The sequence below is a fragment of the Selaginella moellendorffii genome, unplaced genomic scaffold, assembly GCF_000143415.4.
Source record: "Selaginella moellendorffii unplaced genomic scaffold, v1.0 SELMOscaffold_32, whole genome shotgun sequence".
NCBI classification, from domain to species: Eukaryota; Viridiplantae; Streptophyta; class Lycopodiopsida; order Selaginellales; family Selaginellaceae; genus Selaginella; species Selaginella moellendorffii.
In genome coordinates, this window is record NW_003314293.1 from 1,434,818 (window position 1) to 1,565,465 (window position 130,648).

General features: G+C 45.9%; 22 protein-coding genes, 1 long non-coding RNA gene and 3 other non-coding genes across 30 annotated transcripts; 13 read left to right on the plus strand and 13 right to left on the minus strand.

Moving 5' to 3' along the window:
- Positions 1-6,104: 6,104 nt before the first annotated feature.
- LOC9638521 (chaperone protein dnaJ 13) lies at positions 6,105-7,532 on the minus strand. Its single transcript, XM_024681768.1, has 9 exons — positions 7,366-7,532; positions 7,201-7,315; positions 6,963-7,147; positions 6,831-6,915; positions 6,717-6,770; positions 6,578-6,658; positions 6,444-6,521; positions 6,172-6,396; positions 6,105-6,116 (listed from the first exon to the last, which is right to left on the minus strand). The coding sequence occupies exons 1-7, from the start codon at positions 7,530-7,532 to the stop codon at positions 6,495-6,497; spliced, it is 714 nt and encodes a 237-aa protein (XP_024537536.1). The 3' UTR covers positions 6,105-6,116; positions 6,172-6,396; positions 6,444-6,494.
- A 3,181-nt stretch (positions 7,533-10,713) lies between these two features.
- LOC9638522 (GDSL esterase/lipase At4g10955) lies at positions 10,714-13,283 on the plus strand. Its single transcript, XM_024681769.1, has 6 exons — positions 10,714-10,799; positions 10,934-11,069; positions 11,242-11,469; positions 11,561-11,637; positions 12,269-12,656; positions 12,717-13,283. Exons 1-6 carry the CDS (start codon positions 10,714-10,716, stop codon positions 13,281-13,283), a joined length of 1,482 nt encoding a protein of 493 aa, XP_024537537.1.
- A 6,500-nt stretch (positions 13,284-19,783) lies between these two features.
- On the minus strand, positions 19,784-20,371 carry LOC9638523 (GDSL esterase/lipase At4g10955). The gene is made up of 2 exons (XM_024681770.1): positions 20,292-20,371; positions 19,784-20,141 (listed from the first exon to the last, which is right to left on the minus strand). The coding sequence occupies exons 1-2, from the start codon at positions 20,369-20,371 to the stop codon at positions 19,784-19,786; spliced, it is 438 nt and encodes a 145-aa protein (XP_024537538.1).
- A 5,901-nt stretch (positions 20,372-26,272) lies between these two features.
- On the minus strand, positions 26,273-26,392 carry LOC112348780. Its single transcript, XR_002993176.1, has one exon. It is a non-coding gene; the product is annotated as a small nucleolar RNA SNORD14 (small nucleolar RNA).
- A 187-nt stretch (positions 26,393-26,579) lies between these two features.
- Positions 26,580-29,007, plus strand: LOC9638524 (chaperone protein dnaJ 13). The gene is made up of 12 exons (XM_024681927.1): positions 26,580-26,739; positions 26,793-27,091; positions 27,172-27,369; positions 27,420-27,534; positions 27,588-27,772; positions 27,820-27,904; positions 27,965-28,018; positions 28,077-28,157; positions 28,214-28,291; positions 28,339-28,563; positions 28,619-28,726; positions 28,782-29,007. The coding sequence occupies exons 1-12, from the start codon at positions 26,605-26,607 to the stop codon at positions 28,845-28,847; spliced, it is 1,629 nt and encodes a 542-aa protein (XP_024537695.1). The 5' UTR covers positions 26,580-26,604; the 3' UTR covers positions 28,848-29,007.
- On the minus strand, positions 28,834-30,222 carry LOC112348760. Its single transcript, XM_024681928.1, has 2 exons — positions 29,984-30,222; positions 28,834-29,905 (listed from the first exon to the last, which is right to left on the minus strand). The coding sequence occupies exons 1-2, from the start codon at positions 30,033-30,035 to the stop codon at positions 28,983-28,985; spliced, it is 975 nt and encodes a 324-aa protein (XP_024537696.1). The 5' UTR covers positions 30,036-30,222; the 3' UTR covers positions 28,834-28,982.
- A 6,238-nt stretch (positions 30,223-36,460) lies between these two features.
- LOC9650001 (probable serine protease EDA2) lies at positions 36,461-41,430 on the plus strand. Its single transcript, XM_024681771.1, has 15 exons — positions 36,461-36,503; positions 36,720-36,783; positions 37,008-37,059; positions 37,305-37,433; positions 37,488-37,643; positions 37,698-37,877; positions 38,106-38,156; positions 38,361-38,547; positions 38,771-38,845; positions 39,033-39,096; positions 39,285-39,446; positions 39,800-39,852; positions 40,678-40,787; positions 41,093-41,143; positions 41,320-41,430. Exons 1-15 carry the CDS (start codon positions 36,461-36,463, stop codon positions 41,428-41,430), a joined length of 1,488 nt encoding a protein of 495 aa, XP_024537539.1.
- A 1,997-nt stretch (positions 41,431-43,427) lies between these two features.
- On the plus strand, positions 43,428-46,282 carry LOC112348740 (ABC transporter E family member 2-like). The gene is made up of 11 exons (XM_024681831.1): positions 43,428-43,533; positions 43,589-43,829; positions 43,877-43,994; positions 44,047-44,136; positions 44,192-44,496; positions 44,572-44,767; positions 44,822-45,007; positions 45,062-45,331; positions 45,391-45,636; positions 45,709-45,852; positions 45,916-46,282. Exons 1-10 carry the CDS (start codon positions 43,446-43,448, stop codon positions 45,826-45,828), a joined length of 1,860 nt encoding a protein of 619 aa, XP_024537599.1. The 5' UTR covers positions 43,428-43,445; the 3' UTR covers positions 45,829-45,852; positions 45,916-46,282.
- Positions 46,283-47,596: 1,314 nt separating this feature from the next.
- TRNAI-AAU lies at positions 47,597-47,670 on the plus strand. Its single transcript has one exon. It is a non-coding gene; the product is annotated as a tRNA-Ile (tRNA).
- A 31-nt stretch (positions 47,671-47,701) lies between these two features.
- On the plus strand, positions 47,702-48,973 carry LOC112348741. 2 transcript variants are annotated; one of them, XM_024681834.1, is made up of 9 exons: positions 47,703-47,874; positions 47,931-47,987; positions 48,043-48,069; positions 48,126-48,155; positions 48,211-48,237; positions 48,303-48,533; positions 48,586-48,645; positions 48,697-48,764; positions 48,825-48,973. In XM_024681834.1, coding segments are annotated over exons 1-9 (633 nt in total). In that variant the 5' UTR covers positions 47,703-47,742; the 3' UTR covers positions 48,826-48,973. The 2 variants fall into 2 exon arrangements, with proteins under 2 accessions (XP_024537601.1, XP_024537602.1); XM_024681833.1 differs by having other exon boundaries at positions 47,702-47,874; positions 48,697-48,973.
- A 4,748-nt stretch (positions 48,974-53,721) lies between these two features.
- TRNAI-AAU lies at positions 53,722-53,795 on the plus strand. The gene has a single exon. It is a non-coding gene; the product is annotated as a tRNA-Ile (tRNA).
- Positions 53,796-53,959: 164 nt separating this feature from the next.
- LOC112348742 lies at positions 53,960-55,039 on the minus strand. The gene is made up of 2 exons (XR_002993156.1): positions 54,361-55,039; positions 53,960-54,301 (listed from the first exon to the last, which is right to left on the minus strand). It is a non-coding gene; the product is annotated as an uncharacterized LOC112348742 (long non-coding RNA).
- Positions 54,426-56,947, plus strand: LOC9650002 (laccase-13). The gene is made up of 6 exons (XM_002976838.2): positions 54,426-54,658; positions 54,766-54,917; positions 54,986-55,230; positions 55,292-55,420; positions 55,552-56,487; positions 56,538-56,947. The coding sequence occupies exons 1-6, from the start codon at positions 54,548-54,550 to the stop codon at positions 56,663-56,665; spliced, it is 1,701 nt and encodes a 566-aa protein (XP_002976884.1). The 5' UTR covers positions 54,426-54,547; the 3' UTR covers positions 56,666-56,947.
- Positions 56,948-57,049: 102 nt separating this feature from the next.
- On the minus strand, positions 57,050-58,715 carry LOC9650003 (ubiquinol oxidase 2, mitochondrial). The gene is made up of 6 exons (XM_024681832.1): positions 58,682-58,715; positions 58,179-58,625; positions 57,984-58,118; positions 57,365-57,853; positions 57,236-57,305; positions 57,050-57,187 (listed from the first exon to the last, which is right to left on the minus strand). The coding sequence occupies exons 2-6, from the start codon at positions 58,623-58,625 to the stop codon at positions 57,162-57,164; spliced, it is 1,167 nt and encodes a 388-aa protein (XP_024537600.1). The 5' UTR covers positions 58,682-58,715; the 3' UTR covers positions 57,050-57,161.
- A 1,214-nt stretch (positions 58,716-59,929) lies between these two features.
- Positions 59,930-60,981, minus strand: LOC112348721 (pentatricopeptide repeat-containing protein At2g35030, mitochondrial-like). Its single transcript, XM_024681772.1, has 2 exons — positions 60,817-60,981; positions 59,930-60,625 (listed from the first exon to the last, which is right to left on the minus strand). Exons 1-2 carry the CDS (start codon positions 60,979-60,981, stop codon positions 59,930-59,932), a joined length of 861 nt encoding a protein of 286 aa, XP_024537540.1.
- Positions 60,982-65,382: 4,401 nt separating this feature from the next.
- Positions 65,383-66,270, minus strand: LOC9638526 (tyrosyl-DNA phosphodiesterase 1). The gene is made up of 4 exons (XM_024681773.1): positions 65,979-66,270; positions 65,860-65,930; positions 65,567-65,806; positions 65,383-65,497 (listed from the first exon to the last, which is right to left on the minus strand). Exons 1-4 carry the CDS (start codon positions 66,268-66,270, stop codon positions 65,474-65,476), a joined length of 627 nt encoding a protein of 208 aa, XP_024537541.1. The 3' UTR covers positions 65,383-65,473.
- Positions 66,271-68,065: 1,795 nt separating this feature from the next.
- Positions 68,066-71,147, minus strand: LOC9650005. 2 transcript variants are annotated; one of them, XM_024681952.1, is made up of 8 exons: positions 71,032-71,147; positions 70,097-70,718; positions 69,740-70,026; positions 69,161-69,679; positions 68,984-69,103; positions 68,725-68,925; positions 68,465-68,659; positions 68,066-68,408 (listed from the first exon to the last, which is right to left on the minus strand). In XM_024681952.1, the coding sequence occupies exons 2-8, from the start codon at positions 70,359-70,361 to the stop codon at positions 68,292-68,294; spliced, it is 1,704 nt and encodes a 567-aa protein (XP_024537720.1). In that variant the 5' UTR covers positions 70,362-70,718; positions 71,032-71,147; the 3' UTR covers positions 68,066-68,291. The 2 variants fall into 2 exon arrangements, with proteins under 2 accessions (XP_024537720.1, XP_024537721.1); XM_024681953.1 differs by lacking the exon at positions 71,032-71,147 and having other exon boundaries at positions 70,097-71,013.
- Positions 71,148-71,302: 155 nt separating this feature from the next.
- LOC9638528 (uncharacterized zinc finger CCHC domain-containing protein At4g19190) lies at positions 71,303-73,712 on the minus strand. Its single transcript, XM_024681788.1, has 8 exons — positions 73,513-73,712; positions 73,399-73,461; positions 73,179-73,318; positions 73,026-73,121; positions 72,778-72,973; positions 72,604-72,721; positions 71,763-72,551; positions 71,303-71,642 (listed from the first exon to the last, which is right to left on the minus strand). Exons 1-7 carry the CDS (start codon positions 73,690-73,692, stop codon positions 72,016-72,018), a joined length of 1,329 nt encoding a protein of 442 aa, XP_024537556.1. The 5' UTR covers positions 73,693-73,712; the 3' UTR covers positions 71,303-71,642; positions 71,763-72,015.
- Positions 73,713-73,745: 33 nt separating this feature from the next.
- On the plus strand, positions 73,746-74,635 carry LOC9638529 (ylmG homolog protein 2, chloroplastic). The gene is made up of 3 exons (XM_002976841.2): positions 73,746-73,982; positions 74,072-74,277; positions 74,343-74,635. The coding sequence occupies exons 1-3, from the start codon at positions 73,770-73,772 to the stop codon at positions 74,569-74,571; spliced, it is 648 nt and encodes a 215-aa protein (XP_002976887.2). The 5' UTR covers positions 73,746-73,769; the 3' UTR covers positions 74,572-74,635.
- LOC112348728 (5'-adenylylsulfate reductase-like 3) lies at positions 73,976-75,927 on the minus strand. The gene is made up of 4 exons (XM_024681789.1): positions 75,595-75,927; positions 75,371-75,543; positions 75,156-75,280; positions 73,976-75,102 (listed from the first exon to the last, which is right to left on the minus strand). Exons 1-4 carry the CDS (start codon positions 75,796-75,798, stop codon positions 74,717-74,719), a joined length of 888 nt encoding a protein of 295 aa, XP_024537557.1. The 5' UTR covers positions 75,799-75,927; the 3' UTR covers positions 73,976-74,716.
- Positions 75,928-76,037: 110 nt separating this feature from the next.
- On the plus strand, positions 76,038-77,693 carry LOC112348722 (pentatricopeptide repeat-containing protein At4g02750-like). Its single transcript, XM_024681774.1, has one exon. The coding sequence runs from the start codon at positions 76,038-76,040 to the stop codon at positions 77,691-77,693; it is 1,656 nt and encodes a 551-aa protein (XP_024537542.1).
- Positions 77,694-77,842: 149 nt separating this feature from the next.
- LOC112348727 lies at positions 77,843-80,212 on the plus strand. Of its 2 annotated transcripts, XM_024681786.1 has the most exons (8): positions 77,843-78,035; positions 78,230-78,341; positions 78,435-78,487; positions 78,551-78,652; positions 78,710-78,828; positions 78,888-79,605; positions 79,690-79,895; positions 79,986-80,212. In XM_024681786.1, exons 2-8 carry the CDS (start codon positions 78,233-78,235, stop codon positions 80,008-80,010), a joined length of 1,332 nt encoding a protein of 443 aa, XP_024537554.1. In that variant the 5' UTR covers positions 77,843-78,035; positions 78,230-78,232; the 3' UTR covers positions 80,011-80,212. The 2 variants fall into 2 exon arrangements, with proteins under 2 accessions (XP_024537554.1, XP_024537555.1); XM_024681787.1 differs by lacking the exon at positions 77,843-78,035 and having other exon boundaries at positions 78,065-78,341.
- A 278-nt stretch (positions 80,213-80,490) lies between these two features.
- LOC9650007 (serine/threonine-protein phosphatase BSL3) lies at positions 80,491-85,535 on the plus strand. Of its 2 annotated transcripts, none has more exons than XM_024681868.1 (21): positions 80,491-81,491; positions 81,554-81,614; positions 81,687-81,765; positions 81,835-81,914; positions 81,973-82,067; positions 82,128-82,227; positions 82,283-82,352; positions 82,404-82,505; positions 82,556-82,637; positions 82,692-82,871; positions 82,927-83,185; positions 83,241-83,481; positions 83,535-83,705; positions 83,764-84,002; positions 84,065-84,149; positions 84,207-84,305; positions 84,362-84,561; positions 84,613-84,688; positions 84,749-84,884; positions 84,947-85,086; positions 85,149-85,535. In XM_024681868.1, the coding sequence occupies exons 1-21, from the start codon at positions 81,056-81,058 to the stop codon at positions 85,233-85,235; spliced, it is 3,018 nt and encodes a 1,005-aa protein (XP_024537636.1). In that variant the 5' UTR covers positions 80,491-81,055; the 3' UTR covers positions 85,236-85,535. The 2 variants fall into 2 exon arrangements, with proteins under 2 accessions (XP_024537636.1, XP_002976889.2); XM_002976843.2 differs by having other exon boundaries at positions 80,491-81,488.
- A 588-nt stretch (positions 85,536-86,123) lies between these two features.
- Positions 86,124-87,137, plus strand: LOC9638348. Its single transcript, XM_024681775.1, has 4 exons — positions 86,124-86,534; positions 86,594-86,753; positions 86,823-86,995; positions 87,045-87,137. Exons 1-4 carry the CDS (start codon positions 86,124-86,126, stop codon positions 87,135-87,137), a joined length of 837 nt encoding a protein of 278 aa, XP_024537543.1.
- Positions 87,138-108,879: 21,742 nt separating this feature from the next.
- On the minus strand, positions 108,880-110,647 carry LOC9638349. The gene is made up of 3 exons (XM_024681919.1): positions 110,406-110,647; positions 110,132-110,155; positions 108,880-109,724 (listed from the first exon to the last, which is right to left on the minus strand). Exons 1-3 carry the CDS (start codon positions 110,623-110,625, stop codon positions 108,970-108,972), a joined length of 999 nt encoding a protein of 332 aa, XP_024537687.1. The 5' UTR covers positions 110,626-110,647; the 3' UTR covers positions 108,880-108,969.
- Positions 110,648-111,849: 1,202 nt separating this feature from the next.
- Positions 111,850-114,270, minus strand: LOC9638530. The gene is made up of 3 exons (XM_024681917.1): positions 114,033-114,270; positions 113,769-113,792; positions 111,850-113,353 (listed from the first exon to the last, which is right to left on the minus strand). The coding sequence occupies exons 1-3, from the start codon at positions 114,250-114,252 to the stop codon at positions 111,939-111,941; spliced, it is 1,659 nt and encodes a 552-aa protein (XP_024537685.1). The 5' UTR covers positions 114,253-114,270; the 3' UTR covers positions 111,850-111,938.
- Between the last annotated feature and the right edge of the window lie 16,378 nt (positions 114,271-130,648).

Below are 130,648 nucleotides of genomic sequence, written 5' to 3' on the forward strand. Positions count from 1 at the left end.
TAAGATTCTCATAAGTGAAGTTTTGAAGGGGGAACCGTCTCCGTAATACTGACGCTCGACAGTCACGATTGCCCCTTCCAATGATTTCACAAGAGTTTTCTAATCAAACACTGATGACAAGAAAGATTGGGCCTTGCCGAGGCTGAAAGTAGGAGCTCATAGTATTTCTGAGAAAATACTCTCGAATCCTGGATACATCAAGTGTATTACGACAAAAAAATCGGGTTGTATAAATAAGCCCACCTCTTGGAACTTTTTGATGCAGGAAGAATGAAATCGTCTCGTTCGTGTTAGTAGATCACCGGAGGAGAACTGGTGTTCGTGAAGTGAATTTCTACATGTGTAAAAGGTTATTATTAGTAAAATATCTCCAGCCCGAGTCGCTGCAGCAGCCAAGAAAAAGAAGAAACATGCCAAAACTGGAAAACTCGCCATGATCTCACGTCAAAGAATCTACTGATATTTGAAGCAAGCTTGCCGGAAGGACTGCTTTGGAGAAGTTTCCAGTCAATGCCGGAAACATAAGAGACAACCATTGTTAAGACGAACGGCTGTCTCATATGGTTCATACCGAATCTTTTTCTAGAAGTTGCAATAAACCTTTCGTTGTATACTATGTTTAGGATCTCATCCGCGAGTTACAAGAAAGAAAGAGCTGACTTACCATTTATGATACATCACACCATAAGTAATCTACAAAATAATAAAGGTCGAGCTCGAACATTACAAGCATACCTGGTAGCTTCTCTTCCGTGAGTAGATCCAAAATCAAGCCAAAGTAACAGCACAGAGAGCAAAGCGTAAGCAGCGAACTAGTATTACTTCGAGCTCCGATCACAGTTAATTGAACCAAGAGTACGAGATAGAGCAAGTACTAACTCGAGATCAACTTCTCCGTGAAACCGAGTAATCCATGAGCATAGACTCATGCCTGCCGCCGGAGACACGACGAAGTCTGCCTCGCACTGAAACGGCAGCATTTGCTTGATCCACTCCGCTTCCCGCACCTTTAAGGGGATCCGGCCTGGTTACGAGTATGTTCTTGAGCAGGCCCCTCACCTCCCTTGACAGGTAACCGAAGTTGCCATCAAGGCCATAGCATGTCAGCTGGAGATCACTCTTATCCTCCTCCTGATCCCACAAAAGCCAAGACTTTGTGTCCGCAACTGCTTGCTCCTTGCATTGACATACACGGTAACCACAGGAAGACTTTCCACTTGGTGAGCTCGGATGAGACACCGCCCCTCGTCTTCAGGGACACAACGCAGCAAGTCATCCCCTCAGGAAGAATGAGATCGGCACCACGCATATCGTTTTCCGCTTGATGCCCGATAGCAAGGCCTCCTGCAAAGTATCTCGCTGCAGTATCCGGGACTTCCCGCACGGCAAAAGAATTGCAGAACAGGGGACCACCACTTTGATCGGATGAAGGTACCAGCTAAGCATACCGCTTCACTTCTTGAACTTGAGCAGGCTAGCAGCTGGGCGTCGCTGGAAGAGCGACAAACAACCTGTTTTTCATAGTAATACGACGTTCATATGTGACGCTACCATCGGGCAGCGAGGACACACCTGCAGGCCTGTTGCAGCAGCAAACAATACCATCCCTGGCTCTCTGTCACCTTGCCTTCAATGGCGAACTCATTACTGATTCCCATTTCACCCTATCCTATTCTGGCGGCCCGCACAGGCCTTCCATACTTCATCCAGGTTGACGAAGAACTATACTCCGCAACGCTCAGGCCCGGCTTGAGCATGTCTAGTTGCAAAGTTAGCAAGAAGTAGATCGGAGGCAATAAGCATCTCCCGGTCTTCAAGGCCCTGCTGCTGTTGTCCTCGTCACTCTTTCTTGGCAAAAACTTCGCGGTTGTCCAGCATGAGCACAAAGTAGGCATTCCACGGAAACAAAACTCTGAGCGCCCCGCGGAGCTGAGGTTTCGTTCAGACCCCTTGCCTCGTCAAACACGAAAACGGCTCGCCTGTCCTCGCCGCACTTTCTCGGCGAGCTGCTGTTGTCCTCGTCGCTCTTTCTCGGCAAAAGCTTCGCGGTTGAGTCCAGCGCAAAGCTGGCATTCCACGGAAACAAAACTCTGAGCGGGTTTCGTTCAAACCCCCTGCCTCGTCAAACACGAAAACGACTCGAGGATTACATCACGGAACTCTGGTCGTAAATGCGCGGCTGGTGATCACCATCCAAGAGCTGTTGCAACTGCTCCAATGTTTTTCCATGATTTCACGCTTATCCTCAATGTGAGTTCTTCCCACTTCTCGCTCACTGCTCGGGCGATGCCAGAATCGCTGCCAGGCAACTGCTTATCCTTCCACTCCACGGCCGAAGTTCCTTTCTCCAATTCATGGAGCCAGGCATTCACAAGTAGAACACCATCTCTAGCTCGGTGAAGCTTTGTGTGCCAGGAATTCAGTCTTAAGTCCTTGGCAGATGAGGAGTCCTTGCCAGGCTGCTGTACACACCTAGCCTGGACATCTCCATGACAGACCTTCGAAGCATTCAGCCATCTAAAATAGAGTTTTAGATTAATTATTTTTAATAAAGTTTTTTAAAAAGTAAATTCTTTTGATATTAATAATTTTGGATTTTTATTAACAATAAATAAGTATTTTTAATAATAAAGAATAAATAAAATTAGGAATGCTTGGTTAACATTGTAGCTTTAGGCATTTACATAATATTTTTGCTATGTTTTGTTTTTTTTGTTTGTAAAATTAATACAGATTTAAATAAAAATAAGTGTTTTAGTTTATAAATAATAAATTTAAAATTTAAATATTTATAGTTGATTATTATTTTATTAACTTGAAATCTAAATTCACATAATCTTTTAGTTTTTAGGCTTTTGAATAGGCCTAAAAGCAACATAGTTTTCTCTTTTTCAGTAGTATTTTTTAGTCTGAAAACATGTAAACATTAACAGAACATAGATTGAGATACTTTAAAATAAATTTTTATTATTGACTCACTCTTAATCACCATTAATCACCATATAGTTATATGGAAATCACCATTCTTTTATATTTGAAATTTTTATAGTTTAAAATTATAATATAGTTTACTTTATTAAATTCTTCTATTAAATTTCATAAATTAACATTACAATACCAACCACAGTTTTATTAACTTTTAATTTTCTTTTCAACCTTAAACTTTTTCTAAAATACTTAAATTAAATGTACCAATGTAATTTATAAGCATAATTTATAAACACAATTTTGTAGTTTCTCTTAGATGATTTATTTAACTAATCATACCAAAAAGAAAAGAAAATATTAAATTATTTTAACTAATATTATGTGTTATTTAAATTTTTCACAATTGTGATTGTTACATCTATTATACACTTATTTTTATTTCTTCTATTCACAAAACTAACTAATGATCTTTTTAAATGTAATGAAACTTAACTATACATACATACATATATATATATGTATATATATATATATATTCAATACATTTAAAAAGATCATTAGTTAATTTTGTAAATATCAAAGACCTTACAATTAATAGAGCAATCTAAAATTCTAACTTTTCTATAAAGCTCAGTAATATGAAGTTACACTAAGAGAAATCCTGCTGAGTATGATCCATCCAAGCTTAGGAAGCCTCGAATAAACTAGCTCCCAGTCACACTTAGAGAAATCACTTACTACATTGATCAAGGGTTTTTCTTTTTGGGCGGGCAATTTCAAAGAAAGTCCGAGCTGGTTCTTCACGACGATCTCGCAGCGAATCCAGCTGCCACGGCTGCGCCGAGCAATTCCAGGTCGATCGCGTCCAGCGCAAGGGCTTCCACCATCGCATCGGCCGCAAGATTCGGCGATGTCTTGCCAACGTCGATCCGCGGCGGCCCCAGCGCTTCCTCGGCGATCCCTGGCCACGGCGCAAGCTCTTCCTCCTCCACATCGATCCCGCGTTCTCTCGATCCAGGGCCTTCAAGCTCCGTAATATTCTTCCCACGCTCCAGGGGCGAGGATCCGAGCAGCTCCAGCGCCACAGCACCCGGCGGAGGTAATCCGAGCAGCTCCAGCGCCGTAATATCGATGCCGAGCTCTGGCGAGGCCGAATCGAGCACTCGCGGCCGTCGCGGCGAGGGTCCGAGCTCTTCCAGGGCCGAAATATCAAGCGTGGAGAATCCGAGCTCTCGCGCTCCGGAGAATCCGAGCTCTTCCGACAGTGCTGACGCGGCCCCGAACGCGAGCGATTCCGACACTGGCGACATTTCTACTGTCGAGGACGAATGGCGGCGCGCTCTCAAAGGCAAAGCCAAGGTGATCGATTCCACGCCAAGCAGCAGCAGTCTTTCCTCCGCTGGAACCCTCCTCGTCGCCATTCCCGCATTCTCTTCTCCTCCAAATCTTCCGCCAGCGCCATCACCGCCATCACCGCGACCAAGTTGCTGCCGTAAGTGGTTCTGCGGCTGCAACATCCTCTAGATTCTTTCTCCTGCTCGCAAGCCTCGATCTTTTTGCAGCTCTTTTTCCATCGATTGATCGACGAGAAGATCACTGGAAATAACCATCGCTCTTGTAAGTTTCATGGCATTTAGTGTTCTTGGTTATCGGATAACTCTTTCTATTTGCCAGGAGATCTCTTGTTGCCTACCGTACACACCTTGCCGTACTCGAGCTTGCGCGTTCGCCACGTAGTAGAGAATATCCCACGGGACAGAGTATCTAATGGAGGAAAGGAAATGGTAGCTGCGAGGGCAATGGCGGCAGGGCTCCCGGCCTGTTCTTCTTCAGGTAAGCTCTTTAGGATGTCATTCCAGCAGCTAGACCATAGACCCACTCGATCTCTCTTTTCCTTGCATGGTGGAGCAGCCTTTTCTCTTGGGACGATACTGGCACCGCAATTTCCAGTCAGCTCTTCCGCTTGACAAAGATTTCCTGCCATCGCTTCCGGTTTAGGGTTTAACCCTAAACCCTAAACCCTAAACCCTAAATCCGTCCACTCTACTCTTGGATTTCGTCTCGCAGCGCAAGGAAGAAAAGCTCGGTGGTATCTTTTGCTCGGCTACTCACGCTGGCGGCGATGATTCAAGCTCATCAAAGACTTCCAGAGCCACTCGGCCGCCGAAAGATCCACAGTCGATCCGAGAGAAAGCTCTGGCTTTCGTGGACAAGCAGGCCGGTTTCCTGTGGCTACTCGGTCCAGTGCTGGCAACCTCGGCAGTGGTCCTCCCGACGCTCTCACTCTCCCTGATCGATCTCCTCCAGGCCAACTTCTGGATCGGGCTTGGCACCGTCTTCGCCCTCGACTTGATCTACGTGCTCGCCGCCGACGCCTTCTTCGTCTTCGCGGACAAATGCGGCCACCAGCAGAGCGTCCCGGGTGAGCTCCCGCCCTGGGAGATCCTCGGCTATCCCAAAGGTCTGCCTCAAGTCTGGGACTACACCACGTACGCGGGTATTGGAGTGGGCAGCGTTTGCTCTGGTGATGTCCATCTTTTCGGGAAAGCCGGGCGTGGCTCTCGCGGTGTTTGGCCCCTACTTGGCGTTCATCCTCGTCCAGGCGGCGTACGAGCGGCTGCTTTGCAAGGAGAGGCTGCCAACTTATCCACTGGTGGCGGCGGTGTATACCATGTATCGGTTTCGGCAGCTGGGGCGGGCGATGGAGCTGCTCGGTGCGTTTGGAGCTGGGTGGGCAGCGTGAGAGTGTTGATGGCCATCTGGACCTTTTATCTCGCCACCTTTCTCTCGCAGTTGCCATGGCTGTATTGCACTTGGAACGCGAATAAAATCTCTTAGAATGTAAGAGAGCTTCTTTTTAGTGCTTTGAGAATGTGAGAATCCATACCTGGTGGTGGTGGTGGCTCCACCTTTGTTATCTGTTGCTACAGTAGAGCATTCCAAGTTGGATGGAGCTTGCTACCTTTTGCTCGCAAAATTTACTTTGAAGAAAGCTTGTGAGCTTCTTGTGGGATCATGAGTTCCTCATAGTCATCGACCAGAGCCTGGACAAAACCACAGTGACATTCTAACGAGAGCGGCTCGGAAAGCCTTACCTTGAACTGTGAGCCTTGGAGGGTGTACGAGACAACCAGCTGCTTTGGCTGGCCCGGGCATGGATCACAAAAGCCCATCAATCCGGCGTGGAGCTGCATGAAACATAGATCAAAACGACACGAGTTCCTCCATGTAGAGAAACTTTACCTTGAGCTGACCAGAGTCGTCGACAAGGAACTGCAGAGGTATGGTCACGTCAATCGTTGGAGGGGTGTCTTCTCCAGACACGTTTCCATCCCGGGCCTTGAGATCGCCGTAAATGGCTTTGGCAATGATCAAGCCTCCTGTCTCCTCCGCTTTCGCAACTTTACAATGAGCAACGTTTTTCAAAAGATCTTGAGCCTTTTCGGCGTTTGCCCGAGACTCTTGAACCTGTTAATCCTGGTCAGGGACACTGAAATTAACAGCCTTCTACAGACCTGTGTTACTGTCGACTTTCGCTGTTCCAGCTTCTTCGCTTCTGCTCTCTTTTAGAAATACGGCTTAAAGACGTACTTCTGCGAGCACGAAAGACAAACAGATTACCAGAGGTTCGAGGTCTTCATAAATGTACCTTGAGAACAACATATAGAGTCGATGGTAAGAGAAGTGCACCAAGTGCCACTACCGGATCAAAACGCGCTGCAAGTAAAAGCTGCACAGGACGAGGAACCATATAACACAAGAAAGAAAGTACTCGTGAAACTGCTAACCGGCACGACGAACTTCTGGCCACCTCGAGTGAACCTGAATTTCCAAGACACTCCCTGCAGCACAAGCGCAGATTACTAGAAGGCCTATATAACAAAAAAACAGATAACAAGTACCTGAAGGCCTATCACGCAGAACATTCCAGCCGAGCTATGGTCAGAGATACTTCTCTCACCACCAATCTCGAGCTCAACACCAGTACTGCATAGATATTCTAGTTACCAAATGACTTTCACAGATGAGCATACCTCCCAAGTCGAGCGCTAACTTTCCCCTTGGACTTGCCAGACAGTTGCCTGGTGACTTGGCCACTGATTCCTGCCGCTGCTGGACCGGCTTTGATCTCAGAGCTTATCGAGTTTTTGGTTCCTTTGTGTTGCCAGCCCAGAACTAAACCCGCTTGATTCGGATCAGGACCAAGAAAGAGCAAAAGCTGAGCATTCAAATCTCAGTATAATGAAAAACAGAAGACCACAAACTCCTTACAGTTGCGGTCGTGTTTTCAGCGATCTGCCTCGTCCATGATTCACCCAGAGTTACGTGTCCACTCCGCAGCAAGTAAGAGAGGCTAAGCGTGCCCGATGAATGAGACGATATTTGCCTGATCTTTCCAAGTTTAAACCTCAGAAAACCACAAGCAACAGAAAATACCTGGTGATCTGCCAGTTCAAAACCGACCGAAGTCCCAAAGTCGCCATGAACTCCAGAGACGTAGCCGGGCAATATTGGTGGCGAAGCACTCCAGTCATGGAGCCTCCTCCCATGTTTCTTCGAAGAAACATGTTGCCACCCGCAAGAACTGTGTCTTTCTTAGACATCTGCGCTTGAATTTGCGTGGTCATTCCCATCCTGCATAGCTGCTTCAAGTCAGAACACTCGAAAGAAAGAAGAAGAAACAAAGCTCGAAGAGAGTGAAACACCAAGCTTACGCAGTAAGCGCAGCCCCTTTGAGAAGAGACGATCGCATGGCCTTGACGAGCGAGAGATAGATGACCATCGATCTTGAGTGTAGAATGTGAGACGCGAGCTTCTGCTCCACCTTCCGTGCCTGGAGCTTCTCGTACTCGTTTCTTACCTCCTCCCTCGTCTTGAGCTTGACCAAGCTCCAGGGATGGGAGGTGGTGGTGACGCTGGGAGGGGAAGTAGAGCTTCCTGAATCTAAATAAGAAACAAATAGTAAGATATAAACAATACAATTGAGATCAATACATACCACTTCTTCAATCTTGCTCCATTCGTTAAGGGTGTGTTTGTATGTTTTAAATCTTCCTTGCCAAACTAGAGCCACGAAAAACAATTCACCTGCTCGCATTGCTAATGTTCCCACCCAATGCTCTTTAGAACGTTTAAATTTTACTACACATACTTGTGTAGTGAGAACACCAACTTAGCTAGTCACATATTCGTCATGTGGCACAACTAAACCACCTAAAAAGAAATGTATGAAAAAATCCATTCGAAAACAAGAAACCAGAAATTAACATTCTGTACACACTCTTGCATTAATTAGCTTATTTTAATGTTAATTTCTGGTGTGAACAAGTTAGCATTAAATTTAATAGTTAAATTAAAGTTTACAAATTTAATCTAATAATGTAATGGTATGAATGAATTGCTTTCTCGGGTTCCTTTTTTCGGTTTTTCTCTCATTAACGATTCTTGACAATAGCGGCCCAAGAACTCTAACGGCTTTAGTGGTGGCAGCAGCAGCGGAATTCTTAGGTGCATTCCCTTTTTTTCCTTTCCTATTAGAAACGTTGTGTTTTATTTTTCTAGATGGATCTTCTAAGTCTTAAAAGGCTTGTTAGAGATACAATCCACTACGAAATTTTCCGAAGGTGGGAATCACGGGGGTTTTGATTAAATAATTATTAATTAATTAATTAATTAATTAAATATTAAATTTAATGCTAACTTGTTCACACCAAAAATTAACATTAAAATAAGCTAATTAATGCAAGAGCGCGTACAGAATGTTAATTTCTGGTTTCTTGTTTTTGAATGGATTTTTTCATACATTTCTTTTTAGGTGGTTTAGTTGTGCCACATGACGAGTATGTGACTGGCCAAGTTAGTGTTCTCATTACACAAGTATGTGTAGTGAAATTTGAACGTTCTAGGGAGCATTGGGTGGGAACATTAGCAACTTATTTTTAATTCTTCTATTCACAAAACTAACTAATGATCTTTTTAAATGTACTGAATATACATAAATATACATACATATATATGTATGTATGTATAGCTAAGTTTTATTACATTTAAAAAGATCATTAGTTAGTTTTGTGAATAGAAGAAATAAAAATAAGTGTATAATAGATGTAACAATCACAATTGTGAAAAATTTAAATAACACATAATATTAGTTAAAATAATTTAATATTTTCTTTTCTTTTTGGTATGATTAGTTAAATAAATCATCTAAGAGAAACTACAAAATTGTGTTTATAAATTATGCTTATAAATTACATTGGTACATTTAATTTAAGTATTTTAGAAAAAGTTTAAGGTTGAAAAGAAAATTAAAAGTTAATAAAACTGTGGTTGGTATTGTAATGTTAATTTATGAAATTTAATAGAAGAATTTAATAAAGTAAACTATATTATAATTTTAAACTATAAAAATTTCAAATATAAAAGAATGGTGATTTCCATATAACTATATGGTGATTAATGGTGATTAAGAGTGAGTCAATAATAAAAATTTATTTTAAAGTATCTCAATCTATGTTCTGTTAATGTTTACATGTTTTCAGACTAAAAAATACTACTGAAAAAGAGAAAACTATGTTGCTTTTAGGCCTATTCAAAAGCCTAAAAACTAAAAGATTATGTGAATTTAGATTTCAAGTTAATAAAATAATAATCAACTATAAATATTTAAATTTTAAATTTATTATTTATAAACTAAAACACTTATTTTTATTTAAATCTGTATTAATTTTACAAACAAAAAAAACAAAACATAGCAAAAATATTATGTAAATGCCTAAAGCTACAATGTTAACCAAGCATTCCTAATTTTCTTTATTCTTTATTATTAAAAATACTTATTTATTGTTAATAAAAATCCAAAATTATTAATATCAAAAGAATTTACTTTTTAAAAAACTTTATTAAAAATAATTAATCTAAAACTCTATTTTAGATGGCTGAATGCTTCGAAGGTCTGTCATGGAGATGTCCAGGCTAGGTGTGTACAGCAGCCTGGCAAGGACTCCTCATCTGCCAAGGACTTAAGACTGAATTCCTGGCACACAAAGCTTCACCGAGCTAGAGATGGTGTTCTACTTGTGAATGCCTGGCTCCATGAATTGGAGAAAGGAACTTCGGTGGAAGGATAAGCAGTTGCCTGGCAGCGATTCTGGCATCGCCCGAGCAGTGAGCGAGAAGTGGGAAGAACTCACATTGAGGATAAGCGTGAAATCATGGAAAAACATTGGAGCAGTTGCAACAGCTCTTGGATGGTGATCACCAGCCGCGCATTTACGACCAGAGTTCCGTGATGTAATCCTCGAGTCGTTTTCGTGTTTGACGAGGCAGGGGGTTTGAACGAAACCCGCTCAGAGTTTTGTTTCCGTGGAATGCCAGCTTTGCGCTGGACTCAACCGCGAAGCTTTTGCCGAGAAAGAGCGACGAGGACAACAGCAGCTCGCCGAGAAAGTGCGGCGAGGACAGGCGAGCCGTTTTCGTGTTTGACGAGGCAAGGGGTCTGAACGAAACCTCAGCTCCGCGGGGCGCTCAGAGTTTTGTTTCCGTGGAATGCCTACTTTGTGCTCATGCTGGACAACCGCGAAGTTTTTGCCAAGAAAGAGTGACGAGGACAACAGCAGCAGGGCCTTGAAGACCGGGAGATGCTTATTGCCTCCGATCTACTTCTTGCTAACTTTGCAACTAGACATGCTCAAGCCGGGCCTGAGCGTTGCGGAGTATAGTTCTTCGTCAACCTGGATGAAGTATGGAAGGCCTGTGCGGGCCGCCAGAATAGGATAGGGTGAAATGGGAATCAGTAATGAGTTCGCCATTGAAGGCAAGGTGACAGAGAGCCAGGGATGGTATTGTTTGCTGCTGCAACAGGCCTGCAGGTGTGTCCTCGCTGCCCGATGGTAGCGTCACATATGAACGTCGTATTACTATGAAAAACAGGTTGTTTGTCGCTCTTCCAGCGACGCCCAGCTGCTAGCCTGCTCAAGTTCAAGAAGTGAAGCGGTATGCTTAGCTGGTACCTTCATCCGATCAAAGTGGTGGTCCCCTGTTCTGCAATTCTTTTGCCGTGCGGGAAGTCCCGGATACTGCAGCGAGATACTTTGCAGGAGGCCTTGCTATCGGGCATCAAGCGGAAAACGATATGCGTGGTGCCGATCTCATTCTTCCTGAGGGGATGACTTGCTGCGTTGTGTCCCTGAAGACGAGGGGCGGTGTCTCATCCGAGCTCACCAAGTGGAAAGTTCTTCCTGTGGTTACCGTGTATGTCAATGCAAGGAGCAAGCAGTTGCGGACACAAAGTCTTGGCTTTTGTGGGATCAGGAGGAGGATAAGAGTGATCTCCAGCTGACATGCTATGGCCTTGATGGCAACTTCGGTTACCTGTCAAGGGAGGTGAGGGGCCTGCTCAAGAACATACTCGTAACCAGGCCGGATCCCCTTAAAGGTGCGGGAAGCGGAGTGGATCAAGCAAATGCTGCCGTTTCAGTGCGAGGCAGACTTCGTCGTGTCTCCGGCGGCAGGCATGAGTCTATGCTCATGGATTACTCGGTTTCACGGAGAAGTTGATCTCGAGTTAGTACTTGCTCTATCTCGTACTCTTGGTTCAATTAACTGTGATCGGAGCTCGAAGTAATACTAGTTCGCTGCTTACGCTTTGCTCTCTGTGCTGTTACTTTGGCTTGATTTTGGATCTACTCACGGAAGAGAAGCTACCAGGTATGCTTGTAATGTTCGAGCTCGACCTTTATTATTTTGTAGATTACTTATGGTGTGATGTATCATAAATGGTAAGTCAGCTCTTTCTTTCTTGTAACTCGCGGATGAGATCCTAAACATAGTATACAACGAAAGGTTTATTGCAACTTCTAGAAAAAGATTCGGTATGAACCATATGAGACAGCCGTTCGTCTTAACAATGGTTGTCTCTTATGTTTCCGACATTTCCAAAGACAAGCCTAGGGTAGCTTGAAAATTTGGCTGAAGTGTGTGATTTTGGCAGTAGAATCCCGTTTCGATTGATTCCAATCGCCCCCGAGAGAATTCTCAGCTACCCTAGGCTTGTCTTTGGATCATAGCCTTTCATTTGTCCCATTTTGGTGTCTCTTTCGTTCACTTGCGTGCTAAGGGCTGATTGATAAGTAGCTAGAGTTATTTCGATGGCTAGTCTTTAGTGGATTGGTCCTCACTTCTCCATTCTTTTTTTTTTTGTTGTTTCGCAAAGCTTGCTTGGGCTTTTGTCTACTTTTTTGTTTCATTGCTGCTAAAGACTTGGTCCGGCTAGAGTTCTCGTCCTTTAAAAGCTTTTTATCTCGAGTCTTCGGGAGTTCTTACCATACATTCTTTCCAGGGATGTTCCGGACGACAAAAGAGCAATCTTGGCATGCCTTGTGTCAAGCGTGTACTCACTCCAGCACGACAGAGCGAAAAACTACACAGGAACTCCGCAAGCTCTCGCTCCTCCCTGGTGGACGTCCTTCAACTACGAGCTCCTCGACGTGATCCTCGGCAATGACAAGCTCCGGATCAACGGCGCAGTGTTCGTGTGGAACTACAAAAACCACTGGAAGCCTGCCAGAGCTCCGATGGTGGTCCTGGCGCTCAGAGGCACGGACAGCGTAACCAGCGACTACATCGTCGACTTCAAGATCGCCAACCAGGAGCTTTACAAGACAGGCAGGTTCACAGCCGCGTACAACGCTCTCCGAAACGCCGTCGCATGGCATGGCAAGGACAACGTTTGCATTACGGGGCACTCGCTCGGAGCAGCGGTGGCGCTCTCCGCCGCTCGGATGATGGCATCGCATGGCCAGTTCGTCGAGGCTCATCTCTTCAATCCGCCATTCTCGTCCTCGACCGCTCCATACAAGTCACTCTTCGGTGCTGAGACTTACAGCAATCTCCAAGAGGTTTACACCGTTGCAAAGGCCGGGCTCGTCAACTTACTGGTGGATGCCGCAAAGAGAAGGGAGTCCGAGGCAGAGTTTGCGGCACTTGGAAGCTGGTACCCGGACATGTATGTTCATCCCAGTGATCCGGTATGCTCGGGCTTTCTCGAGCACTTCAAGAACTATCAGTATATGCTACAGGGGAAGTACGCGAGATTGGCGATGCCTCACGAATCCATCCGGGGCGTGCTCTGCTCCTCCAAAGCGAAGCCGCATCACCTCATCCCCTCGGCAAGGCTTCACGTCCCAGCGGATGAAGGCAAAGCTGCGAGTGCTCGAGACGCTCATTCTCTTACACAGTGGTGGTCGGATGGAGCAGTCGTTCAGGTGCAATTTGTCAACTTGACAGGTCAAGAACACTTGGATCATCCGCTGCAAATCCCGTTTGGGGGGATAAGCTATGAACCTATGGTGTAGTCCGCGGCAATGATTTGATGGTACATATTTTCTCTGTGCTCAAAGAACCCGAGAAAAAAGATTTTTATTTTTTCCTGTGCTAGAAGAGAACGCGGCGTGTTTTCGACGTTCAATCTGACTGGAAGAACGTCACAGGTGGATGTTTACCACGTCATGACTTTACAATGAACACTTTCATTGTCTTGCTCGAGCCAAAGCCTTCAAAGTAAGTTTGCTCGCGTTTGTTTTTGTTAGATGGTTAAAGAGAGAACGAGGCCGGATAATGAGGGTTGGCGATTTCAACTAGAGAAGCACAAGCCAGTGAGAAGAAGCTGAGCTTCCCGAAAATGAGATTTTTTAATCGATGAAGCGTCACTCTGCTTCCATGCTATGAGAAGGGTTTGCTCGAGGACATGGAAGGTAATCTTGTTCCATTTGGGGCATCCCTTTTGCAGTACTATAAGGTGCTTCTCGCCACTCTTCTAGGCATTGCCCTTGTGATGAAGAAACGGAGAAAAGAAGCGCCTGTGTTGCTGCAAGACGACATTTTGGAGACGGTTCTCAGCTATGTGGACCTGGCCACACTAGCGACCTCATGCTCCGCCGTTTGCAAGTCATGGAACGCCATCATCGGCGATCCATCCTTTCGCCGCCGCTGGTGCCAAAACAGTGTTGCGGCTTATGACTAGCTCCTTCGGCTACGGCGAGCGTTGCCACGCCTGGGATCCATCACGGCCCCAACGCAGCGTGGAGTTTCCGTTGCCCCACAAAACGGAAGAATTTCCTAACGCTCAAGTGGTTGCTTCCGCGGGTGGCCTGGTATGCGTCTTCAGGACGCACAGGGGCATGGTTGATCCTGCTGATGATGTGTTTCACCTGGTGGTGGGGAATCCAGTGACCCAAGAGTGGAGCGAACTACCACCGCTCCATTGGGAGGACAGAGAAAGATGCACTTTAGCGGGAGTGATCGACTTTGCCATGTTCGTCGACAAGAATGGCTTCAAAGTCGGTCTGCACTACACCGCTGTCGACTTCTCAGGCCACTGGTGCTGCATCTACGACTCGGCAACGCGCTCCTGGTCTTCTCTCCCCAAGCTCCCGTTCTCGCCAGCCTACGTCAAAATGAAGGCGCAGCGGCTTTCAGATTACAGCGTGGACATGGCACCCCCTGCTGTATTCCCAGGCTTGGACGATTACTTCTACGATCTCACCATCCTGGGATTTTACGACTTTGGCCGCGCCAGGTGGAGCACCGGGGAACTCGTGCGCAGCCTGAGGATTACAACAGGCCTGGAAGACAAGGTTGACCCGGATGGAGAGATCCTGCGCTGCGTTTTGCCGTTCCCGGGACTGTGCACCGCGAGGCTGTGGGAGTACAATGGCCAGCGATACCTGGCAAGTGGCTGGGTGTATGCGGGAGGCTACCGCGAGTCAGGGGTGTCCGGAGTTGATGGCTATGGCGTGTGGAAGGTTGACGACAAGGGTGGCTTGGTTGCCGTCTCTGCAAAGACCCATAAATCGATCCTTCGTCAAGTGTACGCTGGGCAGCGCTCTATGGGAGCGGTTTCCCGTTGTTCTGTTCATGCAGAGGCCAATCTGGTGATCTTTTCAGAGACAGGGCTCATGTTTGTTTACGACTTGAGCACAGGGGATTGGGGCGGAGTAGGGGGGCACGTAGATGAATATTCAAAAGCAGTGATTTTTCGCCCGTCCAGAAAGGAGGATGAACGCCACACAAACAGGTAACGAGACTTCCTGGGCTGGCAGGAACACACACACCTGTTTGGAGCATTGGCGAAGTCTGTCTATTATTCAAGAATTATACACATTATGTACATATAAGATTTTGAGATTCTATGTACATAGAAGATTTTGCCTCCCAGAGGATTGCTACTCAACAGTACGGTAGACAGCAGATAAATATTCATGATGGGGATGAAAGTCTGCTTCCTTGCTTTATCGTCAAGTTCTGTGCTAAAATCACGGGAAAACACGCTCTAGATATTTATCTACTTAATAAAGAGAGCATAATCATGCTGTGTTGTGAGATACTTGAGGTTCTCGCAAGTGAAGTTTTGAAAGGGATAGCTTTCTCCACGATGCCCAAACGATTCCACTGTTTGCATAACAATCGATTAAAAAGGATGCTAAATGCTATAATGAGAGATGCGACATAAGTTTGAAAATGGCTACAGAGGGCGAGAAATATCGGGCTGAAAGTAATCCAGGAGCTCGAAGTATCTTTGAGAGAACACTCTCGAGTCCAAGATCAACTATATAACACTAGATAAGAAATGCAGGACGTACTTCTGTATCAAAATGGTTGGCTCTGGAAAAAATAACTAATATGGTTTGCGTTTGTACATGCAGCGGAAGAGAAATGTTGCCGGTGGATTGAACTTCTCCAACCCAAAGCATAGCAAGTAGCTGCTGCAGTAGCCAGGAGGAAGAACAATGTTTCATAGAGAATCTTTCACATTACTTGATGGAAGGATCTTCGTCCAAGCTATACTCCGCTAGTGACCTTACTTGAGAAATTTCGGACTCCAGCGTCGTTCTTTTGACTTTCCAGCTCGAAAGTTCACCAGAATTCACCATCGAGCTGTAAAAGAGAAAAAGAGACCAATGGAGTCTTGGCTGTTGAGAAATTTTAGTTTGTTAAGAATTAAGAACGACGACTAGAAGTTAACTTCCTTGAACTCTCCACTGAAAGTTCCGAGTCGGCGCCTCGGATGGGCGCGCTACGATCATAACACGCGAATTCCAAAGCCTAAAGTCCTTAGCATAAATTTGCTATTCCATTCATTTGATAGATCTCTACTCTATCCCTGTGGACATGACTACAAAATAGATCATGGAGCAAGGTAACTTGTAGAGTGTGGATGTTCTTTAGGATCCGAGCAGGAGGAACAGGAGGAGCTTCTCCAGCTCATGAACAAGGAGTATTTCCTCAAGAAGTTGGTCACGAACAAGCATCTGAGAACGTTCGACTCAACGAGTTTCTCAAACCGGTAAAATAACTCCTTGCGAATCATACATTTCCTCTTCTAACTTAAAACTGGACACTCGTTGGAGATCAAATACATACTTTCACCAGGACTCCATCCGGAAACTTGGGCGTCGTCAAGTTGTGTGGAGACGCCAGGGGAGCCGTCACGCTACAATGGCGTTCTTCTTGGAGATCCGAGGACAAGGACTCTGCTAGTGTATAATGTTCACTATCCAACCATATAAGCACTACGGATCTCTAAAGATATTTATAATTATATTTTCATGTAAGTGGGAATTTCTGTTAGTCCTGAATGCAGGAAAGCAGTACAGGAGATCACACAGATGGTAGAAGAAGGTAGCAACAAACTGCAAGTCTCTTACAAGAGAAAGGAAGTCAACGTCATTGAGCTGTAAAACGAGAGAACAGAAGCAATCGATACCTTTTTTGCAAGAAACAGAGATTTTACTACTATTGCACTCCTTATGTGAGAAAAGAGCTTCTAGATTGACTTAACATCTTGTCCCATATTCATTTTATTAGGTGGCATTGAGTTGCTTTGTCCAGATACAAGTCACGACTTTGTTTTTCCAGATGGCATATGCAGGCAGATCGGGAATTCCTAGTATATAAACTGAAAACAAGCTGAAGGAAACGATATTGATGTTAAAGACACTATGGGGCAGAATTGGGATACTTCCAAATGAATGCTGCACACACACACACACACATACCCCTTTCTTTTTCAGAGGCATAAGCTTTCAGGAATCGATTAAAAGTTTGGTGTAAAGTATTTAGCTCCAAGGTTGTAGACGACGAGGCTTGAAAGAAGGGGAAAACAATGCGATCGTCACGTATAAATTTCCAGTAGGTTTGCATTTCCTTTATCCTCTTATCTTGAGTATGCCTAAAAAGCATTACCAATTCTTTGAAGCATGCTGCCACGTATATTCAGATAACTATTACTCAAGATCAGTAAGGCAACATCAAGAAGAACAAACTTACCAGAAATCTCCCGTCCTCCTTAGTTCCTGTTTACAGCACTAACATCTGGAAATGTCCCGGGACCAAAAAAATTATTGATGACCAGCAACAAAAAGACACCACTCTTTTGATCCTCTTAGGAGCGCCAAAGTGTAAATAGCTAATGAAGGCCCACGGGTACGTAGATTTGTACATGAAAGAGCGGCTTTGCTCGTAGTTAATGGCGTCTTTTGGTTCTCTTTGGCAACATTCATCCCAGGGTTTCTTTCTTGTGTTTCTAATTCTTTTTTTCTTTTAGACACGAACAAAAGGATGACAGAAACGTCAAATGTGGTATGTAATGTTTTACCATGAAAGAGAAGATACAGAAAAGAGAAAAGCTTCGATTTTAGTTTAGACCACGGCCGCAGCAGCGTGAGATCTTCGGTGCAGAGGCCTCGAATCCAACCTACGAATATGACCAGCGGATCATGAGGCATTCATTGGTTTGAAGAGCAGACTTTCATCTCCATCATGAATATTTATCTGCTGTCTACCGTATTGTTGAGCAGCAATCCTCTGGGAGGCAAAATCTTCTATATACACATCCTAGCCCTATTGGTTTAGGGTTTTACAAAATCTTAGAATCTCAAAATCTTTTATGTACAAAATGTGTATAATTATTGAATAATAGACAGACTTTGCCAATGCTCCAAACAGGTGTGTGCGTTCCTGCCAGCCCAGGAAGTCTCGTTAACTTACAGACTAGCTCAGGATTAACAATACCTGTTTGTGTGGCGTTCATCCTCCTTTCTGGATCATCTAGGTGCCCTGAGGGACGGGCGAAAAATCACTGCTTGTGAATATTCATCTACGTGCCCCCCTACTCCGCCCCAATCCCCTGTGCTCAAGTCGTAAACAAACATGATCCCTATCTCTGAAAAGATCACCAGATTGGCCTCTGCATGAACAGAACAACGGAAAACCGCTCCGAAAAAGCGCTGCCCAGCGTACACTTGACGAAGGATCGATTTATGGGTCTTTGCAGAGACGGCAACCAAGCCACCCTTGTCGTCAACCTTCCACACGCCATAGCCATCAACTCCGGACTCCCCTGCCTCGCGGTAGCCTCCCGCATACACCCAGCCACTTGCCAAGTATCGCTGGCCATTGTACTCCCACAGCCTCGCGGTGCACAGTCCCGGGAGCGGCAAGACGCAGCGCAGGATCTCTCCATCCGGGTCAACCTTGTCTTCCAGGCCTGTTGTAATCCTCAGGCTGCGCACGACTTCCCCGGTGCTCCACCTGGCGCGGCCAAAGTCGTAAAATCCCAGGATGGTGAGATCGTAGAAGTAATCGTCCAAGCCTGGGAATACAGCAGGGGGTGCCACGTCCACGCTGTAATCTGAAAGCCGCTGCGCCTTCATTTTGACGTAGGCTGGCGAGAACGGGAGCTTGGGGAGAGAAGACCAGGAGCGCGTTGCCGAGTCGTAGATGCAGCACCAGTGGCCTGAGAAGTCGACAGCGGTGTAGTGCAGACCGACTTTGAAGCCATTCTTGTCGACGAACATGGCAGAGTCGATCACTCCCGCTAAAGTGCATCTTTCTCTGTCCTCCCAATGGAGCGGTGGTAGTTCGCTCCACTCTTGGGTCACTGGATTCCCCACCACCAGGTGAAACACATCATCAGCAGGATCAACCATGCCCCTGTGCGTCCTGAAGACGCATACCAGGCCACCCGCGGAAGCAACCACTTGAGCGTTAGGAAATTCTTCCGTTTTGTGGGGCAACGGAAACTCCACGCTGCGTTGGGGCCGTGATGGATCCCAGGCGTGGCAACGCTCGCCGTAGTCGAAGGAGCTAGTCATAAGCCGCAAGGATTCCTTGTGGCCACTGTTTTGGCACCAGCGGCGGCGAAAGGATGGATCGCCGATGATGGCGTTCCATGACTTGCAAACGGCGGAGCATGAGGTCGCTAGTGTGGCCAGGTCCACATAGCTGAGAACCGTCTCCAAAATGTCGTCTTGCAGCAACACAGGCGCTTCTTTGCTCCTTTTCTTCATCACAAGGGCAATGCCTAGAAGAGTGGTGAGAAGCACCTTATAGTACTGCAAAAGGGATGCAAATGGACGAGCAAACCCTTCTCGTAGCATAAAAAACCTAACTTCCGCGGAAGCAGAGTGACGCTTCATCGATTAAAAAATCTCATTTTCGGGAAGCTCAGCTTCTTCTTTCCCCATTATCTGTCCTCACTGGCTTGTGCTTCTCCAGTTGAGACCGCCAACCCTCATTATCCGGCCTCGTTCTCTCTTTGACCATCTAACAAAAACAAACGCGACCGAACTTACTTTGAAGCCTTTGGCTCGAGGAGACAATGAAAGTGTTCATTGTAAAGTCATGACGTGGTAAACATCCACCTGTGACGTTCTTCCAGTCAGATTGAACGTCGAAAACACGCCACGTTCTCTTATGGTCTAGCACAGGAAAAAATAAAAACTTTTTTCTCGGGTTCTTTGAGTACAGATGATGTCAAGTTGACAAATTGCACCTGAACGACTGCTCCATCCGATCACCACTGTGTAAGAGAATGAGCGTCTCGAGCACTCGCAGCTTTGCCTTCATCCGCTGGGACGTGAAGCCTTGCCGAGGGGATGAGGTGATGCGGCTTCGCTTTGGAGGAGCAGAGCACGCCCCGGATGGATGCGTGAGGCATCGCCAATCTCGCATACTTCCCCTGTAGCATATACTGATAGTTCTTGAAGTGCTCGAGAAAGCCCGAGCATACTGGATCACTGGGATGAACATACATGTCCGGGTACCAGCTTCCAAGTGCCGCAAACTCTGCCTCGGACTCCCTTCTCTTTGCGGCATCCACCAGTAAGTTGACGAGCCCGGCCTTTGCAACGGTGTAAACCTCTTGGAGATTGCTGTAAGTCTCAGCACCAAAGAGTGACTTGTATGGAGCGGTCGAGGACGAGAATGGAGGAAGCCAACTTGGTGCAGCTGTGGGAGAGAATACAGCAAGCTATTGCCAGCGGGGAGGAATGCCCCACAGGCAATAGGTTTCACGGCCATACTTGTGCAGCCCCATCCCAAATACCACAACCAAGTGACTCGCCCAGAAGCGCGACTTACGTGAATCATCGACCACTGCCATGGTCATGGAATCCACTACTTTGGGTGCTGTCAAGAAAAAGATCCGTGGTCCAGTTAGTCGCGGACTTGTAAGTTGAATGTGACACAGTAGAAGCGGGTAATACTTATTGAAGACTTTCTCTTGGAGGCAGCACTCTAGGATGACTGTCATGAGTTGTGTGTCCTGGTAGAAAAAGAAAAAGAAAAAAACAAAACAAAACCAAAGAACCTTTTTGCTTTCCCGTCAAGGCGAGCCTAGTTTCTGGAATTCGTCTTCGCTGCTCAAGACGATTGTCGCTCAATCCGGCAGCTCTTTAAACATCTACGACCACAAAACAAACGCTTGACCACCGTAGCAAAACATTTCACATACTTACTTTCATAAATCGTGATCACTCGAGCATATCACGACAACAAAAACTATGAAGACATCCATAAGTGAAAATCATTTCTTCAGAACATAAAAAACCAAGAACTTACATGAATAACTTTGCGCCATTGTTTCAACCGTTAAAACAATGATTGATTGATTGATGGGGAATCTTAGCTCTTCTCTTATATCCCAGCCATCAGCGGTATTCGTAAACAGCGTGGAGATGTACTCTTCGCCGCAAGCATAAATTGGATTTCTTGGCAGCCCAGCATCTTGCGTCGTAAGTAAGAATGAGATGCTTGATGCTCGATCGGCCGAGGAACCCGATTCCGAAAAGACAGTCCGTGTGTGGTTGTAAATAGCTCTTGTCACAACTTGCAGTTCCCTGCTCAGAGCTAGCACCAGTATCATTGCCGTGCGCTGTCCTCGCGAAGTCTCGGAGAGTAAACTAAAGACGCTTTACCAGTTTTGTGGGATACTTGCCACCGAAAAATTTATGGTAGTTCTCTGCAGTCGTCTCCGCTTGATGCTGCCCCTGCTTGAAAACTTGCCTGAGGCCTTTCTTATGAAAAGCCACAGATAAGAAACAAGAGACCTGCCCTTCCATGTCCGTCTCGTCACTTGGCATGGAGCCTTGAAATGCAAAGCTCAAGGTCTGGGCAAACTCACGCGTCTCTGGACGACTTCCAACTGTTGTCCTGTATTGACGCCAGTCCGGACCTAGGGGATGGAAAGATCACACACAAGTCTGGGACGTGATGAAAAGAAATCCGGACCTTTCGAGTTCTCCACTGGCTGAGGCCTTGACGCTTGCTCCAGAATAAATGCTCCATGCGGGTCCTTTTGATCAGCGCAGTATATGCATGATCGCAAGAAAAGCGCATATGGATCAGATGTCCGAGCAAACAAGAAGCGGAGCACCTCTCGATGCACCGGATCAGGTTCCTGGAAAGATGAGTTAAATGAAAGAAAAAGAGCAAAGCAAGAAAAGCGAAAGTGAACCTTACGAGCAACAAGTTGTAGAGACGAGTGAGCAAGTCAGCTCCCTTCAGGAAAGCCTTGAGTTTCTCCAGCATTTCATCGCCGGTGGTGGTAAACGCTGTTTTCTCTTCCTCGTCATGGCCACCTGTGGAACAAATCGGTGTGATAGTCCTCACGGCCGAAGCAAACGCCTGATTCAGGAGCCACGGACGAGCGCCGCCAGCCTTCCTCCTGTGAAAGCCGAGGAAGAAGTCTACAAACCGATCGAGCTGGTGCCTGTGCCATCCCCCTCGAGCAAAACACGAGTAGCTTGGCCAAAGCACTGGCGCTGGATGAGAGCCGCCAGAGAGTGAGCAGTGTTATCGACGGCAAAAGCCCTGGAAATTCCGGGAGATCCTTGACGAGCTTTGCCTCCTAAGATCACATTTTCTTCGCAAATTAACTAGATACTAAACGATTGAAGGAGCCTACACTGGAACAAGGAGACGATGGCTGCGGAGCATGTTTGATCGCTCAACGGACGCAAAACTCGCCGCGCTTCTCCCAGCAGTGTGAGATCTTCGGTGCGGAGGAAGTAAGTACATAGGAAAAGCCACAAAACAAGAGACCAACGAACCTTCTCTTCCGGAAGAATAAAGCTCCCTCCATTCGTGGGACACAACACAGTTTCTCTTTTTCGTTTTCTTCCCACTGCAAACGAAAAATAAGTAAAAAGACCAACAAAAAGCTTACTTTCTTAACAGTACCTGAGTGAGCTCCACATGGAACCAAGAGCGCCTGTGAAACTCAGCGTGGCCAATCCAGGCTGCTTCCAATGTTTTGAAGTAAGAACTACCTTTGAGGCTCTTGGTGCTGGTGAAGGCTGGTGGAGGCTGACACTGCTACTCACAAGGAACAAGGCAAAGGATTTAAGTTACCAAAAAAAATAAAAGATCCGAAATAAAAATTCTGCTTTCCTTGGTGGTGGTCTTTATGTTTTATGCTTGCCAAAGAGCAAATAAGGATAGTGCATGAGAAGAATGTATCTCAATCAATACTTTGGAAGTGGTTGCCAAAGTGATGGTGGTGAGCCGTGTGGAGGTGGCAGCGATGGTGGTGGAGATAGTGGCAGCCGAGGTGATGAGTGGTGTGGAGGTGGTAGAGAGATGGCAGCAACTTTGGCGGCAATGGTGATGACATGCATGGTGGTAGTGCCAATTTTGATGGAGGGGATGGTGGTGGAGGTGGTGGTGGAGATGATGGGAGCGGAATGTAAGCTCCTGAGTTTGGACTTCCCGGGAGGTCACCCAGCCCAGTATTATTCACACCCAAGGATGTTTAACTCTAACTATCCCAAGACCCTTAACCGATTGGAAAAGGTGGTGCACTCATGTTCATGCTCTATATTTAAACCCCATGGATCGTCTCTCGAGTTGTTCCCTTTGGTTGCTTACAATCCACCATGCTTCCCTGCAAGCAGGAGCAAACTGGACCAGCCAGATGTCAATCGGAAGCTGAGAGCCGTAGTTTTCCCGAGAGCCTCGCTCTCTTGACACCCTACCCCTTGGGTCGAGCCCAGCAGGAGCAAACTGGACCAGCTAGATGTCAATCAACATATGGTGTGATTCCCTTAGCCAACCAACAGAGTCGGACCCGAGACCCCTCTGATACCAAATGTAAGCTCCTGAGTTTGGACTTCCCGGGAGGTCACCCAGCCCAGTACTATTCACACCCAAGGACGCTTAACTCCAACTATCCCAAGACCCTTAACCGATTGGAAAAGGGGGTGCACTCTTGTTGATGGGCCCTTTCCCTTTATATTTGAACCCCATGGATCATCTCTCGAGTCGTTCCCTTTGGTTGCTTACACGGCAATGGAGAAGATATAAAAAATACAATCCAGAAAATATATTATTACTTCTTTAAATTTCTTTATTCATTGATGTTATTTTTGTATGTTTCGAATTTTTGTTGGTAAGCAAGGGCTATGAAAAACAGTTAACCTCCCTACACAACAAGAGTTTCCACCCAATGCTCTCCCACATGTCTAGATTTCACTATACATAATTATATAGTGTGAATGCTAATTTAGCCACTCCTATACTCATGATGTAACACAACTAAACCACCTAAAAAGAATTATAAAATGAAAAATCCATTCTAAAACAACCTTTTGCAAAGCAATCTCCACTTTAGCATTCAATGCAACTCCAACAACTTGCATTGAAAAAAATTCTAGACAGTTGAAGTTGTCATTGCAAAATACTTTTGGAGGAAGTCCCTTTAAATCCCATCTTAAAAAAATTTCATAAATCCCCTTTAGATCTAAAAGGACCAATTTATAATTTATGGTGGCATGTGGTGCAGTATGGTGGCATGGAAAGGGTTTAGCAAGGCATTTACCAAGATCCATGTGACTAAAGATAATAGTGCTTGTGGTAAGCAAATATATTTCTTTTCAATTAGTAATTTTCTTGTGGCTTTCTTGATTATGAGGCAAATAATGGTTTAAGGCTCAATGTATTACATTTGAGCTATACCCCTGACTGAACATTAGGAAGGAGAACAAGAAAATACGTTTTGTCTTCTCAAATGAAGCGATTATGGATAAAATGTGATCCTTGATCAAGTCAATGTACAAGCCAATGCTGTTGGGAAGTGAAGATTTCTCATCTCAATGGGACAAAATAATGAGAAAGCTGAACAATTTGAAAAAGTACATGTTTTTTTGTTGTTTTTTTTTTGTTTTTGATGTTGTTTTTTAGGCATGAATTCTTTTGTTAATTTTCAATGCTTAATTTATTGCATTGAATAGATTAAGCATTAAAATTGTAAAACTCGTGGATAAAAAGCTCAACTATCTCCCTTAATAATTGATTAATTTTCATATAATAAATCTATATTTTGTTAGTGCTCACATGTTTTTAGATTAAAAAATACCACTAAAAAATAAAAAATTATGTTAATGTAAAACCCATTCAAATGCCTAAAGAGTAACGAAAACAATCCCTCTCAAGAGATTGTGTGATACATATCTCAATTTACTAAAATTTGATATTACCGAACAAAAAAGATTGTTTTCATTGCTCTTTAAACTTTTGGATAATCTAGGATCACACAATCACTTTACTTGAAGAGGCAAAATATATTTTCTCGTTCTCTGATTATGAGGTGAGTAATGGGTTTAGGACTTGATGTATTTATTACATTTGAGCTATACCCAAACAAATATTAGAAAGGATAACAAAAAAAGCTAATATCAATTAAGACTTGGAAAATCCATCTAAAACAATAAAGCACAGCATTTCTAAGGGGAAAGGGAAGGAATCTAAAACAATAAAGCACAGCGTTTCTAAGGAAGGAAGGGAATGTACCTAAGAATTCCACTGCTACTGCCACCGTTAGAGTTGGGCTACTAAAGTTCTTGGGCCATTGTTGTCAAGAATTATTAATAAAAGAAAGAAGGAAAAAGGGGACTGCGCTTGCTAGGGCTTCTTGATCAAGCACTCATGTTGGCCAAATCACCAATGGAAACAAAGAGGAGATCTAGTGCTAGAGTGCATACCTCTTGAGGGAAGCGCTACTCCTCAAAAACCCTAGCGCCCGAAGAGGCAGTTCCCGGGTAGGGTGAGCACGTTCCCGCCCAGAACAGGCGAGCCAGGTGTTAGCCCAGCAGCGCATTCTGGAGGGAATGAACGAGGCCGTGCCCGGGAATGGCCTTAACGGGCTGTGGCGAGACCGTTAATGGACACGTGTAATAACATTATTGGAGAATGAGAGGGTTCTCCAGAACCTCGCAGCTGGCAGCTGGGTTCTGGAGAACCTGGCAGTTGTCAGCCACGTTCTCCAGAATGTGGCTGACAACAATAAAATTCTCATAAAGAACCTGACTCGATCTAACGGCTGCTCAAGTTAACAGGCGAGCCACAGCCCGTTAAGAACTTAGAAATGCCGTCCCCAGTTCGAACCCCACTGGGATTCGAATCACAGAACCCTGCATTTCCCAGGTTACAATTTGCCTTAGCTGCGCATGCCATGAATTTCGCGTTTGGGGGGATAAGCTACGAAGCTATGGTGTAGTCCGCGGCTATGGTTTTATGGTACATATTTTTACTGTGCTCGATTCGAACTGCGAGATCCGAGCTTTGCGAAGATAAGAAAAAAAATATCTACATTTCTTTTTGAGGCAGCCACCGACTGGTTTTCAAAGAGATGGTTCTTGAGGATTCAGAAAGAACGCAGCGATTTTTCCAATCATCGGTTTCAGAGAGAATTTTTGAGCTATTCCATCACCATCAAACAAGAACCACCAGTCTCTGTTATCTCTGTTGTCAGGTCATTGCAATTATATAAAATTCCATCAGAGAGATCAGAGGGAATCCGATTTTAGAGTGTCATCGCCCAACAGAGAATAAACCACACAAGCAAAAAGAAATTTTTCCTGCTCTTGGCTCATCGGCAGTTCTTGGGTTCGACGCCTAGACTCGTTCCTCACTGCAAATCTCAGTAGAGGGAGCACACATCTCATCATAGCCAAGACGAAAGGAAGAAAAACACCCAGCAAACAAAGGGAGAGGGAGAAGAAATTTTTGCTTCAGCCATCCAAGGAAGGTTGAGCCGCATCAATCCTCAAGCCCGGCAAGGCGAGAACTCTCGGGCGGCCACTGCGAATGTTTTGAGAACGGAGCCTTAGAATGATCATCACGAGCAAGACGCAAACACTAAAACCCTAGACTCATTGAAGAAACCCTAGCCCCACAGCCTGAATATATCCATCCTCTACAGCAACCACAGCCGTCCGATCAATTCCGATCTTGCGGCTGTGGCCAGGCGGCAAATTTAGGGCGGATATTTATCTTTTTTCTTAAACCCAGCGTCCACGTCAGCTACACCGATTAGGGTTCTTGGCATTTCTTCTGGAAATGGAGGGGGACCAGCCTGATCGCGAGCTCTACGCGCTCTTGCATCTCGATCCCGATGCCTCCGACGAGGACATCAAGCGCGCGTATCGGCAGTGGGCGCAGGTGTATCATCCGGACAAGCATCGTACACTCCAGGTACTACATTCTTCGTTTTCCTCCACCGATTCTCGCTGGAAATATTCTGCCAGATGCAAGACATTGCGACTCAGAACTTCCAGCGCATTCGCGAGGCGTATGAGATCCTCAGCGACGAGAAGAAGCGGCAGGTTTACGACATCTATGGCATGGAGGGGCTGAAATCCGGGCTGGAGCTTGGTCCCAAGCTCAAGACGAGGGAGGAGGTAAGAAACGAGTACGAGAAGCTCCAGGCACGGAAGGTGGAGCAGAAGCTCGCGTCTCACGTTCTACACTCGGGATCGATGGTCGTCTATCTCTCGCTCGTCGAGGCCATGCGATCGTCTCTTCTCAAAGGGGCTGCGCTTACTGCGTAAGCTTGGTGTTTCACTCTCTTCGACCTTTGTTTCTTCTTCTTTCTTTCGAGTGTTCTGACTTGAAGCAGCTACGCAGGATGGGAATGACCACGCAAATTCAAGCGCAGATCTCTAAGAAAGACACAGTTCTTGCGGGTGGCAACATGTTTCTTCGAAGAAACATGGGAGGAGGCTCCATGACTGGAGTGCTTCGCCACCAATATTGCCCGGCTACGTCTCTGGAGTTCATGGCGACTTTGGGACTTCGGTCGGTTCTGAACTGGCAGATCACCAGGTATTTTCTGTTGCTTGTGGTTTTCTGATGTTTAAACTTGGAAAGATCAGGCAAATATCGTCTCATTCATCGGGCACGCTTAGCCTCTCTTACTCGCTGCGGAGTGGACACGTAACTCTGGGTGAATCATGGACGAGGCAGATCGCTGAAAACACGACCGCAACTGTAAGGAGTTTGTGGTTTTCTGTTTTTCATTATACTGAGATTTGAATGCTCAGCTTTTGCTCTTTCTTGGTCCTGATCCGAATCAAGCGGGTTTAGTTCTGGGCTGGCAACACAAAGGAACCAAAAACTCGATAAGCTCTGAGATCAAAGCCGGTCCAGCAGCTGCAGGAATCAGTGGCCAAGTCACCAGGCAACTGTCTGGCAAGTCCAAGGGGAAAGTTAGCGCTCGACTTGGGAGGTATGCTCATCTGTGAAAGTCATTTGGTAACTAGAATATCTATGCAGTACTGGTGTTGAGCTCGAGATTGGTGGTGAGAGAAGTATCTCTGACCATAGCTCGGCTGGAATGTTCTGCGTGATAGGCCTTCAGGTACTTGTTATCTGTTTTTTTGTTATATAGGCCTTCTAATAATCTGCGCTTGTGCTGCAGGGAGTGTCTTGGAAATTCAGGTTCACTCGAGGTGGCCAGAAGTTCGTCGTGCCGGTTAGCAGTTTCACGAGTACTTTCTTTCTTGTGTTATATGGTTCCTCGTCCTGTGCAGCTTTTACTTGCAGCGCGTTTTGATCCGGTAGTGGCACTTGGTGCACTTCTCTTACCATCGACTCTATATGTTGTTCTCAAGGTACATTTATGAAGACCTCGAACCTCTGGTAATCTATTTGTCTTTCGTGCTCGCAGAAGTACCTCTTTAAGCCGTATTTCTTAAAGAGAGCAGAAGCGAAGAAGCTGGAACAGCGAAAGTCGACAGTAACACAGGTCTGTAGAAGGCTGTTAATTTCAGTGTCCCTGACCAGGATTAACAGGTTCAAGAGTCTCGGGCAAACGCCGAAAAGGCTCAAGATCTCTTGAAAAACGTTGCTCATCGTAAAGTTGCGAAAGCGGAGGAGACAGGAGGCTTGATCATTGCCAAAGCCATTTACGGCGATCTCAAGGCCCGGGATGGAAACGTGTCTGGAGAAGACACCCCTCCAACGATTGACGTGACCATACCTCTGCAGTTCCTTGTCGACGACTCTGGTCAGCTCAAGGTAAAGTTTCTCTACATGGAGGAACTTGTGTCGTTTTGATCTATGTTTCATGTAGCTCCACGCCGGCGTAAAGAAGGCCGGATTGATGGGCTTTTGTGATCCATGCCCGGGCCAGCCAAAGCAGCTGGTTGTCTCGTACACCCTCCAAGGCTCACAGTTCAAGGTAAGGTTTTCCAAGCCGCTCTCGTTAGAATGTCACTGTTTGTGGTTTTGTCCAGGCTCTGGTCGATGACTATGAGGAACTCACGATCCCACAAGAAGCTCACAAGCTTTCCTCAAAGTAAATTTTGCGAGCAAGCTCCATCCAACTTGGAATGCTGTAAAACCATGGCACTGTAGCAACGAATAACAAAGGTGGAGCCACCACCAGGTATGGATTCTCACATTCTCAAAGCACTAAAGAGAAGCTCTCTTACATTCTAAGAGATTTTATTCGCGTTCCAAGTGCAATACAGCCATGGCAACTGCGAGAGAAAGGTGGCGAGATAGAAGGTCCAGATGGCCATCAACACTCTCACGCTGCCCACCAGCACTGGCCCAGCTCCAAACGCACCAAGCAGCTCCATCGCCCGCCCCAGCTGCCGAAACCGATACATGGTATACACCGCCGCCACCAGTGGATAAGTTGGCAGCCTCTCCTTGCAAAGCAGCCGCTCGTACGCCGCCTGGACGAGGATGAGCGCCAAGTAGGGGCCAAACGCCGCGAGAGCCACGCCCGGCTTTCCCGAAAAGATGGACATCACCAGAGCAAACGCTGCCACTCCAATACCCGCGTACGTGGTGTAGTCCCAGACTTGAGGCAGGCCTTTGGGATAGCCGAGGATCTCCCAGGGGGCGATCCACGGCGGGAGCTCACCCGGGACGCTCTGCTGGTGGCCGCATTTGTCCGCGAAGACGAAGAAGGCGTCGGCGGCGAGCACGTAGATCAAGTCGAGGGCGAAGACGGCGCCAAGCCCGATCCAGAAGTTGGCCTGGAGGAGATCGACCAGGGAGAGTGAGAGCGTCGGGAGCACCACTGCCGAGGTTGCCAGCACTGGACCGAGTAGCCACAGGAAACCGGCCTGATTGTCCACGAAAGCCAGAGCTCTCTCTCGGATCGACTGTGGATCTTTCGGCGGCCGAGTGGCTCTGGTCTTTGATGAGCTTGAAGGATCGCCGCCAGCGTGCGCAGCCGAGCAAAAGATACCACCGAGCTTTTCTTCCTTGCGTTTTGGTGGCCGAGACGAAATCCAAGAGTGGAGTGGACGGATTGCCGGGAAGCGATGGCAGGAAATCTTTGTCAAGCGGAAGAGCTGACTGGAAATTGCGGTGCCAGTAGCAGCATTCGTCCCAAGAGAAAAGGCTGCTCCACCATGCAAGGAAAAGAGAGATCGAGTGGGTCTATGGTCTAGCTGCTGGAATGACATCCTAAAGAGCTTACCTGAAGAAGAACAGACCGGGAGCCCTGCCGCCATTGCCCTCGCAGCTACCATTTCCTCTCCTCCATTAGATACTCTGTCCCGAGGATATTCTCTACTACGTGGCGAACGCGCAAGCTCGAGTACGGCAAGAAGTGTACGGTAGACCACAACAGATCTCCTGGCAAATAGAAAGAGTTATCCGATAACCAAGAACACTAAATGTCATGAAACTTACAAGAGCGATGGTTATTTCCAGTGATCGTCTCGTTGATGAATCGATGGAAAAAGAGCTGCAAAAAGATCGAGGCTTGCGAGCAGGAGAAAGAATCTAGAGGATGTTGCAGCCGCAGAACCACTTACGGCAGCAACTTGGTCGCGGTGATGGCGGTGATGGCGCTGGCGGAAGATTTGGAGGAGAAGAGAATGCGGGAATGGCGACGAGGAGGGTTCCAGCGGATGAAAGACTGCTGCTGCTTGGCGTGGAATCGATCACCTTGGCTTTGCCTTTGAGAGCGCGCCGCCATTCGTCCTCGACAGTAGAAATGTCGCCAGTGTCGGAATCGCTCGCGTTCGGGGCCGCGTCAGCACTGTCGGAAGAGCTCGGATTCTCCGGAGCGCGAGAGCTCGGATTCTCCACGCTTGATATTTCGGCCCTGGAAGTGCTCGGACCCTCGCCGCGACGGCCGCGAGTGCTCGATTCGGCCTCGCCAGAGCTCGGCATCGATATTACGGCGCTGGAGCTGCTCGGATTACCTCCGCCGGGTGCTGTGGCGCTGGAGCTCGGATCCTCGCCGCTGGAGCGTGGGAAGAATATTACGGAGCTTGAAGGCCCTGGATCGAGAGAACGCGGGATCGATGTGGAGGAGGAAGAGCTTGCGCCGTGGCCAGGGATCGCCGAGGAAGCGCTGGGGCCGCCGCGGATCGACGTTGGCAAGACATCGCCGAATCTTGCGGCCGATGCGATGGTGGAAGCCCTTGCGCTGGACGCGATCGACCTGGAATTGCTCGGCGCAGCCGTGGCAGCTGGATTCGCTGCGAGATCGTCGTGAAGAACCAGCTCGGACTCTCTCGGCTTGGAAGGCTTGTTCCCCATTGAAATTGCCCGCCCAAAAAGAAAAACCCTTGATTCAAATGACTAGGGCTCTTTACGGCTATGGCGTCAATGGCGCGCGCTTCGTTGGGGAATGATATTAAGTGATTTCTCTAAGTGTGACTAAGAGCTAGCTTATTCAAGGCCCCTTACACTTGGATGGATCATACTATCCAGCGGGATTTCTCACAGTGTAACTTAGATGAAGTTTATATTACTCACCTTTATGGAAAAGTTGGAATTTCAGGTTGTTTTATTATTTGCATATATGTAAATATATAATACTCTTATATGAAATTATATATTTGTTGCCAGGTTTCAGTACATTTAAAAAGATCATTAGTTAATTTTGTGAAGAGAAGAATTAAAAATAAATGTAAAAATAGATGTAATAATCACAATGGTGAAGAATTTTAAATGACATAAAATATTTGTTAAAAACTTTTAAAATCTAATTTTATTTTTGGTATGATTGGTTAAATAAATCATGTAAAAGAAATTACAAAATTGTGCATACGTTATGTTGGTATATCTAATTTGAATGTTTTAGGAAAGTTTAAAGTTGAAAAGAAAATTAAAATTTAATAAAATTGTGATTGGTATTATAATGTCAGTTTAAAAAATTTAATAGAAGAATTTAATAAAGTATACTATGTTATAATTTTAAACTATAACAATTTCAAATATAATAGAATGGTGATTTCCATGTAACTATAATTTTTTATTTTTTGGATTAAAAGTGAGCTAAAAAAAACTTTGTTTTATTTTTTTTTTACACAATTATATGTAATAAAATCTAAACATATGGGAGAGCATTGGGTGGAAACTCTTGCTATGTAGGAAAGTCAACTATTTTTTGTAACCCTTGTTTATTAATAAAAATTCAAAACATACAAAAATTACATCAATGAATGGAAAAAATTTGAGAAAATAGTAAATTTTGGTAAGTGTTTTGCTAAACTTTTTGCACACTGCTCTTTTGCTATATTATGCACTACCCAAAATATAAAAACTATTATTTTATTTCAATTTAACTTTTAAGCCCATTTAAAAGCCTAAAGAATAATAAAAATAATCCCTTTCAGAGATTGTGTGAATTTAGATTTCAAATTAATAAAATAATAATCAGTTATAACTATTTAAATTTTAAATTTATTATTTATAAAATAAAAAGTACTTTATTTAGATCTTTATTGATTTTACAAACAAAAAAAGACAAAACATAGCAAAACAATTATGTTTATGCCTAAGGCTAAAATGTTAACCAAGCATTCCTAATTTTCTTTATTCTTTATTATTAAAAATACTTATTTATTGTTAATACCAATAAAAAATTTATTAATATAAAAAAATTACTTTATAAAAAGTTTATTAAAAATAATTAATCTAAAAATCTATTTTAGATAGATGAACAGAGGTCTGTCATGGAGATGTTCAGGCTAGATGTGTACACCAGCCTGGCAAGGACCCCTCATCTGCCAAGGACTTAAGACTGAACTCCTGGCACACAAAGCTTCACCGAGCTAGAGATGGTGTTCTACTTGTGAATGCCTGGCTCCATGAATTGGAGAAAGGAACTTCGGCTGTGGAGTGGAAGGATAAGCAGTTGCCTGGCAGCGATTCTGGCATCGCCAGAGCAGTGAGCGAGAAATGGGAAGAACTCACGTTCATCAAAGGAGGATAAGCGTGAAATCATGGAAAAACATTGGAGCAGGTGCAACAGCTCTTGGATGGTGATCACCAGCAGCGCATTCACGACCAGAGTTCCGTGCTGTAATCCTCGAGTCGTTTTCGTGTTTGACGAGGCAAGGGGTTTGAACGAAACCCGCTCGAGGTTTGTTTCCGTGGAATGCCAGCTTTGCGCTGGACTCAACCGCGAAGCTTTTGCCGAGAAAGAGCAACGAGGACAACAGCAGCTCGCCGAGAAAGTGCGGCGAGGACAGGCGAGCCGTTTTCGTGTTTGACGAGGCAAGGGGTCTGAACGAAACCTCAGCTCCGCTGGGCGCTCAGAGTTTTGTTTCCGTGGAATGCCTACTTTGTGCTCATGCTGGACACAACCGGGAAGTTTTTGCCAAGAAAGAGTGACGAGGACAACAGCAGCAGGGCCTTGAAGACCGGGAGATGCTTACTGCCTCCGATCTACTTCTTGCGAACTTTGCAACTAAACATGCTCAAGTTGAGCGTTGCGGAGTATAGTTCTTCGTCAACCTGGATGAAGTATGGAAGGCCTGTGTGGGCCGCCAGAATAGGATAGGGTGAAATGGGAATTAGTAATGAGTTCGCCAGACAGAGAACCAAGGATGGTATTGTTTGCTGCTGCAACAGGCCTGCAGGTGTGTCCTCGCTGCCCGATGGTAGCGTCACATATGAATGTTACGATGGAAAACAGGTTGTTTGTCGCTCTTCCAGCGACGCCCAGCTACTAGCCTGCTCAAGTTCAAGAAGTGAAGCGGTATGCTTAGCTGGTACCTTCATCCCATCAAAGTGGTGGTCCCCTGTTCTGCAATTCTTTTGCCGTGCGGGAAGTCCCGGAGACTGCAGCGTTAAGCAGATACTTTCCAGGAGGCCTTGCTATCGGGTATCAAGCGGAAAACGATATGCGTGGTGCCGATCTCATTCTTCCTGTCTGGACTCCCGAGGGGATGACTTGCTGCGTTGTGTCCCTGAAGACAAGGGGCGGTGTCTCATCCGAGCTCACCAAGTGGAAAGTTCTTCCTGTGGTTACCGTGTATGTCAATGCAAGGAGCAAGCAGTTGCGGACGCAAAGTCTTGGCTTCTGTGGGATCAGGAGGAGGATAAGAGTGATCTCCAGCTGACATGCTATGGCCTTGATGGCAACTTCGGTTACCTGTCGAGGGGCCTGCTCAAGAACATACTCGTAACCAGGCGGGATCCCCTTAAAGGTGCGGGAAGCCGAGTGGATCAAGCAAATGCTGACGTTTCAGTACGAGGCAGACTTCGTCGTGTCTCCGGCGGCATGAGTCTATGCTCATGGATTACTCGTCTTCACGGAGAAGTTGATCTCTTTAAGTTCGAGTTAGAACTTGCTCTATCTCGTACTCTTGGTTCAATTAACGGTGATCGGAGCTCGAAGCAATACTAGTTCGCTGCTTACGCTTTGCTCTCTCTGCTGTTACTTTGGCTTGATTTTGGATCTACTCACGAAAGAGAAGCTACCAGGTATGCTTAGTAATGTTCGAGCTCGACCTTTATTATTTTGTAGATTACTTATGGTGTCATAGCTCTTTCTTTCTTGTTCTTTTTTGTAACTCGCGGATGAGATCCTAAACATAGTATACAACGAAAGGTTTATTGCAACTTCTAGAAAAAGATTCGGTATGAACCATATGAGACAGCCGTTCATCTTCTATTCCTCAAGAATAGAACAATGGTTGTCTCTTATGTTTCCAGCATTGACTGGAAACTTCTCCAAAGCAGTCCTTCCGGTAAGTTTGCTTCAAATATCAGTAGATTCTTTGACGTGAGATCATGGCCAGTTTTCCAGTTTTGACATGTTTCTTCTTTTTCTTGGCTGCTGCAGCGATGGAGATATTTTACTAATAATAACCTTTTACACATGTAGAAATTCACTTCACGAACACCAGTTCTCCTCCGGTGATCTACTAACACGAACGAGACGATTTCATTCTTCCTGCATCAAAAAGTTCCAAGAGGTGGGCTTATTTATACAACCCGATTTTTTTGTCGTAATACACTTGATGTATCCAGGATTCGAGAGTATTTTCTCAGAAATACTATGAGCTCCTACTTTCAGCCTCGGCAAGGCCCAATCTTTCTTGTCATCTGTGTTTGATTAGAAATCTCTTGCGAAATCATTGGAAGGGGCAATCGTGACTGTCGAGCATCAGTATTACGGAGACTGTTCTCCCTTTCAAAACTTCACTTATGAGAATCTTAAGTTTCTCACGACGCAGCAAGCTTTATTCCAACTATCAGGCATTAAGTGGATGATGATCTTACCGTGTGATTTCCGTTTTCTTATACAGAACTTGATTATTCAACGATATAACAAGCAAGACAAGAATCCATGGATTGTTGTGGGAGGTGCCTTGAGTGCGTAGTACTGAAATTCCCGCACTTGGTTGCTGCAAGCTGGGAAGCTCAGCCGTGGTCCAAACAATCTTGGAATACAGTGATTATGACGAGCAAGTATGTTTACTCACGCCAAAGCTCGCTCATGTTTCTTTGTTTCTCTTGTAGATTGGAGTTTCTGCTGGTCCCGAATGCAAGAAAGAATTACAGGAGATTACAAAGCTGGCCGAAGAAGGCCTGGTAGCAAATTCAGCAGCCGTTAAATCCATGTTCTCTGCGGAAAAGGTATTGTCTTTGGAGTTCCTTCGTTTTTACTTGTGAACACTACATTTGACAGCTTAAAGGTGATGACTTCTATTGCTGATAGCAGACATTGGAGCTGGTTTTGTAAGTAAACATCGTGAGAATATTTATACAAAGGTTGACAAGCATTTTGTTTATGCTAGGTGCAATATGGTAGATTTGATAACCTTTGTGCTGCACTTCTGGAAGCTGTTCAGAACAAAACAGACCTTCTGGTAACTTTTCTTTCATAAAGGTCAAATTTTTTGCTTTTTTTTTAGAGGGCGTTTGCCAATCTTCTGAGCCTGAATCGTTCTTCCGTTGAACTTTACGATGCAAATGAGCTGAAAAGGCGAGCTGAAGCAAACGATATCGGTGCTATAAACTCTATGAGCTATGCGTACCAAGTTTGCACAGAATTGGCCGCCTTCCACGTTTCTCCGGCCAACGACGGCATTCGGCTAAACCTTAGTAAGTTTGTTCGTGTTTCACTCTTTCAAAGTATGTGCCTTAGATGTTTTTCTTACAATTAACAGGTAATTCATCGACTACTGGAATTTTTTGGCCACGAGACATTCCCAGAGTCAAAGCTTCAAACGAGAACTATGGAGGATGGGATATTGCTGGTAATTAATTCGTTCTTTCTTTTGCTGGCTTGATCCTGGTCTTTAACAAGCATGCTCTAGAATTATCTTCCTGAATGGCTCACAGGATCCACGGCGTGTCAAAACAAACTTTCTCTCCTTATGGTAACTTATTGTTTTGCTTCGAAGACTTTAAACAAAGATGAATTCACAGAGCCTTTCTTTATATTAACGTGTAAGAACTGCGCACACTGCCAAGACCTTTGGCCAGAATGTACCATAGAAACTGGTATAACTTCTGTAGTAATAATTTTTGTATACCCTGTTTTTAACATTGGATTCGATTCTCAGATCTAGGCCCACGCATTTATATCTTTGTACATGAAGGAGTGGCTTTCCTCGTAGTACAAAATGATGCTTTGGTTTCAATTAATATGATGATTAGATAAATATTCCCGCCCCCATTCAAATTGCTAGGGTTTAGGGGAATGGCGGTGCGCTTCCCTCTTTCGGCTTACATCCGGTGCATAGGTTCGTCGATTGTTTCAGATCAAACTTACCAAGCATTTGAGGCAGATTTCCGATCCAGAGGCGGCGCTTCGCACGAGCTAGTGATAAAATTATAATGCATGGATCCTATTATTTTTGGTCTTGCGCTCGCAGGAAACAAACTAAAACTTGATAAGATTTTTACTTTCTCTCAAGTAGTCACCTCTTCCAGCTTGCTCTTTTTTTTTTCTTTTACAGATCGATGGCAATTACTGGTGACTTTGGAACTTCAGGACGACACTAGACTCCGAATATTTCTCAGGTAAGGTCCCTATCATTCATCATTTTTTAACATTAGATCAACATTCTCTCACAGTGGATAGTCAATCAAAAGAAACAAGAGTGTTGCTTGGACGGAGCTCCATTCGTCAAATAATAGAAAAGATTCGCTGTAAAACATATGAGACAGCCGTTTGTGTTCTATTCCTAAAAGAAAACAACAAAATCTGTTGCCTCCTATGCTTCCATCATTGACATGAATAACAGTTTCGGAATTGTCAGCATCCCGGCAGCTTGCTTCAAATATCAGCAAATCGAGGTTCGTTTGATCATGGCATTTTTCCCAATGCTGACATGCGTGTTCTTTCTCCTGGCTACTGCAGCAACTACATGCTCTGCTTTGGGTTGAAGAACTTCAATCCACCAACAGCGTCTATTTTCTGCTGCATCTGCAAACTTAAACAACACGAGCCAGTTGTTCCAGAAGCAAAGAGTTAACCATTTTGATCCAGAAGTAGGACCTTGCATTTTTTATCTGGTGGTTATAGCGTTTGATTGATCCAGGATTCGAGAGTCTTCTCTCAAAGATACTTCGAGTTCCTGGATTACTTTCAGCCCCAACAAGGCCCAATATTTCTCGCCCTCTGTGGAGAATCCACATGCGGCGGCGGATATCAAAGAACAGCTGTAGGAGTAAGCGTCTCACATCATAACGTTTCATCCTTTTATCCAATTTGATGCAAGCAGGCTCTAGCTAAGTCACTAGGAGCGGTAGTCGTGACAATTGAGCATCGGTATTACGGACAAAGCTATCCCTTTCAAAACTTCTCTTACAAGAACCTCAAGTATCTCACAACACAGCAAGCTTTATATGATTATGCTCTCTTTATCGACTATTATGAGGTAGATAAATATCTCGAACGTGTTTTCTCGTGATCTTAACGTTCTTTGGTACAGAACTTGGTTAATCTACAATATAACAAGCAAGGCAAGAATCCATGGATTGTTGTGGGAGGTTCATACGCAGGTGCCCTGAGTGCTTGGTTTAGACTGAAATTTCCGCATTTGGTCGTTGCAAGCTGGGCAAGCTCAGGTGTGGTCGAAGCTGTGCTGGAATATAGTGCTTACGACGAACAAGTACGTAAATTTACTTTGAGATTTCCTGTATTTATCCTTCTTTGTATGTAGGTGGGAATTTCTGTTGGTCCTGAATGCAAGAAGGCATTACAGGAGATCACAAAGCTGGCTGAAGAAGGTCTAGTAACAAACGCAACAGCAGTTAAATCTGTGTTTTTTGCACAAAAGGTATTTCATCCTTTCTAAATCGTTTCTCTCAAAGGCTTAAGACTTGCGAACTTCGCACAGCTCAGAGATGATGATTTCCTGTCATTGGTAGCAGACATTGCCGCTGGTTTTGTGAGTAGAAAGCTTGAGAATAACATAGTTTTCATTTAACGAGCTTTATATTTTTTCCGTTTTATTTTTTGTTAGGTGCAATATGGTGCTATTGATATGCTCTGTCCTCCACTTTTGGAAGCCATTCAGAACAAAACCGATCTCCTGGTAATTTGCTCCTCTTTCATGAGTTCTATACAAGTCACGACTTCATTGTTTTTCCAGATGGCATATGCACGTATTGGTGGAGTAGATAGCTCCTCCAGTGACTCTTACGATGCATATGAACTGAGAAGACAAGCTGAAGCAAACGATATCAGCGCTAAAGACACTATGAGCTGGAATTACCAAATTTGCACAGAATTAGCTTACTTCCAAGTTGCCCCTACCAACGACAGCATTCGATCATCACGTATAAATCTCCAGTAAGTTTGTTTTCCCTTTTCCCTCTCAGCTTGAGTGTGACTTCATGTTGCTACGTGTTAGATATTACATCGACATTTGTGCTGTATTGTTTGGTCCCAACACATTTCCAGATGTTAGTGCCGCAAACTGGAACTATGGAGGGCGGGACATTGCTAGTAAAATATTTTCTTCTTCATGCTGCCTTGCTCTGTTCTAATCTTGAATAACAGGTTCTAGAATTATCTTTCTGAATGGCTCACAGGATCCGTGGCAGCATGCATCGAAGACGACATTTTCTCCAGGAGGTAAAACGATAGGGCAGCGCTTTTATGCTTAGGAGATTTACAATGATTTATTTTTCCCATAGAACCCTCCTTTGTATTAACTTGTGAAAGCTGTGCACACTGCGAGGACCTTTCTATGGATTGTAGTTCAGACATTGGTAATGCTTTGATACATGACCACCCTTGCGTTTAACTTTGATTTTCTCAGGATCACCCAGGTGCCAGGAGCTAATGAAGGCCCACACCTACATATCTTTGTACATGAAGGAGTGGTTTTCCTCGTAGTTAATGGCGTTCTCTTCGCGAGGGCAAACACGATTCATGGCAAACTTTCGTAATTTCTGCTTTGAGCTTTCGAAGTTCTTCTTGTGGTACGTAAGATTTTAGCATGGAAGAAAAGAGAAACAGAAAAGAAGAAGGCTTTGGTTTTAGTCGTTGTCGTCATGATGAATTTCGACAGGCAGATCCACCGGCAGCAAGACGCTCTTGCTTCGCTGCTTTGTGGAGTTCCCCTCTCTCTCGCCTTGTCCTCGGATCTCCAAGAAGAACGCCATTGTAGCGTGACGGCTCCCCTGGCGTCTCCACACACCTTGACGACGCCCAAGTTTCCGATGGAGTCCTGGTGAAAGTATGTATTTGATCTCCAACGAGTGTCCAGTTTTAAGTTAGAAGAGGAAATGTATGATTCGCAAGGAGTTATTTTACCGGTTTGAGAAACTCGTTGAGTCGAACGTTCTCAGATGCTTGTCCGTGACCAACTTCTTGAGGAAACACTCCTGGTTCATGAGCTGGAGAAGTTCCTCCTGTTCCTCCTGCTCGGATCCTAAAGAACATCCACACTCTGCAAGTTACCTTGCTCCATGATCTGTTTTGTAGTCATGTCCACAGGGATAGAGTAGAGATCTATCAAATGAATGGAATAGCAAATTTATGCTAAGGACTTTAGGCTTTGGAATTCGCGTGTTATGATCGTAGCGCGCCCATCCGAGGCGCCGACTCGGAACTTTCAGTGGAGCGTTCAAGGCTTGGTAAGCTAACTTCTAGTCGTCGTTCTTAATTTTTAACAAACTAAACCTCGTGAGGTAGCTCGGTTTCTCAACAACAGCCAAGAGAGTCACCTCTCGTTTTCTCTTTTACAGCTCGATGGTGAATTCTGGTGAACTTTCGAGCTGGGAAGTCAAAAGAACGACGCTAGAGTCCGAAATTTCCCAAGGTCGTTAGCCAATCAAAAGAAACAGGAGTATAGCTTGGACGAAGCTCCTTTCATCAAGTAATGTGAAAGATTCTCTATGAAACATTGTTCTTCCTCCTGGCTACTGCAGCAGCTACTTGCTATGCTTTGGGTTGGAGAAGTTCAATCCACCGGCAACATTTCTCTTCCGCTGCATGTACAAACGCAAACCATATTAGTTATTTTTTCCAGAGTCAACCATTATGATCCAGAAGTACGTCCTGCATTTCTTATCTAGTGTTATATAGTTGATCTAGGATCCGAGAGTGTTCTCTCAAAGATACTTCGATCTCCTGGATTACTTTCAGCCCGATATTTCTCGCCCTCTAGCCATTTTCAAGCTTATGTCGCATCTCTCATTATAGGATTTAGCATCCTTTTTAATCGATTGTTATGCAAACAGCGGCAATCGTTTGAGCATCGTGGAGAGAGCTATCCCTTTCAAAATTTCACTTGCGAGAACCTCAAGTATCTCACAACACAGCAGGCTTTGTTTGATTATGCTCTCTTTATCAAGTAGATAAATATCTAGAGCGTGCTTTCCCGTGATTTTAGCACAGAACTTGACGATAAAGCAAGCAAGGCAAGAATCCATGGATTGCTGTGGGAGCTTCATACGCAGGTGCCTTGACTGCGTGGTTTGGACTTAAATTTCCGGACTTGGTCGTTGCAAGCTGGGCAAGCTCAGGTGTCATCAAAGCTGTGCTGGAATATAGTGCTTACGATGAACAAGTATGTAAAATCACACTGAAGTTTTATCTTGTTGCCCCATAGGCACTCTGTTAGTGTATGATGTTCACCACCCAACCGTATAAGCACTAGAACCTCTCCCAAGACTTTAGATGCTGTGGATCTCTAAAGATATTTATGATTATTTTTTTAAGTAGGTGGGAATTTCTGTTGGTCCTGAATGCAAGAAAGCATTACAGGAGATCACACGGATGGCCGAAGAAGGTAGCAACAAATGTAATAACAGTTAAATCTCTGTTTCTTGAAAAAAAAAAGGTATCGATTGCTTCTGTTCTCTCGTTTTACAGCTCAATGACGTTGACTTCCTTTCTCTTGTAGCAGACGTTGCAGCTCCTTATGTGAGAAAAGAGCTTCATTCGATCCTAGATTGTACTTAACATCTTGTCCCATATTCATTTTATTAGGTGCAATATGGTGGCATTAAGTTGCTTTGTCCAGATATTCATAACAAAAGCGATCTCCTGGTAATTTTGCTCTTCTCTCATGTATACAAGTGACGACTGTATTTTTCCAGGTGGCATATGCAGGCAGATGGGGAATAGATTCCTACGATGTATATAAACTGAATAAACAGGCTGAAGTAAACGATATCGATGCTAAAGACACTATGGGCTGGTCCTATTAAACTTGCACAGAATTGGGATACTTCCAAATGAATGCTGGCACACACACGCACCCCTTTCTTTTAGAGGAACCATGGCCTCCATAAGCTTTCAGGAATCGATTAAAAATTTGGTGTAAAGTATTTAGCTCCAAGGTTGTAGGCTTGAAAGAAGGGGAAAACAATTCGATCATCACGTATAAATTTCCGGTAAGTTTGCATTTCCTTTTCCCTCATATCTTGAGTATGCCCAAGAAGCATTATGAAGGTCCTTGCAGCGTGCACAGCTTTCACAAGTTACTACAAAGAAGATTCCGTGGGAAAAAATAAAACATTGTACTGATCTCTCATTTTAGCCTGTGGAGAAAATGTCATCTTTGAAGCATGCTGCCACGGATATCATAAAGATAACGATTACTCAAGAAGAACAAACTTACCAGCAATGTCCCGTCCTCCGTAGTTCCTGTTTACAGCACTAACATCTGGAAATGTCCTGGGACCAAACAAATTATTGATGACCAGCAACAAAAAGACACCACCCTTTTGATCCTCTCAGGAGCGCCAAAGTGTAAAGAGCTAATGAAGGCCCACGCGTACATAGATTTGTACATGAAAGAGCGGCTTTCCGCGTAGTTGGTTCTCTTTGCAACATTCATCCCAGGTTTTCATTTGAGCTTTCTTGTGTTTCTAATATTTTTTTTCTTTTAGACACGAACAAAAGGATGACAGAAACGTCAAATGTGGTATGTAATGTTTTACCATGAAAGAGAAGATACAGAAAAGAGAAAAGCTTTAGTTGTCGTCGTCGTCGTCGTAGTCGTCGTCATCGTCGTCATAGTGATTTTCTACAGGCAGATCGATCTCCGCCACCGGCAGCAGGACGCTCGACTTTGTGTTTGGAATGCTGCGCTGCTTTGCGGTGTTCCACTCGGTCTCTCCATGTCCTCGGAGCTCCAGGAAGAGCGCCATTGTAGCTTGACGGGCTCTCGTCTTGCAGTACTGCAGGCTCACGTACGGATCTTTCCCGACCCAAAACTTCCTGGTGTCTCCACACAGCTTGGCATCCAATCCATTCTTCTTGATGGATTCCAAGTTCTCGGATGGAGTCCCGTGAAAGACGTACTCGAGAGACTTGAGCTCCGAAGAGTCTCCTTGCTTGACAGCGCAGAACATCTCCACTGCGACCACATGTAAGTTCTAAGTTCGAAGAATGTATGATCATTGACAACTTAACTGATGAGCTCTTTGTTGGTCTTGGCGGTTTCCTTGAGAGCTTGGACGAACTGGCGGTACATATCGGGCTTATCGGCCAGAAACGTGTTGAGTCGAACGTTTCTTATCTCTGGATGCTTTTCCGTGACCACCTTCTTGAGGAAACTCTCCTTGTTCATGAGCTGGAGAAGGTCCTCGACTGCGTGCTCGATTGCTTGGTCCTCGGGATCCTGGAGAAAAAGCAGGAAACTGGAGCTTGCGAAAGAACAAAAGAGTTCCAACTTTTACTTTTCCGATGATCTTGATCTCCCGTCGATAGCCACTCCGCAAGTTAACTTGCTCCATGCGCTCCAGATCGATCTGGTAGTCAAGTCCATTGGGATACTTCGCTGAGGTGATCCTTCCCAGAGAAACATTCGATGCTCGTCCCTTGGAGATCTATCAAACAACAAAACTGGAAACCTATTGCTAGAACGCAATGACATAGCAGACCTTGTTCTTGTGAGCGTCACGAATGGCATGCTCGGTGCTTGCGCTGTATCGTACCCAGCAATCGTCCTCCCTCCAGTAAACTCCAGCCTCAGTGGGATCGGCGCACTCCTTGGTGATACACATTCTTGGATAGAAACGATCACAAGCGCAGCCACATTATATTGCCAGAGAATGACTATAATTAATGCTACTTGTCTCCACGCTCCAGGGATTTTGGATAGATTTTACCCGCACTTTTTGAGCAAAGAGTTTAGCTAGAAAAAAGTAAAGGAGATTTCCTTTATGAGTATACAAAATAGGGTTTATTAAGTCGCCGAGAAGGCGGGAGGAGAGCGATGAGGATCGCCGTGGTCAACTCTGATCGTTGCAAGCCCAAGAAGTGCCATCAGGAATGCAAGAAGAGCTGCCCAGTGGTGAAAACAGGCAAATTTTGTTCTCATCTCTTGAAAGGTATGCGATCTGAGATTCGAATTTCCAGGGAAGCTGTGCATCGAGGTCTCTCCGGCATCCAAGATCTCGTCCATTTCGGAGGAGCTCTGCATTGGATGTGGGATTTGCGTGAAGGTCGGCCACTTCGATTCCCCCTTCCCGTCTTGTTTCGATCTGTGGTTTGTGTGGCAGAAATGTCCATTTGGAGCGATAGATATCATCAAGCTGCCTAAGGAGTTGGACAAAGAAACCACGCATCGGTATGGAGCGAACACTTTCAAGCTACACAGGTTTGCTTGGTTTTCTAGATGCGTAGTACTAGTGTTCTCGTAAACAGGCTGCCTGTTCCAAAGCCGGGCCAGGTCTTGGGTCTCGTTGGGACGAATGGAATTGGAAAGACAACCGCCTTGAAAGTTCTTCACGGGTTCCTCAAGCCCAACTTGGGGAACTTTGCGGTACTGGCTTTTGCGGTATTTGTTTTGTTCCTATGACAGTGTTACGTTGTAGGATCCACCGGACTGGCAAGAGATCTTGACATACTTCAGAGGATCGGAGCTCCAGAACTACTTCATGCGATATCTGGAAGATAATTTGAAGGTATGGGAACAGGACTTGGTTTCAAGTCATTTCTTAACGAAGCCTGTTGCCTCAGGTGGCCACGAAAACGCAGAACGTTTCCGACGTTCCGAAGGTAATTAAAGGCACCGTCGGTGAAGCTCTCTCGCGGAAGGATGAAAGAGGCGTGATGGAGGATGTCTGCCATGATCTTGATTTGATCGATGTCTTGGACCGAAATCTGGATGATTTGTCTGGTGGAGAGCTCCAACGCTTTGCTATAGCCGAGGTGGCCGTGCAAAAGGCAGACGTCTACATGTTTGATGAGCCATCCAGCTTTCTGGATGTTCGGCAGCGGCTCAAGGCTGCTCAAGTCATTCGGTCCCTTCTCACACCAAACAGGTACATGTTTTTTTCGACTCTTTTCCTTCTTGGTTTCCCTCGTTCCCCTCGACTTACTCTGAGGTTGCAATGCAGCTATGTGATTGTCGTGGAGCATGATCTGAGTGTTCTCGACTATCTATCGGACTATGTTTGCTGCCTCTATGGAAATCCCGGCGCGTATGGCGTTGTGACGCTCCCTTTCTCTGTGAGGGAAGGCATAAACATATTCCTCGCTGGATACATTCATACGGAAAACGTGCGGTTCCGTGAAGTGTCCCTCACGTTCAAGGTAAGAATTGTTTTCGCTAAGTTGCAATTAAAACGGGGATTATGTCAATGCAAGGTTGCTGAGAGCGCTCAAGAGAGCCCCGAGGAAGTCCAGGCGTACACTCGGTATAAGTATCCTGCCATGTCGAGGACTCAAGGAAGTTTCAAGCTTCAAGTCAAGGAGGGGGACTTTACAGACTCGCAGATCATTGTGATGCTCGGCGAGAATGGCACTGGAAAGACCACTTTCATAAGAATGCTGGTAAGTTTCCAGAACTATTTTCTCGTGACATGCAAAGCTTTTCTATAATCTCAGGCTGGGCTGCTAAAATCCGACGACGACTCTCGTGACTCGGAAGAAATTCCCGAGTTCAACGTCTCATACAAGCCACAACACGTCAACTCCAAGTCCCAGTCCACGGTCCGGCATTTGCTGCACACCAGGATCCGGGACTCGTGCTTTCATCCTCAATTCAACACGGACGTGATGAAGCCTCTCCAGATTGAGGCACTCATGGACCGGGAAGTTGCCAACTTATCGGGTGGAGAGCGCCAGCGCGTTGCTATTTGCCTTTGCCTTGGAAAGGTAGTAGCGCTTTTCCTTGAACTTATCCTCGTAGCATATCTAACCATTTGCCTTGGCAGCCCGCGGACATCTATCTGATCGACGAGCCCAGCGCTCACTTGGACTCCGAGCAGCGACTCGTGGCGTGCAAGGTGATCAAGCGCTTCATCCTCCACGCCAAGAAGACGGCCTTCGTGGTGGAGCACGACTTGATCATGGCAACGTACTTGGCGGACAGGGTCATCGTCTACGAAGGAAAACCGTCGGTGGAGTGCGTTGCCAACTCGCCCCAGAGTCTCCTCACGGGGATGAACCTGTTCCTCTCGGTGAGTAGCGTGTTCTCTCTCCTTCTCCAGGCGTTCATGGCTGATTTGATTCCACTTTTTCGCTTCGCGCAGCACCTGGACATCACCTTCCGGCGTGATCCCACGAACTTTAGGCCGCGGATCAACAAGCTCGACTCCACCAAAGATCGCGAGCAAAAGGCTGCCGGATCTTACTATTACTTGGACGACTGAGCAGTCCGGTTTGCTTCTGTAAAGGTTTGAAACGAAAATGTGTTTATTATATGGTTACTTACACGCCATTTGCTTTCGCTGGAACAGTACTCTCGATCTGGAGGTTCGTTTTGTGGAGCTCGAGTTGTACGCACGCTGGAACACTACTTCTCTCTCTGTTGGTTCGTTGTTTAGAGGTCCGAGTGACTGATCTCGCAAGAACAACAAAAAGAAGAAAGAAGAGCGAAAACAAAACTGTAAATCGACAGGCGACTTTAAAACATCCCAAGAGCTTACCAGAAGACGCCGTCCCATCGCAACTACCATAAACTTCTCCATTTGGTCGAAAGAAGCTAGCAACGTACTCTCGAAAACGGAAAAACAGAAGGTAGAAACAAAAATGGTGGCGAAGATCAAAGAGCTGTCCAAGGATGTCAAAACACAATTAAAGAGAGAAATGCTTCAAAGCTTACCGTAGCAGCCATAAGCAGCGATCAATCGATAGAAGAATTTGCGAACAACCAATCGAGGGAACGAGAGAGCAAGGACGGAGAAGACACCGCCAAAACGAAAGACCCGACGAACGAAAGGAAGAAAGGATCTAGAGGATGCTACAGCCGCTCTGGCAGCAGCGGGAGCACCTACAGCACTTCTGGTACCAGCGCTGATGGGGGTGTGGCGGTGGCGCCGCGGGTGGCGCTCCTGGAGAGCTTGGAGGAGGAGAGAAAAAACTGCCAATGTTGCCAATGACAGTAACAACTGACCCGGTGGATGATTTGCCGCTGCCGGTGGACTCGCTTTCCTCGATCAGTATCCCCTTGCCTTTGTCGTCGGCGCTCGCGATCGGGGTCGGGCCAGCGCGTGACAGACGCGACGGACCATGGAGCAATCCACCCGGGCCGGTGATCTCCGAGACTGGGACCTTCGGAATCGAGACTGAGGCGATCGATGAGCTCGGACCTGGAAGACCAGAGCTTGCGGCAATCGGATCCTTGCCTGGAGACGCGCTGGATGAGCTTGGATCCTTTGGAATCGCGGTCGATGAGCTCGGACCTGGTGCTGTGGCAACGGACGAGCTCGGATCCATGCCTGGAGACGACATTATGGCGCTGGATGAGCTCGGATTCTCTGAAATCGCGGTTCCGGCGCTCGATGAGCTCGGACCTGGAAGACCAAAGCTTGCCGTGACACTGGACGAGCTCGGATCCGATATTATGGCGCTGGATGAGCTTGGATCCTCCGCGATCGCGCTGGATGAGCCCGGATCCCCTGAAATCCAAGGCGTGGCACTGGACGAGCCCGGATCTCCGCCCTGAGTTGATATTACGGCGCTGGAGCTGCTCGGACCCTCCATCGGCTCCTTCCCGCGATAGCAAACTGCGTCGCTGGAAGTGCTCCTGGGATCAGACCTGCGGAACGTTGGAACCTCGGCTATGGCGGAATCGCTGGGACTCGAAGCAATCAACCTAGAATCGCTGTTAGACCTGGTAAATGCGGCATGCGGAGTAGCGGGACTAGGCGGAGGAGCGACAGGACCGAGAACGGGAGATGGAAAGAGCCTGGCGATCATCTGGAGATCCTCATTGCGCACTGGCACCACCGGCTCGGGCGGCGCCGCTGGCTCGCCATTGTCTCCCTCGCTATCGTTGCCCTCTTCTTGCCGTTGCTGCCGGCCAGGATCGGGAGGTGGAGGACCCATTGGAAATGCCCGCCCAAAAACCCTTGATTCAAATGACTAGGGCTCGTGCTATAATGTTTTATAGTCTTTTAAATTAATTATATAGAATAAGGCCTATTAGCTCAGTTGGTCAGAGCGTGGTGCTAATAACGCCAAGGTCGCAGGTTCGAAACCTGCATATACCATTGTTTTTTCTTGCAAAGGTCGCTGGCTCAAAATCTTTTAACAGCAAAAGAATGTGAGGGCTCCAGGAAGGGATGGTTTTGCTACGGATGGTTTTGCTATGGATCGTTCTTCTCTTCTCCTCAAAGATCTGTCAAGCTGATCGGAATGGTCTCACGCAAGAAAAGATTCAAGCGGCTTTCGTGGGCGATGATCATCGCCTAGAGGTATCTCTCCCGAATCTTTTCTCCTTTGGAAGTTTTACTCTTGCATTGCATTCCAGGAAGAGGAGATTATTGCCGAGATTGTGCTTGGAGGAGTGGCAAACCAAGACGAAGAGGTGCGTGTATCTATCTTAATCCTGAGTGTCACGATCCAGAGTTTCTTATATTCAGGTGGATGAATTCTTCCTTGTGGACGAGGTATGGAGCCCTGTTTCTCAGGATCAATGCGCAACTTACGTTTTCTTTTGCTCCAGGTGGAAGATTTTTCTTTTGAGGAGACAAAGGTACTTGAGCTTAGCTTTTCGAGAGGATCACTGAACTTACTACCGGGCTCTCCAGGTAGAAGAAATCTCTCCAGGAAAAGAGGTATGAGTTTCACTATACCGAAACTTAACCGGGAGATCTATTCTTTTTGTTTTTTCTGTTTCCAGGTGGAAACGATCGTTGTACGTGAAGATGAGCCTGTATTGTTGCCGTATGTCTGTACATGGGGGCTCATACTTCTAGGAATTGTGTTGGCGAAGAAGCTCTTTTTGAGGATTCGAGCTCGGGGGAGCAAGGATCACAAACTTCCAGTCGAAAGCTTCAAGCCCCCAGTGGCCCCAGTGGATATTTCAGTCATTGAAACCTTTGGTGAGATCATAGCGGAAGCTCTGTATAAGGTAAGAGCTCCTCTTTCATCCTTGGACTTGCTAATAGGATTTTTGGGAGAAGAACACCAGCAAGCTCTCCGAGGAGGCTGTGCGAGGCCTAAGTAAAGAAAAACTTTGCGAGGTGAGAAGCCACTTAAAATCTAGTACAAACGCTCGTCTTGTTCATTTCCAGGTGATCGGAAGAAGAAAGGCCGAGAGGATTGCCCGCAGATTTTCCAGGGCCTTCATCGCCAAGTATTGGTAAACGCACTCGTTAAGAAAGGTTTAAGCTTTCAGTCGTTTTCTTTCATACATTTTCAGATGAACAAGCAACAAGGAGGTGATCTTCCTTCGTTTTCTCTTGCTTGATAGTTGAGAGCAAGACTTAAAATCGTCGACGTGGTTGCATGAGTGCGTGCTAAGATACCCAATGGATGTAAGCTTACATAACAGAATTCCTCAAACCTAAATTTTGCAAACAAAAACCACACAAGTACAAGTCCTGAATTTTTCATCAACAAATTTCTGATATATGAGTAGAAGTTTAAATTTGATTCTTGTCATAGTTAGTAGTGGTAAATATACTCTTCTATGAAAACAAAAAGATGGTGAACTAGTTGGGATCTTAGCTTTGTTGGGCGAGATAGTACACCAAAGAATAATAGATTATTTAAGATATAATATTAATACATTCATGAACAAACTTATCACTTATTTGTGAGGACACTAAAATTAGAGAGAATATATGTTGAAAAAATTCTCAATAGTTCCTAACAACAAACTGTTATGGATCAAAGATGAAACATTAATTATAAACATAATATTAGATTCATTTTTTAAAAGCAAGTTTTGAAATATAATTATATGGTGAGTGTGACACAGCCACAAATGCGCCCTATGGCCACTTTACACTTTTTTCCTCATGGGGCTCATATAACGCCAACCATTAGATTACACATATATTTAGTTTCTCATCCTATTAGAGTAAAAGCTTTTTACTAGCATGCATACTAAGTAACAAATGTTACTTTTATGTGTTGATAGTGTAATTATATTATTTTTATAATTTTGAATATTTGTCTTCAATATTTGCTTTTTATCTAATATTTATATTCATGCATTTTCTGGGTAGTGTTTAAAATTTAACTTATTATATTATGTTTCATGAACATTATTTCTGAATATGTTTTTATTGAAATAATGCTAATGCAAAATATAATTATCATCTCTCTATTTATAATTTATATTTATTTGAATTTAAGTCTTTATACCAATATCATTAAGAGCTTCAATTTTAATAAGAGATGAAAGATAAGGTTTTACTCCAATATTAAGGTCTCAATGTTAAATAATCTTTTCTTTTATGAAAAAAACTATAATTATTAGAAAATTCAAATATGATATATAAATAAACTTAATAATACTAAACAATCAATTGATGATGAATCACATTTCTTTAGATTATAGTTTACTATATTGTGTGGCTATTGTACTAAAGTTATCTCAATCATTATTATTGCTTATTATGTTTTTTTTATGTATTAAAAAGTACTTATGCTGTGGTGCTGCTCATGCACCGTGAGCAAGCAAAGCAGCCATAGAACCCTACGAGTGCATAGTGTAACACCTGTCACCACGCCCTCTTCTCTTCCCGGCCACACATGCATCCTGCCCATTGGCCACCATAACATTGAACCAATATTCTAGTTAACCATGGCCACCAACCTTGGCCAGGTCTGGGGTGGCCTCCCTTTTCTGAGAACCATTGCTTCCCAAAGGTGCCTTGGGCCTGGGATCGGACGGCTGTGGGGGTCTGAGCCCTTCATTCTTATTACTATAGATACATAATATATTAATGTAAAAAAAGTGTTAAAATATATGATATTATAAAATTCTTAAACTAAATCTAAGTCAGCCAACAATTAAACATAATTATATTCAAAGATGACTGTATTAATAAGTAACATAAGATTATTAATAAAATTAATTGTAATTTACAAAACAAAACACATATAGCTCTTCAAATTTTCTATTTTATATTATGGAATACATAGTTTTCTATAATAACATTGTATGTGTAAATTAAATAATATAAAATTAATAAAATACTCTTTTCTCATATGCAATTTAAAATATCATATAAATTTTAGGAATAATTTTTTTTTTCAAAATTTTAAAATTCTAAATAATTTTACTCTAAATTCATCATTTGAAGCTTAATTTCTTGAGTAAATGTAATTAAAATTCCATTTAATTTGATTATTCCTCTTAATTGTAATCTTGTATAGAACTTTAACCTTATTAAATTTTAAAAGTTTAGAAAACGAACTTCCTGCCCTGGACCTGGAGCTCGAATATCTAGAGCTTTCTGCCCTAGAGTTGGAGCCTTTAACTGTATAGCTGCAATATTTTTAATATATATACATCATTATCCACTACATATAATTATCTATTTTATTAACATATAATAATTTAGTCATATAGAGGTTAAATGATAAAAGTTTAAACTCTTATTTTAGAATGGTTATTTTGATTATGTGTCATGATTCTATCATAAAGAATTGATAATTTGTATATGATATCACATTTACATTAATAATAAAGTTACTCTAGAGTTAGTTTATAATCAATTTTTAATTATATAAACTTCCAATTATTTATGTTAATTATGTGAAGGCAGAAGTAAAAACAACATGTATGGATAAGCTAACATTATTATTCTTAGTGTTATTGAACTATTATCTACATTTCTTTATAATATTTAAAATTAGTGAAAAACAATATATTATTTATTTTGTAATTTATTTTTTGTATATTTTTATTATCTTAGTGTGGTCAGTAGTGTTTCAATAGCATTATTAAGATTTCTATAAAAATAGTTGTACCATTTATAGTTGGAGACAGATATCCCAATAATAGGGTTTAAAATTAAAGCAAAGGTTGAATATTTGATAACATTATATTCTTATATTCTTGATTGATATATTAATAGAACTATAATAATAATTATTTCTTATAAAAACATAAATATAATTTTATATATTATATTTCTATTTTAACATTTTCTTTTGTAATTTATTAGGAAATAAATATAATACAAGACAAGTCACTACTTCTATCATACAAATAATTTGAATTGTGTATATAAATTAAATATAAAATATTAGGTATGTAACTTTTCTTGTGCCTCATGACATTTTTCACAAAAATATTAAATTTATTTTAAAAAATCTACAAAAATATTAGTTAAAATTTTAGAGATTACATGTAAACCATATAATACAGGAATAATTAGTGAAACTTTTTTAAAAATTATAAAACATAATTATGTGATTTCCTTAAGGAAACTATTTGTTATTTTAATAAAATTTAATTATATATGTGTAATGAAATCTTTCAAAGACATTGAAGTTTTTTTATTCAAGTAATTTTTAATCTTAATAAAAGTTTAAAATTTAATCATAATAAAATATATTACATATACTTTTAAAATGTTTTAATTTAAAAAATGTTAAAGTTATTAATTATAAATTCAAGAAAAAAATCTTAAATGACACTATTTATCCCATAGTTTCTAGATGATGGTTCGAAATTATTTAATTAAATTATTGAAATGTTTTGACATATAATCCTTGTCTATTCAGTTGAGTTTATCTTCTGCTTGCAATAATTATAATCTAACTCTAACTAGCTCACACAATCCTTATGATTTTAGAACATGGGAGCATACATCACAAACTTCCAGTCTAAAGCTTCAAACCCCCAGTGGATCATTGAAACTTTTAATTCGGTGAGAGATAAAATAACTGGTATGTATACGTGATCATCCTTGCATGATATTTGAAAGCAAGACTTAATAATCGTCGTCGCTGCTGCTGTATGAGTATCTGTTGGAATGTTCCGACCGTGAGTAATTGCTGGATGGTTTTAGTGATGAGGTTGTGGATGCTAACCACCAGGGAACTGGCACATCAACCTCCGCCACTGGCAGTAAAACGCCCGACTTGGTATTGGGAACACTCCGTCTGTTAAGATCCCAGGTACTCTCCCCTTGTCCTCGCAGTTCCAGGAACAGCACCATGGTCGCGTGAGAAGAAGCTACTTCTCTGCAGTATTCGACGCTCACTTCGGGAGTTTTTCCGACCCAAAACTTCTGGGTGGAGCCGCAGAGCGTCGCGTCCAGTCCATTTTTCTCGATGGATTGTAAGTTTTTGGATGGAGTTCCGTGAAAGACGTATTCGAGAGACTTTAGCTCCGAAGTATCGGCCTGCCTGAGAGCACAGAACATCTCCACTGTGACATGGTTGTTAAGAAGAATTGCTTGTATGGCTAGATTTGTATAGAGCCTTACTGATAAGTTCTTTGTTGGTCGTGGCAGCCTCTTTAATGAGTGCTCGGACGAACTTGCAGTAGATTTCCGGCTTGTTGGCAAGGAGCTTGTTGGCTCGAACGTTTTTGATCTTTGGGTGCTTGTCCATGATCACCTTCTTGAGGAAACTCTCCTTGTTCATGAGCTGGAGGAGCTCCTCAACTGCATGCCCGATCGCTTGGTCCTCGGAAGTCTGGAAAGAAAAAAGAAGATCAGGAAGTAAGAGAATTCGAAGTATACAATCGCATCGCTTCCAATTATCTTGATCTTCCGGCGATAGCCACTTCGCAGATTGACTTGCTCCATGTGATCCAGATCAATCTCGTATCTCCTTCCACTGGGATACTTTTTCGAAGTGATTCTTCCAAGGGAAATTCTTGATGCATACTTGGAGGCCTGGGATTCAGCAAAGCCATGCAAATCACTCAATACTTTCTCGCAGTCCTATCAAACCTTGCGCTTCATGCGAGCACCACGAATGACATGCTCGATGCTTGGGCGGTATCTCACCCAGCAGTCATCCTCCCTCCAGTAAACTCCAGCCTTGGTTGGATCCGCGCACTCCTTGGTGATACACATTCTTTTGCTAGAGGTCTAAAATAGCGATCACACACATTATATTAGAAGTAACTAAATTTATAACAATTATAAACCATTGAGTTAAAAATATTGTTTACATAAATTAGAGAAAATTTGGTTTAGTTAATGTCAAAACAGAAGTTTACGCCAAGGTCATAGGTTCGAAACCTGTATGGGCTACATTTTTGACCTACACTTTTTTCGTTCATTTCAAAACCTTATTACAGAAACTTTGGTTTAGTTAATGTTAAAACAGAAGTTTGCATGTAAGGCCTATTAGCTCAGTTGGTCAGAGCGTGGTGCTAATAACGCCAAGGTCGCAGGTTCGAAACCTGCATGGGCCACATTTTTGACTTCTATTGTGCTTGATCAAAATCCAAAACCTTGAACCTTTGGTTTAGTTAATGTTAAAACAAAGATGAATAAACGCCAAGGTCGCAGGCGCATACATTTTTTACTTAATATTCAAATTGTTTACGATTAAACGGTTTAATTAGCTAAGGTCGTAGGTTCAAATCCTGCATGGGCCAGGTTTTTATTGGCTTGTATTTTTCTACTTTTCTTTTTTGTTCTTCCGTGTTCTTCATGGTCGATAGAAGACAGGACCACGCCACTCAACTAACAAACGCGAAGAGTCAAGGCCCCGTGAGTGACACTGCCTGGTAAAATTCGAAGGGAAAAAAATAAACCTTTGTTGTCTTTCCAGTGTGCTCTCTCGCTGCTCCAGATTCGCAATGGACGCTGCTGCCACGGAAGTGTATACGCACCGATCTAGCAATTGACATAACGCTCCGGAACGTGCCACAGCAGGTAGCGAAAGCCTCCACAACGTTGACAGAAGAACCACCACCTAAGATGAAAGGAAAAGTTAGACATAAAAAATTTGCTGCGGGAAGAATCACGCCTCACCCTTAGGAGGAACTAGATGTAAAATCCGCTGGAGTTACTGGGACCAGGACTGTCACTCCCCTGTATGCACATAAATTGAACTTCATAGCCGGAAGTGCCGTGCACGAGGGAGGGCGCATAAAGTTTGATCGTCCCCATTGTCTCCATAGTTTGTCTCGTCTCTGGTAGCAGCAGCAGGGAGGAGGCAATGCAGATCCACACCCGCATTCTCGTCGTAGCAATTGGCTTGCTCGTTGCAGCCGGTGTTTCAAGCGCCGCCGACTCTACTACTTCCACAACTCGTGTCTACAACTTCACTGTAAGGGAGCTTGTTCTTTAGCGAAAGGGAATACCTCTTTGCTTGCCTGCTTTTGTTTGTTGCTCCAGCAGTAGTGACACTGTCTTGCTGCTGCTGCTGCTGCTCAGATCCGGTCGACAAACGTGAGGCGACTTTGCAACTCGAAGTCTCTTGTCGCTGTGAACGGAAGGTACCCCGGTCCGGTCATCTTTGCAAACCAAGGTGACCGTCTTCTCATCAATGTTACCAACAATGGACCGTATAACATCACGATGCACTGGTGAGCTTCTTCCCCGCGTAGAAATCCTGTTCTCTCGTCGTGAACTTAAGTCGCTGGATTTCTCACAGGCACGGCATCCGGCAGCTCTTCTCCTGCTGGGCCGATGGACCTGCCTATGTCACCCAGTGCCCGATCCAACCTGGGGGATCATACCTCTACAACTACACCATTGTCAGGCAGAGCGGAACTCTCTTCTATCATGCTCACGAGACTTGGCTGCGAGCGACTGTCCACGGAGCCATGGTCGTCTTTCCAACTTCTGGAGAGCCTTATCCCTTTGTCTTCCCCAAGGAAGAGCACATCATAATTCTGGGTACAACGAAGAAGCAGCATTGTTCCTGGAACTGACTGACTTTCCGATTTCTTTCTCGCAGGCGAATGGTGGAATGCTAATGTCGAGGACGTCGAGACCCAAGCGCTGCTAACCGGCGGAGGCCCTGCTCTTTCGGATGCTTACACCATCAATGGATTGCCCGGCCCTCTCTACAACTGTTCCGCTAATGGTGAGTTCCACTTGCTGCTGCTCCCCTTAAACGCCAGAACTCGTACTCTAGCTTTCTTTTCCAGCCACTTTAAAGCTCTTCTCTTCCTTTCCGCTGAGATTCTCTGCCTGCTGCTATTGCTGCTGCTACAGACGTGTACAAGCTCCGGGTCCAACCAAACAAAGTCTACCTTCTTCGGATCATCAACGCAGCACTTAATATTGAGCTCTTCTTCTCGGTCGCTAACCATAACATCACGGTGGTGGAGACGGACGGAGACTACACCAAGCCTTATAGCACCACTTCCATCATGATAACTCCTGGCCAGACGACGAACGTTCTTCTCACCACTGATCAGCCTGTTGGACGCTACTACATGGGTGCCAGTCCCTACATGTCGGCGATGAACGTTCCTTTTCGCATGACTCCCACACTGGCAATCCTCGAGTACGCTGGCTCCAATGCTTCCTCTACACCGGTGATGCCAAACTTCCCACAAAGTAACGACACTGCGTTCGTGACAACGTTTTCCACCAGCCTGCGAAGCCTTGCCAACGCTCAGCACCCGGAGCCCGTTCCACAGACGATAACTTCCAACTTTTTCCTCACGGTCGGACTCGGGGCGAAACCGTGCGACGCCAACTTTGGCTGCCAGGGACCGAATGGAAGCAAGTTCACGGCTTCCGTGAGTAACATATCGTTTGTTCTTCCATCTGTCTCCGTGCTCCAGGCCTATTTCTTCAACATTTCCAACGTCTTCTCCCCGGACTTCCCAGCCCAGCCTCTGAACGTGTTCGACTACACCGGAAATCCTCCAAGTAATATCACCCCGCTCCGAGGAACCAGAGCTGCTGTCATCCCTTTCAATGCCAGCGTCCAGATGGTGCTCCAGGACACCAGTATACTTGGGGTTGAGAACCACCCGATCCATCTCCATGGATTTAGCTTCTACATTGTTGGCCAAGGATTTGGAAACTTCAATAACTCCGCAGCGGCAGCTTTCAATCTCGTGGACCCTCCTCGAAGAAACACAGTTGCTGTACCCGTTGGTGGCTGGGCTGCTATAAGATTCTGGGCCGATAATCCAGGTAGCCTGTTCAATCCTGCTAAATTCATCCTGTCGTTTCTGCTTCTGCAGGAGTCTGGTATATGCATTGCCATCTGGAAATCCACACGTCATGGGGACTAGCAACCACTTTCATCGTCCAGAATGGACCCGGTAACCAGACGCTTCCACCACCTCCTCCCGATCTACCACAATGTTAGACAAGAAAAATTCGTTTGTGTTTACCTTAATTGTTTTAGAGCTCGTGCATAAGCTGAAGTCCCATTGAATGTGTCGGATACTGCTCGGAGGACCTACCCGTCATAAAGGAGCCAGAGCTTCCAGCCGATCCAGCCGATCTACCAAGATTTTAGACAAGAAAATTTGGTTTGTGTTTACCTGATTGTTTTAAAGCTCGTGTCCTGAAGCACTATTGAGTGTGTCGGATACTGCTCGGAGGACCAACCTGTAATAAAAGAGTCAGAGCCACATAGACAAAGACATCAACATCTCCATTGGTATCAAATCGCCTTCCAGCTATGAAACGTACCTCCCCGAAAAACTTAGAAAAAGCGTGTCGGACGAGTTGGTAAGAGATTGTCTGAAAAGCGGAACAAACATCAATTTTTAAAAGGAAATTTGTCTGTGGAAGGCCATCTATATTTCTGGAAACACAAAATAACATGAGCGAATCATTGTTGAGCGGCTGAATGATCTCTACGTAGTCGACGCGTGACTCCTCGCTGTGAAAGGGACACTTATTAAGACAGAATGATTTGATAAAAGCTCACCAAAGCTAGTTGTCATGGTGACCATATCTGCAGGAGCCTCTTTGAGAGTATGCCCTTGCATATAAACATCCTGAAAGTAGAACACCGAAAACAAAACTCATGCGAAGATTGTAGAAGACTGAGACTTACAGCAGCGAAGTGATTTATTTCGCGATGGTGTATTTCATCTGCCCGAATGACCATGACAACGTCCCGTAGTGTCGCATCAATTGGCAACCTCCAGTAATCGATAGCAAGGTCCGGCGCAGAAGCGTTTGGGACCTTTCCGTCGTCTATGTCATTGATGAGTTGTGTATACGACTGGATTGTCTCCTCTCTGATGTACCCCGCCATCCGATGAGCAAACCGAGGAGAAACGACGTAAAGCAGGAAATACGCGTTCATAAACATCCCTTGAGCAGTAAAAACCAAGGCCCGTTCCTGCCACGATGGTTTGGACAGCTCCATGAACGTCATCAGGTGCATTCGTTCGTTTTCTGCTTCTTCCATAAGAGCCTTGATCCACCCTCCACTGTGCTCTACTCGCCTCAGAGACTTACAATGCAAAACCATCCCCCCAACCATTCCGGGAACACCAGAGATGGTTTCTAGCATTGCGGCTCGACATATGTAACGTTGCTGCAATAACGAGAGAGAGCAAAAGCGAGCGTGAGAAACGTAAAGAAGAAAAACGAGAAAGCCAAAACTCACGTTACTGCTTTAGATGTCAAACTTATATGAAACTTTAGAAATGGTTGTGCAGCATCACCCGAAAGAGCAAGTCGGTGGGAGATCTTAGAGCCATCACGGCCAGCCTCGCAAACTGGTCGGAGAAATTCTCTGGGTTCCTGTGCTTGTTTACGTCGATACTCGCCTCAGCCTCAATTATCCGGTTCTCCGATGGCTGAAAAGCTCTCCAAGTTAGAACCATCAATGATCGGACTCAAAAAACATACGAACTTACCCGGAAGGAATTCCAAATCTTCGACCCAACATCGTTCGGCTTGCCGAAACACACGCCCCAGTAACCGGGAGAAATCCCAGCATCACAAACTTGCTCGGCAGGAGAAGATGTTTCCAGTGCAGGAGGAACCACATTGTCCTCTATCGGAGGAGGAGCTTCCATTTTATCTTCCAGAGGTTCTTGCACCATAGCAGCGGCAGAGCTGCTGTTCTTGATGTGTGTGGAAGTCAGCAGGTTCTTCATGGCAGCGGCGTGCTGCTGCTTCATCGACGACGAGAGCCCGATCAAAAAGTACTGCTTCTCCTTGGACGGCGGCGACATACACCCGTGCTTGATCGGCTTGGAAACGCAGTGCCCCAGCTCGAATGCGTTGCGGATCAAAGGCGTGTTGCTCACTGGCTGCCTGGCTAGCTGCCGCAGAGAGTTGAGAAATCTGCCCCCTCTCATCTTCAGGCGCTCGGCGAAGATCAGTACTCCCAGACGATCTGGCAAGAATCACTCACCAGCAGCCGAGCGGCATCGCCAGCCCCATCGCGGCCTCGCTCGCCATAGCCTGCCCTATTGTCTGTTTAGCTCACCGTTACGCGGGAAAAGCACACGCGGCACAAAAAGATTGGTATACGTGGCAGCTATTTAATTCTTAAAATTTAAGAGAATATTCGTTAGGGTTTATTGGCGACCCACTGGCGCGAGCGAAAGAGGTAATCTCTGATTGATCGGGGCGCGAGTGTGTAGAGGATGAATTTTGGATGAAATGCAGAGGATTTTGGAGGATCGAGGCCTCAAGCTGCGATTTCCAAAGCCCAGTAAAGAGAAATGCCAGTGGCTGGAGGAAGCATTAGAGGCAGCACGGATTCTAGAGCTCAACGAGGTAAGAGTTCGTCATTGCTCTATCGAAGATTTGCTGTTTTCTTTTGTTTTTCTTCTTTGCTCTCAGACAGAATGTTATTTTCTGGAAGACGATGAAAGCGGCATGATCAGTGCTCGAAACGAAATGGCGTCGTTCGATCTTTGCTGGTTTCCAGCACGGATTCCGAGCTCGAGAAAATGGTTTTGAAAAGGCTGGATGAATTTAAAGCAATGTAGGCAACTTTGCCGCTCCGTGCGAGAGGAACGCAGAGAAATCTTTGTCTGAATGGGCAAAGGATAGAGGAGTCAAAAGCAACATTGACATAGCTGGTGCGTCTTGGTATTTTTTTCTGCGACGATCTTAAAAGCTTTGTGACAAAACAGATTTTGAAGGATATGGTAGAGGAGGGGCTGCAGCGTGCGATTTAAAAGCTGGAGATCTCGTCCTTGACATTCCCAGCGAGATAATTATCTCTGAAACTGTCACGCTGGAGTGTGGTGAGTCGGATTTCTGTTCGACTCTTTGACGTCGTGATTTGAGAAGGGAAAAGTACTGGCGAGCAGTAGATAGTTGTTGAAGTTTTCTGGGAGGGGATTGTTCGTTTTCACGGGATTCCTCAGGACATTGTTTGGTCTATTTTCTCCACTGATCGTTCAAGATTCTGATCTACAAGAGCATCTTCACGCCATACAGGAACTCCATACTCTTGTTTGCAAGCATCTCCATGCTGCCCAGGATTCCATGAAGGTTTTTGCGGACCAGCACAGAACTTTTCGAGCCTTTGTTGGGGACTGGATTTTGTACGGTTTCGGTTCGGTGGCCAATAATACTCTAGGGCACACATATTTAGGGGCCAATAAACCCTAACGAATATTCACAGACCTCTTCCTCTTCCTACAGCCTACAGTCTCAATGGAGGACAGATCATTAAACCATCCAGCAGGGATTGTTGAGACTGGTGTACGGCAACTTCGTGGTCGCCAACTCCACTCTGGGCGTAGCCGGCCATCATCGCGTTCCGGGAAACAAGATTTCGCTCTGGCATGGCATCCAACAGCGCCCTGGCGCGGTCCAGATCCCCGCCCTGTGCGATCGCCACGGCAATCGTGGTGAAGGAGATCACGTCGGGCTGCGGCATTCGATCGAAGACCTCTACAGCGGCGATCAAACCCCCGCTCGCTGTGTAGGCCTGGATCATCGCGTTCCAGGAGACGCAGTTCTTCTCTGGGATGCGATCCAAGAGATTCTTGGCCGAGGAGAGATCGCCGCTCTCGGCCGGCGCAATGGCCATGGCGTTCCAGGAAATGAGGCTCCACGTCGGCATTCGCCAAAATACCGCCACTGCCGCCCCGATTCGATCGTTCCTGGCATAGCCAGAGATCATCGACGTCCAGGAGCTACAATCCCGCCCAGGCGTCTTGGCCGTGAAAAGCGACGCTGCGGCATCCACATCCCCTTCCTGACAGCTCGCCTGGATCATCGCGTTCCAAGCCACAGCGCTCCTCTCCGGCATCGCCTGGATCCCTCCTCGATCTTGCCCCGCGCGACGTGACCCGTGACGATCAGCGTCCAGGAGATGAGATCCGTGAGCGGCATTCTGTCAAAGACATCTCTGGCCCGGCGTACGCTTGGATCAGGAGACAACGTTCTTGCCCGGGGTGCGATTAAACAAAACCGTAGCCTCGTCCAGGAATCCATGGCTAATGCAGGACACGAGGCTCTTCCTGGGAATGGAATCAAAGAGATTTCTGGCTAACAAGATGCCCTGATCGGGCATATGCTGCAAACATGAGATTCCACGGCACGGTATCGCTGCTGGGCATCTTCCGAAAGAGGTCCCAGGCATCTTCCAGCCGGCCCAGGGTGATGTTCCAGGAAAAGAGATTCCTGTGCCAGCGCCGCCGAGGGCGCCATACATCTGGACAGCGACGAAGGTCTTGCGGATCCAGCCATTGCTGGAGACGTGGGTGTGGAGACTTCGCCAATGTGGCGGCATCCACGGAGGAGGGACGCGGGCTTTCAATATACCGGGATTGGGCATATCCCTGGCATCTCTATGGCTTCAAAACTCGAGGCTCTACCTTGGAAGTATCAGCTGTCGTTGCGCGTCGATTCCACCATTCTGATCGCCTTGCCAGAACGCACTGATCACTGTGGCCAGAACCGCGAGTTTGAATTGTTTGCCGATGAAGATCCTTGCCATTGCGAGTCAGTCCCGATCATGCTGCTGCTGGCACTGCTGCAGGGGTCTTTGCTCGATCGGCGCTCTCGGCTCCATGACGCTGAAGCATCCCGGGAGCAAGGAGCTCACCCTCACCTCCTCGCTGCCGGTGAGCATCGCCACAACTTTGGACATTGCTGGACGCTGTGATGCTGTCGCTTGGGTGCTTATAACTTGTTCGTCGTCGGCATTGTCGGCTCTCTTGTCCAGGAGTTCTAGTAGCTTATCGCTATGGTACTGATAATTGACGCGAGTTAAAGAGCAAACACTTCGTAAATCTTTATACGTACGTGATCGAGAAGATGGGTCATGTCTTCACTCGTGGTGTCCAGATTGGTTCTTCCGCTCACGATTTCTAGTACCAGAACTCCAAAGCTGTAGACATCTGCAGGCAGGCATCCCCTGAAAGAAGAAAGAAAAATCAGAGATGATCAGATCAAGCAATTTTGAGCTCTCACATTGTTCCTGCCACCCTCGTACTGATGATCTTCGAAGAGCCTTGCCAAACCAAAGTCCGCTATCTTTGCCACCAGAGCTTGATCCAAAAGTACATTGGTAGCTTTGATGTCTCGATGTCTCAAGTTGGTTTGGAAATTCCTGTTACAAAGAAGCGTTAGCAAAGCCCGAATCAGAAAAACTGCTTACTTGAACTTTTCCTTGAGCTTGAGCTTCCATGTAAGGTTGCTGCCATCCCAGCATTGTTATAAAGGTGAGACGTCGAAACGCAGCATCCTGGAGGAAGAGAGAGCGATCACAAATCAAACGTTTGGAAACGTTTTGACAAGTTCTACCTTTAAGTTTGGAATGAAATCTCCGGAGCCTCTTCCCAGGAACCGAAAGCAGCAAAACTTGAGCAAGTTTCGTGCTTCGTTTTGCACAGAAACAGGAGCATATCTTTCGAGAATTTTCTCTCATCCTCCTGCCTGTCACTCCATTCAATCTTTGGTTTTTCGCGGAGAAAGAGAGAAAAAACCGTCATAGAAATCTCACAGATCGAACTAGAGCACTTACCGCGCATAGATCGCAGCACTAGAAAGCTCGCCTCTAGGCGTCTTACCGTCCACCATTTGCTCCATAACACTAAACGCAAGCCAGGAACTCATCCTGATCGACGAGACACATCCCTGTTCTTCGCTAGGTAGAAAGTGAATACTTACCTCCAGCCGTTGGAAAAATCATATAAATTAGCATTATTGACCTAATCACTTCAGCTGAAAATCTCAAGCCGTTGGTGATTTATTCTGCGAAGAGAGGAAGGAAGAAATGTTGGAGGTGATCCTTAGTTCTGTATACGACATGGTTGCCGGAAAGAAAATGCCGGACAAACAACAACAACAAAACCTCTCTTTTATTCTACTTCTGACTATGAAAACACAAGGATCATGACTCTTGATTTATTTCCTGTCAAAAGGAAAATCAAAAGACACATTTCATTTGAGCTAAAAGCACTTACCAGGCCTTTAACTTAATGAGCACCTTCTCCATGTTCGGATCAATCATAAACTTCACACCACATTCATGTGTATTTGTGATGCCATCGTACTGCAGCAAGGAAATAAAAAACTGACAAAGAAACAAACAAATGAAACAGACAAACCTGCAGAATCTGACATTCGTATGCCTGCTTTCCTTTTGGGAATAGCATGTTCATCTCAAACACCCACTCCCCACTCTCCTGAGTCATCTCTTTCTGCAAAGATATCCATTGCTGAGCCAAGGTACTGGGCCTGAAACAAGTAACTTTGTCTCCGCCTAAAATTGATCTTTCACTTGAACAGTAACATTTGTAAAGAAGGAAAAATCTTAGTAAGATTTGCAGAGAAAACTGAATAAATAACAACACTCACTGTGCTGATCAGTCTTAACCAAAAGATTTGTTTTCACCGAAAGAGGAGGGCGAGCTGGGGGTGACCTGAAGAAAATAAAAAATGAAAATGAACAAAATGAAAATGCCACAACTTACAAAATTGGGTCCTCCAACATGATATGCATATTGAAAATGATCAGACCGGAAGATGCTTTTAGAAAAGCATCATTGTTTACTTCACCTCTTTCAATGAAGCCCTTTACAATGTTTTTGCTCTCATTTGCTTATCAATTGCAAAAATAATCAATCTAAAATTTGAAACACAAAAAAAATAAAAAATGTACTCAGATCAAGCTCACTCAAGATGTGATGCAATTCAGCATATCTCCTTGACTTCAGATGAGGCAGCACAAGTGGTTTAGCTCTAAGTTGATCAATGCTTATCTAAAAAAAAAATAAAAAATAAAAAATGAATCAGAATGAGAATGTTAACTTGCTTCTCCCAACTTTATTAATAGGCCCATCTCACCCAGCTTGAGAAAGGGTTCAAATTTGCCCTTTCTTTTGGCATTTTGTTGGGCAATATCAAACTTGAGATATATATCACATAGTTTTTGAGAAAGATTGTTTTTGTTGTTTTTCAAGCTTTTAAATGGGCGTAAAAGTAACACAATTTTATCCTCCTTAGTGGTATTTTCCAATCTAAAAATATGTGAGCATTAATAAAACATAAAGTTTTTAGATGAAAACTAATTAATTGCCAAGGGAAATCTTGAACTTTTTATCCAAGCAATTGACCATAGTCTCAATACAATAGATTAAACACTAAAAATCAATAAAAGGCTTTAAGCTAAAAAAACAGTATCAAAAACAAAAGGAAAAATATACCTTTCTAGGCTGTCTAGCTTTCTCATAGTCTTGTCCCATTAAGATGAGAAATTTTTAATTCTTGATAGCATCAACTTATATTGCAAATGTCATCGTTTTCCGTCATATAGATCTTGGTAAGCACCTCGCCAAACACTTTCTACCTTTCACCATACTAGAATATTTAGATTTTATCTAAAGAATATTTTAGGATTTCACAGGCTTTAGATAATCCCCTAAAAGCATCATCCAAATTCTGTCTAAGGAATATTCTAAGATTTTAGGAGCTTTAGATAATCCCCTAAAAGGATCAATTTAGGGCAGTGTGCAAAGAGGGTTTAGTGAGGTGTTTACCAAGATCCATGCAACTAAAAGCAATAGTGCTTGTGGTAAGTAAATATATTTCCTTCCAACTAATGGCTTTTTTAATCAGGAGGTGAGTAATGGGTTTAAGGCTTAATATATTACATTTGAGTTATACCCCTGAATGAACATGAAGAAGGAAGACAAAAAAATATATTTTATCTCCTTGGATGAAGTGGCTGCAGATAAAATGTAATCCCTAATCAAATTAATGTACAAATCAATGCTACTAAGAATTGAAGATTTTTTATCTTAATAGAAGAAAGTGATAAAAAAGTTGAATAACCTAGAAAGGTATGTGTTTTTTTGTTGATTTTCCTTTTGTTTTTTATGTTGTTTTCTTAGTCTGAAGCTTTTTGTTAATTCTCAATGTTTAATTTATTATATCGAAACTGCAAAATTTATGGTTAATTGTCTGGACAGAAAGCTCAAAATCTTTCTCAGCAATCGATTAGTTTTCACTTCAGAAATCCATATTCTGTTAGTACTCACATATTTTCAAATTAGAAAATATCACTGAAGATAAAAAAACAAGTGGAAAACATGTGAGTTCTAACAAAATGTAGATTTTTTATATAAAAATTAACTGATTGCCAAAGAAAATCTTAAGTTTTTTGTTTAGATAATCAACCATGAATTTTGCAATTTCAATACAATAGATTAAGCACTAAGAATTAACAAAAAGCTTCAGGCTAAGAAAATAATATAAAAAACAAGAGGAAAAACAACAAAAAACACATACCTTTCTAGGCTGTTCAACTTTATTAAAGAAATCTTTAATTCCCAATAACATTAGCTTATACACCAACTTTCACTAAAGTATAGCTTAAATGTAGCCCTAAACCCATTACTCACCTCCTGAACAAGAAAGCCACAAGAAAGCAGTTAACTGGAAGGAAATATATTTGTATACCACAAGCACATCACCTTCAATTGCATGGATCTTAATAAGTGCCTCACCAAACTCTCTCCACACCAGGCTAAAAAGGATTATCTAAAGCCTGTGAAATGGAGCTTCATATGACCCCACTTATTCAGCTGAGGGCCACTATGATAGCCAGGTACAGATGCTACCAGCCGTACCTGGTAGAGCTCGGCATGTCAATTTCATTCATTTGAAAGTGCAAAATCATTACATACTGCAGCATTGCTGAAATAAAAGTTTCGGAAGTGGCCTACGTTGATCTTCATCTTTCCATGGTGTTGGACATCTACAGTACATCCCAACCACTGTAAAAAACTGATCTTGCTCCCAAACAGTTACAGGAAACTTGGTGTACCTCAAGAGCCGTCAAATAGTCCACCAGATCGTTTTCAAAGTCTGATGCGCCCGTCTTACTTTTGAAAGGAAAATCTTGCATCCACAGGCCTTGATTCTTGTTATTCCAATCGATATTGATGAGATTTGCAGTGTGCACAACAACCTGGACACCAGTTGGATAGACAAGTAGGGAATGGGGTGTTCCATATGCGATCCATAATCTCGGCTTGAAGAGGAGCCGGTTACTTGGCTTCACAGACTACAAGAAAAAAAAGGCATTAGACTAAAGGCAATAGATAGAACAGCGTGAACCTGCAATTGTGAAACGTTGCTCTCTCCGTGAATCATCACCACTTGCAGGATCGTCCTCAAAAGCGGGCAAGCTGCGAATAAAAATTATTTGGAAGAAAAAAAACATTCAGTAGCTTTACCGGAGAGCAGCCACTCGATGTCCACCATATAGTTTGAGAGGATCGCAAACAAAAGAATCCTTATACGTAAGAACACCAAAGCACGAATCACCTTTATCACATCACAAATTCGCACGCACCCAGCGTTTGCCCAGTCGAGCAAGCCTTGAACACGCAGTAGCTGGAAACCACAAGGCATCGTCGCGCTGTGAAGCATTCTCGATCTCTCAGGCGCCAGCTCGTGTGTTCTTAGAGCCAGAGCAATCTCCACAGCCGCAGGAGCTTTGCGATCTTCTGCTGGTGTGAATCTCATCAGTCCCAAAACTCCACGTTTCGGCAATCCAACGAAACCTGTAGCGTGTGGCCATACAAACGAACATACCTCGGTATCATCCTCGGCTGAGCTCACAAGTTGCTTGTTTCATGAACGAAGGTAGAAAAAAAGAGATAGATACCTGCTGCTGCAAAGCTCGGGCAAATGCTTCATCGTCCTCAATTTGCCTCTTTCGCTTGTTGGAAGCAAGCACATTGTCACTGTGGGATGCTACTGCCTTCCCTTTAAGAGAAGAACACAGCATAAACTTGAAGAAACGATCTCCTGGGAGCATTTTGACAATGTCGCCAGTGGAGATTTGGACTGCGAGCTCAGGATAATCTTCGCACTGGAGCCAGATTTGATGCAGATTGAGCTCGACCCTGTCTGGCATGCCATTGATCGATCGGGAAAAGAACGAGACAAACAAAATGCCACTGAAATCTCCAATGCCGACGAAGAAACCTCAACAACAAAACAAAATCGGTGCTCCTTCCGGCCCTCGCTGCAACCGACGGATCCTCCTCTCCATTCGCACGCAGCGGAAGCAGCAATCCGATTTGAGCCTGGCAGGCAGAGTGTAAACAATCAAAACCGCCAGAAAGAACCAAGAACCCTAAGACCCGATGTAGCATCCTGGCCGTCCACAGGGTTCTTCCGGCTCTTCAAAGAATGTGGTGCCCTGGTCGAGCATGGTAGCTGCTTACGTGCAAAACACAAGAAGCATTCATGTGTTTAGGACTATGCCACTAAGGACTGATGCCTAACGAGGTGACTCTCAGCATTGTTTTAAGCCTGTGTAGCCAAAGTATGCCAGGGAGAACTTCATACTTTGTGACTGGAGATTTTGGAGGAGGCGCGAATGGATCAGACAGCCACCCGGACGTTTATCCAGAGAGCCTGTACACCTGGGAAAACTTTTTATGGGCTTCTGAGTTGTGGTACGTGAAAGTTAGCTTTCCGGATGGTAAAACCAGAACGTGTTACTGAACCATTCGGTATGGCTCGCTCCTCACTAGACTCACTTGTGCTCGCAGACCACCCCACACATTACTCGCTACAGCAAAATCGATGCTGTTACGAACAGCTTAAAAGTTTATTCACTCCGCTCCTGCAAGGCCGGGATGCAGTGCTTCATCAGCTATGGAGCGCTTCCGAACATCGACTTGCTGTGTTTCTACGGTTTCGTTCTTGAGAACAATCCATTCGACACAATTCCTGTCGGTAAGACGACTCTTGTTCCTTTTCTTTCGCTGTTCTTATCAAAATCTGGTACAGAGCTCGAGGTGCCCGAGTCTCCCGCGAAAGTAGCACTCATGGAACGCTACAACTTGGTGTCTCACATCTCGTTCGAGCTCCGTGGCTTTCGAAGAGCGCATTTGCGAAGGCCGGGCTCCACTGGCAGCACTTCGCATTGCACTTATGGAAGAGAGCGAGGCCCAAGAGTTTACTGGAAATCCCAGGCATGAAGAGGTACTGCTCTCCCGGCTTAGCAAAAGCTGCGCTCACTTTGTTACTTCACAGGTTAGTCTAGAGAACGAAAGCATGGTCGTCGAAACAATGATCTCAACGCTCGAATCCTTGTCCGGCACAGAAGAAGACGAGCAAGAACGTTGTTGTTTTCGACTTGTTTCATTCCAAATCTTTCAGCTCGTCTTGGGACGTTTTACTGGCAACTAAGTTCAAACTCTCCCAGGCAAAAATTTTCAAGAGGCTTCACGAGCATATTCGTTAAGCCAACTAAGATCACACCAGCATCGAATTTCCTCAAGGTAACTCAAGGTAGAAGCCAAACTTCTGACAACAAAGATAAAAGCTTTATATTTACAAAACCTCTTTCTTTGCCAGGAAGGCCTTCACTCCCTTCTTGAGATTGAAAGCTCTTTCTCTACGGCTCTCTCTCCCCGTTTTTCTCTACGATGGCTGATAGTAGTGTGTGCGTCTAGTGTACAGATCCTCGAGGCTTCATTCCTAGCGGAGCGTGTTCTTTATGTACACTTGCTGGAGTTTCTGGCGATGGGCTAGAGTGGATCCTTGGCGTCAAAAATACTAAGTATGAATGGGAGCATGGCTGCGAGCAATGCCCCGGGGCACTCCTCGGGTGGAAGATGGCCGCAGCCTGGTATAGTAATGAATTTCTGCAATGAAAACCACCACGTAAGAACTTGGAACGAAAAGGATGCAAAGAACTCACGGATTGAGGGAGCTTTGTAGCAAGCGACTGCGCAGCCTTTAACGGAACCAGCATGTCGTGCAAGCCTGCCACCAAAAGCGCTGGCAAATCTTCGACTGTTTGAAGCAACTCGGCGGCAGCTCTCGCGGTGCAGGCAACGGACGATCGTGTTACTTCTGCGAGTGCTTGATCCCAGCCTTCGACACGTAAAGGTGCCTGTTCAGCAAGAGAGAGAGAGAGTTAGAGACTTTCAAGAGTGGTGGGCTTTGCTTTGCACGGACCTTGTAAAGCTCGAGAACGTCCGCGGTAAGCTTAGACGCGTCATGCCACGCACGTCGATTGGTGACATGTCCGATCTCCGAGCGCAGCAGTGGTCTCAGCATTTGACGCCCAAGAGACGTGTGAAGAAGGATTCGTGTAAACGACGGTACAACCTCTCTGGAAAGGCTGACACCAACGAGCACAACTCCTTTAACAGCAACCTGGACAGCTCAAGCTCAGTGCCATCGTCTTAAATCGGGAAAAGAGAAAAAAACCAACCTTGTTCGTCTTGGACGCCTTGGCAGCTGCCATGAGAGCGAGAAGTCCTCCATCGTCGTGGCCAACAAGCACAACGGAACGGAGCAGGAGTCTGTCACAAAACGAGAACAGCAAGTCCACCTGTTTGGGAGAGAGTCAACACATAACATAAAATAGAAGCGAGTAAAGCGAAGTTACCTGGGACTTGAGTTCGTAAGGATTTGGGATACGTTTCTGCTGCCATTCACTCCTGCTCGGCCGCGAAGTCAACCCCCATCCTGGTCTATCAAATGCAACGACAGTGGAACGCGTTTGTCTGGCGAGCGGGTTCATCACATGTCTCCACGAGAAAACACCTCCGCCGAAACCGTGGATCAAGATCACTCCATTCTTTCCATTGCCACTTTCGGCAGAGCCGCCACCAAGTATGTTGTCGCAGCCGCTTAAAACTTGCTCAACCGGATACCTTCCGGTTGAGCCGACGTCCTTCGGTGAAGTGTCATGCTCTCGGGGTCCCCTGCGTTGATAGTTGCCATGTCCTTCGACCAGCTTGTAATGAACAAGGACGTTGTTGCAATCCATAAAGAGGCTGTCCGCATCGGCTAATGAGCTTGCTGGTAAATCACTTCCGCGTCTTTTGTGATACTTCCCGTCCAGTAGCTGAGACATCTTTGAAAGCTTCTTCAGGGACTTGAGATGCTTCTTGTCTACAGTAGCCTGTAGCAAATAACGAAGTTCCGAGGTCAAAGACTATGCTTTACGACCGTGCAAACTTACAGCTTCCTCGTCTTCCCATCGAAACAGCAACTTGCGACTTGCTTGATACCGCGCTCGGTGTGCCATAATAATATGAGCAAGACCAAATGCCATCGAGGACAAGAATAAAAAAGGCAAGGCCCATGAATTCCGCATGTGCTGCACTTCCTCGAGCACGGTTGGAGGCACCCCAAAACTAAACAAAGCAGCTTTTGCTGTTAAGAAGATGGCCGTAGATACACCGCAAATAACCGTGATTCCAAAATACGGCCTGTAGGAGCTCGGGCTGCTGCACAGGCTGTACGCACCTGAAGAGCAACATATCTTCAGATTGTATCCAAAAAGATAGAATAAAAAAAAAAGAGGAAGAACACTTACAAATTATGATGACCGATCGGATGAGCGACAAGAGAGGGATATCAATCACCGAAGATCGAAAGCTGTAAGCCCTCCACTCCGACAGGGAGAATAAGCACGATGAGCAGCCGAGCATGGCGGAGAGCAGCAGCACAGTGATATCCGTGACTGAAACGAAAAGCGGCCCGGAAGAAACCATCAACGATCCCAGCATCGCCAGCATAAAAAACAGTGTCACGACTACTCTCCTGCCGCTTTCCATCATACTACCCCGTCCTGAACCCATCCTGCTCTATACTTTTCCTCCTGCCTGGGTTCTCCGCCGTCTACACTACAGACCCTCTTGTAGTCTCTGAAGAACCAGAGCCGAATTTATCGTCCACTGCTTCCAGTGCATCATTGCGGGCACTTGAGATCCATGATACTGAGTACTACCACTCATAACTTTGCAGCGCCAGATATCATTCCCACCCAAAGTCAATCACCTTATCGCGATGATCAACAGAAAAGCCGCCTCTACAAGTCCCTGTCTTCCATAAAATTCTCGCTTCAGACCTGTCCGGAGCTCTCACTGCCCAGGGAATTGTGTGAAAGCTCCCCCTTTCCAGTCAGTGAATCAATTGTCAATCATAAATTCGGGTCCCTGTACAACACCACACTCCAGTATGTGAGTGAGAGAGATAGCATAGAAGAGAGGAAAAGGGGGGAGCTCCCTCCCCAGCTCAGGCTCAAGCACACGAAATAAATTCGCTTCACATCAAACCATTCTCCCAAGAAACACACCGCAGGACTAATCAATCAGTCGATTCCTTCCTCACGCAGGCAGGGATTCGATTTGAGAGGAGAAAGGAAAGGATATTTCGGGCCAAGAACGAGCGAACAAGGGATTCATCCTAGCTCAGCTACAACACCACGGCGATCCAGGCAGTCAATCACGCCAGGGAAGAAAGATCTACCTTGCAAGAATCGCAGCGCTCGAAAATTCTCCGCGGATCGCTAGCGCCTCTATCGCCGCGGGGCTGCTGTGAGAGCGCACGAAGCTCCGGTTCTCCCTCTCACCTAGGGCTTAGCTAGGAGGACACATGGCCATACACATGCCCATGGGGCGTTACGTGGCAGCACCTTGGCCGTCGGTTCGAGGGTCTGCGTGTGGAATCTGGACCATTCCAACGACCACGTTGGCGTGGACTAGCCGTTGCGCCGGCGCCGGTTTAGTATGAACACACAGACAAAGAATCTTCAAATAAATTCAACGTTTTGATGCGCGACGTAAAAACCTTCTTTTTACTCCCGCGCGAGAAGCTTTGAACAGCGCCGGGAGTTTCCTCTCAAGTTTTAAGTTCCTCTTAGAAACTTCTTCTAGATTTCCTGATCAATCCAAAAACGCTAAGATCATCTTACGCGCATTGAAAGCGTGGAGAGATTTCCTGTGACCCCACGAGACTTACCTCACGATTCTTCTTTCGAAAGGGAGAGCTCGATCACACTATTGATCACATCTTCTTACGCGCTCTCTCCTCAAGCTCTTTGCTACTTCGTTTTCGGTCGTATAGTGCTCGCGTCCCACCTGCGAGAAAAAGAAAGCGAAGAAAAGCTGAGACAAAGTCAAACTGTTTGGTGAAAGTTCGAGACAAGCTCTAGCTTTGCGAAAGCGAGAAACAAAAAAAAACGAGTAAAAATTACTCACCTTCTGTTTGGATAAGCCAGGAAAATCTCGTCCTGTGCTGGCCACTGTGTTTGGCTTTCATGCACATCTTTGCGGCAAGTGGCACCAAGCGTACCGCAGAGCTTGTCATCGTCGTCATGGATCTCAATCCTTCTCCTCCACCTCAAAAAGCGCCATTTTTCCTGTTTCCTTCCTTTCTTTTGTTCCCTGCTTTGAGATGATAAAACGCGTGTGCCTTCGCGTGGCACAGCCGCGAAGCTCCAAAACCCCGGCTCTACCGACGGTGGTGCCTGCTGTGCCTTTGGCTTGTGTCGGCGGCCTCGTCATCCTTCCTCGAACCCCTTCCACCATTGTGCTTGTCGACAGGAGGCTCGCTTCTTCGGCTCTTAATGACCACGGCGTCGTTATGATCGTTTCTCGAATCATAGCTTCCACCACCATGATCCCTTCCTGCATCCTTCCTGTCCCTGTGCCTGTCTTTCTCTGCGTCTCTATTCCTACTGTTCGAGTTTCGGTGGTGTCTTTTCCCATGCTTTGAATCCGAGTCGCTTGAGTCGTCCAATCGTCTGCTGTGCTTCTTTTCATCTCTATCGGGTTTTTCTTCCTCGTCCGTAGCTCCACCCTCCCTCCCGTCTTTTCTATGCCCGTGTTTTCTTGTGGGTTCCATATCTTCCGAGTCGCTACTTGAATCGTCGGTTCTCATCTTTTTTCTCTTATGCCTCTTCTCCTTCCTGTGCCGTTTTTTGTCCCTTTTTAAACGGTCACGTGAAAACGATGCAAGTGCGTCGGCCAATCCCTCTCCCAGAAAACCTGCGAAAAAATAAAACATTACTACACTAGAAAACAACGTAGCGAAAACTACCTCCATATTCGTCATAAACATCATCTTCCGCGATTATCTGTTGATTCGGATCGTCGGGCTTAAAGCCGCCACGGGGAGGACTCATGCCTCCAAGTTGCTGTTTCAGCTCCCATTTATTCTGCAGCATGACATTGTCAGAAGACGATAAGAACACGCCACACAAGACACACTTACGTTTTCAGTCTGTCCAACCATCGCATTCAAAGGATCATCTCGCCTCAGCCGTGCTTGCTCGCTTGGCATAATAGTATCTTTCATGGTGCACTCTCGGTCGCCACTTTGGTGGCCAAAACTTCCACATCGAGCACATTTCACATTTCGGATCTCCACTCCAAATGGCTTTGCACGAGCAATAGTTCCAGTATCGAGCCTGCTTGCACGACAGAGACCTGAGTATCATCTCTCGTAGCTCTAAAACTTACCTGGGAGCATTCTTCAAGGCAGGAAACTCTTCCTCAGTTGGCACAGGTCTCCCGTATATATCCAACACCCTGGCTTTTTTCTTTTCCGGCTGTGGCCTGGAAAGAAAGAACAGATGCTAAGCACCACATCTAGAGCAAAGATTATATACATACCTGGTGTACTCCTCAGATGGAACAGGATCATCATCACCAAGTTTTTTCCTCTCATCGGCAATCTCTGCTGCTCTGGCACTCTCAGCATTGTAACCAGGTGGTCGCAAATACATGAAGCTCAAAGCTTTCATAGCTTCGGCCTGGAAGAAAAAAATTCGTAGTCAGCCAAAATGATTCTAAGGTCGTTCGTGGAACTAGTAAAATAAAATTAAAGCCATACCTTCTCTTGTTCTTTCTTGGATAGCATCGCAGTTTGCCGATAAAACTCTTGCTCTTGTGCAAACTGTGGAGAAGAAAGGATCAATAATCAAGCCAGCCAAATTCCCAAACTCACCTCTCGCGCAACATCCTCGTTCCGGCGCTCCCGCTGCAAATGTGTCTGCTCCGCGATCCATTTGCGCCGCTGGTTGGGATACGAGAGCGGATGCCAGGGCTTCTGATTGAGATAGGAATGGCTCCACGCCGTGCCCGCCTTGTTCTTCAACTCCGCCTCTTGGACTGGCGCCTTCTTCATCGCAAACAGTACCCTAAAATCTAGGGTTCGTGAGCTACACTCCTAAGGGGTTTTAAAGAAAATTTTAAGTTTCGGCTATGGCGAACAATGGCGGAGGAACTCCTCCGGCGCCAATGCTCCTTCTCGCGCTCCCCAATCCACACGCGCTGCTCGACAATCCTCTCGCCAGGGCCGCGGCATCCCGCATTGAAGAGCTCCAGGGTAGAATCAAGGAGGCCTTTTCACAGGCGCTAGCTTCGCTTCCTCCACAACTACGTAATCTCTTCCCGGATCGATTGACAGCTTCCCAGGTATGAATCCTTCCATTCCTTTCAATGCGAGTAGATTGAGAGTCGAGAATCCTTCCTCCCGGAAAAAAAAAAAAACTTCCAATCCTCAGATATCCAGGCGAGCAATTCTCTCGAATCGTAGCAGCCCACTTCGTTGCCAGAACTTTGCCGCGATAATTCCCGGGGACTCTCTCGCCGAGCTCGTCGTCACCAGAGGCATCACGAATTTCTTCAGCCTCTACAACACTCTTCTCATCGTCCGGATTATCTGTACTTGGTTTCCAGACGCTCCGCGAGCCATCGTCAATCCAATCAGGTCCGATTTTTTCTTGTCCTCGCACCACCATGAGCTGACACCATTTTCATCCTTTCTCGCCGCAGCACTGTCACTGATCCTTACTTGAATCTCTTCCGGGGACTGATACCACCACTGGGAGGAACGCTTGATTTTTCTCCAATCCTGGCTTTCCTTCTTCTCGATGCATTCGGTAATGCCGCTACTGCGCTGCCTGCCGAGTTACCCAAGCCGGAAGCTGGAATTTCTGCTGCTGCTTCTTCTCGGCGGAACTGGAGACAGAGAAAGTTTCTTCCCAGGAATAGCTCACCATAGCTCGAGCTCTCATTTTGTGGAATCCATCTCATAATGTGGAGCAGCATTCCCAAAATCAATTGTTCACTCTTGTCGTGCCTACGTAGCAAACTGGATGATGCCATGAAAAATCTTCACCTGAGAAAATCCATCCTGGAACGAACACCTACATGATTCTACCGCCAAGATCTTCCGCTGGGCCGATTCTTCTCGTGCTGCTCTCGGCAATGGCCAGCGACGACGATGGAGAAGTGATCTGGTGAGACCATCCTGGGACGGACAATCGCCGCCTGTGCTTGAAGCCTCTTTCTGCAGCTCCTTGGTTGTCGTTGACTCCCCTGGGCTTCATCATCCTGTAAAGGTGGCACCTTTCCCAGAAATTCTTCACCCTGTTCACTGCCACCGGCAAAACCAGCAGCAAGATCCTGAGAATGAGAAACCACGACGCCAGCACCAAGTAACTATCGTTTTGAAGCCTCTCTGACAGAGCGGGCTCACTGGAAGTACTGTTTTCTGCGCCAAAAGCCTTCACCAACTTGGACGGTGGCATGTCTGCAAAAAGCCAAGAGTAACTCTGTAGAAGAAGAAAAAGCACGGAAAAGTACCTGTGATATTGGCATAGAACATCGTCAGATCCTCCAAAGTTCTCGGGCCCGAGTAACGAAACCTGGACGATCCACTGTGCAAGCATAGCACTGGGAAACTATAGACTCCATACTTTGACAACACTCTGCAACAGTGTTCGCAAGAGTGAATTTAGCAGCCCACCGACAGCCCCACTAAAAAATACAAAAGGAAAAGTCGTGTTTGAAGAACATACCCTGGCCTGATGGAAGACTCCTCCACTGCCACATGGAAGATCGTCGGGAACATCATCGAGAGTGTCTCAAACATTGGCTTGAGCTGCTTGGAGAACTGGCACCACGTCGCGTAGTAGAGAACAGCAGTGAAAGTTTCGTTGCTCAATGCCTGCTCCAAGGCTCCCTCGCCAAGCTGAACCACGCGATTTAAGCCTCTAGAGACGAAAATCACGCAATGCCATACCTCGATGACCCTGGAAGGCGATGTCGACCAGATCCTGGGGACAGCGTTGCGAGTGATTTTGGGGCAGGAATCCCGGAGAGGCAGCAGCAACTCCTCCAGCGATGGCACGGGGCATACAGGAGCTGCTACCGCCGCTGCTACCACCGCTGCCGCGGAGGCCGCAATAGCGAGCGCGAAGAGCAGCAGCCGGAAGCTCGTCCGCATCCTGGAAACCCCGCCGGAGAAAATCTATCTCAAAACCGGCAGCTCGAGACGAGAAGAATCAATTTCTAGAGATGGAGCGCCTAGAAGAGGAGAAATCGGGGCCAGGCGCATCGAATTGCGGGCACCATCGCGCGTGAAACCCTAACAGGGGAAAATATTCCCACTTGTCTGTAATGTTGAGATCCAACGGCTGTAAAGAGCACTTTGGTTAGATCCGACGGGCAGGAAGAGATAATCTTATGGAACTGCTAGAAACTCGAGCTCGCGCTCCTGGAAACTTGCCAAAGAGGCGAAGAACTCGGCATTTCTATGCCAAATCCTTGGTTAGAGTGACCACCATCGACGAGGGAAGAGATTTACACGTCCAAATCGTCCGCGATGGCTACTCTCGCGAGAGATTCCTCGCAAACTTGCTGATCGAAATGTATGGCAAGTTTGGGGATCTTGCGAACGCACAGCAAGTTTTTGACGAGATCAATGATCCCAATCTCTTCTCCTGGACGAATCTTATCGTTACCTACGCCCACAACGGCGATTGCGAGACATCCAAAGGAGTTTTCGATAGGATGCCCGAGAGGGACAGGGTATCCTGGACTGCGATGCTCAAGGCATATGCCACGAATCGCCAACTTGACGCAGCAAAGATCCTGTTTGAAAAGATGCCTTCTTGGGACGTCGTTTCCTCCACAGTGATGATCCAAGCATATTCTTTGGAAGGGTATATCAGCGAAGCAAAGAGAATCTTTGGCTCCATCCCCGAGGTGAATCTAGTCCCTTGCACGGTTATGCTGCGAGCATATGCCCATACTGGGAATAATCGCGAGGCAAAAGCCATGTTTGACAAAATGCCGGTCAAAGACATTGTCACGTGGACTGAATTAATCTCATCTTACGCTAATTGTGGAGACATTTTTAGCGCAACACAAACCTTTGACAGATGCCCCGAAAGAAATGTTATTATTTGGAATGCTCTTATCTCGGGATATGCCTTGAAAGAGCATATGAAAGATGCCAAGGAGATCTTTGATGCCATGCCCGAGTGGAGCTTAGTTACGTGGACATTAATGTTAAATGGCTACTTAGACTGCGAGAGTTTAGAGGAAGCCAAGTGTCTGTTTGACTCTATGCCCGAGCATGATGTTATTCTCTGCAATTCCCTCATAGCGGCATATTCAAAGGCAGGGTACCCCACAGATGCCGAAAGAATCTTCCAGACGATGCCCGAGCACAGCATTCTCTCCTGGACCGCCATGATGGCCGCCTTCGGGCAAAGTCAGCTCGTCCGCCTCGCGGAGTCAACTATGGTCAACGCTCCCGAGCGTGGCACAGTGGTGTTGACGTCCATGGTCGGGGCATTTGCTGGAGCTGGATGCATTGCCCAGGCAAGATCATTGTTTGACACCGTCCTAGAGCGCGACACCATCGCCTGGAACACCATGATCCTAGCCTACGCTCGCATGGGTCTCGCAAAAGAGGCGCTGGATCTCTTCTACGAGATGGAGATCGAGAGTGGCGATCCCAACGCTGTCTCCTTCCTCGGCGTCTTGATTGCGAACAACCATCTCGGCCTCTTCAACGAGGCATTGCGCAATCTCGCGACGATGAATCGCGATCACGGAGTCACGCCCTGCGTGGAGCACTTGTGCTGCATCAGCGATCTCCTGGGAAGATCTGGGCTGATCGAGAGCGTGGAGGAACTGATCCATGGAATGCCCTGCCTCGCGGAGAATCGCGTTGCTTGGGGAAGCCTGTTTGGCGCTTGCCAGATCCAATCCTCCAGTGGCGAGATCAAAGCGCGAGCCGCCAAGCAAGTGTGGAAGTTGTACGGCAGACCACGGTGGAAGTTGTACGGTAGAGCACGCCTAGATCGGACGGTAGATTCGCAAGGAGTATGACCCGTACAGCCTATACGGACAAAAGTTTGAAACTAACCGAACGGCCAAGTGGGAGTTTGGGACGGGGACACTTCGTAGCCGTCAATCCCCGAGCACCATCGAGGATAAACTCACGTGGCACACAGCTGGCGATCTCCGGTTGGCCGCTTCCCCGGAGGACGTTGTGCCCGGAAGTGACGAGGAGCGCCAAAGAACTGAGCCTTATTGACGCAAAGAAAGTGGTGTCTAGGCTAAAAAGCGCGATGGAACCGCGACGAGCACCTTAGTGCGTTCTAGGGTTAAGATCTCTCGGTGGAATTCTAGCCGCATTGGAGGTGGAAAGTGCGATTTTTTCTCGCCCAGGTTTGTGTCTTCCAGCTTTCCAGGGCAAAAATTTTGACTGTAGGCGGATCTTTGTTTGTTTGTGAGTGGGAATGTGTGAGTGATTGAGGTTGCCATGACGCCTAGGAAAGAATTTTCGGTTCCAAGGATCAAAGCCGAAAATGTAGAGGCGTGGGTTTGCCTTCTTTTTTGACTCAAAAGTAAGGTTTTTCCAGGTTATGGCTATGGAAGCCGAAACGCAACTTATCGACATACGCAACAGAGAAGCTCCTCTGGCCATGGTTGTCAATGGCAGCGTGCATACGTTTTTAGAACCCTTTGAAAATGGTTTTTCTTTTTCCGCACTTTTTTTTTTCTCTTTAACCTTTCTTCCATACATGATTTCTCTCTAACCTTGGGGGTAATCTTCTTCCCTGACAGGAGCCGCGGCAGAGGAACGACAAGACGAACAGGATGACCCTTCAAATGTCCCCGTAAGTTTTGTTCTTGAGAGGATAAGAGTAGAGTTTAATCGATGGGTTTGCTGCGAGTTTTAGAGTGGGGATGCTCTGAAAGGAAAGCAGATCCGCAAGAAATTTGGAAGGAAATTTTACACCGGGACTGTGTCGGAGTACGAGCCGGATACAAACTGGTATAAGGTAGATGTGTTTCTTTTAGCTCTCTTTTGCCGAGTTACATGGTGCTTTTCTCCACAGGTAGTTTATGAAGATGGGGATAGTGAGGAGCTCGAGTGGGCCGAGCTAAAGCCACTTATCGCAGCGCAGGAACAAGTGTCGGCTAAGAAGCGCCGGGGTGGGGCCTCGACGCCAAAGAGGTGTGTTTCTCTTTTGACTTTGGATGCCACTCGAGCTTGCGCTGCTAATTTTGCCACAGCAAGAAGATGCGCAAGACCAAGCCACTGGAGCTTGTTGTCGAGGAAAAGATTGACTTGAACCAGGCCATAGAACAAAACGGGGGAGATAGTGTCGAAGAGCCGGAGCCGGGACAGCAGCGGCTTTTAGTCGTCGAGAGCTTTGCTATTGAAGTGGAAACTGGTGTGAACCCTGACGATGGAGCAATAGCGGCAGCAGCCGAGAAAGGAGAAGCAGAAGAACAAGAGAAAGAACAAGTGCAAGTCAAAGGGAAGAAGCGAGGAAGGCCGGCCAAAGCCAAAACTGCGAAAGTCGGGAAAGCCGGAGGCAAAGCCAAGAAAGCAGCAGCGAGCAAGCCGACGGGGACACCTCGGCGTCCGGCCAAGCGAGCGAAGACGGAAGCTAGCAAAGGCACACCCAGGAAAAGTGGTCGGCTTTCGCAGACTCCAGTGTCCGAGGTGGTCAGTCCGGCAGGGAAGCAACGAAAGCAAAGTCCGGGGAAACGTAAGCTCGGTCAGACTAAACCCTCATCAGCCGCGTCCGTGAGCCCCCAGAAGAAGCGACTCAGTGCCGCTACGAAGGGGAAAAAAGTCCAGGAATCGCAGGAGGAAGAAACTCCCGGGCTGAGTTCACGGGCCAGAGGTTCGAAGCTACGGGGACGTAAACTTACGAAGGAGTTTGACGGCCGAACTTTCCACGGAGAAGTAGCGGGCTATTCCAGTAAGACCAGATACTACAAGGTGTGTCAAATTTTGGTTGTTTTGTCTGTTTGGCTTTGGTACGTTTGTGCTGGCTACACCGATTTATAAGTTCTCTCGAAACAGATCAGCTACGAGGACGGGGACGAGGAAGAGTTGGAGTGGAGGGAGCTTGAGCCTCTCCTCTTGGAGGAGGAGGCTGTCTCCTCGTCCTCGGCCGAGGCAGCCGGGACTTCCAAGCGATCGTCGACGAAACGCGCAGCGAAAACTAAGCCGGTTTCTCCCAGGCCACTGCCTCCAGTTACCAGATCCAACCAGAAGCTGAGAGCCAGGTACTAGCTTGAAGTTTTCTTTTTTCTATAGGTGCTTTTAGCTCGCCAGCGAGCCAAGTTTTTTCAATCCTTTGTTTTGGTTTTCTACAGAAGAAAAACGAGCAGTGTGAGCTAGTAGAACTCTCTATGAACTCCCGTGAACTTAGCAAAGAACCAATGTGATTGATCCATGCTTTTGCTGCTGCGACCATGAATCGAAAAGAATGTTAAAAGTCCGGGCTTGTTAGAAAAACGAGCAGTGTGTGCTAGTAGAACTCTATGAACTCGCTGTGAACTTACCAAAGAACCAATGTGACAATAAGATTGATCTTACCGAAGAACCAATGTGATTGACCGGTGCTTTGCTGCTGCGACCATGAATCGAAAAGAATTGTTAAAAGCCGGGGCTTGATGGAAGAAAGATAGAGATAAAGTAGGCGAGAGCTTTTAAGTTTGCGTTAGTCTCTCGGCAGCTTTTCCTTGTCTATGTGCCTTTGTGCTGGTCTAGTTGGTCACTTGGGCCCTCCTTCAACGAAAAAAAATATCCCCACTAAACTCCCCAAGGGTAAAAGTGGTCACGAGTTCGAGCCTGGTGTTAGGGTTGACATATAGGTGTACAAAAGTACGGTATAATTCCGTATGGCCTCTCAAATTTACGGAGGTCCCAAAAACACCAGTGGGGGGAGTAGAGCACTGTGGCGGCTTTGCGAACGCGCGATGGACGATGGCGCATCCACGAGCGATCTAGCGCCGCGCCGCGGGAGCTCCTAGGGCGTGGGAATCTCCCCAGCGATTGGCGAATCCAGGTTTTGTTGCTGGCCTCTGGATCCATCTAGGTCGATCCCCGGCGCTGCGAGCTAGGGTTTAGGCAATGCGCCAGTGCTGCCGCGGGTGAAATCCAGCGCTCCCGGGGTGGAAATTTCTCGCGGATTTTGGGAGCGCCTCCGCCGCGAGGGCGGCAGCGCAGATCTTCGGGGGGAAAATGGTGCGGTGGAGGCAATGTGAGGGCTGGAGATAGGTGAGCGCGGCTAGGTTCTCCGGGATTTTGATGGAGGATTTGGCTCGCCGCGGCGGCCGCTGGACAGGATGTGGTGGCGCTGCCTAGAGGCGGCAATCCGTGGCCAAGGTGAGGAGAAGAACGAGGAGGAGGGTTTTAGCGCTAGGAGCTGGAGATTATCACCATGGAGGTGGAATCCGCCAGCATGGGAGCTATGCTCGAGCAGCCTCAGCAGATTTCTTCGCAGCCACCGCCACCGCCGCCTCCTCGACCAGCTGCTCCTGTTGTATCCTCACAGGACGAGCAAAATCCAGCGTCCCAGCAGGCTCCAGTGCCAGGAACTCCAGACCAGGCACAGCAGCAGTCACAGCAAGCAGCGTTCATTAGACCTCCCAGGCCGGCTCCCAGCTATCGGGTAGTGAACGCGATCATAGAAAAAAAGGAAGATGGTCCCGGGCCACGGTGTGGGCATACTCTCACCTCGGTGGCCGCGGTGGGGGAGCAAGGCACGGCGGGGTATATCGGCCCCCGGCTCATTCTCTTCGGTGGTGCCACCGCTCTCGAGGGGAATTCCGCCGCAGCTCCGACTCCACCACCCGCTGGAAATGCTGGCATAAGTAGTAATCCGATGTGATTGCTGCTTTTCGGGATTTTTCTCATGGTTTTGTGTGTGATCTTGCAGGGCTGGCTGGAGCGACTGCCGACGTTCACTGCTTTGACATTATTTCAAACAAGTGGAGCCGGTTAGTGACAACGAACGCTCTCTTTGCTTTTTTTCTTTTCCCGAGTAAGAATGTTCTTGTGTTGCCGTGCAGACTTAACGCCGTTGGAGAGCCGCCGTCTCCACGTGCTGCTCATGCTGCTACAGCGGTTGGGTCGATGGTTGTGATTCAAGTGCGTTCAAACTTTTGTGTTTTATATGCGAGCTTTTCCGACGAACTAAGTTTTTGCTTGTGACTCCAGGGTGGCATCGGGCCCGCTGGAGTTTCTAGTGAAGATCTTCATGTTCTTGACCTTACACAAGCAAGACCCAGATGGCACAGGTTTCGATCAGTCGTTTAGATTTTTTTCACAATATCTGATGTGGATGGTTTGTTCCAGGGTGGTTGTCCAAGGCCCAGGTCCCGGTCCTCGGTACGGACACGTTATGGCGCTAGTAGGACAGAGATTTCTCCTTTGTATTGGAGGGAACGACGGTAAGCAACTTTGCGGTTTTTCTGCTATGTCGAGGTAACATTGGAACATGCGAATTGCAGGCAAGCGGCCTTTAGCTGACGTGTGGGCTTTAGACACAGCAGCCAAGCCTTACGAATGGCGAAGGCTAGAACCTGAAGGAGATGGTCCTCCTCCATGCATGTAAATGAAGCTTTTTTATGTTTTTAGTTTCTCTTGTTAATGGCTTTCCCTGCAGGTATGCTACCGCTAGCGCGAGATCAGATGGTCTTTTGCTGCTTTGTGGTGGAAGAGATGCCAGTAGTGTGGTAAGTTAATACGGTAGAAGAATACAAGGTGTTACCGTTTTTTTGTGGCAGCCAATTGCTAACGCGTTTGGTCTTGCCAAACATCGGGATGGGAGGTGGGAATGGGCTATTGCGCCTGGTGTTTCGCCTTCCCCTCGGTATCAGCACGCTGCAGTAAGATTGACTTGAGCAGTTTTTGCCCTTTGGTAACAACGCCATTTCAGGTTTTTGTAAATGCTCGTTTGCATGTTTCGGGAGGCGCTTTAGGTGGTGGCCGGATGGTTGAGGATGGATCTAGTGTTGCAGGTTTGGATTTGCTTTTAGTCTGAGATAGAATTTAACATGAATGCAATTTTGCAGTTTTAGATACCGCAGCTGGAGTTTGGTGTGATAGAAAATCTATTGTCTCGAGTCCTAGAACTGGACGTTATAGTGCTGATGCCGCTGGTGGAGATGCTTCCAGTGAGCTTACAAGACGTTGTCGCCATGCAGCAGCTGCGGTCGGGGATCTGATTTTTTTGTACGGTGGACTCAGAGGAGGTAAGCTATCTTTTGGACCGTTCTTTTGGACAACTTCTTCATGGAAACACTACAGGTGTTCTTCTCGATGATCTATTGGTTGCGGAGGATTTGGCGGCAGCAGAGACAACACCGGCAGCGCTACAAGCTGCGGCAATAGCCGCAACTGCAGCTCCCAATGCGTCTGTACCTGCTGCAAAGCCTGCAACCGATGGACAGGGGAAGCCAGCGCCTTCGTCTGACGGGTCTGTTGTGATGGAAGAACCTGTGGCAGGCCCCGTCAATGGCGATATGACGATGGACATAAGTTCCGAAAATGCAGTTGCTGATCATCGGTAAGACTAGCGCCACATTGTTTTCCTTCTGTAGGATCTAAATCTTGAATTTCAGGACATCGAAAGGTGTGGAATCATTGGTAGAAGCTTCGGCAGCGGAAGCCGAAGCAATAAGTGCAACTATGGCCAAAGTAGCGGCTCTGCGTCAAGCAAATGGGGAGGTTGGGAGTCCCGAAAGAGATGGTGGAGCAGATGCATCAACCAGTGGAGCCTCTCCTGTAACGAAGGGAGCTAAGAGGGAAAGCTCGACAATGAATCACACCCCACAGACTGGCGTGAGACTTTATCATCGTGCGGTAAGAGGTTACTTTAATATTTTGAAACTAATACAACTGCGAGTGGTTTGCAGGTCGTTGTTGCTGCAGAATCCGGAGGGAATTTGGGTGGTATGGTTAGACAACTATCTATTGATCAGTTTGAAAATGAAGGGCGCCGAGTAAGCTATGGCACTCCCGAGAGTGCGAATGCAGCCAGAAAACTTTTGGACCGAACAACGTCAGAAATTGGTGTCCAGAAAAAGGTTTCTTCTTTTTTCCTTTTCTCTGTCTTTGCTCTCTCTCATATTCACTTTCCAACAGGTGATTAATTATCTTTTGAAACCACGTGGTTGGAAGCCGCCAGTACGAAGGCAATTTTTTCTGGACGTTAACGAAATTTTGGAACTTTGCGAGAAAGCGGAGAGGGTATTCCAACGGGAGAACACTGTGCTTCAAGTGAGAGCTCCCGTAAAGATTTTTGGCGATCTTCATGGGCAGTTTGGAGATCTTATGAGGTTATTTGATGAGTACGGGTCTCCTTCAACAGCAGGGGATATAACGTGGGTTTTTTTCTAGGCCCTTGCTTCGTACGATCTTCTAATTTACTTCTACTTCTTTACAGGTATATTGACTACCTTTTTTTGGGTGACTACGTTGATCGTGGTCAACATAGTCTCGAGACAATTTCGCTGCTTCTGGCGTTGAAGGTGTGCCATTCAATGAAGTAATCTCTTGGTTTCTTGTTTATAGTTTTCTCCGAACAGATTGACTACCCTCGGAATGTACATCTTATTCGTGGGAATCATGAGGCTGCTGACATCAATGCGTTGTTTGGGTTTCGCATTGAGTGCATCGAGCGCATGGTTTGTACTCACCATGTCTTTTTTTTTTTCGTTATTGATATAGACATCTTCGGCAGGGTGAGCGCGAGGGAATATGGACGTGGCAAAGAATCAACCAACTCTTCAACTGGTTACCTCTAGCGGCACTGATAGAGGACAAGATCATCTGCATGCACGGTGGTATTGGGAGGTCCATAAATCACGTGGAGCAAATCGAGAACCTACAGCGGCCCATTTCCATGGATTCAGGATCCGTTATACTGATGGATTTGTTATGGTAGACCTCGATTTGTTCTTTTACTTTGCTGTTTCTAACACTTACGAGCAGGTCTGATCCGACCGAGAATGACAGTGTAGAAGGTCTCCGGCCAAATGCAAGGGGGCCGGGCCTAGTAACATTCGGAGTAAGTATTCCGCCAGCTACTTCCTGTCCGAGCGGTCGCTAACTTCCTCTCCTTGCTCAGCCTGACAGGGTGATGGAATTCTGCAAGAACAACAACTTACAACTAATCGTGCGGGCACACGAGTGCGTGATGGACGGGTTTGAGCGATTTGCACAGGGGCACTTGATCACTCTATTCTCTGCCACGAACTACTGCGGTGAGCAGACATAGTAGAATCTCGTCTATCAATGACATAACGCTCTCTTTCGATGGTTCCAGGCACAGCAAATAACGCTGGGGCGATTTTGGTTCTTGGCAGAGACCTGGTTGTTGTGCCAAAGCTGATCCATCCTCTTCCTCCCGCCGTCACGTCCCCCGAGTCGTCCCCGGAGCATCAACTCGAAGATACATGGATGCACGTAAGCCTCGAGAGTGATTTGGCATTTTCGTTTTGTTCTAAATCTCTTCTCGATCCATCCAGGAACTTAACGTCCAAAGGCCTCCAACGCCGACGAGGGGCCGGCCTCACCCCGCCGGAAACGAGCGTTCAGTGGCAGCGTGGATTTGATGTGATTGTGGAAATGGGAGCGCCTCTCTTCCCTGAGGTAGTGTTTTTCGTAAAAAGAGATTAAAAAGGAAAAACAAAAAAGAGCATTCATTCTTTAGAGACAGGCAGTAGTGTACATTAAGACAGCAGCAGCAGCAGTCGTGTAAATTGGAAAAAGAAGAAAAACAAGGAAAAAATAAGAGAGGATTGTAACCGAGGATTATAGTGACTTTTAAAAGGAATCATTGCAGAAAAACAAGGAAAAAATAAGAGAGGATTGTAACTGAGGATTATAGTGACTTTTAAAAGGAATCATTGCAGCTAACCACGTAAACTCCAGAGGTGATGAAAATCTCCACGTTGTAGATTGAACTCGGCATTGTTCTCTGAGCTCGGCTTTCATCACGCTGTGCGAGAACTCTCTCTCTCTCTCTCTCGGGAGAGGAGGGAGGGAGGGAGGGAGCGAGAGAGAGAGAGAGAGAGGGAGATGGGCAAAAGAGTCTGGAACTTTTGTCTCGCGAGCTGAGTCGCGATCGAGTGGCGCCAGCGCTAGCGATCAATCCATCGCGTACCTATGGCGAAGAACAAAACGGAAAGGGATACTACACAGTGGGGAGATCGACTGCAACGAAATGCCATTGATCTTCTTACTTAGAAATATTATATACCACCTGGTTGTCCCTGAGCTCCCGTAGGTTTTCTGCGTCATTTGCTACAATCAGATTGAAAAGACTCTTGAAACTGGTACATGCCAGCTACCTTGCCGTTTCCCCTGTCCAACGCCAGTCTCGTTGTTAAGTATAGTTGACGAACTTCCATGTCATCAGGTGGTAAAACTCATCGAGAGTCCATCGCAGCCGTTGAACGAGGAGGGCATCCGACCGTCCAATCATTTTAAACCCCCATGCGATGTCAGCGGTGGTGCATTTTCAACGCGAATCGCTGGGGCGTATCACCAGCAGTGAGTTTGTCCTTTCCATGTTCCGTAAGCTCTGCTGCGTCGCCCAGAAAGAAGCTCGCATCGGCAGGTGCCTGGATGCGTATCGGGGGGACGACGGGCATTTCAATCCCAGGATCAACGACTCGGAGCTCTACTATCTGGTGGCCTTGCTCTACCTCGCGCGCTTCTTCGGCCACGACAAGAACCGTGTGCGGGAGTTCCTCAAGCGAGACGATTGCTTGGTGACGGGAGCGGAGCTGCTGGATCTCGTTGCCGCTGCGACTCCTCTGGAATCGTGCTCCAGCGCCATGCTTAAGGAGATGCGAGAAATGATCGACAAGGTCTTTGAATCCAAATTCTTCTCTCGCCACATTGCTGAGGTAAGAGGAAACATTTGTTCCTCAAGCTTGTCTGAGATCTCTCGATAAATGGCTTACAGAACGACTGCAGCCCCGTTCTCAAGTATCTGCGAGAGCAACTAAAAAATCTGGATGGCGAGGATGCCGAGCAAGCTAGCAAGGGAGAGAAATATCTGGCGCAGGAGCATTTGCAGGAGCTGGAAAGAACAATCCTTACTATCTACAAGTATACTTACTTGGGTACGTTGGTTCTTCGTGATTTTGGTGTGGCTTCCACATACTTCTGCTTACATTGGTTCTTGCTTGAAGGGCCGTATAGATGGGATCCAGAAACGTCTGTCTGGGGCATCGACGAAGACTTCTTCGATCGACCAAGTGATGACGAGTGGGACAGGCTGCTGCAAGCTGCTCGCGACAATCCTTTCTTCTACGATCTTATCTCGCTCAAGCCACCAAATTGCAGATACAACTTGCACGAAGAGGTAAAAGTTTCTGATGAGGTCTGTTGGTTCTCACGAGAACAACTTCCAGGCTTTCCTCGAGTGTGTTGAGCACGCACATCTTTGGCTTCTCAATGCTGGCCTTCCAGTCTACTACAACTTCCCGCTGCACTGTTTGTATTGAATAACTTTGGTTTATTGGTTAGAGCTTAGTGTTTCTATAATTACCAGACTCTGATCTTGCGAGAAAAGCACTTGGATCCAACTGAATTGGACAATCCACATGCTACACCTAGTCACTAGAAGATGCTGGGAAAGCATTAGAGTTGGGTTGGAGTCTAGAGAACTGGTCCAATTGGTCATGGAATGCATTAGAGCAAGTCACCAAGAGTTGAAGTGCCTAAATATGCTCAAACAAGTGTGCCGGGGGTGGGTGTCCTAAGAAAAAGGAACACTTTGTTGTAAATTGCTAGGTGAAATTCCTCCCAGTTGAGAAGCAACAACTAGAACTAAAGATGCCACTACAGATGCCCGTGGGAAGGGCAAGGGCCCTGCTATAAGTGGAGATGGTGTAATAATTGATGTTAGTGCTTGATCAAGCTCAATAATAGTTGGGATCTTTTTCTTCCTGCCACAAGTCATAGCTGCAATAGTCTCCTCCATTACAGATTCCACTCATGCAAAAGCCTTGCCACAATCTTGTAGTGGTAGAGCTTCGATGGCTTTTTGTTGCAACATTGCCTAGTAACCATTTACCTAGGCTGCATCATAGCTTTCTACTTCTTTTTGAGACACTACTCTAGGTGTAATTTTTAGCAATGATCATCATTGTGAATTCGGGAATTGTAGTGTGAGCATTAACAAGATGGTCCAGTACTATTCAAACCCAAGGACACTTAACCCCAAATATCCCAAAACCCTTTCCCTCTATATTTGAACCTTTATGGATCATCTTTTGAGTCATTCCTTTTGGTTGCTTACAATCCACTATGCTTCCCTACAAGTTCATGCCCTCATGAATGAAAGTTGAGAGTTACAGCTCTCCCAAGAGCCCCATGACCAAGTACTATTCAAACCCAAGGACACTTAACCCCAAATATCCCAAAACCCTTTCCCTCTATATTTGAACCTTTATGGATCATCTTTTGAGTCATTCCCTTTGGTTGCTTACAATCCACCATGCTTCCCTACAAGTTCATGCCTTCATGAATGAAAGTTGAGAGTTACAGCTCTCCCGAGAGCCCCATTCTCTTGACACCTTACCCCTCGGGTCGAGCCCAGCCGGAACTTGAATTTAGACTTCCTAGGAGGTCACTCAGCTTAGTATTATTCAAACCCAAGGACGCTTAACCCTAAATATCCCAAGACCCTTAACCGATTAGAAAAAGGGGTGCACTCTTATTCATGGACCATTTCCCTTTATATTTGAACCCCTATAGATCGTTTTTTGAGTGGTTCCCTTTGGTTGTTTACATTACTTTTACTTTTATTGCTGGAGTATTGTAGCGCATGTAATCATAGGATAAGATTTGGATATACTGTCACCATAAATCCTTGGAACTTTAGGGGATAAATGGGGATAAAATAGTGTAAGAGACTAAAATTTTTCCATTTTACTTTAGTCATTTAACCGCACCTCTGACCACTTCGAGGAGTCTCATTCACAACCTCCATAAGTCCTAGTTAGGACTTGGGGCTTGCTAGCCCCGAGAATGGCATCCATGCCACTCAACCTTTGCACTTGGTCCAAGTGCTCCATGTGTCCGATCCCATGATCGACACCCCAAGGTACCACCAACATACCAGCCCGTTACGCTAGGCCATGCCCATTCGCCTTGGTCATATCGGTGGTCCAACACCATTTGCATCATAGTCCTGTCTCTCAAAGATTGGGCCATCCGTCCGTGAGTGATCATCCCAGATCCACTCCTTAGCATCCTTAGGATGCCCGCAGATATGGGGAATAGCCTTCCCCAACATCTCTTTTCCAGTCCCCACCAAGTCCCTTTTTGTCCATGGCCGTGTTCGCCCACACTACTACTAGATCAAGGCCCGCAAGCCCAACCTCTAAGTGCCACTATCTTTTGGGACTTCCTCACCATGTGACCGTATCCTTGGTCACTGCACTAGAGAACTGCTCCTCTTCTCTTTCACCGTTTGGGACTTTGGGACAACATTTCAGAACACCGTGGCCTTACGCAAGCCTCATGGGTACTCTCCCCACCTTCTGCCTTTTGGTGCTCTAGCCATGGGCTTAGAGCGAGGTTCCATTGAGCCACACCAGGTATCCAAGTAGGTAGTGCCACCCACACTTGGACTGGGAGCATCGGCCAGTCGATCTCCCTGGGGAACTAGAGCTGGCTCTTGAACACTTCACCAAGCTACCCCGCTTGTCGGTTTGTGTTCACTTTAGTCTTGGAATTCCCAGTGAGCAGCTCATCACCTAACACTGGGTACAGCCTTCCTGGGCCAAACCGGCCTTTCCTGGCCAAACTGGCTCCACTGCAATCCTCCCCCTACTATACTTTTGGAGTTCACCAAACCCCCCAGGGTCTGGGAGATGAACGCTTTGGGCTTTCACCCTCTCAGACTCGAACTCGGACTTGGACTCGGACTCGGACTCGGGCTCGGGCTCAGGCTCGGGCTCGGGCTCGGTCTCGGACTCGGTCTCGGTCTTGGGCTCGGGCTCAGGCTCGGGCTCGGGCTCGGTCTCGGACTCGGTCTCAATCTCGGCCTCGGCCTTGGTGTCGGCCCCGGTCTCGGCCTCGGTCCCGGTCCCGGTCTTGGTCTTGGTCCTGGTCTCGGTCCCAGTCTCGACTTTGGACTCCATCTCGGGTCCATCTCGGACTCCATCTCGAGTCCATCTCGGGTCTAGCTCGGACTCCATCTCGGACTCCATCTCGAGTCCATTTCGGGTCCACCTCGAACTCCATCTCGGACTCCATCTCGGGTCCATCTCGGACTCCACCTCGGACTCTATCTCGGACTCCATCTCGGACTCCATCTCGGGTCCATCTCGGGTCCATCTCGGGTCCACCTCAAACTCCATCTTGGACTCCATCTCGGGTCCATCTCAGACTCCATCTCGGGTCCATCTCGGGTCCACCTTGGACTCCATCTCGGACTCCATCTCGGGTCCATCTCGGACTCCATCTCGGACTCCATCTCGGGTCCATCTCGGACTCCATCTCAGACTCCACTTTGGACTCCACTTTGGACCCCAACTCGGGTCCATCTTGGACACTTCCACGTGTCATGTGTTAGTCCTTTTGGGTCCCTTTTTGGAGCCTCGCTTATTGCTCACTTCGTGCTCATTCCTCGAGCACTTCGTTGGGAGTTCCACTCCCACTCTCGACCTTTTCAAGTCGGAGCTTTTAGTCCAAACGTGTTATGCTCGTTTGGCTTTCGCTTCGGCCACTACCACGTGGCACCCTTCCGGCTCCATTTTGGGGCCTAGGAATTTTGTGTCTCACAACTCCACCACCCATAGACGAAGTTCGATGTCCTCATCGAATGGTAAACCCTTTTTATAAAGTAACACCCACAGGTGTTACCATTTCCATCCTTGGCACCCAGCCAATGCTTGTCTATGGTTTGACACCAAAGGCTCACCATGCCTTGTCCATCCTTTAAGGAGCATAGTCTCTCCAACATAGAGACTCATTCGGCCACCTGGGGTGGTTTGCTCCCTTTTATTGGTTCAGTTCTCGCTAAACCCGTTAGAGACCTTCTCTAACTCAATTCCACTACTCATTCTCGAGTAGTCTCAGATTCCATCGACATAACCTTTGCACTTTGGAACTTTTGATTTTGACTTTTCAGAGTCAATTTCCTAGGTGTCTCCAACACCTTACATTGCACATGGTGCAACTCCACTTCCCCATCCTAGGAAGTTCTTTACTTGAGGGCACCCTCATCCTCTCTTCGATATCGTACCACCTTTGGCACTAAGTTCCAATTATTATAAATTGTGTTAGGGCTGCCCGCAGCCCTATTATTTGGCTACCTTACTGCTCCCCCCCTTGGAGCTTCCACTTTCGCCAAATCGGAGCGGCTGGGAATCCATCCTTGGGAAAACATTGCCTTTCCCACAATCTGTTAGCACCCAATACATTAGTGTTTTTGGCCTAATTTTGCCATTTGGATTCTTTCCCCTGATTCCCATGGCTCTTTCTTAGCCACTAGTCTTTTCCTCCTATCCTTGATTGTTGCACCTAACAACATAGGATTGCTACCTGCATTCTTGAGGTATCCTTTTGGTTCCATAGCAAACACTTTGCTTCGCCAAGTCCAAAGGGTGTTCACCTCTAGTACGTCTCTTTAACATTTTCTACTGTGGGCTCTATCCACAGCCCAACTTTGTGACCCTCCCATGGGTCTCTTATAGAGACTACTTTCCTCGGACTCACTATTTCATTGCATTGATATATCTCATTTCCCTTAGGTGTCCTTCCCACTTGGTCATCTTGACCAAGCCACACCCTCATCAATAGTTCCAATCAACACTTTGAACTTGAAACTTTATCCCTTAACCTCACAAGGACCTTGTCCCTATTTAGCCACAAGATCACCGAGTGATCTCATCTTGGCACCTTAACAGGTTTGCCAATAGGTATTAGGTCTTCCTGATCTTTAAGTTGTTCACTATGACCCCGAGGGCATCCCCCACACTTGGCGGTGCACCCAAGCTAGCCCTTCTGGCCAAGGGTCCATAGCAACTGAGATTGGGTGTCCCCATCTCATTCACCACGTCCTTGGTGCCACTTGCACCAAAGGGTTCAAGTTAGATATGCCGAGCCACACTCAGCAATTTAACCGTGCATCACGACTCCGAGGCATCCCTTGCTTGGCGGTGTGCCCAAACCAGTCTCACTGAGAGTTCATGACCACCGAAAAATGAGTGTCCTCATTTTCCAAACCATCACCACGCCCTAGTGATTTGGGACTCGAACCCAAGCACTAGAGTGTCGGGACTCGAACCCAACCTCCGTATATGCATCTACAAATGGCATCACACCGGATGCCTGGCGTGACTCCCCATGCTGGTGCACCATCATACACTTAAAGCGCGCTACAGATCACAACTTAGGAACCTAGTTCCTCCGCACTGCCAAGTCCTCTCACTTGACAAGTTTGTGATCATGCATGGACTCCTCCATGCTTGGCCCTATGGGCCACCCCTTTGAAGTTGGCTCCTTCAACTAGGGTATTTGTTCCCCTGACTTTCCAATCTCACTTAGCAAGTCATTCGACCACCGTAACATGGTTTATGCATAAGTGTGAAAGTCCTTAACCATCAACTTTCATTCAAAGCCCTCTCTTTGAACACTCGGGAACTACTTCCCTAACCTTGATAGCCTCACCTCTCGGCAAGCTTCAAGACCATGCTTCTACTGCGCCACTCTGATTTCGTGCGCTCTATAAACCATTTACACTTTGACGTCTAGGTACTTAGGAGGAACGTTCAAGGAACTCTGTTCCTTAGCTTGCTAAAGTCTCTCCTTTCACAAGCTTTCTAATTGCCATATAGTCTAACATGGATAATCCCATGCTTTAGACTTTTCATGGCATCCCGGTCGCTAGTAACAACATGCTTGAGCACCCACTTGATTCTTCACTCCCAATTGGCATAACCACCCTTGGTCATGCCTGTCAATTCTTATGGTTCGGTTCTATCCTTATATTACTTGCCTTTTGGCCTTATACATTTCCATTGGTTATTTTCCTCCAGATTAGGAAGATAGCTTTGCACTTTTTACCATGCCTTGGCAAATATTCATAAGGATGAACCTACTCGACAGCCTAGGGAGTGGTTCCTCAATCCGGGTTTGCTCACCTTGTAATCCCACATACTAGGATTACCGTTGCTACTTATGGGCCTTCATATGCCCATCACTAGCCCCACTAAAATCCCGTCTTTGGCTTTGTCCGATTTGGGTAGACAGACTTCTCCCGTCACCGCAACCTCGGACATTTGGATAGCACCTCCTATCCATCATTTGCTAGGGATTTTGTCCCTTGGGCATTATCCGTTACCCTCATGACACCAAACACCACCTTCTGGTGTTCTAGAGTGTTTGGGTGTCCCAATGATGGCCTCTTTGACAATGAGGATTCCCCTTTTCGACATTGACTTATTATATCACAAGATAAGCAATTTATCCTCTATAAGGGTATATCTAACTTTCTTATCCCAATAAGAAATCTTAAGTAGTTGCCTTCTACCAGTTTAATGAATTATTTTGCACCTTTTGCTTAGTTGCCTAATAGTTAAGTTCTATAACTCATTGCTGGTGCTTCCACACCTCCATCATTATCTGGGTCACCACACTCTAACCGCATGCCTTCTAGTTTAGGCTATGCCATTCCCATTTCCATTGGGATTCTTTTAGATGGGGTTCTCATGAACCCGCCAACTTGACCTCAAGGCAGCACGCCTTAGCACCTTTGGTGTCTCCACACCATTGGCTCCACGAGCCTACCTTTATGACACTTCTTACTTGTGTCTAGGTCTTTTTGCCAAGACCAATATGATTGTCTCTTATGCCAATTATCCATTAGTACTGCACCATAGAGTTTATGCACAATTTTGTGTCAAAGTTGATTTCTTTCGAGAAACTCTTTCCCACAACTTTAGCATGGCACCTTCTGCCATCAATGAGATACACACGGTTTTCATGCTTGGATCTCAAGATCCTCCCCATCTTTCGTGGGGCACCACACACCTCAGTCCAAATCCCTTAGGATTATTCCTTGACTCTATTAGAGTCATCAAACTTTTTGGACTTTGTTAATCCAACGACCCATGAGGTCCTACTTTTGAGGTGTCAGCTCACTAGAATACAACTCCTTGTATTCATGTCCTACTCACAAGGACCGTCTTTGCAAGTGTTACTCCGACACTTGATTTGTTCTCTAGGGGCAACCTTTTGCCTCTTATGACCACTTGTCCACATGATGAGCATACCAACTCATCTTCTAAGTACACCCCCAACTCCTTGGGTTGTTCCAGCATTTATTAAAGGTAGCCCTAGCTATCATTTTAAGGACTTGTGTCCTCTTTCATATTTGACTTCCCACAGTTATCAATTCTGGTCTCAAACTTATGAGCACTAGCCTCAACTATATGAGGGTAACCTTGTGACTCCCTTATTGTTTTAGAGTCTCTATCTTTCCCGTGATCCCAATTATAGTTGTTTACCACAACTACAATAGCTAGTTTGCTAAGTCAAACGCTCATCTGGATCACATCCTCAACTCTCTGAGGAAAACCTTATACTATTCCCAAGATCCCAAAGTTGTTCCCTTACTGGCCCTTTTCCATCCACCACATTGTGCACAAGTTCACGCATGAACTTGAGTGGAGAGCCATGTCCTCTCGACAGACTACTCCTCGAGGATAGGTCCACACATAGGACCTTCCAATTCCAATACAAGTGGTGATATATTTGGCCACCAATAAGAGTTGGACTAAAGAATAGCTTCGATACCAAGTTGTAAGAGACTAAAATTTTTCCATTTTACTTTAGTCACTTAACCGCACCTCCGACCACTTCGAGGAGTCTCATTCACAACCTCCATAAGTCCCAGTTAGGACTTAGGGCTTGCTAGCCCCGAGAATGGCATCTATGCCACTCAACCTTTGCACTTGGTCCAAGTGCTCCATATGTCTGATCCCATGATCGACACCCCAAGGTACCACCAACATACCAGCCCGTTACGCTAGGCCATGCCCATTCGCCTTGGTCACATCGGTGGTCCAACACCATTTGCATCATAGTCCTGTCTCTCAAAGATTGGGCCATCCGTCCGTGAGTGATCATCCCAGATTCACTCCTTAGCATCCTTAGGATGCCCGCAGACATGGGGAATAGCCTTCCCCGACATCTCTTTTCCAGTCCCCACCAAGTCCCTTTTTGTCCATGGCCGTGTTCGCCCACACTACCACTAGATCAAGGCCCGCAAGCCCAACCTCTAAGTGCCACTATCCTTTGGGACTTCCTCACCATGTGACCGTATCCTTGGTCACTGCACTAGAGGACTGCTCCTCTTCCCTTTCACCATTTGGGACTTTGGGACAACATTTCGGAACACCGTGGCCTTACGCAAGCCTCATGGGTACTCTCCCCACCTTCTGCTTTTTGGTGCTCTAGCCATGGGCTTAGAGCGAGGTTCCATTGAGCCACACCAGGTATCCAAGTAGGTAGTTGTAAGGAACCAACTCGCCGAGGTGTCGTAGGTTAAAGGAACCCCGAAAGCATGACCAAAATGACAAAGAGTTCATCGGATGGGACCAAGTCGAAGATCGAGTCCAAGACCGACTCTAGGACCGAGTTCGAGATAGAGTCCAGAATCGAGTCCGAGACCGACTCGGGGACCGAGTTCGAGTCCGAGTTCAAGACTGAGTTTGAGACGGAGTCCGAGATCCGAAATCGGGTCCGAGACCGAGTCCGAGGTCAGGTCCAAGATCGGGTCCGAGATCGAGTCCGAGATCGAGTCCGAACCCGAATCCGAAGTCGGATCCGAAATCGGGTCCGAGATCGAGCCAGAGACTAAGTCCAAATACTAATACGGGTCAAGGGGTGAAAGCCCAAAGCATGCGTCTCCCAGGGGAGGGGTGCTGCAGGGGGTTCCAAAAGTATAGTAGGGATAGTGAGGTCCAGGAACCAGTTTAGAAGGGACTCTCCAGTGGGGCTCCCAAACTGACTTGAGGTTGGGACTGGGACCGAGGGGCCTTGGGTGGGAGTGAGCATGGACTTGGTTGGTGCCGGAGGGGCCATCCAAGGAAGTGCTCAAGAGCAGCTCCCACTCCCGAAAGGGAAACCGATTGCGGTGCTCCCGGCTCATGTGGAGTGGTGCCCCACTTGAGTACCATGCGGCTCATTGGTCCTCGCCCTTCCTAGGGGCTTGGGCCTTCCTTCGGGATGGAAGTGGGGGGCGAGAGGTACCCATACCGGGCCGCTAGGCCACGGTGTTTCGCCCCGGCATCCCGAAGCAAGTGTTGCACTCAAGACTTGGGATTTAGAGGGTCCCATGATCAAGTCTTGTGGTACCAAAGGATGTTAGGAACCTGGAAGCTTGGTGTGCTTGGCTGCTTGTGCTTGCGGGGAGTGTAGCCGAACCTTAAGTCCAGTTTAACCCGGGGAGGGGGATTGGGAGTGATTTGGGAATCCGTGGAGGGATGGCTAACACTCCGTTGCTCGTGCAGTGAGTAGCTGAGACCAAGTAGGAGCTGGTACCATAGGCGAGAACCTTGGCAAGGGAACTTAGCAAAAGCCAAGGCGGTGTTGGACGGATAAACGAGGTAAGTTGGCAAATTGGAAAGGAAAAATTTGTGGCTTACAATTTGGTATCGGAGCCTTTATCTCAGTTCTAGCGAAGGATAGAGGTGGATTGCTGGGAGATGGCAAGGGCAGGGCGTAAGTGAACCCAGGCGGAGACGGAACCTCCGGTCGAACAAGAGGCTATGGATGAGGAATCCTTGCATGAGGAGGACTCTAGTGAGGAAACTTCCAAACAGGAGTCCGATGGCGAGGTTCGGTCGTCCAAGGCTCGATTGGACGTGCTAGAAGGACAGTTGGCACAGACCAATGCCCTGCTGGAAACTCTCCTACGCAAGCTAAAGCGTGACGAGAGGCGGAAGAAAAAGAAAAAGACTGCGGATGCTGGCAGCGCAGAAGGTGCGGATCTTTCGGCCGGGACTGAGGCAAAACCAGACAAGGTCGAACAGACCGAAGTAGAATCAGTCCCTCAGGCAGTTCCCAAGTACAAACCAAAGCCCCCACCGGTCTTCAAGGGAGTGAACGACTATAAAGTGGTGGAGGATTGGTTTTACGATATGGAGGACTACTTCCGAGCGTTGCGATTACCGAGCTCGGAGAAGGTCCCATGTGCAAAACCATACTTGGCAGATAATGCCAAGTCTTGGTGGAGAACGACGGAGGCCAACGAAGGACCAGTGGCCACTTGGGACATGATGAAGGCGAGGATCCGCGCAACATACGTTCCTCCGAATGCCACTCTGTATCTGAGAGATGAGCTGAGTAGGCTGAAGCAGACTGGAACCATCCAGGAATATGTGAATGGGTTCATGGCAAAGAGGATACTTGTCACGGACATGGGGGATATGGATGCGTTCCATGCCTTCATATCAGGTTTGCAAACCTGGGCTCGCGGTGAGGTGATGCGGTGGAACCCGACCAACTACAAAGAAGCGTTGGATGCGGCCATCAAGGTGCATTTCAACGATAACCTGCGAAAGGGGAACACGACGGGGTCGGGATCCACATTTAGCAAAGGGGCCAAACCAAGGGGAACGTATAGCAAGGGGAAATTCAAAAAGAGTTTCTCTAAGAATGAGTCCTCGGGGTTCCTGAAAGGCAAATCCGGTGGCCAGCGAGCGAGTACGTGGGGGAGTCAAGCGAAAAAAGACAAACCCACGGATAAGAAGGTCAAGTCGTATAGCAGCGTGGGAAACAACGTATGCTACAACTGCGGCGAAGCGGGACACTTCTCGAGGGAATGTCCCTACCCGAAGAAGGCCAGAGCCAATATGGCCATCAAGTCGGGTGAAGTCCAAACGGAGGTATGTGATCTAGTCCCTAACTCAAAGTTACTCATTACACGAGCAACTTTGGTAGAGAGTCGTTCGCGACATCTACTAGCCCTCCGAGGGAAGCTCGGAGGTAGCTTTGTTAAGATCCTTATTGACACAGGTGCTTCGGATAATTTTGTGGCTGCAGACATAGTCTGGCAAGCCGGACTAACGGTGCAGCGGCTAGGTGAACCAAGGACTATAGAGTTTGTTTAGGGTAGCCAAAGCACCGATGAGGTACTTCGACAAGCGAGAGTCGAAGTGGGGACATGGAAAGTGGACATGGATTTCACCGTCTTGGACATGGCGGGATTTGACGTGATCTTCGGAATGGATTGGTTTAATCGGTTCGTGGTAGCCCTGCATGGACAAGGTAAGAACCTTGTGGTATTGGCGAATGCCCAAGGAAGAAGATCTAGGGTGGAGGCCCAGGATCTAAAGGTAGGGCAAAGCAAGGCCAAAGAGTCATGCTTAAACCTGGTGTCCACGAGAGGACAACTCACTAAAGGAACTAAGGCAACCTTTTTGTGCTTACTCTCGGTGAAGAGTGACAAAAAGACAAGAACGGAAGAAGTACCTTTAGTGATCCAGCAGGTGCTGGACCAATTCCAGGATACCATGCCGGAGGAGCTACCGGCGGGGTTGCCCCCCGCACGACCGATAGAACATAAGATTGAGCTGGTCGAGGGTGCTGAGGCGGTGGTTCGTCCACCCTATCGATTGAACGAAAAAGAACTCAAGGAGATCAAGAGCCAACTAGAGGAGTTGGTGGACAAAGGGTATGTTAGGTTGAGCAAGTCGCTGTATGGGGCGCCAGTGCTATTTGTGAAAAAGAAAGATGGATCTATGCGCATGTGCATAGACTACCGGTTGCTCAACAAGTATACCAAGAAGAACAAGTACCCTTTGCCAAGGATTGAGGATCTGTTCGATAGGTTGGGAAAGGCAAAATACTTCTCGAGGATTGACCTAAGGTCAGAATACTACCAGATCAGGGTAGCTGAGGAAGATGTCGAGAAGACAACCTGTCGAACGAGGTATGGGAGCTTTGAGTTTCTGGTGATGCCCTTTGGGCTATGCAATGCGCTGGCAACGTTTTCGGCGTTGATGAACCACGTCTTTGTACCCTATCTGGATCACTTCGTGGTCGTCTATATCGACGATATCCTGATCTATAGCGAGACGCTAGAGGAGCATGCCGAACACTTGGCGAAGGTGTTTGAGAAACTAAGGGAATACAAACTGTATGCTAAAGAGAGCAAATGTGACTTTGCTCAACAAGAGGTAAAGTTTCTTGGGCATGTGGTGGGCCAGGACGGGCTCAAGGTGGACCCGGAGAAGGTCCAAGCGATCCAGGAATGGGAGCGACCTTCGAATGTACATGAGTTGAGGGCGTTCTTGGGGCTATGCAACTACTATCGAAAGTTTATCAGACACTATTCGAGAGTAGCCCTACCCTTAACGGACCAAACAGGAAAAGGGAAGATGGTATGGACAGCGGAATGCGAGGCGGCATTCGTCCACCTCAAAGGGAAGTTGAGGAAGGCTCCGGTGTTGGCATTACCAAATTTTGGTAAGGACTTTGAGGTAGACATGGATGCTTCGGACTTTGCGTTGGGCGCAGTTTTGAAGCAAGACAACCATCCAGTAGCATTCTTCTCGAAGAAGTTGGACAAGGCTCAACGGAAGTGGCTTGCCCACGAGAAGGAATTGTTTGCGGTGGTCAAGGCGCTCAAGGAGTGGCGACACTACCTTGGGAGACATTTCAAGGTTTACACGGACAATGTGGCAACGAAACACTTCTTGTCACAGCCCGACCTGAGAGGGAAACAAAGTCGGTGGGCCAATGCCTTGGCCGGGTTTGATTGCGAGATTCTGTACAAGCCTGGGAAGAGCAACATCGTGGCAGATGCGCTAAGTCGAAAAGCGAGCTTGAGGTTGGCGATCTCCAGCGCAACAGCAACCTTCTGGGACGATGTGCGGACAGCATATGAGAACGATGGTCTAGCACAAGAAGTGTTGTTGAGGAATCTGGAGGCGCGGGAAGCTCACCAGAGAGGGGAGCTGCCAACGGAAGAGAAAACGGGCTATGCGGAACGCAACGGACTCATTTATTACAAGCAAACGAGGGTATATGTTCCAGAAGGGGGACTAAGGAAGGTAGCCTTAGAAGAGTGTCATGACGGACCTCTTGCGGGACACGGCGGAGTGCCCAAGACGATGGGCTTACTCAAGAGGAAGTACCATTGGCCAGATATGGCTAAGGACGTCCAAGACTATGTAAAGACATGTCCAACATGTCAGCAGGTCAAAGCCGTGACTAAGGCTAGTGGGGGCTTGTTGCAAAGCATCCCAATTCCAGATCGTCCGTGGAAATGTCTTACGATGGACTTCATCACGGGACTACCCCCAAGCGAGGGGTTTGATGCGATATTCGTGGTGGTGGATCGATTTTCGAAGATGGCACATTTCATACTCACCACAACGAAAGTGGATGCAGAAGGTGTGGCGAAGCTGTTCTTCGAACAAGTGGTTCGAGTGCGGGGAAGGCCAGAAGAGATTATCTCAGATCGAGATAAGATCTTCACTAGTAGGTTCTGGAAGACCCTCCTGGAACAGTATCGCACCAAATTGAAATTCAGCACAGCCTATCACCCACAGACAGGTATGGGGTATTAAGTCAAGTTTGGTGGTCCTAACACTTCTTGACAGACGGACAAACGGAAAGGGTGAATAGGCAGCTGGAGGATTATTTGCGATGCTATGTCTCGGGAGACCAGACCGATTGGGTAAGTCATTTGGGACTTGCGGAAATGTGTTATAACAACTCACCACATTCGAGTATCGGGGTGAGTCCATGGGAAGTCATCAATGGGCGAGCTATTGAAGGTCCTGTGGAACTCGGCGTGGCCGAGTATCATGGAGAGCTACCCGCAGTGGAGGCATTCACGGCGGAAAGACTCAACATTTGGAATCTAGTGAGGGATTCCTTGGAACGGGCTCAACAAAGGCAAACCAAGTATGCGAACCTAAAGCGCCGGGATGTAGAGTTCCAAGCTGGGGAGAAGGTGTGGCTGAACACCAAGAACCTCAGGCTACCAAGTGGGATTAGCCGAAAGTTGACCCAAAGGTAAAAATGCATGTATTCCTGTAAATGAATTGATCTTGAGTTCCTTAAGCAGGTTCGCGGGGCCTTACGAGATTGAGGCACGAATCGGTAAAGTGGCTTACCGACTCCGACTTCCTCGAGAGATGGGGAAGATGCACCCAGTGTTCCACGTGAACTTACTCAAGCCGTACTTTGAGGATCCGCTTCGCAAGGACCAAGTAAGACCTTTACCTGAGGTTATCCAAGGGGAAGAGGAATATGAAGTCGAGGCCATCCTCAATGCGCGCAAGAGCAAGCGACAAGGACGCGAGGTGAGAGAGTTCCATGTGAAGTGGAAAGGATTTCCACATTGCGAAGCAACATGGGAACCGGAGGAGAACCTAGCGAACGCGCGAGATCTAGTGGAGGAATTTCTGCAAGGCAGAACTCTATGTACTTATGCAAAGTTCAATTAAAATATCAATTTGCAAAGTTGAGCAAGTGGCATATGTTGGGACCCGAAGGCGCGCCGAAGGTAAGCTAATTAGCATGGGTTAGCTAGGTCGACCAGGCGTAGGGAGCTACGCCCGACTCCCTGCGGGGATGTCGAATCCGTAGACGTATTCTACGGAGGTTGGGTTCGAGTCCCAACCCCCTAGTAAAGCAAGGTTGGGTTCAAGTCCCGACCCTATACTAGGGCGTGGTGAGGTGAGGAGCATAGGGACACCTATATTCTGTTGTCATGGGCTCTTGGCCGGGGAGGCTAACTTAGGCACACTGCTAAGTGGGGGGATGCCCCCGGAGACATGGTCAACAAGTCGTAGGATAAAACGAGACGTTCGATGTGGGCATCGAACTTCTTCTATGGGTGGTGGAGTTGTAAGGAACCAACTCGCCGAGGTGTCGTAGGCTAAAGGAACCCTGAAAGCATGACCAAAATGACAAAGAGTTCATCGGATGGGACCAAGTCGAAGATCGAGTCCAAGACCGACTCTAGGACCGAGTTCGAGATAGAGTCCAGAATCAAGTCTGAGACCGACTCGGGGACCGAGTTCGAGTCCGAGTTCGAAACCGAGTTCGAGACGGAGTCCGAGATCCGAAATCGGGTCCGAGACCGAGTCCGAGGTCGAGTCCGAGGTCGGGTCCGAGATCGGGTCCGAGATCGAGTCTGAGATCGAGTCCGAACCCGAATCCGAAGTCGGATCCGAAATCGGGTCCGAGATCGAGCCAGAGACTAAGTCCAAATACTAATACGGGTCAAGGGGTGAAAGCCCAAAGCGTGCGTCTCCCAGGGGAGGGGGGCTGCAAGGGGTTCCAAAAGTATAGTAGGGATAGTGAGGTCCAGGAACCAGTTTAGAAGGGACTCTCCAGTGGGGCTCCCAAACTGACTTGAGGTTGGGACTGGGACCGAGGGGCCTTGGGTGGGAGTGAGCATGGACTTGGTTGGTGCCGGAGGGGCCATCCAAGGAAGTGCTCAAGAGTAGCTCCCACTCCCGAAAGGGAAATCGATTGCGGTGCTCCCGGCTCATGTGGAGTGGTGCCCCACTTGAGTACCATGCGGCTCATTGGTCCTCGCCTTTCCTAGGGGCTTGGGCCTTCCTTCGGGATGGAAGTGGGGGGCGAGAGGTACCCATACCGGGTCGCTAGGCCACGGTGTTTCGCCCCGGCGTCCCGAAGCAAGTGTTGCACTCAAGACTTGGGATTTAGAGGGTCCCATGATCAAGTCTTGTGGTACCAAAGGATGTTAGGAACCTGGAAGCTTGGTGTGCTTGGCTGCTTGTGCTTGCGGGGAGTGTAGCCGAACCTTAAGTCCAGTCTAACCCAGGGAGGGGGATTGGGAGTGATTTGGGAATCCGTGGAGGGATGGCTAACACTCCGTTGCTCGTGCAGTGAGTAGCTGAGACCAAGTAGGAGCTGGTACCATAGGCGAGAACCTTGGCAAGGGAACTTAGCAAAAGCCAAGGCGGTGTTGGACGGATAGACGAGGTAAGCTGGCAAATTGGAAAGGAAAAATTTGTGGCTTACAGTAGTGCCACCCACACTTGGACTGGGAGCATTGGCTAGTCGATCTCCCGAGGGAACTAGAGCCAGCTCTTGAACACTTCACCAAGCTACCCTGCTTGTTAGTTTGTGTTTACTTTAGTCTTGGAGTTCCCAGTGGGCAGCTCATCACCCAACACTGGGTACAGCTTTCCTGGGCCAAACCGGCCTTTCCTGGCCAAAACTGGCTCCACTGCAGTCCTCCCCCTACTATACTTTTGGAGTTCACCAAACCCCCCAGGGTCTGGGAGATGAACGCTTTGGGCTTTCACCCTCTCAGACTTGAACTTGGATTCGGACTCGGACTCGAACTCGGACTCGAACTCAGGCTCAGACTCGGGCTTGGGCTCGGTCTCAGCTTTGGCCTCGGTCTCGGCCCCGATCTGGGCCTCGGTCCCGGTCCCGGCCTCGGTCCCGGTCCCGGTCTCGGTCCCGGTCCCGGTCTCAGTCCCGGTCCCAGTCTCGACTTCGGACTCCATCTCGGGTCCATCTCGAGTCCACCTCGGACTCCATCTCGGACTCCATCTCGGGTCCATCTCGGGTCCATCTCGGACTCCATTTTGGACTCCATCTCGGACTCCACTTCGGACTCCACTTTGGACCCCAACTCGGGTCCATCTCGGACACTTCCACGTGTCATGTGTTGGTCTTTTTGGGTCCCTTTTTGGAGCCTCGCTTATTGCTCGCTTCGTGCTCGTTCCTCGAGCACTTCGTTGGGAGTTCCACTCCCACTCTCGACTTTTTCAAGTCAGAGCTTTTAGTCCAAATGTGTTACACTCATTTGGCTTTCACTTCGGCCATTACCACGTGGCACCCTTTCAGCTCCACTTTGGGGCCTAAGGATTTTTTGTCTCACAAATAGCCACTAAAGGCTCTTTCATTAAGTAATTGCCCTTTTTCTAGTTGGCTTAGGGTGTGTTATATATAGTATCAGAGCAAATGGCAGCACACCAAAATGTAATTGCTCAGCACACCTAGTGCTCTCAAATGCACTTAAACATGATAAGAAACTCCTTTATAGTTGAAAATTGAATACAACATGCTGCCCTAAACTCACATAGAATATTCTCTAGAATATTCTCTAGAGGGAATATTTAGAGAATCTCCATGCTCTAAGATGCTTTACGACATATATCTTTCTTTTCCAAAAATAGCCCTAGAGCCCTATATGGCAAGCAACTTAATATACCCTTTATCAACCAACTTCTTGAGTTAACATTTTGTAAACTCCTGAGTTTTGACTTCCTGGGAGGTCACCCAACCCAATACTATTCAAACCCAAGGACACTTAACCCCAAATATCCCAAGACCCTTAACCGATTGGAAAAGGGGGTACACTCTTATTCATAGGCCCTTTTTTCCTCTATATTTGAACCCCATGGATCATCTCTCAAGTCGTTCCTTTTGGTTGCTTACAATTCACCACACTTCCCTGCAAGTTCACGCCTGTAAAGAACCAACTCCCCGAGGTGACGTAGGCTAAAGGATCCCCGAAAGCATGACCAAAATGACAAAGAGTTCATCGGATGGGACCGAGTTTGAGATCAAGTCCAAGACCGACTCTAAGACCAAGTTTGAGATAGAGTCCGGGATCAAGTCCGAGGCCGACTCGGAGACTGAGTTCGAGACCAAGTTCAAGACAGAGTCCGAGATCCGAGATCAGGTCCGAGACCGAGTCCGAGGTCGAGTCCAAAGTCGAGTCCGAGATCGGGTCCAAGATCGAGTCCAAGATCGAGTCCGAGACCGAGTCTGAAGTCGGATTCGAGATTGAGTTCGAGATCGAGCCTGAGACCGAGTCCAAATACTAATACGGGTCAAGGGGTGAAAGCCCAAAGCATGCGTCTCCTAGGGGGGGGGGGGGCTGCGGGGGGTTCCAAAAGTATAGTAGGGATAGTGAGGTCAAGGAACCAATCTTGAATGAACTCTCCAGTGGTGCTTCCAAATTGACTTAAGGTTGAGACTGGGGCTGAGGGGCCTTGGGTGGGAGTGAGCATGGTCTTGGTTGGTGCCGGAGGGGCCACCCAAAGAAGTGCTCAAGAGCAGCTCCCACTCCCGAAAGGGAAATTGACTGCGGTGCTCTCGGCTTATGTGGAGTGGTGCCCCACTTGAGTACCTTGTGGCTCATTGGTCCTCGCCCTTCCTAGGGGCTTGGACCTTCCCTTTGGGATGGAAGTGGGGGGGTAGAGGTACCCATACTTGGCCGTTAGGCCACGGTGTTTCGCCCCAGCGTCCCGAAGCATGTGTTGCACCCAAGACTCGGGATTTAAAGGGTCCCATGATCAAGTCTTGTGGTACCAAGGGATGGTAGGAACCTGGAGGCTTGGTGTGCTTGGCTGTTTGTGCCTACATGAAGTGTAGCCGAATCTTATGACTAATCTAACCCGGGGAGGGGGATTGAGAGTGATTTGGGAATCCCTGGATGGATGGCTAACGCTCTGTTGTTCATGTAGTGAGTAGCTAAAACCAAGTAGAACCAAGTAGGAGCTGGTACTATAGGTGGGAACCTTGGCGAGGGAACTTAACTAAAGCCCAGGCAGAGTTGGTCGGATAGACAAGGTAAGCTGGCAAATTGGAAAAGAAAAATTTGTGGCTTACAACGCCCTCGTGAATGGAAACTAAAAGCTGCAGCTCTCCAGAGAGCCCCACTCTCTTGACACTCTACCCCTCGGGTCAAGCCTAACGGGAGCAAATTGGACCAGCCAGACGCCCTTGTGAACGGAAGTTGAGAGCACAGCTCTCCAGAGAGCCCCGCTCGCTTGACACCCTACCCCTCGGGTCTAGCCCAGCGGGAGCAAATTGATGTCAATATATATGTGGTGTGATTTCCCTAGCCAACCAACAAAATCAGACCTGAGACTGCTCCGATACCAAATGTAAGCTCATGAGTTTAGATTTCCCAAGAGGTCACCCAACCCAGTACTGTTTAAACCCAAGGATGCTTAACCCTAAGTATTGCAAAACCCTTAACCGATTGGAAAAGGGGGTGCATTTTTATTCATGGGCCTTTTTTCCCTCTATATTTAAACCCTATGGATCGTCTCTCAAGTCGTTCCCTTTGGTTGCTTACACATTTAAGCTCTTCAAGTTCTTTTTCATTTAACCAATAAAGAGGACAAACCATTGCCTTAGCACCCTCAATCAACTTGATCTTGTTTTCTATCATTCAAGTAGAGGGTAATTCCACTAGTAATTCTTTAGCATGGTATCTTCAAATTGGTTTAACACTTGCTAAATCATTAAAAACATTTCCTTTGTTTTTTTCACTCTTCATAAAGAGTAAGCACAAAAATGTTACTTTGGTTCATTTAATCCTCTCGTGGACACCATGTTTAAGTAAAAGTTTTTAGGATCTTAGACCTCCACCTTAGATTGTTCTCCTTAGGCACTCACTAATACCACTAGATTTCCCCGTTATCCATGCAAATCTACCATAAACTAATTGAATTAATCCATCCCAAAGATCATATCAAATCCTACTATATCCAAAATGGTGAAATTAATGTTCACTTTTTATATCCTTACTTTGACTTTTGTTTATCAAAATACCTCATCAGTGTTTTGAATACCTTGAATGAACTCTATAGTTCTTAATTCTCCTAACCATATACCATTAATCCAATTTGTCAAACTATGTCTATAGCTACAAAGTTGTACAAAGCATGGTTTGGACTTCACCCGACTTAATGTTCATGTTGACTTGGCCTTTTTTGCGTAAGGACATTCTCTTGAGAAGTGTCCAACTTCACCACAATTGAAATATATATTGTTCTCCATTCTATTAACAACTTAATCTTTTTATTGGTAGGTTTGTTGTTTTTGGCTTAACTCCCCCATATGCTTCCACTTAATCTACTTTTTCAAAACCCCAATAACTCATTATAGAGAAACTTCTTTTGAATTTCCTTTTTTCATACATCCTTCTTGGTTTGGATCTCTTGCTAAATATGGATCTAGACTTAATTGTGTTTTTTTTTCATAGAATATCATTAAAATACATCTTGATAGACATATCTAATACTTCCTTATAATTGGTCGAGTTCAAGCATACCACCTCAACCCGAGCCTAAGTCTGCAATCCCAAGATAAACACATAGAATACATCTATGTCCCCTATATCTATAATAATGATCCTTTTAGCCATAAATGCATTTATATACTCTTGAATGGTCCTAATTTACTTAAGCATACTTAATTTATTCTTTAGATGTAGAATTTGGGGTACATAAATTGCTTTAATCCTTGCCTTCATCACTTTCTAAGTAACCACTGGACCTTTGTTAATCTCTATGGTTCTCCACTAAAATTTAGCATTAACCGCTAAATATAATTTTGCACATGGGACCTTTTTCAAGCTTCGTAACCAAAACACTCAGAAGTAATCCTCTATATCATAGAACCAATCCTCCACTACCTTATAATCATTCACTTTTTTAAAGATTGGTGAATGCTTTGGTTCATACCTTAGAATATGAGACAGACTCCAACTTGGTTTGCTCAACCTTTTTTAGTTCTGTCTCAATACCTTTTGCACTATCTGCATTCACAATCTTTTACCTTTTCGTTTATTTCTTATTACACATTAACTTATGGATAAAGGTCTCTAGTAGAGTATTTTTGTGAGCCATTTGTCCTTCTAAAGCATCACATTGAGCCTTGGATAATTAAACCTCTTCATGAATTCCCAAATTCTTTCTCAATTCCCCCTTCTAGAGTTAGACTAAACTTAAGGTTTTACACTCCCTGTAGGCACAAACAACCCAACACACTAAACCTCAAAGTTTTTAACATCTTATAGTATAACAAAATTTATTCACAGGGCCCTCTAACTCCTAAGCCTTGAATGCATCTTTTAATTCAAGACTCCAAGGGAAAACACTATAACTTAATATATAATTCTTCACTTCGGTCCCAAATAAAAGGCCTAAACCTCTATAAAGGGGCTAAAACCAATAAACCTCATAGTATTCAAATAGGGCAACACTCCAAGACACTCACTTGGTTTCCCTGGTAATCCAGCAAATGCACCTTGCTGCCATGTGTCCCCAGCACAATCATCCACTCAGCAATGATGATGCAAGAGGCTGTGTCACTGGAGAGAAGAGAGGGAACACTACCTCCCAAGTGCTGGTTTTCAGATGCAACTCCTCCTCGTCATCAATTGCCTCTTGCAGATGCATAGGAAACCAGGTTCCACAAATTCTAACTTGCGCTTCTTTCTCCCTTCTTTTGGTAGGTATTCTCTAAGAATGGTTAAGGAAATAACCTTCTGATTCGCCTATAAATTGACTTCATCTCAGGGGAGTGTTCTCTTTCTTAAGAGCGATCCATTGACAGGAACATCTTAGGGATTGGCAATGGAGGACAAGGAGGAGGAGCTTGGGCACCCTGATGACAATGATGAATGCAATGATGATGACGCCGTCACAGTCCTCTTTTCTCATTTTGAGGGAGCACGCCAAATGCTTGGAGATGTTCTTGACAATCCAAACAAAAGAGGTGAAGTCCTTTTCTATTGGGATCTCTTTTGGTTGTGGTTGTTAATCCTTTGTGGTCTTCCACAGAAGTTCTTATGTTCACAAACAGACCAAAAAAATTGAAAGTTTGAGTCTGCAAAACTGGATGTGTTTATAACCGTCTGGAGAGAAAAGAAAACAAATAAAAGCATTGTTCAGCAGGGCCTGGGTCAAAGCTTTTTAATGTTCTTCCTGTTTTTGAGAACTAGCGTGCTTAGGTGAGATTGAAGGCAAGAGGAAAAACGGATTCGTGCAGAAAATTAACATTAAACCATTATTATAACGGATTAAAGAAACAAAGCAAAAATCTTGGTAAACCTAAGAAACCTAACAAAATGATAAATCGAACTTAACATTTATAGATTTTCGCAGCTTGATTAACTGTATCCTCCTTTCCCAAATTGTAGAGGATGATTAGCGTGATATATCCAGTTATACTTTGGTCAATTTAAGTTGTTACACTTTGATTTATTTGAATATTGTATCAATTGCTAAATCGATTAATCGACTAGTAAATATGCAACATCTTTGCTCAAATATCTTTGTTTTTCAACCGTTATTAATTTATCTATTTAATGATAATAAATATCAAACATCAGTTTTAGTATATAATTATTAAAATAATGAACATATTGCATGCTTGATAACAAAATCACCACCCTTCAACAGCACCCTATGCACAAGACGCTCATAACAAAGGCCCCTCCCAAGAGCAGCTGAATGTTTATACTGATTCCCAAGCTCTGTCATCAAGAATCAAGAATGCAGTCGCTGACTTTTTTCACATACCCTCCTGACAAAACCGTAGCCGCTTTGGATGCACTTGATCCAAACCAACCGCAGCTTTGGCCCTGGCCTTCCTCTCATCCAGCTTAGTTGCACGCAGTAGATACCTAGGAACTCCACCCAAATAATCGAAGTTGTCAAGCGCTTTCTCTCTGTCCACCACATTCATGCTTCCGTAACTAGCTCGGTAAGGCTCAAAGTCGTCAAGGAATTTCCCAATCTCCTCCCTGGACCACACCGACATATAAAGCATGCAACAAAGCCCCCCCTTGCCAAACTCATCATAGTTTTTCTCCCTAGATGAGGGAACCAAAAGAACTCGACATCTGCCAGGTAAAGGCGTCTTCTGCTTCTCATCTATCACTAGCCACATCAACCGATCGTCCAGCATTTTGCATATAATTGTGTCATTCACGTGATAAGCACCTTCAGCACACCGCCTTCGAAAATTCAGGACGTAAACAACCTTGCCAACCTTGTATAACACCTTTTCATGCCCCATTTGGCCCAGCCTAATCATCCAGTGGTAGCCAAAGAACGTTTTCCCTATCCCTCCAGTACCTACGACGATGAAAGAAGTGAAGTTGTCAAGCCGGTCCTGGATTTGGGACTCTAGACTCGCATACGCCTCTCGTTTCCATAGCAGGAAAGGTTGGCGATAATCTCCCAGTGCATCACTATCTAGAATCCAGAATTTAGAATCTGGAGTATCAGTAGCCCTTACAAGGGCCGCCACACCAGCTGGTACACCTGAAGCAAGATACGAATGCACGGATCAGACAAGAACTGCTACAAGCAGGCAGATACCGCTCTGTGAGGAGAACTGAGCAAACTCTAGTAGTGTGAGGCAGGAAAACTTCAAACGACTGCAAAACAGTCATCCCAGACAGAAGAGCTCTAAGCCGAAGAAGACACAGACAGTATTAATAGAACGCAAGGGGCCACATGGCCATGAATTCAATTACAACCCCAAGCCAGACACAAGCACCCAAGACCAAATCCAACAGCGACGCCATCAGAAGCAAGACCTTGCGCCCGATTTCATGGCGCACCAGGAATACCAAGAACTGGACAAAAAATGGGACTTTCAACATCACAGATCAAAGAGAAAACAAGGGGGATATGCAAGGAAACAAAAGGCTTTCATAATTGCTTACCAAATCGGCGGATTCCATGGGGCACTGCAACATTCAGAACATAACAAAGTTAGTATTATCAATAGAAAACATGGCCAGAATCAAGGGTCTCAACAGCCATAGCCATACAAGGATGACCAAGGATCCACAAGGGAGCATGCGTCCGCTAAAAGCCACCATAGCCACACTTCCGGCAACCCAAAATAAAAGCGAATTGAAGCTACCTCTAGCCCACGACACACAGCAAAACGCCCCAAATCGAGGGGCAAAGCTAAATACACAAAGAATGACTTACCATTACTTCTGAGGAGGTGGAGTTTTTCCTCCCGCAGCTGTTCTTCCTCCTTCCGCAGCTGTTCTTCCTCCTTCCGCAGCTGCTCTTCCTCATTCCGCCAATATTCCGCCAGACATTGATTGCCACTCTGAAGGGCAGAGAAAAAAGATTCCCCAGCCGCTTGGATCTGCGGCTCAAGAAGCGCGATTTCAGCCTGAACCTTAGCCAATTCCTCGTCCATTTTGCTATCAAGTATGGCAGTGGCGCCCTAGAATCGTCAGGGACCGCACGATCTTCATCCGACGGCCTGATGTTTTAGACCACTAACTCAATTAAGAGACAAAAAGCGAAAACTCAGCCATACTTTAGTTTGTTTAAGCGGCTTCTATTTTACAGCTTTGTACGAACTTATCTCGTCGACGCCCCAGACGTGAGCGAATCCAAGAAGGTGAAGGCCCACATTGTGTTGCTGCTGCGTACCATGGCCAAGATCCTGCGCACCAAGCTCTCAAATCACAGCCACAGCTGCGCACTTGCCCGATCAAATGCCGCACGTCCACCGCCACCACCATTCGCTCCACCTCCATTCTGCCCTAGCATACTCCAAGCAATAGTGTGCTGTTCGCCGTTCGTGTCGGCGAGAAACGAGGGTAGCATCAAGGCATTCCGGGATTGTGTGGACAAGCTATTACTGGGGGATGCTCAGGAAGATCATGCTGCTGCTGCTCCTCTCCATCCACATCGGCCGAAGTATGACTGATGTTGCACGGGAGAATTTTGAGGACAGAGAGACGTATTACAAATGGCTTTTCAAGGAACCTGACGAACGATTTGAGGCTTTTCTCGAGTACGTGGAGAAAGAGGAAGAAAAGGTGCGTGGTTTTTTCCTTCCCTTTGCAGAGCGGTAACCGTGACATATATATAGTATTTCAAATTGGTGTTTACAGCTTCAGAAATAGTTTCTCGTAAAGAACCGACGAACGAAACAAGAAATTTACGGCACGATCACATCTCGCAAGTTGCCAAGACTTGTAGCAGCAAAGACTGCGCTAAAAACATAGTCTGCTGAATCCAGGGAAGCATGTACAAAGCAAAAAGTCATTCATAAACTCTTAGTTTACTTCTCATTAACTACACTTTGATTATGTGCTTTAAAGCTTATCAAAATAATGCTATACTTTGTTTGCCATTTTACTAATCTAATACAAAAAGTGCATTAGGCTGATGGCAAAGCCTTTACAAATTCCTTGTTAGATATATAAGACAAATAGCGCCCACCACAAGGAAGAAGGCAGGTGCTGTGCTAAGCTCATGATTGCGCTGGAGAGGGTGATTAGCGTGGTATTTAAATTATCCTCGTCAGCAGTTATACTTCAATTTAAGTTGTTACACTTGGATTCATTTGAATATTTTACCAAATGCTAAATCAACATCAGTTTTAAAAATAACTTAAATGAGTAGTATATATTATTAAAATAACGAACATATTGTATTAAAAACTTTGATTTACTGAGAAATTTATATTGTAAGTATATATATAAAAAAACAGAAGCTTCATTGTGCATCCTCGTAGTCCACTTGAACAACAAACTGGCGCATCTTCCCAAATACTGCATTTCTTTTCCCATAGACTCCATCTTTATTATTCTTGTATTGCTGCCATCCAGTTCCTGGAAACGTCTCTTTTGGAACACACGACCACAACCTGTAGCTTGATCTCTTCAACGCAGCATCCACCATTTCTAAGCCACTCGCTTTAAAGCCGTGTTTTCCATCCACTCTCTTGAAGACCTGAATGAGAATGTCTTTATCCATAGCAGAATCAATGCTCGGAAAGACTTCAGAAGTTGGTTTCACATACTTGCCCATCCCTATCTTTCCTCGAAACTCACCAGCGGAACTTGCCTCTAGCATGATATGAGGTCCAATATGATGGGAAGTCTCAGGACCGGAGCTTCCATCAGCGTAAACTGGCTTGATAACAAAATCACCACCCTTCAACAGCAGCCTATGCACAAGAGGTTCATAAAGCCTCCCCCACAAAGCCCCCACCCAAGAGCAGCTGAATGTTTCTCTCAGAAATTCCACCACACGCACAGGTCCAGCAAGCAGATACTGATTCGCAAGCTCTGTCATCAAAGCCTCGCTTGCAAACTGATATGTCTTTTCGCTGTGGTCCTCAGTTGCCACAATGTGGAGAATCCAGTCGCTGACGTCTTCCACGTACCCTCCTGACAAAACCGTGCCCGCTCTGGATACACTTGTTCCGAACAACACAACCGCAGTCTTGGCCATGGCCTTCACCTCATCCAGCTTTGTTGCACGCAGTACATACCTAGGAACTCCACCCAAATAATCGAAGTTGTCAAACCCTTCCTTTCTGTCCACCACATTCATGTTCCCGTAACTAGTTCGGTAAGGCTCAAAGTCGTCAAGGAATTTCCCAATCTCCTCCCTAGACCACACCGACATATAAAGCATGCAACAAAGCCCCCCTTTGCCAAACTTACCGTAATTTTTCTTCCTAGATGAGGGAACCAAAAGAACTCGACATCTGCGAGGTAAAGGCGCCTTCTGCTTCCCATCTATTACTAGCCACATTGACGGATCGTCCAGCATTTCGCATATAATTTGGTCACTCACGTCATAACGACCTTCAGCACACCGCCTTCGCAAATTCAGGATGTAGACAAACTTCCCATCCTTGTATAATACCTTTTCATGCCCCATTTGACCCAGCCTAATAATCCAGTGGTAGCCAAAGAACGTTTTCCCTATCCCTGCAGTGCCTAGGACGATGAAAGAAGTGAAGTTGTTGAGCTGCTCCAGGATTTTTGATTCTAGACTCGCATACGCCTTTCGTTTCCATAGCAGGAAAGGTTGGCCATAATCATCGCTATCTAGAATCCAGAATTTAGAATCTGGAGTATCAGTAGCCCTTACAAGGGCCGCCACACCAGTTGGTACACCTGAAGCAAGATACGAATCCATGGATCAGACAAGAACTGCTACAAGCAGGCAAATACCGCTCTGTGAGGAGAACTGAGCAAACTCTAGTGTGAGGGTGGAAAACTTCAAACGACGGCAAAACAGTCATCCCAGAGGGAAGAGCTCTAAGCCGAGGAAGACACAGGCAGCATTAATAGAACGCAAGGGGCCACATACCAAGCAGATGGCCATGAATTCAATTACAACCACAAGCCAGACACAAACACCCAAGACCAAATCCAACAGCGACACCATCAGAAGCAAGACCTTGCGCCCGATTTCATGGCGCTCCAGGAATACCAAGAACTGGACAAAAAATGGGACTTTCAACATCACAGATCAAAGAGAAAACAAGGGGGATATGCAAGGAAACAAAGGGCTTTCACAATTGCTTACCAAATCGGCGGATTCCATGGGGCACTGCAACATTCAGAACATAACAAAGTTAGTATTATCAATAGAAAACATGGCCAGAATCGAGGGTCTCAACAGCCATAGCCATACAAGGATGACCAAGGATCCACAAGGGAGTATGCGTCCGCCAGCAGCAAAGCCAAAAGCCACCATAGCCACACTTCCGGCAACCCAAAATAAAAGCGAATTGAAGCTACCTCTACACAGCAAAACGCCGCAAATCGAGGGGGAAAGCTAAATACTTACCATTACTTCTGAGGAGGAGGAGCTTATCCTCCCGCAGCTGTTCTTCCTCCTTCCGCAGCCGCTCTTTCTCATTCCGCAGCTGCTCTTCCTTCTTCCGCCAATATTTTGCCAGAGATCGATTGCCACTCTGAAGGGCAGAGAGAAAAGATTCCCCAGCCGCTTGGATCTGCGGCTCAAGAAGCCCGATTTGGGCTTCCACCTTAGCCAATTCCTCGTCCATTTGGCTAGCTGAAACCCTATCTTGAAACCCTCTTATATGGAGGCAGTGGCGCCCTAGATCAATTATAAACACTGGTTTTGTTTGTTTAAGCGGCTTCTATTTTACACTTTTGTACGAACTTATCTATTGCTTGCTCCTTGGTGGAGTGTGCTAGGGCAGAATGGAGGTGGAGCGAGTGGTGGTGGACGTGCAGCATGCGTTGGAGAGCTTGGTGCGCAGGATCTTGGCCATGGTAAGCAGCAGCAACACAATGTGGGCATTCACCTTCTTGGATTCGCTCGCATCTGGGGCGTCGACGAGTGTGCTGGGGAGAGCTGGGACGGTGCTGTTCACGTCGGCGAGAAACGAGCGTAGCATCAAGGCATTCCAGGATTGCGTGGACAAGCTATTACTGGGAGATGCTCAGGAAGATCACGCTGCTGCTGCTCCTCGCCATGGCTGGGCATTCCACATCGGCCGAAGTATGACTGATGTTGTGCGGGAGAATTTTGAGGACAGAGAGACGTATTACAAATGGCTTTTCAAGGAACCTGACGAACGATTTGAGGCTTTTCTCGAGTACATGGAGAAAGAGGAAGAAAAGGTGCGTGGTTTTTTCCTTCCCTTTGCAGAGCGGTAATCGTGACATATATACAGTATTTCAAATTGGTGTTTACGCAATCTTACAGCTTCAGAAATCGTTTCTCGTAAAGAACCGATGAACGAAACAAGAAATTTACGGCACGATCACACTCATAAGTTGCCAAGAGTTGTAGCAGCAAAGACTGCGCTAAAAGCATAGTCTGCTGAATCCAGGGAAGCATGTACAAAGCAAAAAGTCATTCATAAACTCTTAGTTTACTTCTCATTAACTAGACTTCAATCACTTTAATTATGTGTTTTAAAGCTATGCTATACTTTGTTTGCCATTTTATTAATCTAATACAAAAAGCCTTCCACCAAACTCTTTTTTCTAAGGCTGAGAATTATAAATTTACAAATTCCTAAATCAATTGCTTTTCCAATTTACTAAGTGGATATGTGTGAAGCTTCTTTTATCAAGAAAATATTGTTAAGGCACATAATTCCGGAACACTTTCAGATATATAAGACAAATAGAGCCCACCACAAGGAAGAAGGCAGGTGCTGTGCTATGCTCATGATTGCACTGGAGGGGATGATTAGCGTGGTATTTAAATTATCCTCATTTAAATACTTTGATATACTGAGAGATTTATATGGTAAGTATATATATAAAAAAACAGAAGCTTAGTCACAAGCATTTGGGATTATCATAGATTAAGTTTATAGATTAATTAGAGGAGTTCACATAAAAGATTTAATAGATTTATATGTTTCTCCCCATATTAAGGGCTTTCCCCTCAACATCTAGTGACTTCACTAAAGAAGATTGATTCCTAGCTAACCATAAAAGCTATTGTGCAAGTAATAAGTAAACTTCTCTTTAGTTTATCTTTACCTTCTTCAACTAGTTATGGGTCTACTTGGTTTCATTGTATTTTTCTGGCTGTTCTTCTTGGAAGGCAACTGTAGGAGTGTGGAGCAACAACAAAATGCTTACATGGCCTGAAGTTTTGATCTTGATGGCTCATTCTCTGTTTTTTGTTTTGGTGCTGCTTAGGCTTGATCCTCTCTTCTGCTACACAACAATAAGATGCCATTGAGAACAAAAACAACAACAATAATGAAGTCTATGTACTATTAGAGTTTGTAGGTTTTCTTGAATGGCTAGTGCTCCTTGTAACGTGTTTGGATTTATCTAAATGCGACAAGAGACTATAGTCTGTACATGCACAATGCACTATTTACTGTATATTTAACTCTTCAATAGTCATATAATCATGTGATTGATTCATTAACAATAAACATATCCACTTGTATGAATTTCTTATCTACATTTTATATTGAATGCATAAGCTGAAATTTCTAGATTATTAGAAAAACTTTTAAAATGTATAACTATTTATCTATTTATTATATTTTAATATTAATAATATAAATAATTTTGTATGCATTAATTTCAGAAATAATAGTAGTGTTATTCCTATATAGTATTTTTCATCACTCAGAAGTTTAAAATTATGAACATAATTATAATTTATAAACACAAGATTCTTATTTGGTAGAAAAAACTAGAATATACTAAAAGCTTTATAGGAATTTATAAATTATAAAAATGTTTATAAATATAAATACAAATTTAATCTAAATTAATATAACCATTAAATGGTAGAATATCTCAGAAAATATTTTTGGTTTGTTTAAGCAAACCTGTAGAGGATGGTAGTGGATATATCTAGAATATGTCTGGATATTCTAGAATACTTTACCATTTAACGGTTGTTATTCATTTATATTAATCTTGTATTGTAATTTATAAACTTTTCTAAACACCTCCTAATGTATTAAAAAAAAAATTTTATCTAACAGTTCATATGCATTTAGATGCATGAATTGTTATAAGAAGTTACTCAATGGAGCAATAGCGTGGACAAAGAAGAAGCTTTCACATACAAAGAGCTCATGAACAAAAGAGTGTGATACTCTCTTAGCTTATCTCCCTCATGGATCCCACACGAAAATCACCAAAATAGAGTGTTTCTTGCACTGAGGATCCAGGAATTTGGAGTGGCCTGGGATTCAACTAGCAATTCAAAAGACAGCCTTTTTCCTTTGTTCCCAGGCCCTGCCTCCAACGAGTGCTGTCCCCCCGGACCACCAATACACAAACAATGGCGATATGTGGTGGACATCACACACAAACCCCAAATTAAAATCTTGCAAGCCCAAAGCCACGTCATGACGTTTAAATTATCCTACCAGCTTGCCACTGACATGGCATAGTATGGGTTAAAAAAGGGTGTTGTTACTTACTTCTCTCTCTCTCTCTCTCTCTCTCCCCCCCCAGATTGTCATGAGGTGGTTGTGCTAGAGGAGGATCTAATCGCTAGAGTGTGCTGTGCTTTTGCCAATTCCTCCCCACCAACAAAGCGCAAGCTCGAGCAAGCTGTGTGATTTATCTCAATCCTAATTGCAAGGAAACTATGGAATATGACAAATGTTATAAGTGTTCCAAAGCATCCAGCATCAGTAGTGTACAAGAATATATGGGGTTAAGGTGTGGTAAGCATCAATCACTCTAAAGTATTTTGTAGATCTTTACACACAAATTTCAAGCTTTCAAGTGATACCTTTTGAACCTTCTTAATTACCTTACACAGGTGGAAAGGGTGGCACTTTGGAACATGGCCCAGAATCAATGCTGTCCACGCCACAACATCATGGTGAGGCATTTGATCAAACACTGCACGAGCATTGATCACTTGAAAGTATCACTTGAAAGCTTGAAACTTGTGTGTAAAAATCTATTGAATATCTTTTGAACCTTCTCAATTACCTTAGCTTGTAGAAAGGAGTTGCATAGAGGTTGTGATTGTTAGCAGGATTTCTGGACTGGAAATCCATTTTGCATTGTTAAACAGAACATAGTCATATGGAGAGTTCTACCTTTGTGTTTCAAAGATCATTGCAGTTAGAGTTTGCCATCTTTGATGCACATATAAATTCTGAGAGTACTTTTGTGTCCCTACCATTTCATGAACCATCCACTAACTTGGAAGAGACCCTCCTATCAAGGTAGGGTTCCATGCTCCACTCACCTAAAAATGTCTTTCCCCCTCCAAATCCCCCCATTTTTTTAATGGTTACATATAACCCCCCTTTTGATATGCCTAAATGGATTAGGGTGCCATTTTTGTTTGCCCTGAGCACAACCATGCCACAACTCAGCAATTCTTCCTTAACAATCATCTCCCATGCTATAGAGATTGTGATGAGGTATATAAATTTGGTAAAGTTATTCTTTTTGGAGGAGGAGAACATAATCTTAGTTTTAGTTTCAAGAAAGCTCTTGTTTATTCAAATGGTGGAGGAAGTTATTGTTATAGTTCTTTCCATGCCATATCCCATTACAACTTTATTTTTCAAGAGAGTGATCACTAAAAAGGAGCATTTAAGGTTATCAATTGCCACGTATTACATCAAGCCAAGTAGTCTCCACACTAGTGGTATTATACAGAGCTTGAGGTTCTTTATATAGATCCACAAAGATTCAAAGAAGTGTTTCAGGTTTTAGTAATTACTTTCACTTTTAGGAGGCCTCCTCCAAGTTTGGTAGAAATACTAGGGCAACACTTACCTGTTTCAAAGAAAATAGCTATTACTTGGAACACTTGGCATTTGGGGATATATGGTGAACAATTGGTGATGCATTTGGAGTGGTTTCATACATTGCTCAAGCTTATCAATGCCATTTTAGGTGTGCATTGCTTGAGCATGAAGGACTAATGATCTATTGGCTGAATGAGGAGGGAATGAATGAAGTTATAATAGAATTTCAAAGATTATGTGAATTTTGTCATGCAATGGATTGCACTCACATTGCAATCAAACTCCCAAGATCAGAAGACATAATAAATTGGTATACTAGGGAAAAAAATTACTATAGTTTAAGCTATGGTAGAGAGTAAGACTTTGATATAACAACAAAGATAGCAGGTAGTGTTTTAGATGGATAAGTTTGGAATTCTAGTCGTTTGAAGAAAGTATGATGTGGCCTAATGTACTACACAAAGTTTAGGGACATTCCATAGTATATCATTATTGATAGAGGATATGACTATGCTTTATCAGTTTTATTCCCATATCCAAACAAGTTTTGTGGTAAAGAGCAGTGCAACTTCATTCATTTTTCTACAAGGATTATTGTTGAGTGATTTTTTAGAATTTTGAAAAGGCAATGGAAATTGTTAGCTCAGAAGGGATTTAGACATCCAAGCATCCTTGTGAACAACATCATGGCTTGTTACATGCTACATAACTTGATAATCACAAAGAATGATAGATTTATGGAAGATTTTGATCTTGACAAATTTAACCATGATGTAAGCTATTGTCCACAAAATCTTTTTGTTTAGATAAAGGTGGCATAACATTGAGAGACACTATGGAAAAGTTTTTGAAGAATTTGGAGTGATAGTACTATAGTATGCTTGCACTTTATTTAATACAATGTTTTTGAATGAACTTCCATATTTTCTGATATACAGAGCTCTTATGTGCAAGATCCAGGACATGTTGAGCATTAGATGCGAGTTCTATATCTGTAATTTGAGCTTTGTATCAGTAGTAGCTCCAAAATTAGAGCTCCAATGCATATTAGTAGATATGCACAAAACTAATGGATAAATGTATCCTCGTCTAGAGCAAATGTTGTGAGCCCATTTTAGTAGACTTGTGCCTTTAGAGGCAATTTTTTTATCCTCCCAAAACCTATAAGCCGATTGGACAATCGTGAAAATGCAATAGTGATTCTCACCCAAGTGTGTGCTTCATCCAGTTTTCATCATCTTATTTCTAGAATCACAAAATTTAAAAGTCACAAGCAAGAGCTTGGTAGTGTTGTGAGATATTTACTGCAAAATCTTAAATGGGCATGTGCTCCACAAGCTTTCCTTTCTAGCTTTTATAGATTGCATTGTGATCACTATATTGATAAGTAAGTTTTCTAGCTCGATAAGATCAAAGTTTCTATGCCAACCAAACAAGGTAAAGAGGAGAGCTATGTAAGAACTAATGTATGATATCAAGCTCCTCTCCAATTTTAAAGCCATCTATTGGATTGTGAAAGGAGTAGGAAGATCACATTCTGCCTTATTTGGCAAAACATCCAATCCCCATTATTCTATTTGGAAGAAAATGCATGCATTTGATCAATCTAAAGGCTTCTTTTTTAAAATGAAGAACTGGGTTTTGACTAAGATGGGCAACAATGTATGTGCGTCCAAGTTCAAGAGCCCACCCAGCTCTTTCGCAACTATTGCTCAGCCAACGATCTAACTTTTGAGAACTTGGTGAGACGATTATGGTTCATACCGGTTTGCTGGAGAGCAAGGTGTAGTGCACATCACATTTGGACTAGAGCCAACATCTAGAACTCGATGCAAAACACAAGTTATTAAGCAAAACCATAGAAAAAGACACTCACTTTAGAAAGAAAAAAAAAGAATGGAACTTACAGAAGAGAGCTTTGTTATCCACAGTGGCATTGTTGGCAAATGATTTTTGAGGCTCTGGATCCAATTGCACCACATTCCCCATCCTCCTCCTTAATCTTCTCTTCTTCGTCGCTATTCTATAAGACGCTCACTAAAATCCATGAAAGCCATGGCCACGAGAGCTCCATTGCAGAGAGCTCAAGGGCATGGGACTTTATGCTGCTGTCAACCACTAGCAGCTTGGTGATCATTGGGAAATTGAGGCTACTCATCACCTTGAGATTGCCCAGTTTTTGTATTAATCCCTATAGGATATTGGGGAATGTACATATATGTTTCATTGATCCAGCTTTTGGCCATGGAGCTCTTAGTCAATTCCTAGATCATAAAATAAGCATGCTGATGTTTGGTGTGGTGCTCAAGTTTCTTCACAGAGCAATGGATGTGAATGGGCCTTGGAGCTCTTTATCACTTGAGTGTGAGACACAAAATCCCTAGGCCCCAAAGTGGAGCCGGAAGGGCGCCACGTGGTAGTGGCCGAAGTGAGAGCCAAACGAGCGTAACACATTTGGACCAAAAGCTCAAACTTGAAAAGTCAAGAGCAGGAGTGGAACTCCCAAAGAAGCGCTCGAGGAATGAGCACGAAGCGAGCCATAGGCAAGGCTCCAAAAAGGGACCCAAAAAGGACCAACACATGACACGTGGAAGTGTCTGAGATGGACCCGAGTTGGGGTCCGAAGTGGAGTCCGAGATGGACCCGAGTTGGGGTCCGAAGTGGAGTCCGAGATGGACCCGAGTTGGAGGCCAAAGTGGAGTCCAAAGTGGAGTCCGAAGTGGAGTCCGAGAAGGACCCGAGATGGAGTCCGAGATGGAGTCCGAGATGGAGTCCGAGGTGGACCCGAGATGGACCCGAGATGGAGTCCGAGATGGACCCGAGATGGACCCGAGATGGACCCGAGATGGACCCGAGATGGAGTCCAAGATGGAGTCCGAGATGGAGTCCGAGATGGACCCGAGATGGAGTCCGAGATGGAGTCTGAGATGGAGTCCGAGATGGAACCGGGACTGAGACCGAGACCGAGATCGAGACCGAGACCAAGATCGGGACCGAGACCGAGACCAAGGCCGAGGCCGAGACCGAGCCCGAGCCCGAGCCCGAGTCCGAGTCCGAGTCCGAGTCCGAGTCCGAGTCCGAGTCCGAGTCCGAGTCCGAGTCCGAGTCCGAGTCCGAGTCCGAGTCCGAGTCCGAGTCCGAGTCCGAGTCCGAATCCGAGTCCGAGTCCGAGTTTGAGTCTGAGAGGGTGAAAGCCCAAAGCGTTCGTCTCCCAGACCCTGGGGGGTTTGGTGAGCTCCAAAAGTATAGTAGGGGGAGGACTGTAGTGGAGCCAGTTTGGCCAGGAAAGGCCAGTTTGGCCCAGGAAGGCCGGACCCAGTGTTGGGTGATGAGCTGCCCACTGGGAAGTCCAAGACTAGAGTGAATACAAACCGACAAGCGGGGTAGCTTGGTGAAGTGTTCAAGAGCCGGCTCTAGTTCCCCCGGGAGATCGACTGGCCGATGCTCCCAGTCCAAGTGTGGGTGGCACTACCTACTTGGATACCTGGTGTGGCTCAACGGAACCTCGCTCTAAGCCCATGGCTAGAGCACCTAAAGACGAAAGGCGGGGAGAGTACCCATGAGGCTTGCGTAAGGCCACGGTGTTCCGAAATGGTGTCCCAAAGTCCCAGACTGTGGAAAGGAAGAGGGGTAGCCCTCTGGTGTGGTGACCAAGGACACAGTCACACAGTGAGGAAGCCCTAGAGGATAGTGGGACTTAGTGGTCGGGCCGGTGGGCCTTGATCCAGTGGCAGTGTTGGCGAACACAGCCAAGGACAGAAAGGGACTTGGTGGGGACCGAAACAGAGATATTGGGGAAGGCTATTCCCCATGTCTGTAGGCATCCTAAGGATGTTAAGGAGTGGATCTGGGATGATCACTCATGGATGGACGACCTAGTCTTTGAGAGACGGGATTGGAATGTAGGTGGTGTTGGACCACCAATGTGACCAAGGTAAATGGGCATGGCCTTAGCGTAACGGGCCGATACGTCGGTGGTACCTTGGGGTGTCGATCATGGGATCGGACACGTGGAGCACTTGGACCAAGTGCTAAGGTTGAGTGGCATGGATGCCATTCTCGGGGCCAGCAAGCCCCAAGTCCTGAGTTGGGCTTATGGAGGTTGTGAATGAGACTCCTCCAAGTGGTCGGAGGTGTGGTTAAGTGACTAAAGTAGAATGGAAAAATTTAGTCTCTTACAATTTGGTATCAGAGTTGTTCCTTAATCTGACTTTTATTGGTGCTCAAGTATATCACCACTGGTGTTGGCATCGGAAGGTCCGAGGAGTGGGCCTATCCTTGAGGAGTAGCAGGTCGGGAAGATATGGCTCTCCATTACAGTTCATGTGTGAACTTGTAGACAACATGGTGGATAGAAAAGGGCCAATAATGGAATGACTTTGGGATCTTGGGAACAGTATAAGGGTTTCCTCAGAGAGTGGAGGATGTGATCCAGATTAACGTTTGACTTAGCAAACTGGCTGATGTAGTTGTGGTAAACAACTACAGTTGGGATCACGAGAAAGATGCAAACTCCAAAATAATAAAGGAGTCACAAGATTACCCTTATATGGTTGAGGCTGGTACTCATAAATTTGAGACTGGAATTGTTGACCGTGGGAGGTCAAATTCAGAAGAGGACACCAGTCCTTGAAATGGTAGCCGGGGCTACCTCTAATAAATGCTGGAACAACCCAAGGAGTTGGGGGTGTACTTAAAGATGAGTTACTATTCTCATCACATGGACAAGTAGTCCTAAGGGGCAAAGGTTAGCCCCAAGAAAATTATCAAGTGTTAGAGTAACACTTGTAAAGATTGTCCTTGTGAGTATGACAGGAATGCAAGAAGTGTATTCCAGTGAGCTAGTGCCTCACAAGTAGGACCTTACGGGTCTGTGGATTAACCAAGTCCAAAACTGCTGGATGACTCAAGTAGAGTCAAGGGATGGTCCTAAAAGGACTGATAGAAGCATTTGGGCTGAGGTGTGCTGTACCCTACAAAGGATGGGGGGGGATCATAGGATCCAAGGATGAGAACAAAGGGTATCTCATTGATGGCAAAATGTGCCATGCTAAAGTTCGTGGGAAAGGTGTTCCCAAAAAAGAAAACAACTTTGACACAAAGTTGTGTATGACTTCTATGATGCAGTGCTAACGGATGGTTGGCATGAGAAAGAGTGGTATTGGTCTTGGCAAAGACTTAGACACAAAGAAGAAGTGTCATAGAGGTAGGCTCGTGGAGCCGATGGTGTGGAGACACCAAATGTGCCAAGGTATGATACCTTGAGGCTATGTTGTTCATGAGAACCCCTTGCCAAAGGAATCTCAATAGAAATGGGAATGGGATAGCCTAAACTGCAGAGCATGCAGTTGGAGTGTGGTGACCCAGATAATGATGGAGGTGTGGAAGCACCAGCAATGAGTTGTAGGACTTGACAACTACGAGACAACTAAGCGAGAGGTGCAAAATAATTGGTTAAACGGGTAGAAGGTAGCTACCCAAGCCTTCTTAATGGCATAGGGAAGTTGGATATACCCTTACGGGGGATAAGTTGCTTATGTTGCGATATAGTAAGTCAATGTCATAAAAGGAAATACTCATTGTCAAGGAAGCCGTCATTGGAACACCCGAACACTCTAGAACACCAGGAGGTGGTGTTTGAGGTTGCGAGGGTAGTAGATAAGGCCTAAGGGACTAAGTCCCTAGCGAATGATGGATAGTAGGTGTTATCCAAATGTCCAAGGTGGCGGAGACAAGAGAAGACTGTCTACTCGAATTGGACAAAGCCAAAAATGGAATTTTGGCAAGGCTAGCGATGGGCATGCAAAGGCCCGTAAGCAGCAACGTAATCTCGGTGTGTGGGATTATAGGGTGAGCATACCTGGATTGAGGAACCACTCCCTAGGCTATCGGGTAGGTTCATCCCTAAGAATACTTGCTAAGGCATGATAGAAAGTGCAAAGCTATCCTCCTGGTCTGGAGGAGAATGACCGAAGGAAAGGTGTGAAGCCAAAAGCAAGAAGTAGGGGGATAGAACCAAACCATAGGAATCGAAGGGCATAACCAAGGTTGGTTATGCCAGCCGGGAGTGGAGAATCAAGTGGGGGCTCGAGGGTGTTGCCGCTAGCAACCGTGATGCCATGGAGAGTCTAAAATATGGAATTGTCCATGTTAGGCTATATGGTAATTGGAAAGCTTGCAAAAAAGGGGGGGGGCCTTAGCAAGCTAAGGGATAGAGTTCCTTCAAGGTTCCCAAAGAGGATTCTAGGTAGCTTAGTACCTAGAAAGGCCAAGCGTAAATGGTTCAAGGAACGCGCGAAATCAGAGTGGCACAGCAGAAGCGTGGTCTTGAAGCTTGCCATGAGGCAAGGCTATCAAGGTTAGGGAAGTAGTTCCTGAGTGTTCAAAGAGAAGGCTTTGAACGAAAGTCGAGGATCAAGGGCTTTCACGCTTGTGTATGAACCATGTTACAGTGGTCGGAGGACTTGCCAAGCGAGATTGACACGTCGGGGGAACAAATACCCTAGTTGAAGGTGATAACTTCAAAAGGGTGGGCCATGGGGCCGAGCATGGAGGAGTCCATGCATGATCACAGACATGTCAAGTGAGAGGACTTGGCAGTGCGGAGGAACTAGGCTCCTAAGCTGTGATCTGTAGCGCGCTTTAAGTATAAGTTGGTGCACCGGCGTGGGAAGTTATGCCAAGCATCTTGTGTGATGCCGTCCGTAGATGCATATACGGAGGTTGGGTTTGAGTCCCGACCCTCTAGTGCTTGGGTTCGAGTCCCAAATCACTAGGGCGTGGTGATGGTTTGGAATATGAGGACACTCATATTTCGGTGGTCATGGACTCTCAGTGGGGAGACTGGTTTGAGCACACCGCCAAGCGAGGGATGCCTCGGAGTCGTGATGCACGGTTAGATTGCTTAGGGTGAAAGCTCGGCATATCTAACTTGAACGCTTTGGTGCAAGTGGCACCAAGGACGTGGTGAGTGAGATGGGGACACCTAATCTCAGTTGCTATGGACCCTTGGCTGAAAGGGCTGACTTGGGCGCACCGCCAAGTGTGGGGGATGCCCCCGGGGTCATAGTCAACAACTTAAAGGTCGAGGAGACCTAGTACCTATTGGCAAACCGATTAAGATGCCAAGGTTAGATCATTAGGTGATCTTATGGCTAAAAATAAGGACAATGTCCTTGTGAGGTTAAGGAACAAAGTTCCTAGTTCAAAGCATTGATTTGAACTATTGATAATGGTGTGGCTTGGTCAAGGTGACCAAGTGGGAAGGACACCTAAGGGAAAATGTCAATGCAATGACATAGTGAGTTCGAGGGAAGTAGTCTCTATAAGAGACCCATGGGAGGGTCACACAATGGGGCCGTGGATAGAGCCCATAGCAAACGATGTTAAAGAGACGTACTAAGGGTGAACACCCTCCGAACTTGGCAAAGGAGAGTCTTTGCTATGGAACCGAAAAGATACCTCGAAAATGGAGGTAGCGATCCTATGTTGCTGGATGCAACAATCAAGGATAGGAGCAAAAGACTAGTGGCTAAGAAAAGAGCCAAAGGAATCAGGGGAAACAATCCAAATGGCAAAGTTAGGCCGAGAACACTAATGTGTTGGGTGCTAACGGATTGTGGGAAAGGCAATGTTTTCCCAGGGATGGATTCCCAACCGCTCCGATTTGGCGAAAGTAGAAGCTCCAAGGGGGAGTAAGGTAGCCAAATAATAGGGCCGTGGGCAGCCCTAGCACAAATTATAATAACTGGAACTTAGTGCCAAAGGTGGCGTGATATCGAAGAGAGGATGATGGTGCCCTCAAGTAAGGAACTTCCCAGGATGGGGAAGTGGAGTTACACCATATGCAATGTAAGGTGTCGGAAACACCTAGGAAATTGACTCTGAGAAGTCAAAATTAAAAGTTCCATAGTGCAAGGGTTATATCGGTGGAAATTGAGACTACTCCAGAATGAGTAGTGAGATTGAGTTAGAGAAGGTGTCTCTAACAGGTTTAGTGAGAACTAAACTAATAAAAGGAGAAAACCACCACAAGTGGCCAAATGAGCCTCTAAGTTGGAGAGGCTATGCTCCTTAGAGGATGGACAAGGCATGGTGAGCCTTTGGTGTCAAACCATAGACAAATATTGGCTGGGTGCCAAGGATGGAAAAGGAAACATGTGCAGGTGTTATTTTATGAAAGGGTTTACCATTCGATGAGGACATCGAACTTCGTCTATGGGTGGTGGAGTTGTGAGACACAAAATCCCTAGGCCCCAAAGTGGAGCCGGAAGGGCGCCACGTGGTAGTGGCCGAAGCGAGAGCCAAACGAGCGTAACACGTTTGGACCAAAAGCTCCAACTTGAAAAGTCAAGAGCGGGAGTGGAACTCCCAAAGAAGCGCTCGAGGAATGAGCACGAAGCGAGCCATAGGCAAGGCTCCAAAAAGGGACCCAAAAAGGACCAACACATGACACGTGGAAGTGTCCGAGATGGACCCGAGTTGGGGTCCGAAGTGGAGTCCGAGATGGACCCGAGTTGGGGTCCGAAGTGGAGTCCGAGATGGACCCGAGTTGGAGGCCAAAGTGGAGTCCAAAGTGGAGTCCGAAGTGGAGTCCGAGAAGGACCCGAGATGGAGTCCGAGATGGAGTCCGAGATGGAGTCCGAGATGGACCCGAGATGGACCCGAGATGGAGTCCGAGATGGACCCGAGATGGACCCGAGATGGAGTTCGAGATGGAGTCCGAGATGGACCCGAGATGGAGTCCGAGATGGAGTCCGAGATGGACCCGAGATGGAGTCCGAGATGGACCCGAGATGGAGTCCGAGATGGAGTCCGAGATGGACCCGAGATGTAGTCCGAGATGGAACCGGGACTGAGACCAAGACCGAGACCGAGACCGAGACCAAGGCCGAGGTCGAGACCGAGCCCGAGCCCGAGTCCGAGTCCGAGTCCGAGTCCGAGTCCGAGTTTGAGTTCGAGTCTGAGAGGGTGAAAGCCCAAAGCGTTCGTCTCCCAGACCCTGGGGGGTTTGGTGAGCTCCAAAAGTATAGTAGGGGGAGGACTGCAGTGGAGCCAGTTTGGCCAGGAAAGGCCAGTTTGGCCCAGGAAGGCCGGACCCAGTGTTGGGTGATGAGCTGCCCACTGGGAAGTCCAAGACTAGAGTGAATACGAACCAACAAGCGGGGTAGCTTGGTGAAGTGTTCAAGAGCCGGCTCTAGTTCCCCCGGGAGATCGACTGGCCGATGCTCCCAGTCCAAGTGTGGGTGGCACTACCTACTTGGATACCTAGTGTGGCTCAACGGAACCTCGCTCTAAGCCCATGGCTAGAGCACCTAAAGACGAAAGGCGGGGAGAGTACCCATGAGGCTTGCGTAAGGCCACGGTGTTCCGAAATGGTGTCCCAAAGTCCCAGACTATGGAAAGGAAGAGGGGTAGCCCTCTGGTGTGGTGACCAAGGACATAGTCACACAGTGAGGAAGCCCTAGAGGATAGTGGGACTTAGTGGTCGGGCCGGTGGGCCTTGATCCAGTGGCAGTGTTGGCGAACACAGCCAAGGACAGAAAGGGACTTGGTGGGGACCAGAACAGAGATATTGGGGAAGGCTATTCCCCATGTCTGTAGGCATCCTAAGGATGTTAAGGAGTGGATCTGGGATGATCACTCATGGATGGACGACCCAGTCTTTGAGAGACGGGATTGGAATGTAGATGGTGTTGGACCACCAGTGTGACCAAGGTAAATGGGCATGGCCTTAGCGTAACGGGCCGATATGTCGGTGGTACCTTGGGGTGTCGATCATGGGATCGGACACGTGGAGCACTTGGACCAAGTGCTAAGGTTGAGTGGCATGGATGCCATTCTCGGGGCTAGCAAGCCCCAAGTCCTGAGTTGGGCTTATGAAGGTTGTGAATGAGACTCCTCCAAATGGTCGGAGGTGTGGTTAAGTGACTAAAGTAGAATGGAAAAATTTAGTCTCTTACATTGAGCATAAGGCAAAGAATGTGAAGAGCTAAGTATTATCTACTTAGTGGAATACATATTGGGAGCAATTGTTGACATTGAAGTTCCTCTAGATTGGATTGCCATGGCTAGTGAGTGTCCTCCATTCACAAACCACATCTCAATGCTTTAGGTGGTGTCAGACCTCTAGGTGGGCAACAAATAAGAGATCTTTGGGATTTCCAAGTAGTCAGTGACCTTTACATATTATGTATATTCCTTGCAACATCATCACAGCTCTCTTATCTACAACTACAATCAAAGTTTAGTGTTGTTGATCATTAGTTGCCTCTATTCTTTCCATCATTTGTATGTTGCTATCTCAAAGTTCTTGCATCATTATTTTCCCTTGCTCATCACTTTGTTCGAGGAGACCATTATATCTCTTAAGAGTGCATTTGCATTTTTTCCTATAGCTATTGGAATTTTTTTCCCACTAACTTGTACTTTTGGAATGTCTTCATTGGCATCTCTAGGATCTTGTGTCTTAAATACAATGTTTGGATCTGGATCTACAACTGTGTTTATCTCTAGAAAAAAGAGAAATAAAAGTCAATCATAAAAAGACAAATGAGCTTACCATATCCCAATAACTCACTTACAATCATGGAACCTATAGATGTATCAATTTAATGGCTACTTAGAACATTAGTTTTTGAGTGTTTCATAATGACATTTGTTAAATGCATGAGGAAGCTTTGCACCTTCTTCATCCATGTAATAAACTCATTGCTAAAGTAAGACAGTTTCCTTGATAAGATGTTGCTCTTGTAATTGTTAATTTGCTTCCACTTCTTTGCAAGTTCATCTCATTATAATTCACATTGCTTTGGTGTGTAATGAAATCTTTGTGAACGTAAGATGTTAAAACTTCTTTGTGTAACCCACAAATTTTTCCTTTCCAATTTGTTAGCTTACCTTGTTTATCTGACCACCACGGTCTTGGCATTAGTTAAGTTCTTTTGCCAAGGTTCCCACTTATTATACTAACTTCTACTTAGTTTTACTTGGTTTTAGCAACTCACTACACGAGCAATGGAACATTAGCCATTCATCCATAGATTCTCAAATTCTTTCCCAATCCCCCTCCCTTCATTAGATTGGACTTAGCCTCTAGGTTTTTAACATCCCTTGGTACAATAAGACTTGATTATGGGACCTTCTAAATCCTAAATTTTAGGTGCAACATTTGCTTCAAGACACTGGGGGGAAACATCATGGCATAACGGCCCAATATGGGTACCCATACTCCCCCACTTCCATCTTAAAGGAAAGGCCCAAGTCCCTATGAAGGGCAAGGGCCAATGAGCTACAAGGTACTCAAATAGGGCACCACTCCATATGAGTCAGGAGTATTGCAATTGGTTTCCCTTCCGGGAGTGGGAGCTGCTCTTGAGCACTTAGTTGAGTGGCCTTTCTGGCACCACCCGAGTCCATATTCACTCCCACCCAAAGCCCTTAAGCCCCAACCTCAACCTCACTTTGTCTCAGACTCGATCTTGGACTTGGTCTCGGACCCGATCTTGGATCTCAGACTCGGTCTCAGACTCGGTCTCAGACTTGATCTTGGACTCAGTTTCATTTGATAAACTCTTTATCATTTCGGTTGTGCTTTCAGGGATCTTTTAACTTACGACACCTTAACCATAGTATACTCCCCATTGTACTTAAGTTGGGATAATGGGTCCAACACCAGGGAGTTGGTTCCTTACACTTTGGTCCTTTTATTGATTTTCTATAGCCATTACTTTTTTAATCTTTCTCCTTTTTCATCCTTTTTGTGTATTGGAGAGTTATATTCTCATCAATAGACCATTTTCCTTTCTATTCATCATTCAAATTTAGTTTATTATGGGAGAACAAGTTTAGAAATCAAAAAATAAACATGAATTATATTTCTTTAGTTCTTAGAGGGGATAATGATAATAAAGTTGTGAAAGAGGAATTTTCAATTCCCCCACCATGAAATCCTTACTGTTTCAAAAATGCATTTAAAACGAAGTAAAAAAACAATTGGGAAACATTATCTATCTCAAGGAATTAAAGGTAATTTACATTGCAGAAAATACTTGGAATAAATCCAATCACCAAATTGAATGTACAAATGCCAAGCTAAAAGCCATTGTAAAAATTTTCTAAATAAAAGAGAAAAAACAAAAAGAAAATGAAAAGTACCTAGATCAAAATTGCATTTGACATAAATCCCATGTAAACACTTAAAAAAAAACTTCCACTTCCTTGGAAA

Excerpts from the sequence above, each read along its gene's own strand:
- LOC9638521 (XM_024681768.1), bottom strand. The coding sequence starts at position 7,532 with ATGTCTAAGAAAGACACAGTTCTTGCGGGTGGCAACATGTTTCTTCGA. Across the intron at positions 7,316-7,365 it reads TTGAACTGGCAGATCACCAG|GCAAATATCGTCTCATTCAT; the intron begins GTATTTTCTGTT and ends TGGAAAGATCAG. Across the intron at positions 6,659-6,716 it reads GCCAGAAGTTCGTCGTGCCG|CTTTTACTTGCAGCGCGTTT; the intron begins GTTAGCAGTTTC and ends CGTCCTGTGCAG.
- LOC9638522 (XM_024681769.1), top strand. The coding sequence starts at position 10,714 with ATGGGAATCAGTAATGAGTTCGCCATTGAAGGCAAGGTGACAGAGAGC. Across the intron at positions 11,070-11,241 it reads AGCGGAAAACGATATGCGTG|GAGGAGGATAAGAGTGATCT; the intron begins GTGCCGATCTCA and ends TTGTGGGATCAG. Across the intron at positions 12,657-12,716 it reads CATGGCATGGCAAGGACAAC|GCATCGCATGGCCAGTTCGT; the intron begins GTTTGCATTACG and ends GCTCGGATGATG.
- LOC9638523 (XM_024681770.1), bottom strand. The coding sequence starts at position 20,371 with ATGGCAGTGGTCGATGATTCACGTAAGTCGCGCTTCTGGGCGAGTCAC. Across the intron at positions 20,142-20,291 it reads TTTGGGATGGGGCTGCACAA|CAATCTCCAAGAGGTTTACA; the intron begins GTATGGCCGTGA and ends TGAGACTTACAG.
- LOC9638524 (XM_024681927.1), top strand. The coding sequence starts at position 26,605 with ATGGAGGGGGACCAGCCTGATCGCGAGCTCTACGCGCTCTTGCATCTC. Across the intron at positions 27,092-27,171 it reads AAAGGGGCTGCGCTTACTGC|GATGGGAATGACCACGCAAA; the intron begins GTAAGCTTGGTG and ends GCAGCTACGCAG. Across the intron at positions 28,019-28,076 it reads GCCAGAAGTTCGTCGTGCCG|CTTTTACTTGCAGCGCGTTT; the intron begins GTTAGCAGTTTC and ends CGTCCTGTGCAG.
- LOC112348760 (XM_024681928.1), bottom strand. The coding sequence starts at position 30,035 with ATGGTAGCTGCGAGGGCAATGGCGGCAGGGCTCCCGGTCTGTTCTTCT. Across the intron at positions 29,906-29,983 it reads CCCGGTCTGTTCTTCTTCAG|CCTTTTCTCTTGGGACGAAT; the intron begins GTAAGCTCTTTA and ends ATGGTGGAGCAG.
- LOC9650001 (XM_024681771.1), top strand. The coding sequence starts at position 36,461 with ATGGCGGTGCGCTTCCCTCTTTCGGCTTACATCCGGTGCATAG. Across the intron at positions 37,644-37,697 it reads TCTTTATCGACTATTATGAG|AACTTGGTTAATCTACAATA; the intron begins GTAGATAAATAT and ends TCTTTGGTACAG. Across the intron at positions 37,878-38,105 it reads ATAGTGCTTACGACGAACAA|CTCAGAGATGATGATTTCCT; the intron begins GTACGTAAATTT and ends AACTTCGCACAG.
- LOC112348740 (XM_024681831.1), top strand. The coding sequence starts at position 43,446 with ATGAGGATCGCCGTGGTCAACTCTGATCGTTGCAAGCCCAAGAAGTGC. Across the intron at positions 43,995-44,046 it reads CCAACTTGGGGAACTTTGCG|GATCCACCGGACTGGCAAGA; the intron begins GTACTGGCTTTT and ends GTTACGTTGTAG. Across the intron at positions 44,137-44,191 it reads ATCTGGAAGATAATTTGAAG|GTGGCCACGAAAACGCAGAA; the intron begins GTATGGGAACAG and ends CTGTTGCCTCAG.
- LOC112348741 (XM_024681833.1), top strand. The coding sequence starts at position 47,743 with ATGGTTTTGCTACGGATGGTTTTGCTATGGATCGTTCTTCTCTTCTCC. Across the intron at positions 47,988-48,042 it reads TGGCAAACCAAGACGAAGAG|GTGGATGAATTCTTCCTTGT; the intron begins GTGCGTGTATCT and ends TCTTATATTCAG. Across the intron at positions 48,156-48,210 it reads TTTCTTTTGAGGAGACAAAG|GTAGAAGAAATCTCTCCAGG; the intron begins GTACTTGAGCTT and ends CGGGCTCTCCAG.
- LOC9650002 (XM_002976838.2), top strand. The coding sequence starts at position 54,548 with ATGCAGATCCACACCCGCATTCTCGTCGTAGCAATTGGCTTGCTCGTT. Across the intron at positions 54,918-54,985 it reads TATAACATCACGATGCACTG|GCACGGCATCCGGCAGCTCT; the intron begins GTGAGCTTCTTC and ends GATTTCTCACAG. Across the intron at positions 56,488-56,537 it reads ATTCTGGGCCGATAATCCAG|GAGTCTGGTATATGCATTGC; the intron begins GTAGCCTGTTCA and ends CTGCTTCTGCAG.
- LOC9650003 (XM_024681832.1), bottom strand. The coding sequence starts at position 58,625 with ATGAGAGGGGGCAGATTTCTCAACTCTCTGCGGCAGCTAGCCAGGCAG. Across the intron at positions 58,119-58,178 it reads AGATTTGGAATTCCTTCCGG|CCATCGGAGAACCGGATAAT; the intron begins GTAAGTTCGTAT and ends AGAGCTTTTCAG. Across the intron at positions 57,854-57,983 it reads CCACCGACTTGCTCTTTCGG|CAACGTTACATATGTCGAGC; the intron begins GTGATGCTGCAC and ends TCGTTATTGCAG.
- LOC112348721 (XM_024681772.1), bottom strand. The coding sequence starts at position 60,981 with ATGGCTGGATCCGCAAGACCTTCGTCGCTGTCCAGATGTATGGCGCCC. Across the intron at positions 60,626-60,816 it reads ACCGTGCCGTGGAATCTCAT|AATGCCGCTCACGGATCTCA; the intron begins GTTTGCAGCATA and ends TGTCTTTGACAG.
- LOC9638526 (XM_024681773.1), bottom strand. The coding sequence starts at position 66,270 with ATGAGATTCACACCAGCAGAAGATCGCAAAGCTCCTGCGGCTGTGGAG. Across the intron at positions 65,931-65,978 it reads CATCGAGTGGCTGCTCTCCG|CTTGCCCGCTTTTGAGGACG; the intron begins GTAAAGCTACTG and ends TTTTATTCGCAG. Across the intron at positions 65,498-65,566 it reads ACTATTTGACGGCTCTTGAG|ATGTCCAACACCATGGAAAG; the intron begins GTACACCAAGTT and ends GATGTACTGTAG.
- LOC9650005 (XM_024681952.1), bottom strand. The coding sequence starts at position 70,361 with ATGGGTTCAGGACGGGGTAGTATGATGGAAAGCGGCAGGAGAGTAGTC. Across the intron at positions 68,926-68,983 it reads AGGCGTCCAAGACGAACAAG|GTTGCTGTTAAAGGAGTTGT; the intron begins GTTGGTTTTTTT and ends TGAGCTGTCCAG. Across the intron at positions 68,660-68,724 it reads ACGTTCTCGAGCTTTACAAG|GCACCTTTACGTGTCGAAGG; the intron begins GTCCGTGCAAAG and ends CTTGCTGAACAG.
- LOC9638528 (XM_024681788.1), bottom strand. The coding sequence starts at position 73,692 with ATGAAGAAGGCGCCAGTCCAAGAGGCGGAGTTGAAGAACAAGGCGGGC. Across the intron at positions 73,122-73,178 it reads CCATCTGAGGAGTACACCAG|GCCACAGCCGGAAAAGAAAA; the intron begins GTATGTATATAA and ends CTTTCTTTCCAG. Across the intron at positions 72,552-72,603 it reads TGTTTATGACGAATATGGAG|GTTTTCTGGGAGAGGGATTG; the intron begins GTAGTTTTCGCT and ends ATTTTTTCGCAG.
- LOC9638529 (XM_002976841.2), top strand. The coding sequence starts at position 73,770 with ATGGCGAACAATGGCGGAGGAACTCCTCCGGCGCCAATGCTCCTTCTC. Across the intron at positions 73,983-74,071 it reads ATCGATTGACAGCTTCCCAG|ATATCCAGGCGAGCAATTCT; the intron begins GTATGAATCCTT and ends TCCAATCCTCAG. Across the intron at positions 74,278-74,342 it reads GCCATCGTCAATCCAATCAG|CACTGTCACTGATCCTTACT; the intron begins GTCCGATTTTTT and ends TTCTCGCCGCAG.
- LOC112348728 (XM_024681789.1), bottom strand. The coding sequence starts at position 75,798 with ATGCGGACGAGCTTCCGGCTGCTGCTCTTCGCGCTCGCTATTGCGGCC. Across the intron at positions 75,544-75,594 it reads CGCCTTCCAGGGTCATCGAG|CTTGGCGAGGGAGCCTTGGA; the intron begins GTATGGCATTGC and ends CGCGTGGTTCAG. Across the intron at positions 75,281-75,370 it reads GAGTCTTCCATCAGGCCAGG|AGTGTTGTCAAAGTATGGAG; the intron begins GTATGTTCTTCA and ends ACACTGTTGCAG.
- LOC112348722 (XM_024681774.1), top strand. The coding sequence starts at position 76,038 with ATGGAACTGCTAGAAACTCGAGCTCGCGCTCCTGGAAACTTGCCAAAG.
- LOC112348727 (XM_024681786.1), top strand. The coding sequence starts at position 78,233 with ATGGCTATGGAAGCCGAAACGCAACTTATCGACATACGCAACAGAGAA. Across the intron at positions 78,342-78,434 it reads TTTAGAACCCTTTGAAAATG|GAGCCGCGGCAGAGGAACGA; the intron begins GTTTTTCTTTTT and ends CTTCCCTGACAG. Across the intron at positions 78,653-78,709 it reads CGGATACAAACTGGTATAAG|GTAGTTTATGAAGATGGGGA; the intron begins GTAGATGTGTTT and ends TTTTCTCCACAG.
- LOC9650007 (XM_024681868.1), top strand. The coding sequence starts at position 81,056 with ATGGAGGTGGAATCCGCCAGCATGGGAGCTATGCTCGAGCAGCCTCAG. Across the intron at positions 82,353-82,403 it reads GAAGAGATGCCAGTAGTGTG|CCAATTGCTAACGCGTTTGG; the intron begins GTAAGTTAATAC and ends TTTTTGTGGCAG. Across the intron at positions 82,872-82,926 it reads GTACGGTGGACTCAGAGGAG|GTGTTCTTCTCGATGATCTA; the intron begins GTAAGCTATCTT and ends GAAACACTACAG.
- LOC9638348 (XM_024681775.1), top strand. The coding sequence starts at position 86,124 with ATGTCAGCGGTGGTGCATTTTCAACGCGAATCGCTGGGGCGTATCACC. Across the intron at positions 86,535-86,593 it reads TCTCTCGCCACATTGCTGAG|AACGACTGCAGCCCCGTTCT; the intron begins GTAAGAGGAAAC and ends AATGGCTTACAG. Across the intron at positions 86,754-86,822 it reads CTACAAGTATACTTACTTGG|GGCCGTATAGATGGGATCCA; the intron begins GTACGTTGGTTC and ends TCTTGCTTGAAG.
- LOC9638349 (XM_024681919.1), bottom strand. The coding sequence starts at position 110,625 with ATGGACGAGGAATTGGCTAAGGTTCAGGCTGAAATCGCGCTTCTTGAG. Across the intron at positions 110,156-110,405 it reads CCACCTCCTCAGAAGTAATG|TGCCCCATGGAATCCGCCGA; the intron begins GTAAGTCATTCT and ends TGAATGTTGCAG. Across the intron at positions 109,725-110,131 it reads CCATGGAATCCGCCGATTTG|GTGTACCAGCTGGTGTGGCG; the intron begins GTAAGCAATTAT and ends ATCTTGCTTCAG.
- LOC9638530 (XM_024681917.1), bottom strand. The coding sequence starts at position 114,252 with ATGGACGAGGAATTGGCTAAGGTGGAAGCCCAAATCGGGCTTCTTGAG. Across the intron at positions 113,793-114,032 it reads CCTCCTCCTCAGAAGTAATG|TGCCCCATGGAATCCGCCGA; the intron begins GTAAGTATTTAG and ends TGAATGTTGCAG. Across the intron at positions 113,354-113,768 it reads CCATGGAATCCGCCGATTTG|GTGTACCAACTGGTGTGGCG; the intron begins GTAAGCAATTGT and ends ATCTTGCTTCAG.